The 121483-nt window shown below is 40.5% G+C and overlaps 2 protein-coding genes and 1 long non-coding RNA gene across 4 annotated transcripts; 1 reads left to right on the top strand and 2 right to left on the bottom strand.

Annotated features, from left to right (window-relative positions):
* Positions 1-2719: 2719 nt before the first annotated feature.
* On the bottom strand, positions 2720-47671 carry ATP2A2 (ATPase sarcoplasmic/endoplasmic reticulum Ca2+ transporting 2). Of its 2 annotated transcripts, none has more exons than XR_008973966.1 (21): positions 47365-47671; positions 46234-46251; positions 46061-46143; positions 39294-39398; positions 36664-36802; positions 25237-25317; positions 23354-23439; positions 21943-22407; positions 19217-19305; positions 16179-16281; positions 15499-15630; positions 15285-15407; positions 14896-15114; positions 13380-13715; positions 12909-13129; positions 11859-12061; positions 10983-11068; positions 10689-10822; positions 9515-9632; positions 7843-9395; positions 2720-3852 (listed from the first exon to the last, which is right to left on the bottom strand). XR_008973966.1 is itself a non-coding variant. In XM_057422659.1 (21 exons), exons 1-21 carry the CDS (start codon positions 47480-47482, stop codon positions 3839-3841), a joined length of 2994 nt encoding a protein of 997 aa, XP_057278642.1. In that variant the 5' UTR covers positions 47483-47671; the 3' UTR covers positions 2720-3838. The 2 variants fall into 2 exon arrangements, 1 of the variants encoding a protein (XP_057278642.1); XM_057422659.1 differs by having other exon boundaries at positions 9275-9395.
* Positions 47672-48450: 779 nt separating this feature from the next.
* Positions 48451-64328, top strand: LOC130606371 (uncharacterized). The gene is made up of 4 exons (XR_008973965.1): positions 48451-48795; positions 62149-62264; positions 63752-63803; positions 63957-64328. It is a non-coding gene; the product is annotated as an uncharacterized LOC130606371 (long non-coding RNA).
* A 17217-nt stretch (positions 64329-81545) lies between these two features.
* IFT81 (intraflagellar transport 81) lies at positions 81546-121225 on the bottom strand. The gene is made up of 18 exons (XM_057422606.1): positions 120980-121225; positions 120112-120215; positions 119319-119499; positions 116244-116333; positions 115125-115190; positions 114696-114806; positions 113396-113480; positions 105753-105916; positions 103010-103105; positions 100904-101050; positions 92586-92735; positions 90524-90652; positions 89675-89764; positions 88600-88686; positions 87214-87285; positions 87040-87129; positions 82955-82996; positions 81546-81792 (listed from the first exon to the last, which is right to left on the bottom strand). The coding sequence occupies exons 1-16, from the start codon at positions 121121-121123 to the stop codon at positions 87040-87042; spliced, it is 1806 nt and encodes a 601-aa protein (XP_057278589.1). The 5' UTR covers positions 121124-121225; the 3' UTR covers positions 81546-81792; positions 82955-82996.
* Positions 121226-121483: the final 258 nt, after the last annotated feature.

Raw genomic sequence — 121483 nt, forward strand, 5'->3', positions numbered from 1 at the left:
CTGGACCATGGCCGGTTCCATAAGGCTGGAGGTCAAGTGTTTGCTCCCCTCATGGGAATCTTGGCCTCTGAGACGTTTTAAGGACCTCCTGCCCAGTAACACTGGAAATACTTGAGTTTTTGCAAAAGGGATTTAACCCTTCCTGTGCTGTGCTTAGATTCCTGCTTTTGTTCCTGCTGCCTCTTGCCTGGAAAGGGCGATTAGGAAACAGATTTCATCTCCTTTCATGCTATGATTTATCATCTATGCTATGAATTCCAAGGCTTTACACAGTTGAAGGAAGCACATCCATCATCTGGCTGTAAATAGTGTAGAAACGTTTACAACTTGCTACAGGGATTCCTTGTGTAAGGGACCACGCTGCCGGGCGCGCAGCCATGGCACGCAGGGAGGTGCTGCCGGTTGCAAGCCGGACTTGGCCCCTTCCTAACCCCACTGAGGTTTGCCTTTGCACTGTTAGCAACAGGTAAAGGGAAACTGAGTAGCTTGGTGGGATGCTGCCAGCGGGGCTTTCACCGAGATGGAAGTGTCTTGGTGAAGACTTCAAAGCCTGTTGTGCAGCTGGTGAGGGGAGCTCTTAATCCCATTAGGATTTAAGATCAGAGCAGCAGCAGCTCTGTTTTGTGAAAGGCTGGATGCTGCTGGTCTTTCAATGTACATCTGCCTGATGAAAGCCCTTCTGAGTTAGGTAGAGACCTCCTCAAGGAGCATCTGGAACCCGGTTAGATGTAGGGAAGAGCTAAATGCTGAGCTGGTCTCACCAGGACAGCTCTGAGTTTCCCACCAGCCACTGGCAGCAGCAGTGGTTTAGGTCTCTGGTTTAATTGCATGTCCTGATGCAGATCTGATGCTGTGCAGTGCACACATTCATTCCTCAGGCCCGTTTTGGCACATCACATACAGCTTTTTGCTGTTTTATTGCAAAATCAGGTTGACACATTGCTGAGATGTGGGTAGAAACGTCACTGGGGCTGCTTGGGGAGGTTCTGGAGCTCTGGGAGGTGGAGGACCTGTTAAAGCAGGTTCTAGGTGCTTTGGAAACTTGGTTTCTGACAGGCCACGTGCAGCATGCCTTGTCTGAGATTGAATTGAGCGGAGATTGAATTGATGCTATAGCAGTTTCCTTCTGTTCTTGTTACCTTGATCTGTGGGAGGTCTGGATGCTGTGAATATGGGTAGTGGGGGGTTTGGGAAGCAGCCCATCGCGAGTCCATGCTCTTTGGTTGAGGCTGAAGTCTCCAGCACCTGATGGCAGGTTTGTGCCCATGGGTTGGTGCCTGTGCCTCGATTCTTGTGCCGTCAGTTCCCTGAAGGTATGAACCCTGCGGTGGGATGTCCCAAGAAGCTGGCAGTGCCCATAAACAAGAGGCTTAGAGTTTTATAAAGCTACAGGATTTGGTGCCCACATCTTAGAGGCAGAGGTGAACTGTGCCCACAGCAAAGCGGCCGCTGCAGAGAGGACTGGAACTGGTGTTAGCAGCGTGGTGAGATGACAGGCATTTGGCAGGAATCCCTGGAAAGCTGAATAGCTCCACCATGAATCGCTGTTGGCATCGCAGCCTCGAGTCAGCCGGCCTGCAGACAGCGAGGAAGGGAAAGGAAACACATTTGATGAGTTCAGGGGTGATGGGAGCCTGTTTGCCCACTGCAGGTCAGTCCCAAGTCATGTTTAAGTTTGTGCTTAAGTCATAGTGAAGGGCAGTGACAGGAGAAACCTCATTCCAAGTCATGACTTCTGCCAGGGGTGTCCGTGCAGGGCAGCAGCAAGCACAGGATCACAGATCTCCTTGTTTTGCAGTCACGGTACACTGGAGCTGCGTGACTTGGTTGGGAAGGTGCGAGCTGGCTGCAGCTTGATTGCTGGGAGCTGCTGATGGTATCTTTCCCCAGCAGTAAAGCAGTGTTCCTTGCCTGCTTCTGTAGGGAAAGTTGACTCCTCCACCTGCATACATAGCAGCCTTGGCTTTTCCTCTCTTGCTTCCTAATGAAAGCAAAGCTGGAGGTGACGAGGGTGATACCAGAGGAGTTCTTTAGTCATTGAGCTCAGGTGCCTGTGTAGTGTTAATGGGATGGTCCAGCCGTTGGGTGGCCCAGGGGGGGCCTTTTGCTGGTGCATGTTGGTGTGTGCTGATGACAGGCTATAAATACAACATCGGGAAGAGCTGCAGTTGTAGATAAGAGCTGAGTGCTGAACCCGGTTCTGACAGCCTCAGCCCAGAGGTGAGGAGCAGAGCTAGCACTACCATAGTAGGAAGTGGGCACAACCACTAATGCATCCTCCACCTTCCTTTAGGGCAGCTCAACAATGGAATTCAACCCTTGTATTTTTAAATGTCACACTGTTGTGCTTGAAGGGTCTCATACATGTCACCTCATTTAGATAACGCTGTTTGCTGCTGGTTAAGAGGCATTACTTTGACGTTAAAGCACATTACTGCAGTTGGCTGAAGCTGTGTGGGTAGAGAGGCTCCCTTGCCTCTTACTCCAAACTAAACTCAGCTTGGAAACTTACAGACTCCTGCCCTGTGAGTGGCTGGCAGAAGGGCCCGTGGTTTGGAAAGCAGCAGTGTAGAAGTACTCCGAGTAGGTTACTCATGATTTGCACTGCAGCAAACACATTTGGTTCATCTTCCTTTTGCCTACGGAAGGGGGAAGAGACTGAACAAGTGCTTCATGCTGGGGCAATTTAGAAGATAGAAAAGGACAAAAGAAGTGAAGATGGAGTTGGGAAAGAATCGTTTATTTTGAGTTTCTCAGAGGGATTTTACAAACAATGGAGCAGTTTAAAAAAATCGAGTGATCAAAGTACTTGACAGTGTCCCTTAAACACACACACAAGCCCCCGGACAGAGGAAATCACACCAGCGAGGAGGTCAATACTGCCGGAAGAGCAGCTGGCATCTGCATAGTTCTAGGAGGAAAGATTGCAATGTGTTGGTGCTATAGTGAGTGTCATCCTGGCCTTAATATAAGAGAGCGCTGAAGTATGAACAAATGTACCTGCAGAAAACAAAGTGCATAAAATAACACGCAAAGTACGGCTGGTCGAAGAGGTTTATTTACCTGATACAAATGAAACCGGGTGTGATGCTTCTTACTGTCAGCATGGAAAGAGACAACTGATCTTATTTACAGCTTCTAAAGGTCGCACATGCAGGTGTGGTCACTGGTTAAAGTCGGTTGTTGCCGTTTTAGATAGATGCATCACGACAGTTTGTATTGCACCAACATCTGTCTTACTGCCTTAGATTTAAATAAGTTACATTACAGTGCAAAAGAGGTCCATTTGCACACATGATAAAAAGAAAAAGCCAAAGTTCTGAACTGGAGGCTTATGGTTTAACATTCACCTGTAAGTTACTTCCCAATGGATTTTATAAATAGGATAGCATTGTACATAAGCTGTTCTAGAGTAGTACGGTTGGGATGATACAATACAGAGAAAGATTTGGCTACGATCGAAGGCATGCATTATTTTGATATTGTACATTGTATAAACTGACATTTTACATATAGAAATATGGGAAAATTGGCTGACAGCTCCACAATTCCTTGTTCAAGGATAACCCAACTCTTCTCCATGCAGCACAGAACCCAAACTCCTCTGGAGACAGAGTTTCCCATTCGGTTTGCTAGATATTGCACGGTTGTACATCTGTAATAATGAAGTCCTAATGGTACCACACATTTCTTCCACAGAGAAACACAATGAGTTTTGTTTTAGGGAAAGCAAAGAATCTTTACACAATACATGCAGAAGGTTTGGTAGATGTGTTGCTAAAAACACATGCACGCAACAAAACAACCTTACATTTCTGCAAAATTGTTTAGGAAGCGATTACTCCAGTATTGCTGAAAAGGAAAGAAAGAAAAGGCATCAGTTAATGAAAGGATGAATGCTCAGTATCATCATACAAGCAAGACTAAGATCAACAGTGACAGAAGAAAGAATGTTAAGTTTGATAACTGGCTGCCCTGGCATTGGAGGGACACTCTCAGGTTACTTTGTTCTTAAAGCCCAGGACTCTGGATTATGGCTCAGCAGCGCTGAGTGCAGCAGAGCTCCCTTTCGCATCAGCAAAGCCAGTGCTTCCTATGTAAGACCTCAGTGAAACAGAATTAAGACATGTTTAGACAGCTTTTGCCTTTCTCTGCCTGACCAATGGCAACACACAAGCCTCACTTGTTAAGTTTTATACTACAAGGTTTGAGCTCAAGTTCTTAAGAACTCGAAAGGGTGGTTTCTATTCAAGGCATTATATCCAAGCTTGGCCACAAAGTGACCTAACAATGTCCCTTTTCCAAGTAATGCAGCTTATTCTGGGAAGCAGTAGGAAAGCTTTGAAGAAGTCATTAAACTACACGGATTAATGTGTAGGCAAAGGGTAGAGTACAACGTAATAAAGCTACTACTGTACTTTACCCCCGAGTACAGCGCACGGTTAGCCTTGCGTCTTGGAGAGAAGAGTACTCAATTGCCTACAACTTGATGGTGGCTCTTCAAAACCCTGCTGCAACACTACGCAATTTAGGCTCTCCTGCTAAGATTTGGGAATGCATATTAATGTAATTAAGGATGTAATTAGCAGAGATTAGGGAAACAGTTAATGGTTAGAAGTGCAAAAAAAGTAAACAAGACAGGTGCAAGAGACAGACAGCTTTGGATCAGTTTTACCTCCCTTCATCTCAGCAAATTCAACCATCTTTAAGCTGTTTAGCGGGTATATCCTGTGCATCAGCTGTGTTCTTGGAACAGAGACAGAGGACTGCTGTACTGCATTCTATCATCCCATTAAAAACTCATTTTCTTTCCACTGCCCTTCCCTAAAATAGCCTCCCTACAAACATAAGCCTGGTAGCATTCTGACAAACTCATATATATTTTCCTGCAGCCTCTTTCATCCTTATTTATTTGTAATAATGCTTTAGGGAACTAAGTATGAACTATTTTTATTGCTTGGAAAGCAGCAAAAAGGAGCCGCTCGCTGCGTAGCTCACAAGCAGCACTTTGAATCACAGCTGAAAGCAGAGAGGGCCTGAGGCACTATAAAGATAAAACCCCCTGTCTAAAATTGCCTGCCTGCAGCTGCCTGACCCTTTTCTTTGCTCTGGACCAGGCTACAGAACACTGAGGTCAGGAGGAGCTGCTCTGGTACCAAACCCTGCTGGTTTCCCAGCATAAGCTGGTATCCTTCCTGGTGTTCTTGACATAAGGTAGCATTAATCCCATGATTGATGCTAGCCTTACACACCTCTCACACTAGAAAGTAAGTGGCGATACGTGAGGACACTAAGGAGTCCTGGAGACAGTGGAGATGGAGAAGCTGTGAGATGAGAGCAGAGGGAAACAAAGTATAAAGCTGCTTTCAAAAAGATGGGCCCAGAGATAAGGCCTGGGTAACTTTATAGTTATTTCTGCTTAAATAAGTGCTTCCATTGATACAGTCACAGGGTTAACATGTTCAGAAAGGAGTTGCCTATTTCCATCCCCAGATGACCCTAGTACAGTGAGGAGGTTGGAAAGGAGATGTGTAGGGAACAAGGAAACTGAGAGTTTCAACTCCAAGATGCTGGCAAGTCAGTTTGTCCTAAATGGACAAGAACTCCCTTCCTGGCTTCTCCAGATGAAAGGACTGACAGCTAAGGAATGATCTACAGGATCTACACCATTAAGAATCAGCATTTTAATGCACACATTTTCTTGCAGTGCATTAATAACCTTGCACTGGTTTTCTATAGTTTCTGTAACTGAGCAGCACTGCCTCATGCTATTCCCATGCCAGAAGCACACACAAGAACCTCCCTCAGCCTCCTCAGCTGAGAAGGGTTAAGACCAGACCCACAGCTCCAAGATGCCAGACAAGGAAGCTTCCAGCAGATGCTGATTTCACTGCCTTAAGAGGAAGCTCATGGTAGGTCTTAACATTTGGCCAGTCCAGCCCACACAAGGCTGTTACTTACTACGCAGTGGCAGCACTTGGAAAGCAGAAGCACTGAAAGCATAGCAACAGCTACCACTGAACCCAAGGTAAATAAGAGCTGATCTTAAGGAACCCTATTGCTCCATTTCTACAGGAACATTTGGACAGCAAGACTGGGAGAAATAAGAGACAAACAAGGTAGATGACAAGTGCTTGGGCTCTCAGGAGCCCCTTATAAAACCCAACTATTCTCATAACCTCAGGAGCCTGTAGGATGAATGCCACTCCATTCACCCAACCATCATCCAGCTTTCAAAGGCAAACTCCAAGGAACACAAGATCCTAATGGAAGCACTCCCAAGACAGGAGAAATGAGTGAGCTGTCAGATATCCACACGGAAATCCATGACACAAGCAGCAAGATTCATCTTCAACACAGACAGATCTCCAATAAAGAAGTTGAAGACTGAATTCTACCATCAACAGTCATTTTCCTCTTCAGCGTCTTAGAGACAGAGGAAAAGAGGGTGTAGAGCAGGATTATTCAGCATAATACACAGGGATAGGATCGTACAAGCAGAATCCTTCATGGTGACAGGAAGACAGATAACTTTAAAAAGCTCTGGAGGTTCACTCAGAACCAGTGTTCAAAGAGTCTGTGGCCTTCCTGCCCTGAAAAATGTTCATCAATAACATTGGGAGCACACAGAACTAACTTGCTAGTTCTTTGTTTCCAACAAATCACATACTTGTGATTTAGAATTCCTTGAGATCAAAATAGGTACATGACCTACTATTTTCTGTTGCAAGAAACAGGGACAAGTCTCATACTGCTCACTTATTATCAATACAGCCAATGGCTGGTGCTGGCCATTGGTTTTGTGGTATGCAAAACCTTAGCATGCCAAAAAGACATGTTCTTCCACGCTAAAGAGGGCCTTCAACAGGATTTAAATGCTTACAGTTTGGCAACACACCTACAACATCATCAGGTCCAGCTCCTCTGAGTCACTTCAGCATCAACTTCAACAAGTCAAAGTCTATAATATAAACAGTGAGTATTCACAATGCAGTGGGATTTCAGACAGGGCCTGTGTATCCTGAGGTTAGTATCTGTATTTGAAAGCCTGAAACCTAGAGAATTATCTGTGCTCACTGGATTCCAGCTGGCACAGATGGAACATAGCTTTTAACTATTGTTGTCCTCTGTGAGGAATCAGAAAGCTGTTTGAATGTGGTTATTCAGGCAGATGAGCCAGCACAAGATAACACAGCACCCGCTACTCTAACAAAGACATAATGACCCCAGTCTGATTCTCAAAGACTCTCCTGTTAAGCTGAGACTGTTCTTCTGTCTCTTCAGATGACCACTGTAAAAAGTGTTCCCACTCATGGGAAATAAGCTGGTTTTGCAAAGAGGAGTACCTGCACTTTGAGCACTGCAGACAGCAGAGAGTAAAGAAGGGTACAGTCAGCTCGGAGCAGCATCCCCTACTGCAGAGCAGGAAAAAGCTTTGGAGTAAACCAGCACCTGACCACAAGTACCAGAGTGTTTTGGACACTGAACATACACATTAACAGCTGTCAGTGTCTTAAGTTACAGATTTGTTCAGTATTATCTCAAACTTAAGACCAAAAGCTGTAAGATCTTGGGGCACTGAGGCTCCTGGGTGCTATAAAACAAGCCCCTAAAATGCACTAAACCCAAAAGCAAACGCTTTGCCTTTGGAATCAGTAATTTTTGAGCTTCAGAGCACAAAACAAGAGTCTGAAGTGGTGATAATAATGTAGCACAGCAGAGGTTGACAAAACACAGCATGGGAATGAAGGAAATTACTATTTATTCTTCAACACGTATACAGCATATGCTATTTTACAGCAAGTCACCACTGGCATGGTGAAATGGGAAAGAAATACTCACTTTAGTCGATGAAAGTTGGAAGGCATTGGAGAAAAACACCACAGTTAGGACTGTTAATGACTTACATGTTGCTGGTACAGGACTGAATTTGAGAACATGCTTTAACATTTACCGTCATAATGAAGGTGGTTAGTGCCACATTAAAATAAAAATAGTTCTATACAATATGTTCAATTTGGTCATGTGCTATTTACAGATTTTACAAAACACACACACGAGCTTCGTTACTTCAAGTCGGGCTAACAACAGGCCAGCAGAGTAACTCCATGTATACAGCTGATCATTAGTGCCCTAAAGTGTAGGAAAAGCCAATTTCTAGCTATGCAGTGCAAGTTATTTTTCCAGGTCTCATTAAAAGTTGTGATCTTAAAGGGGAGGGGGGAAACGAAGAAGAAAGGATCTGACACAGGTAAATAAAGTATTAAAACCCAACTTAACCCCTCTTTTGAATTAAAACAGATTGTGGTTGTTAAAAAGGCCTGGTTTAGATTTAGGTAAACAGAAGTAGCCCTCCCTATCCCTGCATAATGGGCAACGCTGGCAAAATAAGGTCCGTTACAATAAAATACAATAGACAAATAAATAACCTTAGAAAAAAAACAACCCTATGCGTGTGGAGAGGATGGAAGAACCCCGCAGGCTGCACCTGGAATGGTGTTTTCTGCACGAGCAAGGTTAGGCATACCTCATACAGAAAGTGGTGTAAACAAGGACAGTCAAGAACCAAGAGTGAGGGGGGGGTAACAGAGAAGAAATCCTGCCCGAGGTAGCAGCACTCTCTACCCAGTGCAGAAAGTTCTGCTTCGGAAGCAAACCTGACTTTATGACAACTTAAGTTTGGATGATCATGCAGAAGACAAACAGTTACATGCTTGTTTAGTTTTAAGACGACACACATTCATTCCCTAAAATCTGCTGCCAATTTAGTTTGATAGTGTCCGCTGGCTCAAACAACATCACCTCTTTTGTTTTTTGTACACAATGAATAGACTATTGAACAGAACACTGTACATGCTTTCATCTACAAAAAAATATTTGCATAAAATAGTGTTAGTTCTCTGTACATGTCAATGGACACTTGAACTGTGTATAAAAGAGGAATATATTGCCCCCACTGAAGTCAGAAAAAAAGCAAACAAACAAACAGAATCTAGATTATGAAACCTCCATCACCGGCAAATATGTTCATGTGAAAATTCAGCAGAAATAGACAGTTGCTCTAAACAATAAAAAAATTAAGTTAAACTTTTTCTCTTTGAATGTAAAACTTGTCATCGTGTCAGTCAAGACCAAAACATATCACTAAAGTTAGTGTCTGTGCTGTAAAGCCAGATAACCAAGGGCATAGTAATGAACACAAACGGCCAGGAAACTCCTTCGGTGCATGCTGACAAAGAACACTCTTTGGTGGCAGGCCGCACACTATCTTTACCAGGTTCCAGGTAGTTACGGGCCACATATTTAAGTGTTTCATCCAGCAGAATGACAGGTAGGGAGATTTTCAATACCATCAGCCATTGTGTCACGTTCAGAGGTGTGATCTGGAAGATAATCTGAAAGGAAAGCCAAGCATTACATCTGTTCTCCCTTCTCCATCCCTCGCCTTAAGCTGTAGACAAGTTCTTGCTCTGTCCCCAAGAATCAGGGATGGGTGTAAGACAAGTGCACTTACTGGAAGAGGTTCCACATAAAGGATAAGGAAGTGGAGTGACATGGACAAGCAAATGGCGCCCACCAGCCAGATGTTTTCCCATGGGGGCATCCGCATCAAGGACTGGTTTTCTGATAGACTGCAACAGAAACACGGTACAGACGTGTCCATAAGACACTAACAGGAAATGCAATACATCAGAAAACTAGCTGGAAGGAAAAGCAGCATGGCAAGTCACAGTTATCCCAGTCATGAAAGAAAGAAAGATACGGTTTATAGATATGTTGCAACTTTAAGCTCCCTTGGAAGGCTGCTCAGCAAAGCAGACCTAGTTCAGCCTCGCATTTGTTTCTTAAAGCTTTTATGTTCCCCTCATTCCTGATCTAGTCTGTGTTTTTCACTATGATGCTGACATCCTCTCCATGAGAGGGATAAGGGAAAGATGGGCACAGCAGCGCATGACAGAACTCTCCCCAGTTTACTGTACGCCTGGGGACCTACTGCACCCACTTCTGAAGTTCACTTCAAGACTGGCTATACAGAGAGACAAGGACTTGCATCCTCTTAATGCCTGTCCTTTCCTTCTGCTCTTCAGATTCCATTTGCATTTAGGCTACACTGTATTAAAGGCCGCGATCCAGAACATCAGATGTAGAGCAACATCCCATTATGTAGGGCTACCTCAGTAACTTTACAGTATTTAAAGTTTATTTGTTTTTAAATTAACTGACCTCTAAGCTATTTGAAGAAAAATACCCTTGACATTGTGCTATTAAGTGGTTTCCATTTATAATCTAATATTAATTGGCTAAACCCACACTCCCTTAGGGAAGGAAAAACTATTTTCCATATCTTCAGCATTCTTATTTTAGTTCTCCTTGATATCACTTTATACCAACATAGGAGGGATAATCTGATTGATTAAGCTTAGATTAGAAATAATGGAAAATATTTCAGTTGCTCATGCTTAGTGAAATACCAGAGTGAATTGGCAGACTTAAAAATATACCTTATGATAACAGATCTCAAGTGTTATCCCAGAGAGTCATTTTGTTTGCACTACAGGATTCAGAAAGGAAACGTGACTCATTCTTCATTAGCTGAGCTGTCCATAGGCTAGCAATCAAACTGCACAAAAAGCAGGGTTTTGGATAAGCTGTGCAGAAGCTTTGCTCTGCCACTTGGACATACAAACCTGTTGAGAGCATTGCACATCTCTATGGTGACAAGTACGGAAAGAGCCATTGTCATTGGATAGGGAGACTCAAAAACCACACAGTCGACACCAAAGAAGTCTGGATTGTCCTCTTTGCACTGCAGAAAATGGCTCTAGAACAGGAGAACAGGAAGTCACTTTCACATCTCACTGACTTGTCTCATGATATAAATTTCTGCAACCTATTGTTTTGCTACAGTCATTGCAATAACCAGTATGAAAACAAGCATGTACCTCCCCTCTCCCCCCAAAGATATTAAACTGAGCAAATACCAGCTGGTAGAAGGAAACTCTTGGACCACCATCAGCAGCAATAAACCACCAAGCAGCAGCACCCACTGTGGCAGCACCAACATAACCTTCAAGAAAGCAAAGTGCTGTTATCAGTATTGTGACCTGTGTGAGAGACAAGATCTCCTCTGCCACACTTGAACTGCTACCTCAAGACCTCCAGTACTGTAAAAGAAATAGACTGTAATTCATCTATTGTAACTCATCTATCTCCTGCGGAAGAAATCTGCTCCACCAGTTGTAAATTACATAACCATTAAATACTCTCCTAATATCTGTTTATGGAAGCTGACAGCTAGAACAGTTAAGGCAAACAAGAACAGCACTTGGGAGTAATCAACCTGCAATTTTTCTTCCTTCCTCTCAGAACTCAACATGTCTGTACTTACACTAACTAACACTAAGGTTTGCCTTAAGATCTATCAAGTCAGATAGGAAAATTAAGGTCATAACTTCTGGCATGAAGACAGGGTGCATTATCTATCCATATAGATACTTATTCTAGCTTTAAAGCACTACAGCTGTATTTAAGGTTTAAATCTACATCCACAAATTGATACTCCTTTATTTTCCCCCATTACAGCCAGCAAACCGGTTGTGTTCTACTCAAGCACAAAAATGACAGTTGTCATTTTCAGGTTTAGGAGTAGTTCTTCATAGGACCTCAACAGCTAATGCAGATACACATTCAGTAATGGCTAGTCTTGGTTCTTCGCTCCCAATCCCACAACATGCTTGTCTTCCTAAGGCTGATTTCAGCACACAAGGAGATCAGACAAACTGCTTTCAAGTGGATCTCAAAAAAACCCCCACAAAACCTGCCTAAATTTACTTAAGAAAAAGGCTATTACTACTTACATCCGATAGCTAGGTAACGGAAGAAGAGCCATCCACTGATCAGTGGCTCTTTAGGGTTGCGTGGTGGCTTATTCATGATATCAAGATCGGGAGGATTAAAGCCCAGAGCAGTAGCAGGGAGACCATCCGTCACAAGGTTTACCCATAACAGTTGGACAGGAATTAGAGCTTCAGGAAAGCCCAGGGCAGCAGTCAAGAAGATACTATAAAAAAACCCACCAGTTACAAGCTTATTCTTGTGCCACTAAAGAAGTGCTTTTAATTCTTAAGCCTAAGCCTGTAGCATCACTTCTCTCAAATCGAGTTATCCATTTAATACCACAAGCTGAATATTCACATTCAGAAAACTGGAAACTAAACAGCATTTTAGCTCAAGTGACTTAAGCTTCATATATCTAGATCACTGCCAGTCTCTGCAAACATTTAATCAGCATGTAACTTGCATGGCTTTGAGCCTGTGTGAATAAATAGAACAGAAACAGAGGCTGCAGCAAAAGCCATATGAAGGACAGCTTTGAAGTTTACAAGAAACAAGGCAAGACAATCGCAAGACATCTTCACTCTGGGATGTAAGAAAGTATGCTTTGATATAAACTGTTAGGAGATCAGTATTTACATTCTGTTCCCAGAAATGCATTCTGTGGCATTGGGTCATTACTCCTTCCAAAGACACAGAAAACATGTTCTTCTGTAACTTGAGGTTAAACAAGCATCTATGTTATATCTGCTCCTAAGTTAGCTGAAATACCAGATCTTTTCATTTTTAAGGTTATTATTTGCCTATTCTAGAGTATTACTCCAATCACAGAAATAATTCTGAAGCATTTGGTCACTAACTGAACTAGAGTATTATATGCAATGTCAATCTTTTGTGGTATGCCAAGTCTCCAGTCAAGACTAGTCTGAAGTACAGAGACTTCCACACAATCATAATGATCAATGACCTGGAGAACCTGTTTCTCTGGTTTTAGCGAGAAATACTGGAAGTGAGTAACTAACAAAGAGTCCATCATCACTACTGCAGGTCAAACAAAAACATTTCCAACCTACCAAACAACTTCTCCAACATTGGAGGAGATCAGGTAACGGATGAACTGCTTCATGTTGTTATAAATGGCACGTCCTTCTTCCACAGCAGCTACAATAGTTGAGAAATTGTCATCTGCTAAAACCATTTCAGAAGCAGTTTTAGCTACTGCAGTACCAGAGCCCATAGCAATTCCAATTTCTGCTTTCTTCAATGCGGGGGCATCATTGACACCATCACCAGTCTAGAACAAGAATTTAAAGTTGAAAGAAGAAATAAGGTGGGCACTTACATACAGGACCAGAAAGGAATTTTGCACTGGCTACGGTTCTGAACCTTTAAAAAAAAAATCACTTAAGGGCAGAACTATTCTGAGGCTTTGCGTTCAGGGAAACATAAAAAACAAGTGTTTTCCAAAGTAAGAAATTGGGTTGAAAAGGCATAATTTGGGTGTAAACAGCGTGTGCCTTACAAACAAGAGTTCAGTTACTTACCATAGCTGTAATCTCATCAAAAGACTGAAGAAACTCAACAATTTTGGATTTGTGGGAAGGCTCTACCCGAGCAAAGCAACGGGCATGGTGGCAAGCATCTCTCTGGGCAGCAAGTGAGAGCTCATCGAACTCACGACCAGTAAAGGCTTTTGTAGAAACATCTTCATCTTCCACAAAGATACCAATGCGACGGCAAATAGCCACTGCTGTGCCTTTGTTATCACCAGTAATCATGATAACTCGAATGCCAGCTTGTTTGCACAGCTTTATAGATGAAGCTACTTCAATTCTTGGGGGATCCAGCATACCCACGCAGCCAACAAAGGTCAAGTTGGTCTGAAACAGAAGAACACCAGGTTTTAGGAGACTTCTCATCTGACAGTAGTGAAACAATCATTCTGCTTGCTAAGTATCTCTCAGTGTAGTCGTTTGTTTCCATTCCTCATCCACAATATTCTGTGGTTCTACCTCAAGCAATTAAGACAGAGGTCTGTCGTGTTGCCATTTGGCCAAAACCAGTGTATTATGAATGATATTCCTGCTCTGGTGTCTTTCCTTCCTCCTGAAAGGGCTACTTCACAATGTTCCCTGTTTCACCATCCTGAGAGCACTTTGGCTCTGACACTGACATCAGACAGCTGGAGAAGAACTGAGAAATAACAGATCTATACACGCATTAAAAGGAGATAAATAAGAATTGAATGGTTTTGGAATCACAATGCTACACAATACCATCTGCCCGATGAGCATATGGGATAACACAGTTAATTCTCAGAGCACAGCCACAGCCTGAAGTGGGATCCTACCCTTACAAACATATCTTGCTTCAAACACACTTCTTGTGTTTTTGAAATGTGCTCTAGTTGTCAGGCCTGCAAACTCAACCTGCAAGCAGTCAAGACTCTCTTTTTTGTAATCAGTGCCAGGAGCACAGAACACAAGCCAAAAGCTCTCACGTAACTGTTGTCATTCCCCCCCCCCCCCCCCCCGCCTAAATCCTAGATACAGATTTCATTGGAAAATTACAGAACAGCTAAGATGATTATCATGGACCACGCTTTAGCAGCTGACAGTATGGAGGCAGGGAAGTGAGCTTAACCCTCAGAGCACAAAATGACAAGTATGTTTCATCACAAAATACCCAAAGAGGTCTTGCAGTTGAGCAACGTCAAACTGAAAACCAGTAAAGCTGACACCACAATGCAATTTGTGCAATATTTTCAGAGTTTAAGGTGTTCTGATCCCAAGGACCCTATGTATGCACATAAAATAATCCAATTTGCAGCTAGCTGTCTAACTGCATCAAGAACACAGTTTCTTCAAAGTCATGTCTAGTCTGTTATCAAACTGAGCAGTCCCTTGTCAAATATGGTTAACTATTGTGCCTGGTATCAAAAATACTCAAAGAGAAAACTCTCAGATGTAACTTCCTCAAGAAGTAATCAGATGTAAGGAGTCTCCAATTCTTCAGTTTGAAAGAAAGAGAATGACTAAAAGGATATTTTACTAAACTTACCTCATAGTTAATGAAATTTGAGGAGTCCTCAAGATTCATTTCCTCTTTTTTGGGTGGACTGTCATGAGTAGCCAGAGCCAAGCAACGCAATGTGTCTCTACCAGTTCCCCATTCTCTAATAACAGACATTATTTTCTGCTTAATTCCTGAGGTTAATGGTATTTTAGCATTTCCAACACGGACGTGCGTGCATCTGTCAATTACACCTTCAGGAGCACCCTGCAGAGGCAAAAAAAAGTCATTTAGCTTAATAAGTCCCTTTCTATTATAACATCTGCTCAAATTACAAAGTCCTTGCTTCACCTTCAAGCTGCAGTTGTGCCATAACTTAGTATTGTGCTACCTCTGCAGCCATTCCATAACTACACTTTCCTATGTGAGGAACTGACCTTAACAAACATCTTGCTCATGGATGTGCGGCTTGGTTTGTTCGGTGTGCAATAGACAGACATGGACTTTCTGTCTCTTGAGAATTCCAGAGTGAATTCTTTCTTCATGAGTTGTTTTATCACCTTATAAAGAAAACAGTGCATAAAAATGCAATTAGACAATACCACAACACTCACTCCCCAATGAATTCCAGATAAAAGGAAGAGTACTGACCGAGTTGCAAGCATTTGCACGTTCAATCCTAGAAAGCCCTTTCAAGTCTGTGTCAAACACGTTCATCTTTTCAACCAGACAGGTAAGCGCTGTTTCTGTGGCTTCACCAACTTTTTCATATACTCCCTTAGCCTTTAGTTAAGACAAAGCAAACAAAACCACACAAGTTTACTTTAAACCTCACCTGGAACCTACCAGAGACAAATGCTCAAGTTTCACAATGGAAAAAAAGGCTTAACAAGCCTTACAATGGCTTATGAAACAACCAAAAAATCCCCTAGTTTTAAAAAGCAGCTTTGATGAGCATGATTTGTATGAAGTTTCAAGCCTTCACTTGAGAGTGAAGGCTTCAAATGAGCAGAGAAAGTTGTCAGTACTTTATCATCAAGCATTTAAGTCATTATGAGATACAGCAACCTTAAGAAGACAAGGCAAAGCAAGAAAGCAGCAGTGCATTCTACACACCAGGAGACCTCTACATTTCAGATTACATGTGCTGCCTGGCTTTCATTTTCTCAGTGTTCAAACAAGTTGTTCCCAGAATTAACACTTAAGAGGTCCTAAATACTCTCCCTCTTGACTAGAGGGGGATTTACCACTGAAAGGTAATATGCAGTCAGATGAGAACAAACATTTATCCTTATTCTCACACTCTCCTCTGTTCTAGGATATGTACTTACTTCATTGTAATCCAAAGAGGAATCATTACAGAGCGCACAGATCGTTGCAAGTTCCACAAGGCCATCATACTGGCTACATTTAATAACTTTGTCATCTTTATGCCTTTCCAAAGGAAGAAAAGGGGGAGATTTAAGTTAGTTATTTAGTATTAGCATCTCACCTTTTCCTCCTCTTTAATCCCTTTACTGTATTCCCATTTAGTACAATGCTTATTAGTTATGGGCTTGGAACTACAGAACAAGAAAACTGTCGAGAAGAGCAGGTTTAATAAAAAGGTGAGTTCTGAAGTTCAGATCAAAGAGTCATGAACAGAATTACATGGTCATCAATGAAATCACTACCTGAATTACAAAACCTTATTTCCTCCAGTGATAGTCATACAGCAATGCAGAAGAGCTCAGGGAAGAGGCATATGAGAGCAGTATTAGAGTACGCACATGACTTGGCTGTTCCAAGCAGAAGAGGGATACTGTTGGGAGGGATATACTTAGGAGTTCAGCTTCCTTAACCTTACTGCATATTCTAAAGATTTACTGCCATGCATTAAATGCATCCTCTGGGCAGGCATAAAAGAGATTTGGCTTCTTATTTCTTAAAAATTACCCTGTGTTATATGTGACCCTCCTAAAGCAATGAAGAGCTAAGTAATTTCATAACACAAATGCCACTACAAAAGAAATGCTCTGTTCTAGTAGTCATGTATACCCAATGATGAACAGCTGAAATCTTTCCTGAAGTAATGCACCATTTAGACGTCACAAAGAAGCAGCAACTTCTCTGCTTTGACATCTGGAGATAGGTAGCAAATGAATTCATTTTCTGTAACATTAGCATACTTCTAGAGTAAGCATAAAAGACCCAAGACAGTGTTCAATACTGTTATTCCCCCCCACCAGAATTAGCAAGACATAACTCATATACGACATGTTTCATTAAAGCTCCCAGGGAGTGGAAAAAAGGTCTGGTGGTAGAAAGATGTGGATCACTACTCCAGAAGAATTCCTAACACAGACTACAATGTGTCCTATTATGTAAGCTTTTGTTCAGTCTCTTGCAGTACTGCAAACAAATTCCAGTGTTGTATAATGCAGCATGTGAACCAAATGCATCTTAGAAACACAAGTATGTTTTGCAAGTGCCATTTTGCACATAATACTATAGCTGTAAGCAGTGGCTTTAAAGTGTCAACTCTTTAAACTTCCCAGCAGCTCCCAGTTTGTCACACTGCCTATCACAGTTAATACTTCCTGGTTTCACCTGTTCTGAACTCAAAGAATTAAGCTGTTTGACAATCTCCTAACATCCCTGGGAAATCTGTCACTGTAACAACATTTTAGTTTTTCCAGTAAGAAATATTTGTAATTTTATATTCTGAACAACATCTTAGGGGAAGTAATGTATCAAATACTGTAAGAGTGATTGAAAAAAACTGATTTATTGCAAAAACACTTAATGGTTATGAAACAGAGTAGGCTGCCTGTACAGCTGTGGGGGACAACAGTATCTGAAGTTAAGTATAACAAGAACATCTGTCGGGAAGGTTCAGATCTAGGACAGGTCCTGCTCTGGGGCAGTGCAATGCACTAGGCTGCTTCCTAATTGTCCCCATAAACTTCTTTGTCAGTGACAGTTTGCAATTCAAAGTCAGTCACCTTAAAATCCTCACAAAGCCAAGGATTTCAAAAGCTTCCATAAATGCAGAAATAAATCAGCCCTAAAGGTTTCAGCATTTAGCTATTTGTTTCCCTGTGCTCCAGTAACAGCCTTTCCATGGCCATTTCCCTCTCACAGAATGTTCTTTACGTACGTGAATACGGCGCAATGAACATGTTTGTTCACATTTCCCTGGTTCCAGCAAGTAAAAATAGAACGTTAACATACATTGATGGCTGTCATCTTATACTCAACATCTGCCACCACACTATATTTTATTGTTTTGTTTATCCAGAGCTCTTGCAAGACCAGCTAAAGCGTAATAGCTGGATGCTTTGCAAGAGCTAGAATGTCACCTTGCCTAAGTAAATGCTGTACCCTGAACTGACAGCATAAGCTTTTGACAGCAATTAGCTCTGAAACAAAAGAGAATTGGGGAATTAAGATTTCCAGCTGCTGAGAACACTATGGTTTAACAGCTATGAAAATTAAACAGAGATAATCACTATTGAGATCAGTGAAGTCATGGAGTCAGAGGCATGCATGTGGAACTCTGTAAGGTTGAAATGTTTACAATAACTGACTCTTAAATTCTACTTCATACATAGTACTATTCTCTTTTGCAAGTAAAACTGAACTGGTGAGATTAAAAGCATATGGAAGACTGCAAAAGTAAAAGGAACTGCAGCAATCCAGTAAGAAAAAGCTCTCCTTCTAGAAGCAGAGCCCTAAAAATACCTAAAATTGTCAGGATGAATCACCTATCCCACTACTAGAGACTTGCAACTGATGAAGTAAACCAGACACATCATTCCTTTCCTAAGGGAGTGGGCTTAACACCAGCTCAAATACCAATGGCTGAGACAAACACACATCTATTCAAGTACAGATGCAGAGACCAATAAACTGCTGAAGGTAGGGGACAGGAAATTGCAGTAAGTTTAAGAATTAACTCTAACACATTCATAGGAAAAAAAGAATCTCCTACCTTCTCTGAGGAAGGGGAATAGAAACACTGAGTTCACAGATTAACAGAAGCTGTTCAGATTCATGCAGGGTTTTAAGCACTGGGATAGCTCATCTCAGTCCAGTAAGATTTCAGTAAAATAAATCCTCTCAACTTACCCCTAATTTACTTTTAGGTTATCAAAGAAACATTGGAATGCTGGAGTCTGTGTTCAGTTAGTTTCATGAAGGTTTAACTGAATAGAATTTAACTTCCTTTTCCTGTTAATTACTTTCCCCTCTAGCCCTTCAGTGTGCATTCTCACTGCTTAAGCTTTTGTTTATTAACTATCACTGCTGAATATTCCATGCATCACTTTTCAAGCCTAAAGTAACAGCGCATAAAGAGACAAATATTTAACTCCAACAGAACACTTACACTTCTCCCATGGGAGCGTATGTTGAACCAGTTACAGTAAATTCATTCAGAGAACAGGAATCTCCTTCTACTCTCTCCAGGATAAACATCTGAAATTAAGAGTTAGAAGCATTATTACTTTCGAACAATAATTAATGTAGAGATTTAAACACAGGTGTTAAGCAAGCAGGTACAAGAGGCAAGCTCAGGTTGAACACACAAACTAGACAAAGCCAGATATGACATTATGTACTTCAACCAAATATGTGTTTGCACAGCCCCTTATACTGAAGCACAAAGTGCAGAAAAGAGCATTTCTGCTTAATTGATCTCATCTGAGAACTGAATTGTGGCACAAGTACATCACATAATTGAAAGCCACATAATTACACACACTTAACTTCAGCTGTGAAAACTACTCACACATCCACTGGACAATCCTGAACATAGCCCAAAGCTCTTCCTAGGCTTCAGACGTGTAAATCAATTCTCCTGTGTGTATTTAAAACAGCAGCTCCAATAAAAGCAGCACAGGGCAGCTCGGAAACTGGAAGTTCTCGCCAAAGTAAAAATAAAAGCATCTACAAATACCAGAAGCTTCTAGATCTAAGAAGTGAGATTTTAGGCAAGAGCCAGACTATGGCCGGTTTCCCTTAATACCAGCCACTAAGTTTTTCCTTGCCCTGGTTTTGTAGTTTTAAGTCACCTTTTTTAAGCTATCAGTGCACTGGATGATACATTCAGACAGCTCAAGTGCCCTTCTAGCACAGGCTGAAGTGTTACTTTCAGCTAGAGACTCAGCTGCACCCCATGGCACCTGCATCTCAATCTTGCCTTTGTGTTTGTTTCCTTTCTAGGAGACCTATAGGCAAAACCACATCTGGGATTGATGGGAGATAAAAACCATAGTGCCTGAAGTTGTCATACTCATACCATGACTTGCTGGAGTGGCAGCAGAGAAGAAAATTTAATCACTAATTGATTCTATATCTTAATGGAACATCTTACCCATTGGTTAGCATAAGCCATTTTGCCAGTGTCTTTCCTTCCCTATATTGTGCTGCCTTATGTTTTAGGCAAACATCTTCACAACATACAGCCTAATAATTAGGTGTTCTGCAACTGATCTGCATCAATGCCCTATAATCTTCAAAGTGGTTTAAAGATCAAAAAGCTAGACAAGCCGATGAATCAGAAGTCCACAAAGAGAGTAAGAGCATTCTCAAAGGGAGATACAGCAGGAGGACCTTAAAACACATTCCCTCAAGTCTCCTCCTAAGGCAGTATCATTTCTGACTGAAACTTCTTTAGTACAGAGATCTTTTGGACACTCAGTCGTAACTCCTGACATAAAATCTAACTACAAGTAGCATTACTGTTGTAAACCAGTCTTCCTCAAAAGCCAAGCAAAAGTGAAACCAAGCAGCAGCGTAGAGTTCACAGATACTATGATTTTGCTACATTTTGCAAAATCTTGCAATGAAGGTTATTTTGTAGCTGTCAGAGGTTAACAAGGAACCAAGCGAGTTGCACTGGACAAAATCTGAAACATTTAGCCCTTTAAACGCAAGGACTAGAGCAGTTTGAGCTTTTAAATAACCACCACTTAAAGGATGAGTTAAGCAGGAAGCCTTCTGCTTTTGGCATCTGCATGATGAAAAAAAATCCCTGCAAAGACTAGGGCAGTTATGCAACTCTACTGCAAGTAACCTCCTCTAGAATACTGATGAGCAGCTGCTTTGTGTCTCTTAGGTATAAATACTACAATACTTAAGGAAGTAGAACAAGTCAACCACCAATTAGAAAGAAAAAGCCATCAATCACATGAGAATAAAGTGCTTAAGGCTTACAACCTTTCACCACTGGTGTGCAGCACTCAACATTTATACGTTTGGAATTCTAACCCGATGTAATGACTGAACATTTGATGTCCTAGGGTTGCTACACCACCACACATCTACAGTTACACAGAAGAACCTCATGTTTTCTCCATGAAATTACTATACCAAATATCAAGTATAGGAGAAAGAGCTGGCAACTGAACATGCGTCATGTTAAGCTATAAAAGCCCCAAATTCATCGACACTAGAACGAATACTGGGGGGAAGGGACAAGGGGTACTAACTTATGCTTACCTAAAGATATGCCACACGTTGAAGATGACCCTGGCAATGCTGGTGTCAGATTAGTCATACAATACTGCACACTGGGAACACCAGTGATCTCCATCAGACCAATAAGAGCTACTGAAGATAAAGTAGCCAAATAAAGGTGGAACCACTCAGTAGTGGTTATCCAAGTTACTGTAGTAATGGCTAAGTTTCCCTTTCACTGTCATCTTGCTAAGTAAAAGAAGCAAGTCTTTCTCATTTACACTGTAGAAGCAAGATGTGTGTAACTACCTTACCTTTCTGAAACGGGATTAAATCATACTACATAGTTACCAGTAGACTGAATGGTTTATAGACAAGTCAATGGAAAGCTGCTTGCAAACAACTTTGCCTTCCATCAAGTGAGGGTACAACTATTTTTGGCCATGACTAAATAAGGGAAGAGATAAAAGCCTTAAACACTACACTACACAGTGGAAAACTGAATTAAAAGTGGAAGCTTATCTTAGGAAAATAAAGCAAGATTTTTATGATATGAGAAACCCAAAGACTTGCAATCAAAAGAATTCAAGCAATGCTGACTATTCAGAGGGGCTGAGGAGAAAAAGCAAAATAGAAGCAGCTAGTTCAACATACCCTGCAGACTGACATCTGATTCGTGGTCAGAGTACCAGTCTTGTCAGAACAAATAACTGAGGTGCAGCCCAAGGTTTCCACAGAGGGAAGACTTCTAACAATGGCGTTCTTCTTGGCCATTCTCCGGGTTCCAAGAGCCAAGCAGGTGGTAATGACAGCAGGCAGACCCTCAGGAATAGCAGCGACAGCAAGAGCAACAGCAATTTTAAAGTAATAGATAGCACCTCGAATCCAGGAGCCACCGTGAACCGGATCATTGAAGTGACCAATGTTTATTATCCAAACAGCGATGCAGATAAGCGAGATGACTTTTGACAGCTGCTCTCCAAACTCATCCAGTTTCTGTTGCAGCGGGGTTCTCTCCTGCTCAGTAGCCACCATCTCATCACGGATTTTGCCAATTTCAGTGTTTACTCCTGTTGCAATAACCACTCCCATAGCTTTACCAGCAGCAATGTTAGTACCCTATGTAAAGAAAAGGGAAGAGGAAACTTATAGCCAAGCTATAAACAGGTTTGGGGGGGTGTGTGTGTGTCTGTCTGGTTTTGTTTTAATTTGATTTAAAAACCCCAAACCTACAAAACCACCTTAGGCAAGTCTAGACTGTGTTTCAGCTAGGATACACAAAGAGATGAGGAGAATGACATTACCCCAATATCTGTTAAGGGAATACTCCAATGTAGAATTTCTGCTTACAGAATGGGCCCCAACTGAAAAAGTACCGATCGACAATAAGCAACATAGTCAAACCCCGCTGCTGAATAAGCAGTATGTATTTCAAATGGAATTTTAAGCGGGTTTTTCTTTCCTTCCTTTTGTGAGGATTGTATTTTGCCATATTTAATGTTATTTACTATGAGTAATAGATGTGCTCTCTGGGGCTCCCTGTGAACAAACTCAACATGAGAAAGAACAGTTAGATTTTCTTCAAGGTGCCTGCCAACAATATGGGAAGTTATTTTGTTATCTGAAAGGCATTCAATGCTTCCTTTAAGGAAATTCACACAACCTACTTAATTTCTATTGATAACTAGCTTTCTAAGTTTCAGCCACCCAACCCCACAATTGGTGTGGGCTTTCTTACCAGTCTTAAGAATTATTACTTTAGAAAAGCAGCATAAAAGCACTTTGAAGGTGTGTGTTCTTCAGCTTTCAAGACTTTCTCGTGAAGGACAAAAATTAGTTTCCTCATATAAACTCGTTCCAAGCAACATCTTCACTCAGGACCTCTTTTATTAGAAATTATTTCTATTTTTTAATTCATTTAGTTCCATGTACATAGACACACACAGATAATACAGCAAAGAAGTCCTACAGCTTTTAGGTGAAGACCTGAATTCTGCATATTTTTGTTTATCAGCTTCAGTATTATTTTAGAGAAGTTTTAAACATCTAAACCCAAGTAACTTACAGAAAAAAGCATGTTCTTCTTGTCTTGGTTTACAGCACGAGGATCAGGCACAGGGTCAGTGTGCTTAATAACAGACACAGATTCACCTAAAATTAAGATAATAGTCTTAAGAAGAGATTATACATATAGCACCTGGAGTCCTATAGGGAATCAAAAAGTTATAATCCTCAGTCCTAAGATTTTGGAGGCTGTCAAACTTCTTTCCTCAAATGATTTTATTTAATTGCTTAAGTGAAACAGGAAATATTTCAGCTGACAAAAAAAATGAAGCCTGGCTTTTAAGGGAAATAGGAAAGTAAACATTTTATAGAGTTAGACTAAATGAAGCAACACCATCCATGTCTTTCAAGGAACAGGAAAAGTAAGCAGCTGATAATCCACCCCTTCTCTTAATGTAGGAAGATCTACTCCATGAACTATTGTGTGTGTTTTTCATGCAATAACAAGCATTTCTGTTCTTTATGCACTGCAAGAGGTATGTTCTCCTTTAAATAATTAGATGTTACCAGGTTACCAGTTATACATCTGTGATTGTACACATCATTGTTATACTGGCAGACCTGATTTAAGTGTCATGCACCCATCTGGTTGTTAACTCTTCAGACTTCAGAGATGTCTTCCATAAAGACCTTGAGTATCAATTTCTATAAGCATGTCACACAGGTATATAAAGGTTTCTTTTCTATAGAACAAGGATGTTAATTACCACATCAGAATTCATAAGATGCTGCCATCAGCTTCCATCACAGAGTTATGGTATTTTTTCTAAGCCAACAGAGCCAAAGCTTCCTACTTTTAAAAGCTTTAAAGTGGCATTGTAGTCTTCAGTTGTGCTTTATCAGTTAGGAGACTCAAGCACCAACTTAAAATAGGCTGAAAACAGAAAAGGCTTTCTTTAAAAAATGAATTCTGTTATTTAAACAAAAGTAAGGACTTATTCCCATTCTGGTTCTGGTGCATTTCTTCTTCTACTTATTTCAGTTCTGACAGCTTGACGAACATGGAGTGCCTACATTTTCTTATGCTAAACGTAAGTAAGCTCAATCAGTTCTAGGCTATTCAGCATCTGTACTGAGAAACTTTGGAGCCTGTTTCAACATAGATTTGAGGATCAAAAATAGTTTTCTTATGAATACTTTACTGTTTTAAAATTCAGAGCTAGTTAACATTAATTTATGCTACCAAAACAGGCAGACAGATCTTCATGTTCCAGCCAAGAGAATCCACGTTATAGCACGCCTGGTTGATTCCTAGCTTCTTTCCTATATTCAGAAGTACTGCTACTTTGTTTTGTTTTCAACAAATCTGAAAAGTGCTCTAAATATAGCTCCTGCATTGGAGAGCTGGTACCAGGAAACACATGAATGTTCATGCACAGAATTTCAGCAAATAAGGCTTTAGGACACTCAGTCTTTAGGAACAGTGGTTTAAAAGCTGCCTGAATTTCAAGTTATTCCTTCCTGTGAGATAAAAAGGGTAACGGTTACAAAAGACATTTAGTAAGTTTTCCATACTTTCATTTTTGAGCAGTGACAAGATGTTCAAACCTAGAAGACTACATAAATTAGAACAGAAATCCTTCATTTTGCAGTTTCCCACAAGTTACTGTGTGTCTTGGGAGGGATAGGGAGAAAGAAAGCCCAAAAAAAGCATTACACTTCTCAGTAAGAATGTTTATCCCACTAAAATCAACATGTAAAGCCAGTAATGAAGCAATACATTCAGCCACTCGAAGAGTTAAGTTACTAGATCAGAAATCTACTGCACTTTAATGCAACGGAGCACTTGAACAGCTACAGGCTTGTTTCTAATTGATTATTCTAAACAGTGAAAAGGCACTGGCAATTATGCACATAATTATCCAAAATTCACAGAAATTATACCTGTGAGAATTGACTGGTCTACCCTTAGAGTTGTAGATTTGATAGAAGTAATTCTTATATCAGCAGGAACCTTGTCTCCAACTACAAAGAAATGCACAAGACAAAGTTAGACTGTTGTTATCTGAGAGATTTCTAACCAAGCATACTATTATCTCCATCAGCCAGGAAAACCATTTTCCAGTAATGGTCCAAATGACTGAGATTACTAACAGTGTATTACTACTTTGTGGTTTGCAATACTCCAATTTTCTGAGTATCCAATATATTTCAGCAATTGAGATTTGCCCTCAAGATCTCTATCCCTACCTAACCCCAAAGGAAGAAGCTGTAAATCACTGGATTGTTTTTCTAATCACATGATTAGCACTTGAAAGCAAAGGGAAAACATTATCAGGGGAAAGATATCTATTTCAGAATATGTATTTATAAAAACCCAAACCCCAGAGCTAAAGTGCATCAAGTTTCCTTTTCAGGATGACTGGTCCTGGAAAGTCATCTGGTGGTTTTCCCTATGCCCAAAGCAAGTCCTCTGCTCTCCAAAGACCAGAATGTTATTCACATTTATGTAGAAGCTAAAAGAAGCTGTATTTCCTTTTCTTTGGCATCAATTATGAGAATAATGTGCTCCTGCAAATCTGCTCTTTTAATGTTATCCTTTAATACTGTCAGATGTTTCAGAGTTAGAAGTTAATTTCAGGTCATACACTAGCTTTATTTTTCAGTAATGCTTATTAAACATACCACAATCCATGTCCCAGTTAGAATTCTCTCAGCACTCTTCTGTTTATCTTGTCATATATACTTCTACTTTGCAGAAGAGAACACTGGAGGGAATAAAAACCCAAACCCTCCAACCCTGGTGTTTGAGATATCGAGGCAGCAGGAGATACAGGATGTTAACAGTATGCTCCTAAAGATGGTAGAGGGTAAAGAAGTCAGTTGCCAGAGCTGTGTGGCCAGTTCAGCTCCTGCATCTCTGTCATCCCAGAATTCTTCCACTGTCTTGCTTCCTCTTGTCTAACTTTTCCTCGTTTTTAAGAGCTAAAGCTCCACCATTTTGTGACTACTGTGAATAAATGGCTGCATGCAAATTAACTTGTGCTAAAGCATATTAATGAGAGTCATGTTTCTGACTCATATTGGGGGTTCTACATTCCGTATGTCAATATTGCTGATGAATGTGTATAATCAAACATTCCTAATGTAATTTAGCACTGCGTGTATTCAAGCCTCAACTTCCTTTTTATGATAAAATAAGGGAAGGAAACAGAGAAGGGAGAATAACTAGCTTATAAAAGCTGATCTTCTCAGTAGATGGAGCCTGTGTCTCTGCAGTAAAATTAAAACAAGCTGCAATTCCTGCAGGAACTGCTTATGCAACTAACAGCAATAATGCACATTAACAAATAACAACCATGAGAAACTCCACAGTGGTGGTGCAGCCATAGAACATACAACCACTCACACAAAAACTATGCAACAAAACGCTGAAGAGAATTAAGAGCTGTTTCAAATGCTAAGTAAACTTACATCATGTGACTTCTTCTAAGGTCTAAGAAATCCCAACCATTAAAATCAGCAAAAGATTACATAGTCTTGCTTGTAGACTTAGATACCTATTTTTGTAAGTAGGTATGTATATGAAGGGATCCAATAAATCACCACAAATCCCCTTTCTGTATCATTACAGTATATGAAAACTAATTCAGCCACAATGCCCTTGAGCAGCAAGAGAAACCAGCAGTAGACAAACGGTGACCTAGACCAAAAATGGCAAAACTATTCAATATGCTCTCTTGATGTCATGAGGAGGTTTAGATGCAGACATATAGTAGCAGCTGTTTTTTTAGCTATCACTGAACAACAGGCTAATACTTCAGCACAGTGTGGCGTAACCCCTGCCAATCTGCAGAAACATTCTCAAAGCACTTAAAGCAGCTGGAAAACTGCAGCCAACCCAGATACACTACCACGTTTGACAATACTGTTCAGTATTTATTCAACACTAGCACAAAAAAGCTGTTCAAAAATAATCTTAAAACATTCCAGTAACTGGACAGAACATATGGAAAAGTTTGCAAGTGCTTTTCCAACCTATTTCTTTTGAACAGCTCAGCCGTTCAAACTAGGAGAGACCCCTGCTTTAACAGACAACTAATACTCGAGCATCAGTATGTCCATGAAAACTACCACCATCATTATCAATTGTCTGAATCACCAGAAATGAAGCGTTAAATTTATTAGGATACTGCGGCTTTCTATGTTCCTCTCAACAATTTAAGATAGGACACATTATTCAATCACCATCTTTGCCTGAGAAGCCTGGAGTGAAATATTCGAGGCATTTCCAAGAGGCAGGAAAGCTGTACATCAGGGTCAGTTACAGAACTATTTTAAGCAGCTCTTTGCAAAATAACAGCTCTGACAACCAGTCATTTATAGACTTGACGATACTTTCATGAGCATAACTGAAACTGAATGTACATAGGAAATAATCCTATGGTAGATAGGAACCCACAGGAAATTTCAGTGAGCCGTCTAGTGCAGATCTCATCTCAAAGTAGAAGGCTTTCTTTCCATACACTTCAACGCAGGAAAGAAACTGGGGTGTGGTTTAAATACAATTACATTTCAATCCACACAACCAGTAGAAGTATGACCCAAGACTTGAAAGACAAGAAATTAGAAGGTGAATATGTATTAACATTGCTAAGTACAGAGCTGCTACAGCCTAAATGGATATAAATCCAGTTTTACATCTAAAATAGCAAGTCAGTTGCAGAAGTATTTTCGTTCATTACTTTAACCAAAGGGTTTTTAAATCCTAAATACTCACCCCATTTCTACACCTATTCTGAAGAAACCAAAGCAGCTGCTTTCAAAACTGCCCAGGTACATGTCCTTAAAGCACAGCACAGCCAAACGTGTAACTACTGATTAAAACAGCCCTTCTAACTATAAAAGTGACTGCTCCTTGAAAGAGCAGGAATAGTGGTTGGTTCAAATCATTACAGTTTTATTCATACAACCCTTTTATTCATGCACATGATACTCTTTGAGTTTTTATACTGAGATTCAGCACACAATAAAGGAATGTTTAAAACCAACCTGGTCCCTGTAAGGGGTAAAACAGAATAAACAGCAATTCTATTTAACTGCGCACGAGTCTGTACTGAAGCAGAATATTAAAGTTTCCACTCCTTGCTCAAAGCTGGAGTGGTATTTAGTTGCGATTTGAATTCTTAAAGTTTATGTCAATTATTTTAAAAGAGCCATACTCCCTCACTGAAAACACAGACAATTGAATGTCTGAAAATCCTGGATTCTTCAGCTACCAATCTTATTAGCAGTGTTATCTCGCCAAGATTCCTACTGATTACATTTAACACTGTAGCATTTCTTCTCAAGTTCAAAGCGCTCCACATCTTATCTTACTCCTCCCAGTGCTGTGGCAATGTTATAGGTCATTTTCCACTCTGTATGTACAGCAACTTACATGTATGTTTAATTTCAAGCACAGTACAACCCCACTTAGCAAAGCTCATCAAAGCAGGCGTGCACCTGCAGAAATGATTGCAGTTCCCCAAGAAGGGGTTTCCTCACAAACTAGTCTTTAAAGACAATCCAGCACACAAACTGCCCTGCTCACCTCGCAAAGCTGCCTGAAATGGAGGAGGATTCAAGTCTCCACATCAACTACAAATGTAGAATACATTAAGCAATGTTACTCCCTATTTAACGACAAGCAGTGACTAAAATGATCAACTCACCATGTAGGTATTTCATTTGAGCACTGATAATCCTTTTACTTTACCAGTTTCCAAGACAGCAATACTACTTAATATTTAATTTCAGAATTTGGTCAAAATATGGTTTGAGACATTCACTGGGAGGCCTCTACAGCCAAAATGCACTACTGGCATGTTGCAGGCTAGATCAGCTTGTGGTTTAAGCAACCAAGGAAGATGGGCAGAAGTGCTGAGGCACACTTCTACGAACAGTGAAGCTGGAGGCAAAATAAGCTTATTAAAGCTGTGTGGATTTCAGTCCCTGTTATATTTTTAGCTACATCTGGGTATCAACAAAGAACTTGAGACTACAACAAGACCATATTTATCTTTCAAGTTTCAAATGTTATTATAGGTCTTCTGACCAAAATTGTTGGTAACAGGAGATGCAGGAAGCAGTACTAACCCCCAATAAGCCACTATGATAGACAAGAGACCTCAAAATGAAACTGCTACTTTAAATATGTACTTTGAACACTGATATCAGCTCTGTTAACTGCCTCTGGTCCCTCCCACTTGCTAAGAGGAGGTTTGCAAACAGGTACATTATAAAAAGTGGGAAGTTTTGCTTCCTTTTTATGTTAACAGAAGCATTACAGGAACAATTTATCTTCTCAGCAAAGAAAGTTACATGTCTGCAAACAGCCCACCTACCAGATCACAATAAATCAAAGCACTTTTGCCTGCACAAGTCAGAATGGTTGTTCATATACAACATGCCCCTAAAGCTTTCTTATTTATGTTTATCATTAACTAAAGCTAGTGTCTACCTGTATCTGCTATCAGCAGATCAGGGCTGGAACTGGACTTTAGCAATAAAGATTATCAGTACAGTTCTAAACTATTCTGCCATTGCCATCCAATTTTGTAACTGTTTTAGGCAAGTTCTGAAGAACTAGGACACTTTCAACATGTGGTTGAAGAATGCAGGAACACAACAGTTCCCAAAAGCGAGTAAAAACATCCCCCAAAAAACTGCCATAAAACACCAAAGGGAGAAGACAGGAAAAAGTAAAAAATTGTGTCATTCCACCCCTCCCCTTTTAAGGGTCTTGATAGGCTAAGGTTTATTATTATATGTTCCAGGTCTTAAAAAGACACTAGGGTCTTTTTTCTGCTCCATTAGGATGCTCTAATTTCATACGGCTGTGGTAGAAATGCTATCAAATTCTGCAGATATAACCTACCACACTGCTATTAGAACATACCTGCTTCAAAATACACCATGCATGGGGTTTTAACATTAGAAGAGTCAGGAATGCATTAATAAAGATTTAATACAATTCTTTTGCCAAAAAAACATTAAGTGTTAGCAATTCTTGCCTTTGTTTCAACATTACAAATTACTAAGGGTACAGTTATTTAATGCACTTTTCCTAATGAGATCTTTAGCTTCTTGGAAGAGTTAGTCATTCCAAAGTCCCCTTTCTTGGCCCAAATTAAGTTTCCTATCCTCTAAATTAGAGGACACACCATTGTGTGAACACTTACTAATAAGCCGAGGCAACTGAAGCTTCCAACATTAAGTATGGACATCACCTTAAGGTTTAAGAATTGAGATGGGTAGACTTAAAATAACACATATGTGATGCTACATACTTTGATAAACCAGAAATGAGCATTGTTTCTGCTGGGGGACAGAAACAGTTACAGCTTACACCTGACCAGAACAACTACTTCTATTCAGAAGTACAGCTGTCACAGCACAACTGCTTTATATGTTAAATTTCCTTAACACAAGCTCAGTTTAGCCCCTCTTCCCCACTTGCATGCACACAATCTCATCTTCCTATTGTGTTTCATTTTGTTAGACTATCAGAAACCTCATTTTTCTTCTGTAGCAAGAGTTTTTAAGCATTTAACACTTCCTGAACAGGGTACAATAAAATGCTACCACAAATCAGCAGCTCTACAGAACAGGAAGATTGAGCCTATCTACACCTTCATACAAGGCCAAGAGTGTCAAATTGTCAAAATTAGAAGAGCGACTATGAAGCATATTTTAAGTCTGAATTTCCATTCCAAAGCAGTAAAATATAGCTTTTTCTGACAAGAAATCTAATACCACTGGGCCGTTCAGTTTTAACTGTACCACTACAACACCATTTGCTTTTACTGCTAGGACGACAGAACAGCACATTTGAATACATTCATTCTTTGCTTTTATGATGCACGTTACAGATTAGAAAATGTTCATGAGAAAAAATTATATACTGTACTAAGTAGTGCATAAGACTTGAATCATTCCTATTGTATTTCTTCTTGTTTTGTACAAACACATTTTTAAGTGTCACTCTCTCTGAAGAGGGCACCAGAACACTGAATAAAGTGTGCCAATGGACCCTGTCTGTAAGTCTGCACTTATTTCTAATCTGAATTTATCTACCTTTAGCTTTTAATTAGTGGTTCTATTTATATCATTGTTTTCTAGATTAAAAACTCTTGTGATCAGCCTATAAAAATAGCAGAAAGAACAAAGTGGCAAATTAAGTTTTAACTTTTGCCAGATCAAGTAGAGAACAAAGCCATCTTCACACCAAAGCTGAAGTCCTGTTTCCAAGGTAGGTTGCATTTGGGCAACACAGGGACAAGCAGGAAGAATCCTGGAAGGTGCATTATAACTCTGAGTGCAAGTTGTCTTCAGCCTTGCTTTGCCAGGGTGATATGGTATTAACAGAACATTATCTTCATGGTCAAGTATTTCGGTCAGTACTACCTGTGCTTCTAATAAAACCCAGCTGCAATATTGATTCTAATCGGAGTATAGAACATCAGACATGGTCTGAATTCAGACAATTAAACCACAGTTTCATTGTTTTTACCTAAGAGTTTGGCAACTCTGGAGGAAAATGCTACAGGAGCTGGGAAAAAAAACCAAACAGAAGTGCTTTGCAAGTTTTCAAATGTGTGTTCAAAGTGACACAAGTTTAGGCTGTGCCCTCAGTTGAACCTCACCAGACTTCAGTGGAGTGTGCAATGGAGTTTGGACAGCATCTGGTTATGTCACAACTGCCTCCGATACGTTCATGTTCGACAACCAAAATGCCTGCTGAAGCTCAGATTTATGCAGCACTCGTAGGTATGTTTATCAACCACTGATCTTACTTCTGTATTTTTCCTGGTTCAAAAGCAGTACTTTATGGAACAGGCAAAATAAGTGCAAACCCAACAATTTGCACTAAGAAAATCCAAGCAAACCAAAAACTAACTTGCAGTCAACTTCTTTGTGTCTCAAGTGACCCTCTCAGCAGTATGCTTTTGTAACAGCCTCCAGTAGGTCACTATTCTGGACTTAGGTCTTACTCCTTTTCATTGCTTTTTCATCTCAACAGTTAGAAAAAAAACCAAACCTACATCTCTAGTAGCGAGTCTGAAAAGTGATTCTAGTTATTCAAAAAGCAACACAGGCGCAAGGACCCAGACGTTTTAGAGTGAGATCCTCAATATCAATGTTAATTGCTTATACTATCAGGGAGAACCTGGAGCTCTTCATAACCACACTGGAATTTGAAGGAGTTCAGTTTAAGGATCTGTCTTCCCAAGCTTCTTCACCCCAAAATTTATCTTTCCTTAATTATAAGGTATCTATGCTTTAGGGAAAAGTCTTAAGGTACTCTGCAGTTAGAATTAAAGGCCTCAGAAAGCAGTTCTTGCATGCTTTATGCTAGGTATAATCTTAAAGTTAAATTTTCTGGAATACACACTAATTTAATAAGCAATAGTTTCTGGGAACTCTGTGTGCATTTTTAAGCATTGAGTACTTACAAATGTAAGAGCAGATGACAAGAACTATCATTCAAGACATCAGAGAAAAGGGGAACTACCATGGCTCCAGTTTGGTCACTTACAGATTGCAACTAATATACATTCATTTATTAAATTACAGAAAGTCAGATACACTGTATCTAAAATAAAACATTTTAGACCAGAAAATACAATGGAAGTTTCACGAGCTTCTGTTCCCAAATGTGCTTCTTTAAAACAAAATTATTTGCAATCAGCTTATCTTAACTTGTATACTGGACTTCATACACAACTTCTATGAACTAAAGCCATGCTGCTTTAAGTTTCTGTTTAAAAATGTTACTTCAACCAAGGCAAACAAAACCTCAGTTAAAACAAAGGACTTCTTTACTAAGATACCCACTAGTTACAAATTTAGAGTGCACCCCCCAATAAACTTAAGCTTTTATTAGCAGCAAGATAATCCATTTAAGACAGGCAAACTGAAAAGCCATTTAAGGACAGCATCTGGCCCTTTTTTCAGTTCATCAATTCTAAGAAACAAACAGTGTATCTTAGTAACCCTCACACATTACAGTTCTGAACTATGCCCACCAAAGGTCTGCAAGCAAATTTAAGGCATACAGCCCAAACCTGTAATCCCAATTTCATCCTGGAGAGTTCCCATTGATAGAACAGTATCTTTTCCAGCATCTCTGCTTAAGTGGACATGGAAGAAATTCTTACAAACACATACAGTTAAGAAATTCACACTCTCTGGGCAAACATGGACTACAGTGTCAGCTCATATACCTGCATTTTAGTGTAGGATTGCTGTTGAATTTGTTAACTACTGGGAAAAGGACCCAGTAATTGCTCATAGTGTTCTGCAGTATCTGTATGCACACTGATCCCCAAGAGACATGTAAGACATTAGGTTATCTACCACTTGAGGGATCATCTAATTCAGGTTATTCTATATTTACTGTAAGGTGACAATGCAGTCCTGCAGTTTCTCCCTATTACTTCTAGTCAAATAAACCAGCATCTGTTTCCTCTGTGAACTGATCACTTAAAGAAAACATCTTCCAGGAGCTTTATTTTAGAAGGCCATGGGGCAGACTGTAGTCTATATAATGAATGCAGTCAAATACCATGAACAGCATAAGGACCCAGAAGAAAAAGTAATAGCATAAACCATTATCGCACCGTCTTTGGCTTATGTTAAGCCAACCAGATTATCTTTAATGGGTTCAAAACTACTGAAAATACCAAATGATTTTGGAAATGGCTCAATGCTACTTATTCTCAGGAAAGTCTTGCAATATAAAGAGACAAATACATTCCCCCATTTTCAATCTACCAGTTCCTGCAACAAAGACATATTCCTGTGTCAAACCCACATACAGCTACTTCAAATTAACATAGATGTTATAATGTTAAATACAACTATGTTGTAATGGTAGATCTGTACAAAGTTGTTCAAAATTAGGTATCAGCATAGGGGAGAAACCTATCACCTGGTTATTTATGCCACTTGGTTGAAAGATATCTGCCTGGACACACAAATGTCATTGGCACTTTGCCTAGAATTTCATACCCAGATATGCATCCCAGTATGAAGTGCTCTGTCACTTCCCTACATGGTCATCTTTTTGCAAACACCATGTCAAAGGCCATCGCAGTACTCTTGCACTTGAGGCAGAGACATGCACACAGTCTCTCTCACCTCCAGGTCTTGACACTAACGCTGGTACATAGTGTCTTGCTCTTCTCTACTTGCTTGGTGGCTTTTCTGAGCTTGAGTACGATTCAAATATCATCATTGTCTAGCTACAAGTTAGAATTTATTGTTTCGGTGTCAGAGTTCATCTTATACTGAAGCACTTCTGTATCAAACATCAATGTGACTTATGCTTAAGGTACCTTCACTTAAAGCTGAAGTTGATCATATTTGTCAATGTAAGAAAAATATGCTGAGAGCTTAAGACAAACTGTTGCGTCATCAGCCCCAAGGCAGAATATTTTAACCAGCATGAGCTTCTACAGCCAATCCACAAGCTAGACCACCTACCATAAAGGACAGTCAGAAGCTGGGTAATTTGGTTCCCCTACATGAGCATACTATTTTTTCAGTTTGTCCTCCAACTCTTCCAAAATAGAAAGACTCAAGCAGAAAACTTTCTGCGCTCTAGACACCTGGCAGAGCAGCAAAATCCAGCATTTTTCCTTAGTGAGATACCCCAAACCAGCCCAAAATACATAGTCATCACTTTGCAATTTACCAATACTGCTTTAAAGTACCAAAAAACACAACCCCAGTGTATTCCCAGGATATAAACTGCTTCCAAAACTACCATTCTATTGCTGACATTTAAAAACAGGATGAAGACTTGGACTAGACATTTACTGCAGAATCTGTAATTTATACAGTTCTGTTTGCCTCAAAAAGGACACAAAAAACGTCAGCTGCTGAAATCAAATCTCACTGAACTCACAGCTTTGATTGTACAGTGTAGCAATAGGGAGTCAAAACAGCTGAGTAAGTGACAAGGTATCACAATTCACCCTTTTTTTTCAGCTATCAGCACTTTGTATTTGTACTTGTTCCTCATCAACAGATGTTAAGAGGAAACTAGCTTCAGCCTTCATGAGATTCACACTTTCAACTATCACAGCCAGGGCTGCTGTGGCTGAAATCATCCTATGCACAAAACTGAGGCTCCAAACAGGGCTCAGTGAATGTTAAAAGTTTCTCAAGAAATGAAAGCTGGGCAGAGAGCCAACACAAACTTCATTTTGAGTGCATACTCTCTCTGCTTGCTAATTAAAATAGGAGGATAGTCAAGTTTGAGGGTATATATTTATCTCCCCTTGAGACAGCTACCACCTCTAAAAACAAAGTGACACTAGCGCAAAGAAAGTTTGATGTACACCCTAAATTGTTCCCAAAGGAACAATCACTCACTTAACAGTTAATAATGACCTACAAAATATGAGTATGCCATCAGTCCTGACACTCTACAAGAATCACCTAGTTCTATCTGGGAAGGGATAGGAAACATTAAAGTCACTGACAGGTCTGGTTTAAGAGAAGTTATTGGTATAGCATTATCACCAAAATGAAGGGGGTTTAGCTGTCAGTATACAATACTTCTATTTTTGCACTTCTTCCAAACAAAGATATACCTCTTAGGGCAAATCCGAGTTATCAGAAAGCTGGATGCAATAGTCCAGTCTTTTAAGACTGGTACTTCAAATGCTTACACTGGAGAAACAGGAAGATCTACTTTGTATAGTTCTCTCTCTATTTGTGGTCTCCTACACAGCAACAGGCAAAAGAAGCAATAAAGAATTATGAAAGATGAGGAAACAATGATGCCACATGCTAGTCATACCCGCTGAGAGGGCTGAGGATAACGTCTGTAAGAGAGTTTGAAAGGCACTGCTACTACAAGTGTCAGAGTTGGAATAAACCTTATCTTTCCTTAGATAAAGAGCAGAGCGTGACTAAAAACAAAGTGTCTTTACATTCCAAATCCTAAGGAAACTAAACGTATTTAAAAGCAAGGAAAAAAAGAGCATTTTGTGATAGAAAACAGGCAAGTTAAGACACTCTGAAACCAGACTCTAGGAAATAGTCCTGACAAGTGTTAAACCTGTGCTCCAATTAAGATGCTTTGCTTTTAGACCTACCAATTAAACTAAGTGGCAATTTGAAAAACAATTGCCTCTGTGCAAATGCACATTTAAGGTAATTATGGATGAAGAGAGGCAAGACTGATCTGAATTGAAAGCACATACTTAGGTGTCTTTGAAAACTCCCCCCGGGGCCTCAAATCATTAAGATAAGGCCCCCACAACAGTTTTACACTACTATGCTAATACATGTATGCAGTACAGAAATGAGTCTTACCTGCCACTTCTACAATATCACCTGGGACAATGTCTCTTGCTTTAATCCTCTGTACACTTTTTCGGTCTTGTCGATACACTTTACCCATTTCTGGTTCGTATTCTTTAAGGGCTTCAATAGCATTTTCAGCATTTCTTTCCTAAAACATAACAAAAAAAAGTGCAATTTTAAAAGCCCTCAAGGAAAAATACATGTCAGATCTGGTTTTTCAAATGCATTTTTATATGGATACTGGTGATTCAGCTCAGTTACATTCATTAATACAGAAAATTATGTGACCTCTCTCCTTATAAGGCTGCTGAATGGAAATAATTACAACATAATTCAGATATTAGAGGGCATTTACAATCTAGAAGTTGTTTATTCAAACCCTGCAGCATTTCCCATCAATAATATCTGCTGTGTCTTGTTACTGGGAGGCCACACAAAGAGTTCTATGTAACATATGGATGCTTTTTGACATGAAAAAAAAAGCCCTAAGCAGAAATAAGGCTCATGGATATAGCCTTCTCTTAGGTGCATCTTACCAGCTGAAGCAGCTTAGATTCAGATTGGAGTGGACTAACACTACTGAATTTTACTTACTTACAGAAATCAAGGGCTGCACTAGCAAGGAGGTTGCAGCTAGGTGGGTGTTGGTCACTTATCCCAGGTAACAAGTCATAGCAGAAGAGGCAACAGCCTTAAAGTTGCACCAGGGCAAGTTTAGATTGGACATTAGGAAAACCTTCTTCACCAAAAGGATTGCCAAGCACTGGCACAGGCTGCCCAGGGAAGTAGCTGAGTTACCACATCCTTGGAGATGTTGAAAAGACGTGTAGATGTGGCACTTATGGACAGGGTCTAGCGGTGGACCTGCCAGCGCTGGGCTAGCGATTGGACTCGATGATCTTAGAGGTCTTTCCCAACCTGAACAATGCTATGATTCAGCTGGGACAGCCAGCTCAGTGTGTTAGACTATATCCCTTTGTTCAGCTTGTTGCTTGATGTTATGGTAGTTAAGACTATCTTGCTGATCACCAAAGTACTAACAGACGGCACTTTGGGAAAAGTGCATGTGAGAGAAAAGGTTGAGGAGGGCAGATCTAAGGCAATGACTCAGCTGCTCGCATCCAGTACCTGTAGAAACAGATACATTTATGGGTGGAGACTATGTACTGAGACTCATTTTCCATGCCCATTAAGACAAGGGAATGAGTCATTTAAGCTCTACAGCAATTGTTTCACAATTCCATTCACTGCATGTGTGTGTATATATATATGTATATATTTTCTTTGTACACTATCATGTCTGAAAAGAAAGACTGGTTATTTCCTACAACGAGGTATACAACTCCAAATGAAGATTCTCAAACTATACAGATAGCTTTACCTTACATTTCATATTTAAAGTTACTACATGCAGAATTGTAACTCAAAGTTTCAAGTTAAAGATTAATTCTTGCACAATTGCTTCATAAAGATTTGAAGAGAAAATGACACTTAAGGGGCAATGCTGTCATCTCCCAATTGACTGTATCTCTTCCCTCCATACCAGCTCTAGCAGTCGCACAGCAAGCTGCTAATAATGGAGTTTTTCCAGGGTTAGTCGTCTTGTGCACAAGTTAGGCAGCTTACTTGGCAGCTAGCACAGAGCAGAGCATACGAGTGTGCAGTAATGCCACTCACTGCCCTTTCTGGTGGCTTGCAGTGTGTAGGTTCCTCTCGAACATGTTTTAACCTGTTAATAGGGCTCCTCCTCTTAATTTTTTGGTTCTTTTTTTGACAGGTTCACATTTTAAGCATGAAACCTAATGTGCTAAGATAGCAAGTAACTATCACATTAACACCAGCCAACCAACCACCAAAACCAAACTTACAAAGAACCTGAATTACCCTAAAAATCCTAGAAAACCTTTTATCTGTAGAAAAACAATTCTAATAAAAACATACCCTGCCTGAAGCGATCAAAATAGTAACCTCAAGTTCTATGAACAATTTTGTTCTGGCATCTCAAGCAGTGTTAAAATGTGTTACTGGTATTACTGCCTGTATGATTTATAAAAAGCCATCTGATTGATATCACAGCTGATAATGAAGGAGAAATTCCATGGTATGTAGAAGAAGCTTCTGCCTTTTGACAGCCACGCAGCCTTTTGATGTACGTTTAGCAGGTACAATGGTAACTGAATAGGAAGAATTAACACTATTAATGTATTAATAAATGTACTAAAACACAGCACTTATCTCCAGAGGAAAGAGAAGAAACTAGATTACAAGTGTTCCATCCTTTGCTCCTTAGTTGGGACAAACTCCCTTTGTTGCAAGCTGATTCAATTGTTTGGCTTTGCAAGATTTAACTTATTTCCTTCATTCTGGACTACCCCGTCCATGTGCTCACCAGTGTGGGGCCAAACACACCGATGGGCACTTTGCCTCTTTGGCAATACTTCTGAAGCTTTCATTTTACTTTTAAGTCAACACTTTCTGTGCACAAGTTTTATGGTATGTTGACTCTCAGAAATCTAAAGTTAGTAACACAGATTACTTGCATTGTATGAGGCACCTGACACTACACTGTATAGTCCTTCCTCTTAAACCAAGAAAAACCTAAACATTTGAGATTTGACATTGTAAAAATAGCTGCATACCTGCCACACTCCCACGATCGCATTAGCTACTAAGATGAGTAAGATTACAAAAGGCTCTACAAATGCTGTGATTGTTTCTTCACCCTCTTCAAACCAGGCCAGGACCTGGAAGAGAAACACAATGACTTAAATTACTAAAGGATTTACACAGACACCTTGCAAACTTGAAACCCGGGAAGTTTCAGTTGAGTAATTCTGGAAACCCCTCAATCTTCCAAGTTGTAGCTCTGCAGTTCATGAATGAGCTGGCAATATGCAGGGAAAAAGGAGAAAGAGAATCTTTAGTAAAGTAGTACAGAGTTTAAAAGAAGAGCAGCCTTGGAAATAAAGGAGCAAGCTATTTATCTGGGTAATGTATTACTACTTTTGCTTCACAAATGAAAGCAGAAGTTGTGACAACAGCTACAGACAAATTAGTCTGACTACTCAGAATACTAAAACTTTGCAGAATTTGAATTTTTAACCAAGTTAATTGTTCTTTACTGATAACTCAGACACACAAATGGAAACAGCTTTAAGTGGAACAGATATGAAAAATAAGTATTTACTTATTTAAACATAAGCAGTGTCTTATTGAAGCACCTAAATGAATTATATAGTTACATCTGAAGTTGAATTCTGAGCGGAGTAGCTGGTAAAACCCAAAACTGGATTTTAAAGATTTAAAAAAAAGTAAATCAACTTGAAGACTTGCTTGAAAGGCTCCACATGTTTTATTTCAGTTCTTTTGCTTTAGAATGACACTCTAGTTTTAGCCTTCTGCCATTCACCTGATTTGAGTGGGGATGTGTCAGGGCTTATGCAGTGTTCTGTCACTACTGAAAGTCAAACTTATATGACCAGAGAGGAAGAGCTTTTTCATCAACATGTTGAGCAATAGGAAGCCTGGAAAGTGACAGTAAATAGGAACAACGTGTTGAGATAATTAGGGCTGGTAGTCAGGCAACAGCACTCTGAATCACTAGAAGACTGCAGTGAGCAAACCGTTACTAAAGCGAGCGCCATAATTCCACCAACATGCTGCTCAGAGCTATTGCTCAATTGTGAAACACTCCAGGATGTTAAAGGGAAGGAGAAGCAGCATGAAAGCCTCAAGCAGAAAACAGACTGTCAAGCAAATGCAACGCAACAACAGATTTTTATTACAAAAAGGATCAACTTATAAGATCCAGGTTATGATTAATAAGATTGAAACTTTCCAACTGGCAACAGAACATGTTAAGGGTCTGTGTAATCCCTCTGGAGAAGGGATTTAGTTAGGATCTCTTACACTCCCTACATCGCAGTATTTCTTCCCTCCTCCCACACCACTTATCTCCAATCCCCAGTAACACCTTTAGCCATTTGACCTGCTAGAGCAGTCGTACAGTCTATGCCACAGTCTTCACGCATTACCCTTTATTTCATGGACAGCTTTTACTCTGCACCAGCACTGCTGCCACCCGTGTAGCTACACAAAAGGCTAATGGTACATTTCCAGTTTCCTTAGCATATAACAAGGTCACACACTGCCATCAGGAAAGCTGCTTAGTATCTGTTTCTCCCCTCCCTTTCTTTATTGGAGCTCTGCAGAGTCTATTTTGCTTCCAACAAAGTAAGTAAATTTGATCATTGTGATGTTTGTAACAGAGCAGGCACCTACAAGGCACCTGCAATAAAACATCTGCTTTACACAACACTAAAACATAATCCTTTCTGACTGAAGACCACATGTCTTATAACACTGAGAAAGCCTGCAACTGTAAGAGGTAAGGAAAGTAGGTACAAGGACAGAAAGATCCAAGTATGTCAAGGAGAACCAAAATTAAGTTTTCAAGGGATCTTTTCTTTCAATAAGCCATTATTTCAGAAAGAACACATGAACTCAGCTTAGATATCCCGACAGTACAGATCTGATTGTTAAGATATTTGGGTTTTTTTGGCAAAATTATCAATCTATGACCAGATTAAAATGAAGTACCTAATTAATGCTGGAAGGCAGCAACACATTTCTCCCCTAAAAGGCTTCCATGCAATTACTAGTGGTGGAATGACCTAAACTCTAGTTCTAGAATGTTTTAGAAAATATAGTCATAGAAATAACAGAATACATTGCGAGTTCTTGGGTTTGTCATAGCAGATTACAGCTATTTTAACACTACATTTAGGATACTAGTGATATATAACATGCACTACTGTAACAGATGAGGTTTATTATTTTATAGCAGCCTGAAGTAAAAACAAAACCATAGTAAAACCAAAAGAAAATGCAGAAGGAGGAATAAAAGTATTTAACTAAGTGTTTCTAGTAACAACAGATCATATGCTGAAGCCTGGTAGAGACCAGACAACTCTTGTCAAAGGCACTGAGTCCTTGTCGAAGTTTCCACCAGTATACTTTTAAGACCCTGGAGAGGTTTACAGCAAGAGATCTTTTATTTGACTACTACTCAGAAGGGCCCCATCATATTTCTGCCCTTATCACTTTAAGACTCACATGCAGAACAGCTTCATTTCCAGGTCATTGATCTCCAATGTACTGTTCAGACAGTATGGTCAGTAAGTAAAGCTGGCATGCATTTAAGCTTAAAAGAGTGGCTTGGTGGGGAAAGAGTAAGAAAATTGCTCAAGAGAAATGCAAGTCTGAAAACATAAGGAGAAACTTCAGACACAGAAGTCCCATACAAACAGCCAATCTCAGCAGCAGCTTTCATTCAGCATATTTGCTTTAGGGTTGCTAGAGCTATGGCTTGCAGAAGTCTATTTTAATCAAAGCCTAATGCGGTTAACCTGCAAGATACTATACACAATGACAGGCAAATGGCACTTAAGTCTTCATGGTTATTGGTAAAAAGGGGGCAGAGGTACAATGCAGAAGGCAGCCAGCAATGAGATAGCTACTGATGCAAACAGCTAGAACAGCAGTGTCCCTGCAGCTTTCTGCATTTCTGCAAGGTAAATTATGTCTGTATTTTCAGGTAAGCTATGGAGGCAAGTTGCCTTAGATGACTACTTACCATTAAGGAACAAACAGAATTAAAGAATGGAAGTTTGAAGACAGAGCTGGGTTGCCCAGCAGGCTGTACCCGCTTACCACTAACAGAGGAAAAGCAAACAGTTTGTTGTCAGCAACGTAACAAGGGTATTTGTTTGGTTTTCCTTTTGACAATGGAAACTTAGAAGAAGGCTAGGCGCACAAGACCTCATCCTAACAGAAAGGAGCCCCGGACTAATTAAAACAGGTCATGTAAAACTATGGACTGCTTTTAAAAGCTTTCTTCTCACAGGATACTGTGAATTGAGACTTTTTGGACAGAGTAAAAACTACTACTCAGAAACCTCTCTTTCAGTGTTTTCTCTTTTGAATACATGTTAGCTTAAAATTAAGCACTTGCAAACTATTTCAGTAGTCCTAATACTTGTTCCATGACATTTATTCTGAACACCAGGAACTGCTACAGAAAAAGCTCTCAGTTTTAGGTCAATTTTCAGTAGAGATTTTTATCTGCTACCCAAGGAGAGGAGGAAAAAAGAGGAAACAATCAAAAAAAACAAGCCAAGAGAGTTTGACCACACATGTAAGTACAAGAATTTTACCAGGTTAGCAGGTTAATAGCACCCATCAGAGATATGCTACTCTGGATTTCTGAAAATAAACACGTTCCTGTGTTTAGTGTAACAATAAGGAAATGAAAAAGATACATAGCACCCACAGTCTGATTTTTACAAAGTAAAATGGAATCACAATCTCTTGTCACAGCTTTAATCACTCCTCACCCCATGAGCTAGTATCTCAGCTGCTATTAAGTAATCTGAGTTTAGCTGAAAGCATGTCAGTGTAATGTTCCACAGCAATCTTTAGGTTGCGCCACATACTCATTGCTACTGACCTTAACAGGTAGGTTTTGGGGTGATTTCAGGGCACAGCCTGCACATTTCTGCGGCACACCTTACTTCCTCTAAGAGTATCTTTGCTCACCTTTTGACATAGATTAGGTTATACTCCTGCTAATTTACAGTTTATAATCATCTCTGGACTAAATCACAATATATTGTTTTAATCTAAACATGGATGTCCACTGCCAAAAAACATTCCCAGAACAATCACAATGCTCTTAGGATGCTGTATTAATAATTCAGGTTTGAGTAAAGTTTGTAGTCTACGCTGCACCTTGTAGAAGAAAATTCATTCTATGTGAAGTCCAAAGATAAGACTGCACAGTTAAGCATACAATCACTCTTTAAAGCATATATACTTCACCAAAGAAAAACTGTACATCAGATGCACCATTAACATCTTGCAACTTGTCATTTACACAGCAAAGCAAGCTGTTCTTTTATGTAAATAGTGTAGATCTGAGTACATGCTACACAAGCAGCAAGAATTAAAAGCCATAGTTCATGGAAAATTAAACATCCTTTTACTTGCATGCAGAGTCAGGCTGTGAAGGCCCTTGAATCGCCGAGATACACCCTACAGGTTTACTTCTCTATAGGCTTCATAGAACACTGAGACAAAGTCCAAGCCTATACACAGATCTATTTACTCACCATAAGAAATTATTTATATTGTTTCTCTTCAAAAGCCATACTTAAGGCTTCTACTAACTAGACACATCTGTAACAGCAGTTCCAACTTGGAACACAGAACATAGTGTCTACAGCCAACAAACACGCAGCATATGACCCCTCCAATCAGCCAGGGTGACACAGATTCAGCTGTTAGTCTGATTTATTTTACTGACACATACCTGACAGGGGGTGTGGGAGTAGAGGACACAAAAGGCACTTTGAACAAAGAAATATATGTTGTATGTAAGAGGGGATGTTTCTGCACAAAAATCTAACGCAGACCTCTGTTAAAAATAGCTTTTTCTGTGCAGCTACTCACAATAGTAAAAAATCTAGCATCATTTATGATCACAACACAGTCACCAGAAAAGCTTCCACAGTGCAAAACAACGATGATCTATACACTTCAAGATGCTCTTTCTCATACAGACAATAAATGATCATCTTCTGAGCAAGGAAAAAGCCAGAAATAAAGTTTTTTAAAGTACAAAAATCGTATTTTTTATTAACATTTCATCAAAAGAAAATCTTTGCTACTAACATCAATTTATAGTGGGTATCTGTAGCTCTCAAATAGGAGACCAAAAAGGCAGAGCAGTAGCCCAAGGTCATATAGCATGCCACTTGCACAGAACCCAAATCTATCCCACACTCCATTAAAATACAGCCTCCTCTTAATTAGGTAGTAAAATTAAGCATCCTGAAAAAAGAAACTGAATCCAGATACTAATCAAGTTTTCAAAGAGGGCTTGGCAGTGCACGTTCTATGACCTCTGTCAGTCTGGTATTGCATTTACTCAGATTCAACAACAAAAGCTTAAAATTTGGTGAATTTGATTTTCCACTTATTTGGCTCCAAGAAAACCACATAATGTATTTTGGCATGAAAGCCTAACAACCTTCTGCACTGCCATTTATCTCATGAGATGAAAGTCACGCCTCTTCAGGTACAGAAATACATCCCCTTCTTACCCTCTGGGAGGGGAAAATGGGAAAGAAGAGGAAAAAAAAAAAATCTTTTGAATGACCTGTTCATTCAATTTTCTACAGCCAGCCTGATTTACTCCCCAGGAAACAGAAGAGTGAGTAAAGCACATCCGTCTCCATGCTCAAGACCAACGCTCAACTGGTGATGGTACATGCATACCAAAACCCAAAGCGCTTTGAGAAGTGTCAGTGTGGGGATAGCTGAAGCCTCTCTTGGTGGAGGAAGAGCAATACAGCATGTGCTGCAGCAGCCACAACAGAGCAACCCTCCCCCATCAAACATTCTCCTCTGACCATCCTAATTAGTTTGCCCTTAGCTAAAGGGTCACCACAATTTCCACTCCCCCCAAGAGCTGCAGCATTTATTTTTTCTTAAGTAGTTAATTACAACTCCAGGGCAAAGTCTACTATAAACTTTTACTCCTACCTAAACAATTTAATGCCCTGCACACTTCTATTTCTGTTGTCCAGCTCCCCAGGACATACAGCCTTCAACTTCCTTCTGCATGTAGCCTTTATCTTCCTTTTCAGTTTTTCAGCAAACACATACCCTTTACCCATTAGGTAAAAAGATTGCATAAAAATGCTTTTAAAATTAAAAAAGCCAAAATTGTTCTTATTCTTTTAATCCTGTATGTAAAGCAAGATGTCCATTTAAATGACTAGACTATTCAAAGGTCAGTTACCAAATTTGGTCAACAATGGTGCCATCACAGCCGTCATCATTCTTGTCACTGTCAAAAGCAACAACTGTCACCTTGCTATTATCAGGAAGGGAAGGCAACTGGAATATTCGCCATGTAAATTCTATTTACAGTCTGCACTGCATCCAAAAATGTCTTCCAATGATTATACATTGAGCTTGATAACGATTAACCCAAAGGCAAGAAGAATGTCCAGTTAAACACTCACTCAAGGTTAGTTTTCAAAGCCAACAAGAGCATTGGGAAATCCCACCTCAAATAAGCAAACCGGGTTGAATGAGAAGCACTTTTAAAAATACCTGTCAAGTGTGGTTACGTACTCATGACTCATGCAATGAGATCCCATGAAATTTTGGTTTCTAGCATATGGAAACCTCTGCACAAAGCAACTGATTTAAATGATCACGATTTACTTTGTATCGTATACTTCTACCTTTTGAGAAAGAGTAACTCGAGTACATACAGCTCCTACACATTGTCATTCTGCAATACAGAAGCCTATGAAATGAAAAAAATCATACTTACAAAAGATATGCAAGCTGCCAGCAACAGAATTCTAACTAGTAAGTCTTCAAACTGTTCAATCACAAGCTCGAGTAAGGTTTTTCCTGCAATATGTAACAAAGCCATTTAGTTGTGTACATTTAAAAAAGGATGAATTATCAACAAGAATTAGCAGATTTCATGAACACACTTACCCTCCTCTGCTGGTAACTCTGTCAGTGGAAGATTTTTCCAGGAAGCATGTCAAAGAAAAGAGATCGTTGGAGAAACACATTAGAGAGCATTGCAAGGCATCCACTAGGTATCATTCCTGGTTTGCACACTCAACTGGGTTGGATTTGACGGACATACTGAAAGCCTCGTTAAGGTGCCTCTTTTCATTAAAGCATCTGAATAGGCCTGATGGGTTTGCGTTTTAACACACTTAGAGGTTAGCCGGAATGTGCCAAGGGTTACAATTCAGCCAAGTCATCACTCCAGCCAGCTGTGGGACTAGTGCTGTTGCTGCACACAAAGGGTCAAAGGCTCAAAACGCTTTTCTAACGCTTTCTGACAAAGGTTTTCTTCCACATTCACTTAAAAAAAAAAAACAAAACCAAACAACAAACTTGGCTAAAGATATTTCAGATTCTTTCCTCCATTTTAAGGGCATTTTCTTATTTCTGCTCTCCCTTCCATTTCCTTACAACTAGATTTAGTAATTCCAAGAGGCAAAAAAAAGCAGTGTTAAAGCTAAAAAATGCCCACCCTATAATTTTCTCATAGCTTTCCAGTTTGGTACAACAGTATTGGAGTTCAAAACGGACTGGGAAGGCCAAGCAGTAAGGATTACGGGAAAAAAAAAAGAAACATCGGCCGAATTCTGTGCCCCGCCGACTCGAGAGAAGAATGTAAAATAAGGGACGGAAAGGCACTGAAAAGGAGGGGAAAATGAAGGTCAAGACGGACGAAACCCACATTAAAATCATAAATAAACAACCCACAGGGCTTCATTTCAGACTGGAAGAAGATTTCCCAGCGTTAAGGTGAAAGGAAACGGAGGTGACATCCTCCTTCCCAAAGAAGCCCTGTGAGCTCGGGGTATGAAAGAAACCCACGAGGTGGAGTTCAAGTCAGCCATCTTCTCTCCCTCGCTCCTATTCCGGGTCCTGTAAGAGATGCCGGCTTCGCAAATACACACACGTTTAGGCCTCCAAAGAGGGCCCCGGAAAGGATGAGCTTAAAAGAGAAAAGGGATGGAGGAGAAGAGAGGGGGAAGACGACGAGTGCCAGCGACAGCATCCCCGCGGCGGGAGGGAGGCGGCGGCGCGGGCCGGTTCACCTACCATTGGAGCCCCATTTCTCCTTCAGCTTCTTGACTTGCTCCAGGCTGAGCCCAGTGCTTTCGTTGACGCCGAAATAAGCCAAAACTTCCTCCACAGTCTTTGTGTGCGCGTTCTCCATGGCTGGGGCAGGGAGCAGCAAATGGTGCCTCGCCTCTTCCTCCTCAGCGGGCGCGGCGGCGAGCCCCCTCCTCAGCCCCTCGCTCTCTGCCCCACCACCCCCGTGCTATCAGCATAGACCCCCTCCCGCGACTGAGAGGAGCACCCGAGCCCACCTCAGCGCTTCCTGAGGGAGGTCGAGGGGGGAGGGGGAGAAAAATATACTTAAAAGATTAAAAAAAAAGGAGAAAAAGGAAAAAAATAAAAAAAGGGGGGAAGGAGCCGGGAAAAAAAAGCCCTCGCCCCCCTCCCACCCCACACACCCTCCGAGGGAGCCGAGCGGCCTCTCCGGTGGGGATGAGCGGGGCTTCAGGCACCCCCCAGCTCCGGGCGGGCAGCTGAGGAGAGCTCGGGCCTCCGGAGCCGCTGTCGCCTCAGGGGCGCGGGCGTGCGGCGGGTGCCTGCGCGGGGATGGGCCGCGTCCAGGTGACCGAGCGGCCTCTCCGTTCGCCTCCCCGGGCTCCGAGCCGCCCCCGCGGAGGACGATAACGGCACGGCACGGCACGCCTCACCGCGCCCGGCTCCAGAGGCGGGGTGGGTAGAAAAAGGCGTAGGTGCCCCTCTGCCCGCCTCCACCGGGAAGGGTCGGAATCGCCCCCTCCCCTCAAGCAGCCCGATCCTCCCCCTCAGCCAGCCCTAGGCCGCTGTCTCCGTCGCGGCTCGGGCTATGCTCGCCCCCCCTTGCTCCGGACCCGCCGCTCGCTCCCGTCGCGCACCGGCGGCGGCTGCTCTAATGTATTTCAGGGGAGCTGGGCCGCCCGGGCCCCTCTCGCCGGCGCGGCATGTGGACGCCGCTCATTGGCGGGGCTCGCGGCGCGGGGCGGGGCGAAGGAGCGGCTCCGCCCCGCAGCGCTGAGGCGGTGGCAGCGGCGCCTGGCGCGGCCCTGCGCAGCGAGGCCGCCCGCCCGCCCTCGGCTCGGAGGAGGCGGAGGCGGGTGATGCAGACCTCATGCGGCGGCAGCGGAAGCGCTTTCGCTCCGCAGTGGGAGAGGCCCGCAGGTGGGGTGGCCCCTATCCCGCCCCTCTGCCCCGGCGTGAACCGCCGTGGCCGCCCTCTGTCCCGGCCTCAACCCCCGCCGGGGGAGCTGAGGGGGCGCGCGCCTGCTGAGGGGAGCTGCCCGCCTTCCGCCGCCCGCGGTGCGAGCTGTCGCGATAGGTGAACCGGCGCAGGGGTTTGGCACGGAGCTGCCCCGCGCGTGTCGTGACAGGAGCGTCAGCCTTACTGTGGGGACTGCCCTCATTTCTGTCGTGACGGGAGCCTCATCCAGCCGAAGGGTGAGTGTGGGGCTGCCCCCACCTCTCTCGTGAAAGGAGCCTCATCCCAGCCAAAGGGTGAGCGTGGGGCTGTCCCCGCCTCTGTCGTGACAGGAACCTCATCCAGCTAAAGGGTGAGTGTGGGGCTGTCCTCGCCTTTGTCGTGACAGGAACCTCGTCCAGCTAAAGGGTGAGTGTGGGGCTGTCCCCGCCTCTGTCGTGACAGGAACCTCATCCAGCTAAAGGGTGAGTGTGGGGCTGTCCCTACCCCTGTCGTGACAGGAGCCTCATCCAGCCATGAGTGTGCCTGAGGTGAAGGAGGGAAGTGAGGGCTTCGTGCCTTCACGCTAGGACAGAGGGGTTCGCTCCGCAGAGGTCCTGCCCCTGCTCTGACGAGGCCTGTGCTGGTGCTGAGCAGTGCCCTGTGCACAACTTCCCCTGTTCCCATCACACGCTGCCCCGCCAGCATAACAGTGACACGCACACTCAGCCCCGGCTTGCACAGCGATAACAGAAGGAGGTATAAACTGCACGGTGTGATTTCAGCAGCGGGTGTGGTGTGAGATACCAGCTTGCCTCAGCGCAGTATCTCGATAACTGACACAGACCCACAAACCAATATAGAACACAGAAACCTGACTTGATTTAGCCACCCCACCACATAATTCACAGGAACTTCAGTGAACACAATACAAACTGAGGGAGGTCAGCACCAATGGACGGTAACGACACCTGCAATAGGTGCACAACACATAGCAAGCTGTTCAGTACACAGTGTAAACGCCTTCCCTTAAAAACCTCTCGGTGCCAAGTGATGTTCTTGTATATGCGTGTGCAAATAAAAAAGCTGGTCTCTACATGCGTGCTGGCTTACATAAATGCAGATCCTACATACAATCTGCATATCCATCGCTGTTACGAACCACCCACAGTACCATGCTATAAGAAACTGAATGTCTGATCTGGAAGAAAAATATCTTAGTCTTACCTCTGTATTAGCAAAAGGAGTAAGGAGATGGGACAGTCAATATAAAATCCCAATTTTCTAGGGTATGCGTGGCACCTATATACTTTCTATTAAAAGTACAAGTGCCCTAAAAGAGACTTCTCTGTACTTAGCCATTGTTCAGATAAGGATAACTTCACAGCATGCCTACACTTCACAGGGCCATTCTGAATGAAAATCCATTGAATTAGGTCTGATGATCTAGTAACAGGAATGGGAATTACTTATTCCATGCATTTCCCATATTAATTTTCTTGGCATATCAGCAGGATTAATTAGTGTGGCCTCATGTGGCTTGAATGCAGTTACGTTGCTTCTCCAACCACTACCTCACACTGCACATAGACATACCCTAACTGTTACAGAGATCAACATGACAGTTGCATATAGTTTACTGAATGTTTCTTAACCAGTTTTAACACTTTTCTTGATATTCTATGAGCACATCATCCTATCATCCCCAAAACAGAACTGAAGTCACAAGGTGCACAGGCATCTGAAATTAATACTCTCACAAAACAATGTCTTTGAAAATACGCACTTTATGCCAAGAAAACTGCTGATTGATGCCTGTTGCTATGTGGGCCCACATAACCCACACCTACCTTCAGTGTCCTCTAGCACACAAATATGTACATGTACACCTCTGTCTCCAGACACCTCTGTGTGATAGACTCGGTGCCAGTCCCCATATTATGTGTATATGCAACATTTAAAAAATACATCATTTCCACAGTCATTATATACAGAATAATGCCAGCTAGTTGAATTAACATATTTCATTGACAGCACAGTATGTCTGTATGAGTAGTTCCTTCTCCTCCACCACATTAACAGAGCCTGCAATATATGTAAGCTTTTTTTGTCAAAATACATTTACCGCAGCAATGTTTTTACACAGAAGCATATTTTAGTAGCCTTCATATACAAGAGCACCTGTAAAGGACTTGAGAATCCTGCCTTTCATTTTCTTTCTATTTTAAAGTATTACTTTTAATCGTTATAAAAGAGCAGTACAATTAAGCATCAGTAGCAATTTTCAAAACAAACTCATATTGGAAAGAAACCTGGGTTATGTTTCATATTCTTTCTCCCTCTGATATACTTTGTATGTCATTCTCAGTTTCCTTATTGTGCCTGTTTCCAAAAAGGCTTATGGAAAATTATTTTAAGCATACCAGAACCACGGCATGTGCAATTAGAGCTTGGCAGAGTGTGTAATAAAGGAGATATGGTGTCCTTTCAGTCTAACTTGTTAACAGGTGGAAATGCTGCTGGGAAAGTGAATAGAGTTTGCATTCTAGTGAATCCTGGGGAACTGGTGGCATTCTCTGGGATTCACTAGTTCACCTACAGCTTGACAACTTCACTTCCACTGTTTGCTTTCTTGTGCATTAAGAATAGAAGACTTGGGTTTTCCCCTTTTTTCCCATCTTTTGAACATAGTGCTCTGCCTTTGTTTATTTCTGTCCTGTGTTCTGTTATGGCTCAGTGAATTTTGAGAGAAGAATGGCTGAATTAAGGACTATTCTACAGGTCTTTCCAGAGCAGAATAAACTGTATTTCCTTCACAATAGCTTCCCTGTCTTTCCACCTATGTGGAAGCTGACCAGTGTGAGGATTTCTTTGCAGGTGATACCCTCCAAATGATTAAAGATCTGACAGATTCATGTTTGAGTGACGTTTGCAGATAGGATGCTTGGTCTGGACAGTGTAGTGCAGACTGAACAAACAGCCATGTACATACCGCAGCAGAAGCAGTACCTGCTAATTTTGGCATCACTTGATATCACACAGAATTAGAATTGTCTTATCTCTTGAAGAAGGTGGGAAAGTATTCCCAAATCAGAATGGTGGCACCTCAGCTCTGCCTTAGGCAACACAAGACCATGAAAGCTTCCAGGAGACTAATGCCTCCAGCAGGTATGGGTAGTTTTACATTCTCCATCTTTAAGGAAGAAGGAAACCAATTTATTTTGCTGTGAAGTTGCAGTTTGTTTTCAGAGTGGATCCCCTTAGAGCGGTACCTTGGAAAGAAACATGACACAGTGGGCCAGCTTTGGCCTTGAGAAAATTCCATTCACATAATGGAAGTACACCATTCATACATTTGGCCTATTATCTTTTTTTCACTGTAATATATTAGAAAAAGCAGCCAACACATCAGGCAGAAGCCTTAAAACAGTTCCTGTAATGCTTACTAATTGAAGTAAATGGGAATTTGGCCTGAGAGATGACTGCAGGATGCTTTCCTTCAAAGTGCAATAACATTAAGTCATCCCTGTTGCTGCAAAGCAGATTCACAGTAGAGTTACTGGTTGTAATACAAATTGTCTCTTGCTGTACACAAAAACATACTGTTTGTAGCTTAATCTGCAGACAAGAGTAATAGTTTTTACTGGAGCTAAATGTAGCACCAAAGGGCAGTACACAAAATGCCAGTTTGTGGAGCCAATACACCTGAACCTCCAATAACCTTCCTATTTCAGGCCTGCATCTCTTTCAGTGCACATAGAGAGTTACACTATTCTGCTTCATTGTGCCAAATTATGTCATGATTTTTACAGACTGGCTAATTGCCTAATGGGGCTTAGGTTGAGCCCACCAAACTCACCGCTCTTACTACCCCAGCTGCTATCAAATCCAAGTTTTCATGAGTGACAAATAGGGGAATTGTTTCTTCCTCCTACAGTACTATTTTATTCCTCTTAAATTACGGTTATTAAAATGTTTCAGCCACTTGAAATCTACTAAGACATGTTGAAATACTGCAAGTGTGCTGTATCAAAGTGGAAAGGTTTTAAAACTGCTATTCTGTCATAGGATAATGCAGTTTAAATATAGTAACTGTTTTTTCCAGTCAGCTTGCTCTTTGATTTCATGGTATTATGTCAAGAGGGTTTTTTCCCCCCTCTATCCCTGTAAGAAGCTTATAGCTTAAACAGCAAAATGCAAAAAATACTGAGTTGAAAAAATTACACAAAGCCTGTAGAAAAATCAGTGATAAAATATTAGTTTGAATTTTGATAATTAAGATAATCTGATCTTATTCTGAATAATTTTTATTCCAAGGCAGTGTGTGTTACCATATGAGCAGCAGGTAGAATTTGACTTCGATTGAGACCAGGAGACTGTGAATACAAAGGGTAAGTGTTGTTGCTGGGAGATTTCTAGAATTGGATCACTGTTCCTGCACACAGCAGCTGCTTGCTGCCTTGGGAGTGTAAAAGAGACAGTGAGACAGATTCTCATCTCAGTGACAGTGACTATAACAGATCACAGTTTGGATTGGTAGATTTCTTCCTTTGTTTCTCCATCCTATAGATAGTCACTTGGTTTGTTACCAAAGAGTCCAGTAGAGTATTTGCCACAATAATCTGCATTTCCCTGTTTGGAAAAATCTTTCTGTCTATCCCATGCTGACGTCAATAGGAGATCTAGAAGTATGGGATAGAGCAACATTCTATCAGAACCAAGATCCATCATGCATATCTGAAAAACAATTTATCCTTATTTGATGGCCCAGTCATTTCTCTTAAAGGGAAATCAGCTTGACTGCTATCTTAAAAATGCACAACCAACTTTAGAAATAAAACACTGGTCGGTGCCCATGAGATTTGAATTCTTATCTCATCCTGACCTGAATTTTCCATCTAATTAAGGTCTAATTCTGATTAATTTGGCAGCTAGCTGCCATTTTTCTTGTGTAAATATCCCTTGTGTGTTTCTGATTCTCAAATTTGCTCTGTGTGGAACGGGCTGGGGATGCTACCAAGTTTGCCAGGGGCTGTGTGGTCCACAATATTTATAAAATGGCAATATGTGCTTTGTAAGGTGTTATAAAATTGCCCTACATTTTACATCTGTAACAAGTTGACGGCTAATTGGGATGTTATAGATGTGATCATACTGTATAGTACTTAGCAGTAGAGCTTAATAGTGCAGTGAAAGTTGAATTACTTTGCTCTAGGATATGGGCCACCACTTCCTGAGCAAAGAAGTTGTTTCAGTTTTGAAGCTATCAGGCAGGAGAACAGTACCAGTTTGGACACATAAACGCACAGCACAGCCTCATTTCTTACAGTGTTAAAAGTTGAGTTGACAGTTTCTTTCTGTGATTCTTGAGTATGTTAGAAACAGAAATGCAAACATGGCATTTAGAGTTTACCTTGACTTACTCTCTTCAACATATTGTGTATTAGTCAGGTCGAGGTGAGCTAGCCTGGTACTTAGCAGGCTAATGACAAGTCCTAGAAACTACCAGGTACAAGGTAGGGCAATAATTATTGTAGATTAATAGTACCATTGTATCCCTCTCTAGGGGCACTGTAAATTCAAATTCCTTTCCTGCCTCATGGATATTTATGGAGATGTAATCAAAGTCTTGTACACTAAAAGCAAAACAGTGGCTTGTACTTATCCACAGTGCCTTGCGTGATCCTGGCTGTGATAGGATGGATGAAGGAAAAGATGTCCAAGAAAAGCACACAAACAGCTACGCTTGTCAGATGTTTGCTTTAGTCTGTAGGTATTGATATTTGTATTTGTCTGACAGCAGCAAGGACAATCAGAAGGTAGCTCAGTAAAGTCAGTTTCTTATCTTTTCACCTATTTACTCAGGCTTTGTAATAAGACTCTGGTTAAAGTGAACCATCTGAATTACTTGTTTTAAATGTATTTTGTTTCCTTTTTTCCATCTCTTGACTCTATCAGAGGCTGTAACCAAGATGGTATAAACAATAGATAGGTAGCATAAGCAGCTCCACCATGCAACGGTTGTCTGTCATTCCATATATTTACTAAACCACACTGGGAAAGTCATACTCTGATTTCTCAAGATTGAAAGGAAGACATCCAGATGCACTCCATGTAGGAGACTAGCAATAATGTAAGACTGAAAAGCTTTTCTTAGTCATGGAGATTACTTCATTTTCTGCCATTGTTTGGGACTAATGGCACATGACTACTACTTTTATAAGCCTTGTGACATTCTGTGATACGATATCAGCTGAAGTTACTTTCTGTGCTTTTTGTGGAGGATTTCCTCCAAACTCAAAGGCAGATGTTAGTAACAGTGAAGTAACACACTTCAGTTTTCAGGTATTCATAAAATAACTATATACCATCGAACAAGCTCTTCTATTGGTTATGTGGTCCTTTTATGTTGATTTTTTTTCCTCTCTCATGCAATAAGACAAAATGAAGGATTGAAACCAAATGCTCTGTTTAGTTTACACCCACAGTCCCATGGGTTTTGTTCTTTAAAGGGCAGTATTTCTGCGGTAAGATTAATGGGTACGATTACACTGTGTCTGTCACCTTCCCCTACCTTTCTTAAGGTCTTTACACCTGCTTTCTAACATGGGCTGCTCAGGAGGAAAAGAGAAACTGCTGGACTGCCTCCATTCCTAATTAATGTGATTTGAACCAAACCTGAACACATTTTCTTTACTGGAATAAATGTTATATTCATTTTCCACATTTCTGCTTCCTCACCACGTTTCTACAATTCGATACAATCTATACAGGTATTTCACACAAATTACTTTTTTGATGGGGTTTTAACCTCCCAGATTACTCAGGGTAGTGTTGGGTCACGCATAGAACAGAATTCTTACAATTAATCGGTCAGAGCTCAAGGCTTCCAATAGAAGAGATCTGTTTTTCTCTGTGCATATGTTTCTTATATGTCAGTGGTGTTGCACGTGAACTCAAATTATCCTGACCTACAATACTTGTTCTATTTCAAGGCTCTGGCTTTCTAAAAGATGAAATCCTGGGTGGTCTGGTTTTATTATTCCTTCCCCCCAGTTCTGTCAGAAAAAGAAAACCTCTCCTGAGTCTTATCTTAAAAATACTGTTAAGCTCTGAAAGCTGCTTCTGCTTCTATGGCACAAAGCATTATTGAAAAGATATTAATTTTTACCACCTACAATTGCTCAGATGGAGAACTTAAAGAATTCTTTTCCACTCCCATGTTGAAATAATGCTGGCAGCATTCTTGTTCCTTGAAGTGAGCTATAGTGGTCTTCCTGCTATGTGCAGGTTGGGCTTTTTATAACAATGCTGTTGAGCTTCTAATATGATATTAAGAATATTAACAAACATCGGTAATAACAATTACAACAATAATAATAATGCTGATGCTGTGATTACTGTTACTTGATTATTAATTTGCATTTGCAACTTCTTCCAATCAAGGATCTCAAGTATTTCATAACCCTTAATGAAAATGCTATGATACAATATCCCTGACAGAACAGTAAGAATTATCATCCCCCTTCACAAAAATGGGAGCTGAGGTTCAAAGTCATAGTCACACAGTCTATGGTAGAACTAGAAATAGAAATAGTCTCCTGGCTCCCAGTCCTCTTTCTTCTCCAGTCACCCTAAATAGTTTCTAGTGTAGTTTTGTAAGACATTTATCACATGGTTTTCTAAAATCTTGTCCTCTTTGTTAAAAAGAATTATAAGTGATAAGGAGAGTACCTGATTTTTGAATGAGGTTGCTGAAATGATTCTAGCTGTTTCATGGGCAATGCAAGAAAAGTTTCATGAGTTAATCCTGACCCTAAGCACACCTAAAATAGATACCTTTGCCTCCAGCTGATCAACAGGCTTACTAAGATTGCCTAAATAATTTATGTATAACCAACTAGTGAAAACTAGATCTTCTGTGATTTCCCTAGATACACATTCTGCATGTATCATGTATATACTTGTCTATTTCTGATATTCATTTGAAATTCAGTTGGGACTTTTCAGAACACTTTTGTACTCCAGCTGTATAGCTCTAAGAAAAAGCCATCTGGAGACATAATACATTGAACTGGGCAAAATAATGTCTTAAATCCAAGTGCATAGTAGATGAAGATTCTGAATTTTCTGTTATTGAACAGTGGATTAGAATTAAAAACCCCACAGTTCTGTCTCTGTCCCTGGCCTGTATGACAGTGGATAAGCATTTTGTCTCTCTTTGCCCTATATATACGATAAAAATAATGGCATTTAGCAACAACATTCAAAGACAATGTAGTGATATGCAGTCGAGAGAAATCTGAGGCCTGAGAGGATGATTAAATAAAGTGGAAAATTAAATAATCTCATTTTCTTGTTTACAGCACAGAAAATGTGAAAAACATACTGTCCCAAATTGTGCTTTTTGGACACATTTGCGTAATGCTGCCTTCAGTAGAGTAGTGAAATGAAGCTTGGGTTAAAACTTGCTCCATTGTGGAGCAAACATTTTCTTTTCCAGGGTCTGCAAACAGAAAGCAAAAGCATTAGCAGACATTGTCCTACATTGTTCTCACTGCAGATTCAGGAATCTGTTTCTCATCTGTAGCTGAAATGGAAGGTACAGTACAAACTGTCTATCTGGAGTTCATAACTTTTAATCCAGAATTCATAACTGGAAAACATACTTTGTCTCTTTTGGATAGCAATTGTTAAAGGCCAGTTCTTGCTCATGGCTGCTCTGCTGTGCCAGGAATGCTTTGGACTGTTTACTGGACTTGTTGAGACTGCCTGCAAAATTAGGGTCAGGTTGTAGCTTCCATCACCCCTGCAGGAGGTGGAGGAGGAGCACCAGGTACTTCAGGAATAATTTAGGTGTGGCAGCCAGAAGTTTTGCAGCAGTCACTGAAAGAATCCAGTCAACATTGTTGTTGCCCCACATTGGCTCAGCTGTACTGGTTGGTGCTGCCTTCATCTGGGGAGTTTATGGCAGCACTGAACTAGAACGATGCTTGTATAGCTCTTTACACAGCTCTTTATGAGCGTGAAGCACTATTGTTCCAAATCATATCATTTTACAGGCACCTCTACCTCTCCATGCTATTTTTATCAATCCAGTAATACCCATCTATGCTCACAGTTAGCAATGTCGCTGTGTTCCTCGTATTTCTGTCTTCACATATTCCATCTCTGCACAGTTGAAATTCCTTCAGGCCTGAGCCTCGGGGCAGTATGTTGTGTTCATGTACCATTCCCAAATGTGAACTTGATTACCCTGCACAGACAAGAGTTTTCACATTTCAAATGTCACAGAAAAGACCAAGAAGAAAGACAAATGAAAATCTCATTGAGAATGTAAAGACATGAATAGTTTCTGACCTGTATTCATTTAGCACCTGTTTATGACAACTGTAGGAAGGGATAAGTGCATTTGCGAATTCATATTTGCTGTGCAGAATTCCATGCTGCTCTGCAAGGCTGGAAGATCTCCACTGCTTAGGCTGACCTTTAAAGGCAAGTACCACTTTTTTCACAACGTTCACACTCACTGAGCCCTGGTAATCTGGCAGGTATTCTGTCAAAGCCTGTGGGTGCTCATCATCCGTAAGAAAACTTGGAGCATTCAATATCCTTGTATGCTGAGACAAGTTTAGGTGTGACATCTGTTAAGGCCTCAGAATACTGAAATTGGGAATTTTCTAGCCATTTTGTGTTAAATATGGTGTGCTCGAGCCATCATCAGCTTCTATTGCTTCTATGTTTCTTCTTTCTGTACAGACATCTTGGCTGATGGGAGAGATAAAGTCCTACCCTGTGGCTAGGCTTGTATGAAACTCATCTCAACTGTTACCAAATGCTGTGTCCAGCTTTTTGATTAAATCCCTTATCACCTATACTTTTACATGTTTTGCTTAAAAAGCTGTGGTCATCACCTGAAACTATGATTTTCCAGTTAATCCTTTTGTTTATTCTGGCTGACATTTCTCAATTGTTGTTTGTTGCTCTTTCTTTATGTTTTAATTCCTTCTGAATCACCCAAAAAAGAGGCCTGGAGGCCATGGTAAACTGAAGCAGTACCAGTAGTTTCCTTTTTTGCTGTTTTGGCTCAAAGAAGAATCAATTCAATTACTCTGATTAGGAAAGAGGCTCAGTTACATTCGTTCTCACTTCAGTGTGGTGAGAGGACATTCTTCCTTTCCTGAGTATGATGAAATAAAAAGCAGACATTGAAGGGTGGGATTTTTTTTTTTAAGAAGGGAATATAAAAATCTCAGGCTATAAATTCTCCGTGACAGTAAAAATGTGTATCAGACTTTTTGATGAGTTGGCTTTGTGCCATTCAGCAGTCTTTACGCTAGATCATATGTTGTCTGGGTGAACCTTTTTTACTTTATGCTGCTATAATCTTTATGTGTCTGCCCTCTCACAGCCAGAATAAATGTCATACAGGACATTCTGTCCCATTTGTCACAAGTGCTATTGTGTGTCTACCCTGGATCCATATTGGATTAGTATTGATGAGAGATCCTAAGCACTTTACATGGAGAGATTATCAAGGAGGGTGCATAGAAATGCAGATACAAAACCGAAGCTCAAGTGCTCACTTTTGGAAGTAGCTGCATTAAAGCAGTCTGCTGAAACATATTTTGGAAGGTCACTCTCTCATTTCAGAGATGTCTGGGAGAGGTTTGACATTTTTATTAATAATTGTTTATTCTTTGAGCTTTCCTTTGACTGTGTAAGTATCTGAGAGAAAACCTGTAATATCCTTTCAGAAAATTCTAGCAAAAGCTGTGCTATACATAGAAATGCCACAATCTCAGAACCTCCCAGACCGAAAAGTAAATGATACTTAACTGGTGAGATAGGGATCTCCCTTTTCTGAAGGCATAAAGTTTCCAATTTTAGCTGTGGGGTTTCATGGCCTTCCACCTGCCACTGGGCCAGAAGGATGACCATTTGTTGTCTTGCAGGGCAGTGTCAATCCAGAAGGACATTCCACTTGCGATGGAGAAAGTGGACATTTTGGGGAGGTATATATTCAGTTACTTACATGACAGCTGTTTGGAGAAAGGAGCCAAGCACTTACAAGAATGATTTTCAATAGGCAGAAATTCCCAGCAAACCATTCAGCTTTCTCTTAACTGGATTCATACAGAAATAGCAAATAATTAATTGAGGCCAAACTATGTCATCCTGAGTTTGCATTAGCTGGAAGGTTTAGAAATAATTAAGAGCAAAACTGTTAGTTCTCCATTTAAATAGCTGCTGCTTATCTGGCCAGTATGAAAGCCCAATCTGTTGTATTCAATCAGCTTTCAGCTGCTACTTGCCACCCGCCTAATTCCCCAGTCCTGTCTCTGTGCTGTGCTTGTGCATTCCACTACCTGCTAAGTTAAACCCTGCTGTCCTGGTTCTGCATGGAGATTTCTCGTGCTATTCAAACTATCCACCCTGGTTCAGAATACAGCCCCCAAACCTGTAGGCTGTGTTCCGTATCCATACAAACATGGTTTCAGTGGAGCACCACATGGGTGAGAAGGGGAGTCAGCAGCTGTGTAGTTTAGCGCACAGGATTAGGATTGTGTGCATTCATACCATTCTCTGTGCATTTATGCAGTTTTGATAAGCTGTTGAGCTGCAATATCTCCACCTTAGGTTCTCCTTTTTAAAGTGATGTGCCTGGCAATGCCAAGTTGCTCATCCAAACTGCTCTCAACCATGGTCACACTTCAGATGATGGCATATCTCAATTTTCCTAAATCTCTTTGTGTTTCAGCTTCCATAATCATTTCTATTGCAAGAGGATTAAAAGAAAAATTGATAATTTAACTCCTCGTGTGCTCAGCTTGTGCTAGCTTCTGTGCAACTTGTGAATGAATGCCACAGGGAAGTCTCTGACAGTTCTAAAACTGTATGGGCAGTGTTAGAAATACACTGAGATGAAAGCGGTTTTTAGGTTGAGAGGCATTCTAAGCCTCAAACCCGCACCACCAGTTCTTTGCTATATTAAAAATGACAAAGTTCATTGCACAGGCATTTGGCAGGAACTAAAGAGTAACTCATTGACCTTTGCAGATTAAGTAATCCATATTGTTATAAGGAAGTGATATTTGAGTTACCAACAGCAAATGTACACAATTATCTTCCATTAGCCTCTCAATGGAAGCAATCAGGATTTCCTGATCCTAACATGTTTAGTGTTCTTGGCATCTTCAATATCTGTTTGCTGTGCTCTGTGGACACATTAGTTCTCTAAGCATATCAGAGGATGCTTAGTGAACTGCCTGCTTTTTTAGTCTGCTGGAAGTGCACATATGGAGGACAGAAGGGAGAAGGCTGAGGCTTGGGTGTGCAGATGGGAGACTGAAGGCTCCGTGCTCTGCTCTCAGATTTATCAGAGACCTCAATGCCTGTCTCTGTGTGCCTCAGTTTTCACTGAATGAAATGGACTGAAGTGTTTGCACAATACAGAGAAACTCACTTTCCCTTAGAGGGCTTTGAGATAACAAACAGCAACAGAGCAACAAGGAGCAGTTTTGCTGTTTCTGCAGAACGTTTCTGTTACAGAAAGAAGACATGACTGAAAATGAACCATGTGTATAATTCAAAATTTGAATGCAATAAAAGTTAAATGTGTTCCTTTTCCTTTTGTAATTTATTAACTCAAACATTTTTTCAAAAATTGATGGGGAAACAATTTATAAGAAACTTCTTTTTTGCTTTCATCTGGAGAATGAAATGATCTTGTTCAAGTGCAAATGAATATGTCACATTCGTACATGATTTGCAAGAAGATGAATGAGTGGGTCTCCTTCTCCAGTCTGTCTTCCATTTCTAATTCTACATGAAGATTACTTTCAGATTCACTGTGTGGGTCTTTATGTGGCTTGTTGCACACTGAAATAGATGGGCCACGCTCTTGCTAAAGCAGTGTTTTTAAAGTTACTTTTTTATTTAGAGCTTGTTGTGCAGCATTGCATTGTTCATCAGCCTGAATGCCTGAGCTCAGAATTGTGTGGCAGATGAAGGAAAGAAACCCTAGCAATCCAGAGCCCCTGGACAAGAGAATCACTTCACCTCAGGACATTGAGATACTTTATCTGGGTGGCTTAGGAAAAATGCTAGATAAGACTGAAATTTAGAGAGGCTGAGCACGGCCAGGCTCAGCCCTTGGATTATCAAGAAGAGAATAAATCCAGCAACTGGCATCTGAATATGTTAGTGCTGTAGATTCTAGCATGGAAACAGCAAACTATTTATGAGGCAAAAATATATCAGAGATTAATTCAGTTCTATATATAATGCATACATTTTACATATACAAAATCCTTGCCAAAATATGAATAATTTGCAAGTACACTGAAGTTAGAAAATGCCAGAATAAAGGTTGCCTTTCCATGTATATGCCCTAATCTTTAATTACATGATTCCTGTCTTCTTTTTCTAACTCTGAAAGTTTCTAATTTCAGTGCGTGCTTGGTTTTGCAGTGCTAATACTTTATCTTCTAAACAAAGACTTTAAGGATGTATTTCCCTGGGTTTTCAAAAAAGCATTTGAAAACTATGATGTTCCATCCTGACACCCAGATGGGTCCTTATCCAATTTTAACCTTTATCTGTCACCCTAGGAGGCTCCAGAGCAGCTAAAACTGATGCTGGTGTGATCCTGAAGTCAGAGCAGAGATGCTGTGTGTCTTCTGTCATGTGACAGAAAGCTATAGGTGTCAGATGAGAAGGCTGTAAGGTAAGGGAGCACCTGAACAGAGTTTTAAATAAGTTACTTATTATTACTCTCTCTCATCCTTTTCTATTCATGAATGCTCCATCCTGTACAACCATTAACAACCTTCCTTAGACAGCAGTCACGTAAACTTCATCGACCTCATTCTGTACGGCCTTGTACCATATGCACGGTCATTTCTACTCATGCAAAATGAATGTAAAATGTTGATTTCTGATTTGCTAACATTTTGAAACTCCTTGGCATTAGTTCATGCAGCTGTGAATGGTAGCACGTAGTGCTGCAGCATGCAAATCCAGGACCCATATGCTGAGGAGGGTTACACTTTAAGCTGATTTTTTCACCATGGTTGTAAGGCAGAGCAGTCACACTGACAGCACGAATGCAGTGTGCTAAATCATTATTCTTTGTCTATCATGGATTGAAGAGTTTTGATCGATAGTGGCAGCCTGCAAAGCCTCATAAAAATTGTTCATTTCCTAAAATCTATTTCCATGCTTAGGCATTTAGTCTTTTGTATTGATGACTGAGAGGGTAATATTTCAAGTCTCTCTCTGGGCACAACAGAAATGCTCCAGAGCATTTGAGCATGTTGACCTCTGCTGCATTGAAAAAGCAAGTTCTAAATTGTCACAGAAGAGGAGCTTCCAGGACACAGGAAACTAATGAGAAAGCCTGGAGGTAGAAAAATATCCTAGATCTGTGAAGATTCAAACAGGGGCTTAGAGGGTGAAGTACTTGCTATGTTACTTTCTTTTTGAGTCATTTAAGCCAGGACTATGCACCTGGTACTGGAGCTGAAAACTGAAAGTTCTCCGTAGGAGCTGGAAACAGTGACAGGCTGGCTTCCATAAATAATACTGGAAATTAAACAGTGATTTCACAAGATCCAGGACATAATATAAATAAGAAAGCAGAAAAATCCAGGAAATCCTTACTTAACAAATGTTTTCTTTTAAACATTATATGCTTTTCTTGATCTCTGAGTTGTCTTCACATTAGACACTAAACTGTGGGAACTAAAAAGAATTGGTTTTCTCTGATTTGACCTACTGAAAGCATAGTATGTTCTCAAGCTTTTCAGTTAATCCAAAATCTCACAGGCCTGGCCAAAGGTAAGAAGCCAGTGAAATACTATGTTAACAAGAGACAAGCTTGTGTCAAACCTCCTAAAATGCTGCATGCTGACACCAAACATTACAGCATTTGGCAACTGCAGGAGATTGGATTAGTGCCGTAATTTGAATTGAACAATCCCAAAGGACGTTCTAGGCATCCAAATCCAGCCAGGAGGTAACTGGACCAATTTTACTGGATTTATACCCATAGGAATTTGGTCCTTTTTGTTGTGGCCAAAATGCAATGCTCAGGTTACAAATGCTGTGACTTCTTTTTTAAAGAATTGATTTGAAAAGTCATCCAGTTATTTCAGGTAAGCACAGGTATTAATTCAGATAACTGATCCTGCTGGTTTCGTCTTTGGCTTCTAGAGCAAACTGGGTTGCTGAGAAGTGCAAAGGGAAGAAATGGGAGCAATTTTGAGTAAGTTTTTCCGCTAATGGTGTACACTGCTCTCTGCTGTTTCTATGCCCTGAGTATCCTCAGTCCACCCCATTCTAGATTCAGGACCTGTTTAGGTCACAAGGGTTCCTGTTCTGTCTAAAGCATCATCGCTGTCTGCTATTTATTACATAGTCCAGTGGACTGAACGACCTGTGAATGGGCCAAGCGCCAGAGGAAAACATGCACAGGCTTGGGGCAGCCAGAAAACTACTAGACAGTCACTGAGAAGCTAAGAGGGGTTTTGTCCTGTTTTGCTTTGTTTATGTTTTCTCGTATCTATGTGGTTCTGAAAACCACAATCTCCAGTCTGGAAAATACATATTTTGGCTTTGTATGGGTTTCTATATTCTGTTCATCCCACTCAGTAGTGTATTAACTTTTGTCATATGATTTGTTTTTTCTCTTACTGTCTCCATGGGAAAAAAGTGTTGGAACTGTAGTCCTTATGTAGTGCTTAGGTTTATTATTTCTATGTTTGCATTACATGCAGATGAGGACCTGCATCTTGCTTAGGAGGGAATGGTAGCCTGAGCATGTTCAGGAAACCTGGTGCTTCTATGGAGCCGATGTCAAGTGTGACGGTGGGTAGCCATTCTGTATCAAAGGAAAGGATTTTCCTTATCCTGTGTCTGAGCAGCAGGGAGGCATTTCAGCAGCCATTACAGTAATTTCTGTATCTCGGGAGGCTCAGAGTTGCTGTAGCAACCTTTTGCTAGATAGGAATTTGGCTGGTGAAGCCCCACAGGAATCTGCTCCCACTCTCAACTAACCTCTCACATCACCGAGCTCAGCTGCCAGGGAGAAACCCCAGCTGTGAGTCAGGTGGGGTGAGGGACCTCTTTCCACAGGTTCCTCACAGAACTTTCCCCTAATTACCAGGATCAGATGCTTTCTGGCAGTTTTCCATGGGGCCGGAGATTTGCTGTGTGTACGGAGTTCTGCAATTGTAAAAATGGTCATAGTAAATTTGGAGCATACAAACAAGCCCTTATTCATGCACTCACAGATACAGAAGCTGAACATGCAAAAGCAGGGAGTGCAGTTTTAGAGACCAGTGTGGGAAGTTTGACTGGGAGGCAGTGGTAGTTCTGGTGACACAAAAGAAGTATTATAAAGTCACCGAGGGGATCAGGCAGATGGGAACAGACTTGAGTAGGAAGGAATACAGACAAGGTCCCCAAAGCCTGTTACTTTGATTTGGATAAAAAATGAAGTGTGAAGTTGGTCAGAGCATGAGGGGATGCATCACTGCTAAACCAGTTCCTTCCAAAGTGTGAAATAGTTTCTAGAGTAATGAAAGACAGTTTTTTGGCCTTCCAAGCTGCTGTTGGTGGAGAATAATATTTAGAAGACTTTATTTATAGACAATATTGTCCAATGATTAGAGACAGTTATTGTGGACTCTAGGCTTTTGTTTCTAATTCTACAGGTGACTGCCATCGTCAAACCACAGCACCCTGTATCTAAAGACTAGAAAACAATCAATTGAATTAAAACAAGACTTTGACATAATACAACTTAAGCTGGCCCAAATCTGGTACTTCTGACAAAGAATGAAGTCGTGCTGCCACCTTACATCTTGATGCTGGTTTCTATCCCTGTATCCTCCCTCACTGTATAGGTACAGGCACTGGGAAGTTATCCATGACACAGCTGCATCAGGAGCAAGGAACCAACTGCAGGCCTTAAACCCAGACTGAGATGTCAGCTATAGTCTTCATCACTGAAGGGTTCAGTTAAGCAAGCATGCTCGGAGCTTATCTGACAGCTCTCAGGTAAGCTGGCCTTTCCTAGGACTGTGTACTGCCTTCTCTTTTTACTCTGTTGGAGGAAGAGGAATTGGCATAACTACTGTTTTCCTTTTATACATTGCTTAGTGATTATTGCTTTGGAATCAAGACATGTAGGGCCAGTTCCTTCCCTGGTTTCTAGTTCCTGCTCCCAGGTCTGCTTCTGTAACTCATTAATAGTCTGTTTAGACTAAAATATCAAACAACGATGGAGCAGGTACCAAAATCAGTGGTGATTTGAATTAATATGCCAGGCTGGAGAACTAGATGGGTGAGGAGCCAGCCCACACTCATTTTTGCCAGCAGTGTTGCAGGACAGCTACTTCTGACAGCTAGGTGGTTGGAGAACTGAAATTTAGCATTGTCCAAGGAGCACCAAAGCAGCCTTGAGGTGCTCAGAGGCTCATTCTGTACTAGAGATGTATCAGCTTTATAGAATGGATCGTGAGTCTATGAGGTTAAACCAGTTTGAATCCTTAGTGCTAATGCAAGCTTTAACTCTTGCAGACATCATTTGAAGTTCTACAGACAGGTCACTAAATACAACAAACTGTGAAAAAAACAGTTAAAGTTTGATTTTTAAACCAGGGTCAATTCCAGAAAAGACAATCTATTTTTTTTTGTTTGGTGTATCTTTTTTGGTTGTTCTTTCAACCAAATCCCCCAGAGTCTGAAGCACTTCTTGATTATGCAAAGAAGGAAATCTATCCTGACAGTTTTCTTAGGCTACAGAGAGATGTTAGGCCTCAGACAGAAAGTGGGCCCATGTATGGGTATAGTCAGCTAAATGTGTCACTAAGTGGCAGGAAGGAAGGCGAGTGGGCTTTGGGAAGCTGACTGATCTCTGTGCACTAGCAAAGCAATCAGGACTGAATATGGACTGTGTCCTAGTTACACTTCTGACTATTCGGGGAGGGTGGTGTGTGTATGGGTTTTACTGTATACTTTTAAATACAGCACCCAGTTCTGAGGAATCTATTCCCAGCTAAAGCACACAAGCTTTGGAAAGGTCAGGGAGAGGCATCTCTAGCTTTGGTAAATAAACACATCTCTTCTCTGTGGCTGGGATGTTGTATTAATAGCAATAGATTTGGTTTCGCATTGTGGAGCTCCTCCTGTTTCATTGCTATTGAAGATAAGAGAACACAAAATGCCCTGTCGCCGTCCCTATGAGAAAACAAGCCAACAGGCAGATACTATTATGTTTAAAGATATTACTGAGGCAAAGACTTGGGGAATGTTAACATTCAGGTTTATATTCAGTAACTACTGGATACCATGGCTGGCACACCAGTAACTCAACATCATTTAATGTCTTACATGAAAGAGTTTACAAGACAAAATCACTGCAGCAGAAAGAACCTAAATGAAAGGGTTGAGCCTTATGCAGATGGAAGTTGATTTCTCCCTTTTGCATTTTTCGTAGTGATTCAGTTGCGGCAAAAAGTAACGTCTTTTCTGCTTCTTAACCCATTTTGCTGTAATCTGTTTTACTTCAGTTTGCAACCTGGAGGTTCTCAGACCTTCATTACAGGATACTGGGACTGGAAAAGTTTCTCCAAAGAGTTCTGAAAGGAAAAGATTTCTGGTGAAATTGTAAAGCCCTCTACCTTGGCAGTAAGCATGTGTAAAATGCATTTAGAGATCTGTACCCTAGAGCTTCTCTCCACAAGTTAATTGGGAATCATTAATTCTAAAATTCCACATATGGAATATCTTACTTTGGAATATGTGCTCCTGAGAGGAAGGCAGATTTAGCCTATGGTAGCTGGTGAATAAGAAGTGTGATGGGAAGAAATGAAGAATTTATCTGTAATTAGTTAGCATATATGACACATACTGTTTCTTTTCAAACACTAGATAGACACTTACTACATTAGATAATACATGCTCAAGAAATACCTCTTGTCCTTAGTGACACCTTTCCTTCAGATCGGGCATCAGTCCAAGGAGGAGACAGTCTTCTCTTCTGCAAATAAGCGTCTTCTGTTGGAGAGCAGATTGCTAGATATAAGTAAAAATAAACACGAACCAAATCAGATAATTCTCCTCCGAACAGTTGTGTCCTTGCCCTTGAAATGTCACCAGCTCCAGATTTATTTCTTTCCCTCATGCACAGGTAGAGAATCTGTTCAAAGGGGAGTTCTTCCTGCATGCAGAAGCGTTCTGTAAAACTACACCTTTACGTAGGACACATAAACAAACCAAATGACTCAACAGGAAAAAAAGTTACATACAGGGAGATCTTTTCCTCCAGGGATATTTTTACTGTAAGAAAATTAAACTATTGGCAGAAGACAAAGACACTGAAGTCACCGGCATTGTTCTTTCTCCAGTCCAAGTCTGACCAGTCTGGAACTTCATTTTTGGATGTGGTGCCTGATTTGGCCCTAAGGTAGCACTGCAGCTTTCTATCTGTCCTGGGAAAAAAGAGTCTCAGCTGAGGTTAGGATGCTGCTTACATGTATTTGTAAGTGAATGTCACTTCCCACCTGCTATACTCATTGCATTCTACAAGAAAGGATTGATTATTTCTTCTAGATCAGTACAGATGCAAATCCCTCTAAAAAAACAGTAAGAAATTCTGGGCAGACACAATGGACTTACTGAACAATTACTGATGACTCCTCAAGCTGATGATAAATGTTCAAAGTAGCAGTCTTTGTAGTTAGGTGATTGTTCCATATTGCAGCTTCCTTACCATTTGAGAACAACCCCACATTTAATTCTGCCATTGCAGGAATTTTGGCTGAGTTAAATGTGAGAAAAGATTTCGATTTTGAGCATGAAATTTCTTTTAACTGTGATTTCTGATACAACATATGCCATAGAAATGAGGAAAAAAAACCCTGCAGTTAGTATGAGGGCCTCCTGATCTCCCTGAAGGATTCTACGTGCTTCAGTATGTTAGTGCTTGAAAGGATTTAATATAGATGGGTTTGGAACAGAATGAGTTGTATTTATACTTGATCCAGTAAGGTTTTCTTTTTCAAACAGATCTAATAGTCATCAGAGCTGGGCTCTGAATCAGATATTCTAAAGAAAATGTAAATAAAATTTTAAATTTTGCCCATTATGTTTTTAATTTAATTACATCATAGGCTGCTGAAATTTAAAATACTTATTTTTACTCCAAGAGATACCATTATGAAATTGCAAAGCCATATGTAACCCACTGCATTTATATACAGGCTACTGGAAAAGCAGCTTTGGAAACAGAGTGTACCAGTCTGAATTACTGCAAGAATATCATGTTCTTAAAAGGCAACAGACATTAAATACCCAATACATGAGAATAATATGGAAAATCATCCAATTAGAACTTCAGGATTGATCCAGTTTTTTGGCTTTCGAAAACCAGATTTGTGTAGAGGATGGCTTTGCAGCTGAACTTTTGTGTGGTGACTTTGGCAGATGGAACCTGATACTAAGAACTTAAATCTATTTGAACAACACCTGCATTTTCCAGCCAGGTATAATAAAAGGCAACAAGTAGACCCCTGATGATCTAAGCAACAACCTAATTGCTGTTCTGCTTGACAAGGTCATAATCTGATTTCTGGGTATATATTAATCAACGACAAATTAAGCTACTTCCAAGAAGATGGATGTCCAACATCATTATTGCACGTGTCTTTGAATAACTCCTCTTTTCTTTCAAGAATGAAGTCTGTTCTCTGAGTTGCAGCTGGAGCATGAGGGCAGCTCAGGCCACCCCAGATCTCAGGAGATCAATAGTGTGAGCAGCTGATGATCTAATTATGGACTATTTGGGTCGGACTCTTTTCTCCTGGCTAGGTGGGAGCTGATTGACTCAAAAGAGGTTAGTTCATTCAGTTCATGGGGGTTACAGCATGCGTGCATCATTCCCCTAATAACTGCCATCCTATTAATCAGAAGGAGAGTCAAACATTTCCTATAAGCAGTCATTTTGATCATAGGTAACATTTTAATGCATATCTTAATGATACCACACAAATTGCTGGCAGTTGGGTATGTTATTATTACATTCCTATTAGTTATGTATATTTTTATTAAAGCTCATGGTGAAAGCATTTACTCATAAAAATACTGTTTGTGACCATTTCCTTTGCAACATTTAACTCTTCATTTTGCAAAGGCAAAAAAACAGGCTGTTACAGTGCATAATCACTCACGCACTCATACTTTAAGCTGCTCATAAACAAGACACATGATGATGTAGGGCTTATTACATATTTTGAATGTTCATTGATTAAGAGATTGAAAAATATCATGTCCTTGAATTACATAATAACCCAGAATGGATTCCAGTATCTTTGAGTTTTCCACGTTTGCTTGAATGAGCAGTTTTACAATCTCCCTCTTGTCGTATTTTACCTCATATGAACCATCAGCCTGGGTATTAATGTAGCACTCCATAAAAGCCATGAAGTCCTACCATACAATGAGCAAGGCAATGGAAATGATGGGATACAGTAATCAAGGCAGTCTACTTTCTCCTTCCAAAATCCTGTTCAGGAAATCGGAAGGGCCCTGTCCAAGACATTACATCAGGAAAGTGACTTAGGCTGATTTATACCATCGTGTAGGCAGACACCTCCAGAACTTTATGTTCTAGTTTAACACATGCGTACATTCTGTGAAGAGAGGACAGGGAGCTGATGGAGGGAAAAGCATCCCCTGGAAATTCAAAAGCCCAGGTGATCATTCTGCATCTTTGTGTTTCATTTCTTGAGGCGCACATAAAGGAAAGGAGCAAGACACCTCTGCCAGAGCTCAGCACAAGTTGCAAGGATTAATTTCCTGCCTTCCCATGCTGATCACTTGGTGAGTATTCCTTAGAAGATAAAACGTGCTTCTGTCTTGTTTTGTGTTACTTAACTCTGTGATCACTCACCATCCCATCAGGGGGGAGGGTTTTGATGAAGGGGTGATTTTGCCTTTGCTTATAAGATTTTTAATAAAGCAGTTGTAACTTTTCTGCTGTGTTCAGATGTCTTGAGCCAATCACTGAAGCACATCAGGGACAGCGGGAACTGCAGACATAGGTGCGGGGCTGCAAAACGTTCTCCTTGGCAGGGAGGGCAGTGTAGGAAGTTCCTGCCCCTTGTTCTCTGTGTCCCTTGCTCCTTGCCTGCTGCTCTCTACCCCTTTGGTTGTGCTTTTACAATCGTATGTGGCTATAAACTGAGTAACTGAGTTAATAATCATCTTTCACCAAGTGACTGTGGGAAGCCTGAACATGCAGCCCCACAGAGAGTTGTGCCAGCACAACTGAAAACACCATTTTCACAATCACTGTAATCTGTTTTAGACTGTGGTACCACAGGAACAGGACAGTCCCACTTCTCTCAGGCTACAAACTGGTTTTCCCCAACTATTTAATAACGTGTATTGCTGCGTGCTGATGTAATCCATCAATGAATACACTAGCAGAGAATTTTATAAGTCATCTGGGATAGGATTCTTCTGGAGGCAAAGCTGCTGTCTTCCATAGCTTTTCTCCCCAGCAGCCTGGGTTTTCTTTATGGCTGGGTTGCCCCACAGGCACTATAAGTGGGAGTGTGTTCTGATCGTGACCTAGTTTCCTTCCTGTACTTTAACCGGCCCACTCATCTTAGTGCAGACCCTTCTAGCTTGTTGACAGCACTTACAGTAATAATTTATGTCTAAAAAATGAGCCTGCAGACAGCCTCTCACAGATACTGCACTGGTGGACTTGTGTGGCCCCAGTGTGTGGCTGCAAACAAGCCTGGAGAAGGGGTTTCAGATGGGTTAGTCCTCCAAACCCCATAACCCGCAGTCAGTCATACAAGCAGTTTGCTGACGAAAGTGGTTACAACTGGAGGAACCTCGCTGTGGGGACTGACTTTTAGTTACCATTAGTGCAGTAATGGCTGTGAAGCAGCATTCCTATGGGAAAAGAAAATCCTTTCTGTAGGTGTTTTGTGATGGCTCTTCTTTGGGCAGACTGGCTGGGATTGCTGCTGGCTCTGCTCTAGTGGCGGGAGGTGTGAGTGTGGAATGCATCTATGTGCAGTTTGTGTTTAAAGCAGCCTTTTGAGAATGTTGGTTTACTGTCTATGCCTTTAAAGATGAATTGTGCAGAGTGGGTTAGCATATACCAAGTAATGCTTTCGGTTAAATCGGAGTTCTCACTACAATTTTACTGGAGGGATTTTGGTTTTGGAGAAGCTTTGGCTTCTGTAAAACTCCATAGAGTTCAGCACACTCTGTGCAGCACCCTGCAATTTAAGCTTCATCCAAATGGGGTTTTTTTAGCTTTCTTTTAGATTCCAGGTACCACTTACTGCTGGATTTAATCTCCTGGAAACCTACATCCTCATTGTATTCAGGGAGCAACCACAGCAAGTGCAGTAAGAGGGCAGGCTTAATCCATTCTTACTTACTATGTGCTTTATCTCTGGCCAGTAATCACCCCCAAGTTAATTAGCTAATGTTGTGTTGAGGTATTCAATATGTGTGCATCAGGGAAGCAGTAACGCTGCAAACCACTCTATTTGTTGAATGCCCTTTTTTAAAAACTGGATGTACTCATATGGATTGTTTCAAACAAAGATAAATCACAGCAGGACCGTTTCCTGCAGGTAAGAGTGGCTCTGATGCAGCTGCTGTAGCAAAGAAAAATTCCCTTATTATGAACCTCCAGTGTCCATGCCTTTCCATGGAGAATATCATATTGTAGTGTTGCTGAGCCTGCTAGAGTTTATTGGCTCCTTATGGAACTATGTAGTAACAGCCTGAATGTCTTCTTAGTAAGGAGAACATTTCCATCAAAACTCTTTGAGTTGGGTTTTTTTTTTGCATTAATTAAAGAACCTTTTTGGGGGGGGGTGTGGTTTTTTTTCCCCAAAAGTAGAAGTTTTCTTTTGAAAATTTTAACTTTGCATTAAAAGTTGTGGGGTTTTTTAAACAGGTTTTTTCATTTTTTTCCAAGAAGCATTATGAACATTTCATTTTAACTCCCCTGTGGTACATGTTTGTATCAACAGTCAGGGTTTTTTTAAGGCCAAATTTATCCATCTAAACAGGAGCTATCACCATTGACTGGTTATTCATTAACTGAGGTTAGCCTGGATTTGTTCTCATATATAAAAGGAAAATTGAATGCTCCAGTGACAAATCTGCTGCCTTCCTTTTTGAGGTCTAATTCCAACCAGTTCCATGCCAGCACACTGAGGTGTACACCAGCCAAGCAGAAGCAGCATCTTTGGCCAGGGCTGCCTGGGGTAATAAACCAGAAGCACAAACTCCCTTGTCCCTTACCATGCTCTAAGCCAGCCACTTTTTCTCTTGTAGTGCTTTCATATTCATGCCTCTTCTCTGTTTGAAGACAACATTGACTTATATTCACAATCTCTTCATTTCCTCTAGATGTTTAAGAAAAGACAGAATTTCCTCTTATTTTTGTGCTAGCTCAGATGGTGAATGCGCTTCAGCTATAGCACAGAGTAGACACTTGTAGAAGACTGACAATGTACACAGAATGGGCACAGAAGTAGAACGTTGCCCCAGAGTGCTGTATGCTGGTGTAGAACAGAGAGCTAATCTTTGTTTGCATGCGTGCATGCACAAGCACACACACAGGGGTTCTATTTAGGGCTGCTTCTCTTGATATTTATCTCTCTGGGATTATAAAAAGATCTCAAGATAAGAGAAAACCTCACATTTAGTTTCGCTGACTCCATTAGCTCAGTGGAGGTACCTGTGCTGCTTTATATGGTTGAAAGTCCTTGTTATGATTTAATGAAAAGCCCCTTCAGGAAATGCCTTTAGGTTTCTCTGTATCACATTTATCTGTATCTGTTATGACTTTTCTATTACACCTTCCAGTGAATTATCACATTGCAAATGTATAGGCATTTTACTGCTGAATTACCCTTAGGGAGTGTCAGGGGTCAGATGAGGATACTCAGAGCAAGGACACTGACTGCTGCACTGGGAAATTCCGTCACATTTGCTGTATCACTCCTCTGTGTTCAAATAAACCAAACCTCGGGCAGGACAAGGCTTTGGGGGTCTGAACTTGTGCTCAGGACAAGACTCAGGTGGTTTTCAGGGAGATCAGGTTGGGAACCCTGGGCATGCCCAGGGACAAGGATTAGATCCTTAGTTTTGCTTCTGTTTCGTTCCATACTATGGTTTGTTCATCTAGAAACGACTATAAATAGCAGCCACTTGTTTTTGTGGCTGTACAGTCAAGAGGCTTTACTAAGAGTTGTTTGTAAATTAGTTTGAGGTTCTGTGATGAATGGTGCTATACCAAATAGTTTATTTTAACCTGCTTAATGCGTATGCTGATATAGCCATGCTCACGTACATAGGGGTTCACAGGATCAGCTTCTCTTAAGCTGTCCGCAAATGCTTTACATGACAATGTCATAAAATCAGGGAACTGGATATTCTAGAGTTAGAGCTTGATTCATCAATCATAGTAAGTGTATAAGAGAGCTACGAAAATACACATGGACACTAAGTGTGATCAAATAAAATAAACAATATACATTTACAGCTACATTTGCCTATACCACTTATGTCAAATAGATTCCACTGGCATTTCTAGGTTTAGAAATATATATATACACACACACACTTTGATTATTAGGTAACACTGGACAACATTATCATTGAAGAAAGTAAATATTGTGCAGGAGAGATGATGAGAATACTGTACTTTGACAATTCTCTTGATTCACAGCAGTGAAACTGCATTATTGCAAGAGACTAATTCCATTTCCTTATGGAGCGCAGTATGCCTATAACAGAATGAATTAAAAGATATTGATTATGTAGAAAATTAAGTGCAGACTACTTAAAAAAACATCTTAAGTGATTGGATGTAATAAAATGTTACAGATAAAATGGCACAGCTGGCAAAGCAAGTGAGAAGAAAACAGTCAACCCCACTGTAGATGTCCACAGAACCTGGCTCCTCACCTTGGCTTTTAAGCTTGAAGCTTGACAAACACTGTTTCTGCTGGGATCTGGACAGGTGGCAGTCCCATCACAGTGCAGGCACCAGCATTACCACTGTCCTCATTTAGACTTTACATCAAGTCTGTGTGAGCTCTGGCTTGAAATCAGATTCGTTGTGTCTATAGGCAAAGGCTAACTCTTATTTATGAACGCTAGTTCTATAGAAGCAAAGGTATTACATAAAGGACCACTGCTGGTTTAGATTACACAATATATTTAAGGGGCATGTGATATATCAGAGGACTATTTATATGTACATTTGAAAGGAACTCTTGATTACCTAAAATAATTCTTCTCAACAATCTAAACAGCTCAACACTGCTAAGAAGGTACAGAAAACAGTTCGGCAATGGCATAAACTAAAGCTGTCTTGTTTGCAGGCACACAAAAGGATTAAAGAGTATAATTTTACTCTCTTAGACCAAATGAAGTCCTAAATTGGAAAAGCAGCTCCATCCAAGGTCGCCTCTGTTGTTTCCAAAAATATCTTGAAACAAACGTAAGAGGGGCACTTTGTTGGGTGTTATCTGGACATATATAGTTTCAATCAAATTCTTCAAGAAGTGTCAGAATAAAAGTCGAACCTTTGTTTGACACTGCCAGGTCACTGCAAGTGAATCCCTTCAGAGCTTGGAAATAACTTTGATAACAGAATTAAGGACTAAGGGATGTTTTCTTTGCACTTAAAGAAAAAGCCACGTTAATTTGGGACGGAATTGGAATCACTTCTTAGCCATTTCATACAAGGGCTCTATAATTCTTTCCGCCACATGGGGTGAAGTGTTACAGGTTGTGTTAATGATCCCAGGGAAATATTTATAGTGCTTTTTCCAGTACAGGAGTTCTGCCTTTTCCTCCCGTTGTATTTTACGATCAGCCTTCACTTTGTTCAATTAAACCAAGCAGAAAAGAACCCTCAGTGTATATAGATTTTAAAGTGATGCATTTCACATACGAATGGTTGTAGTAAATAAAACCACAAAAGGAATAGGAAGCACAATGGTAAGAACCCACTATAAAGTACGCCACGCTCCACCTCTTTGTTAGAAGAATTCAGATTGCTTTCTAGTTATTAGCTGTGGGAGATATGTTCCTAAGGAGGCTTCATTTGGAGGGGATGCTGTCATTGCCCAGGAAATAATAAATGCCCAGTTCTCATTACTGTCTGCTGTACATTAACTTCATCTCTCACTGTTTCCTGGCTCACTTGTGCAGACCTGAGCAGCCCATGGAAAATGAAAATGAAGTAGAGAAATCCTTTAGGACAGAAAGATGCAACATGAACGCAGAATATTAGTGGAACAGGTTGTCTGTGGGTGACTTTCTCATACAGTTCTATTTTCTTTTTAATATGCTACAAAAACACAGCAAGCTTTAAAGTAGGGAATAAGGGAGATGGGTACAATGGTTTATAAATACTTTAAAACCCTCAAAGTCTTGGAATACTGCAGTCCGCAGCCTGCTGGTTTGGAGCACTGCATCCTTCACGTAGCAGTCGATAAGCAAAAGGCATAGTTTTCATGTGATTTTTAAAGCCTCAATTTTTAGGCTCCCAAATTAATCAGCGCTTCTTGCTTTGGGGAATTCTTCACTAATGGCTCTACAATTTCTGTCTGATAACTGCCAGGAAATGCCTAAACACAGGTTTACTCACCAGAAAATGCTGCAATAGTGTAAACCAATTAAACTGCTGAATTATTCATATTGTATAACCTGAGAGTTACAACTGCTATTTCCAATAAACAGGAATCCAGTGATAAAAAGGCACTGAACCCCCACAAATTTTAATTGCAGAAAATACTGAGATTTTGGGGCTTTTATTTGTTTTCAGTATGAACCAGTTGTAAAATGTATATGAAAATATATAGGATTCATTCCTTCCTTATTTCCCTATGTGGTTATTATTTGCGTGTGATGTATGCCTTTCTGGTTTTGTTCTTGTTGCTCCCTAAGGGGCAAGCATGTTTGCTATTCCATTCCAGAGAAAAGAAGTAGGGAGAGAGAAAGGATTTTATCTTTGAAAACTAAGATCCCATTTTCCATACTCCTCATCAACAGCATTTTTTCTGGTATTAACAAAATGTGCAGGATTTGCTTTATCCTATTTCAAGAACAGACCTAATGAAGTGCTTATTGTATAAATGAGCGGTTTGAAAACCTGAGCAGTCACAATGAAATGTAGAAGCTTGACCATGACACGTTATTCTGCAATGACAGACTGAAGCAGTGTAATAGACACTGGCCTGAGTAGCTCCATTTGCAGGAAAAGAACTCCAGTTCCTGGCATTCAGCAAATGCTGGTTCTGTGTCTCCTAATTTGCCAAAACATACTTTTTTTCAAAACTATGAGGAATAAAAATGCAGAAAAAAGGGTAAAAAAATACATATTTTTTAATACAAGACATGTTAGCAATGCCTTTAAACACAAGGTAATGCATAAAGTTGTATTTCAGTGCTAAACAGTATAAATACATCAGTGCAAGACAGCCTCTCATAGATGCCTAATAAAAATCAAACCATATTGCTAACTTGAGTGCTTGGATTGTTTGTGCTGGGAAAAACTTCCAGAACCATCTGATTTTTTGTTATAAGTTAGAATGTGTCTAATGAAACATTGATTTGTGTTGGAGGAAAGTCATTCTTTTGGGTAACTACAGTTCTTTTTTCATCCTCTGTGTCTGATAAATCTGATGCTGGCCCTTTAATTCCTGCTTGTTCTGTCAGGAGGAAGAATACAGAGCTAAATCCAGCAGACCTTATTTTGGCAAAACTCCCACTGAAGTCAGCGAGGGTTTTGTGACAGTAAGGACATGATTTGTCTCACAGTTCCTGCTGGTTATTTGGGATATGTCTGCTCCCCCCTCAACCACCAGAGCCTGACATCACCACGGCGCAGTGGCTCACAGTGGTTTTATGTCTCTACACTGGAATCATGGAAATCAGTGTAACGCAGCTGTGACCAAATACCCTTTTCTACCCAATGACTTTGGAAGAAAAGACCTTGCCTTGGGAGCTTGGAAGCTGATGCCACAGAACTAAATGCTACAGAAACAGAGACACTGAGAATTTGGAGAACTTTTTAAACAAGCTGGAAATAGGTCAAAATCTGATTGTTAAGAAACAACTACCCAGATGGGTGTTGCCCAGGCAAGTGGTACCTTGTGATAAAATGTTATGATTTGTGTAGTACTTCCTCCCTGGAACACTGGTATGTCCATGAAAACGTCAATCCTGTTTCCATTCTGAACTGCAATAGAGAAAGCAGCTGGAGAGTTTGCAGCGTTCCTTCAGCCCAAAACCTGCTGCTGGAGATGATAACACAGACAGGGCACACGTTCAGATTCCTTAGGGTTTTTCACTTGAGTCTGAGCAAATACAGAGCCAACAGGAGAAACCAGATCTGCAGCCAGACAAGACACTGGGAGAACAGCTTCCCACACTCGCTGTGTCAATGTGTCATGACCTTGCTCCCAAGGGGACACCTTTCAGGTGACAGCACTTCAGCCTCCCTGGCCTGTCAGTCATACATCTATCTGCCTTCACTTGGAAGCTGGCTCCAGACTCACCAAACACTGCCAGAGTGGTGATTTAGGAATTGGACTGATACTGCCAAGTGGCTCTGCATGGATCACCTGCTGAGGACAGCCACCAGAACATTAGCAGTGATTGTTCAGTCGCTGTTCATCTGGGCCAGACACAAAGCACTGATCTAAGGAGAAGCAGCAAGTCGCTTGCAGAATACATTTCATGTTGCTTACAGGGTACTACACTATCCGTGCTTAGTAATCTAAACATCCTCATGGCAAAGACATCCTCTAGGCACTCAACTGCGGCTGAATACTTCTGCTGTGCTGTGGTTTACAACAGCGAGCAGCATCACGCTGCAGGAAAGTTATTAAGCAAGCTTGGAAATCAGTATGTTTAGACACAAATACAATAGAGCAGGGCTTAACTGTTATGATTGTGGGCAACTCTGTGCAGAAGACTTTATTAGTAGTAATATCCATGTGAGTAAAGATATACAAATAAGCAATGCCACATCTGGGTAAGTTAATACCTATTTTATTTATTATCATTCAAGTGGAAGTAAAATGGTATCACTCATCTAAACACAATAATCTGATCTCCAGATGGTAAAATGGCTGGTCATGCACCACAGAGATGTACTGTTTTCTCATGCCTGTTTCTGATGGCTCTAACTATTTAATCTCTCAGGTCCATGCGGAACGTGCCTGTAGTGCTCAAGACAGCTGAAGCCGCCGTGACTAAATAACCCAAAGCTGCAGAATACTGTTGTAGTTTTAGAGCTGGGATACTTCTCATCCAGGTCTGGGTGAAGACAAGGAGAAGCCTTTTGAAACAAAGCTGCTCATGAGGGACTGCATGGATCAGTGTTCCAACAGGAAGACATTTAGTAAGTGCTGGAGCCCTGAATTTAGCCATGCACATTTCTGACTTACTTGGATCTGCACAAGGAAAAGGCTGGTATTTTCCCATATAGTGCATTTAATCTTATTAGTTAACCAGTTAGGTTATTAATAACGACAAAGTAAAAAGAAAAACTAGAAGTAAGCTTTTAGTTGCGAGTTAGTAAAGATAAAACTGTGATTTTTGAACTCTCCCCTCAAGTCATGAGCTAGGCTGAAAAGCCAGTGAACAGAATCCATTAAAGTTACATTTATTAAATGCCCACTTGTATAAAAAGCTAAAAATAGCATTTGAGTTTTTCCAATTTTCTTTTCATAACAGTTATTATGGTTTTCTGCTTCATCTCAGAAAGTCATTTTGCTGCTGCTGCCGTAGTGTATAATCTGTGTGCCCTTTCTTGCCGCAGTACAAATGACAGAACCTTAATCAGATCAGAACAACAATCACGTCATCTTTGAGTAACCAGCAATAAACTGTTTTTACAAGGAAGAAAGATGAACTATTTTTAGGGGAACTCTGAACAGAAAACCAGAAAATGATTGTACTCAATCTTACTCCACATCATTGCTATGAACGTCAAAACCATTGCTTCCTCCTGGGCAGCAGGCTCATCCATGTAATACATCTTTGCATTAATGGCTTAGTCAGATAGGGTTTGTAGGGTTTTGTTTTAAACTTTTGACTTGGAGTATACAAAATTCCCCTTTCTCCCTGCCCTGTCCAGTGACTCTGAACCAGAGGCTAATTCCTGAGTAACCTGACTGCCTGTTTTTGGTGATTATCCCATGTTTTCAGCATGTCTTATCTCTATTTGTCTGTTATTTTGCTATTGCTGCCAAGCATTCAGCACAACCCTCACCCTGGCCAACTTCACCTGTACCCGTGTCCTACACAACAGCCTTCCTTCCACGCTCACTGAAAGTGTGCCTAGGGGAAAGCTGCAGCTTCTCCTTGTCCTGGGAAAGCTCAGTGCAGCTGTTGAGAAAGACTATCTTCAGCTATTTGGCAGTGTGGGAGGGCTTACATGAGGATGTCCTGGAAATCTGTAGATCTGAGACCCATTCCTTACACATACCCTGCGGTTCTGAACCCTTTGGTGGCAGCCAGATTAAGTGTCATTAAATGACCCATTCAAACCTTTTTCCTGCGGCCCTGCAAGGCTCTTGTCACTGACAATTTACCTTCTTTCACCTAGGAAATGTGGAAAAAAAGAATACCATGCAGTCAAAATATAGTCATCAGGTTTTATTTTAGTTCTGTTAACAAATACATTGAATGCAAAGCCAAACCAGGACCTGTATAACCACCATCCTCTCTTCTTGATACAGAAAACAGCAGATCTCATAGTTGGGTACCAAAGAAAGCAGAATTACTTTTTAGGTCCTGAAAAGACATTCTGCTTCAGGCAGGAAAAACTAAGAACAACCCCAACCACCAAACAAACCAAACCCAAACCTATCAGGAAATTCAATAAGCCAAGAGGCTAAGGAAGAACAGCCGCAGTTCTGGGCCTGCAGACTTATCTCTCTGCTTCCGATCTCTGGTTGTGGCTGAGAGGCTCTCATCTGAAATGCTGAAGCGTGAGGGACAGTTTCAAGCCTCACCCACATTCCTCTTACCCTGGGTCAGCTCTGGGTCTCATGAGGCAATACGAAGGGCAGTGACAGTTGCCTGTGGCTCACAGGTGAAAGCCAAGGGGGACGCAACCCTGCCTCGGTACCTGCTCTGCACACCCTGACACACACAGGAACCTGTGTGCTGAATTGACAGCCACCAATAACCCTCCTTGGGTGGTGTAATCACTTTGGAACCACCCTGCCCTGACAAAACAGCTCAAAATGTCCTCAGTGGAGCAAGCGTTTAGTCAACCACCGTTCACATTTTCACAAGGGCAACTCAGAAAAAGCAGAAGGTGAACGTGCAAAAGAAATACATTTGTCAAAAACAACCACCAAAGATAATGGAAAAAAGCTCAGACTCCAAGTAATTGCTCTCAGAGCCTGCTCCTGACGCTGTAGCAATGATCTGTCTCCTGGAAGCACAATCACTTGAACTCAGCCATGCAAGGAAAGTATGAGGAGGAGTGTGCCGGCGAGGTCTGGGCAGCTCAGAGCCAACGAGGCTCCATTCTCACCAGTCACACTAGGTGAATAAAGACAATAGGGAAGGAGAAGGCTAAGCCAGGAGGTCCACAGTTACACAATATCAAGTCCCAGGCCTTGCAAAAATGTAACCTTAGTGATACAGAGTAAGGAGCAGAGCAATTAGGGAAGTTTTCTGTGACCCTGGAGAAGGATTTCTTTTCCTTTGATCTCTCTGCAGATGCATGCCATTCCCAGCCTTGTAAACCAAAGATTTACGATGAGGTTCACCCCGGAGCAGCTCTCACAGCAGATCTTCCTAACCACATTATGTTCTCTCTCAAACAGTGGAGGAAAAGCTTCCTCGAGTGCTGAGCTGCTCTAGTTGTTTATCCACCAAAACCAAACAACACACAGCGAATTGTAGAAAGGATGAAAGCATTTAGTGAGGGTTTACCTTTAAGAAGCCAATGCAACATCCTCCCACTTTACATTGGTATCAGGAGTTCATAATACAAGCCTGTCTTTACCTCCTTCCTGGATGACTTGACCAATGGCTGTTTGGTTTTGTTGTTTCAGAAAACATTCCCTCTTACATTGCATTAACTGCTCAAAATCTTGCCACATCTTCATTTGCTTCATATTTGGACCATGATTTTCCCGGACAACTTTCTGCTTCTCTCGTAATTTCTGTTAAAGATACAAAACTATCAGTTTCTGGGCTGGTTTCGTGCCACAGGAACTGCTCACAAAGGCACCTTGGAGTGACAAAACATTTCTATATGCTACTGAAATACCATTTTGTTTGCATTGCTGACACTCTCTGCAAGTGATAAATGCATCAACACCTGGGACTTGGATCTCTGTGCGCACTGACAAGTATTTCAGTGGTTTTCAACTAAATAACTGTCTTCTCTATCTGAGAAGTTATGCTAAAATCTGAGCCCATTGCCATACAGAGCTCTTGCGCTATCCAGCTGCAGCCTGCAATGGATTCGTATCATAAAATGATGGAATGGTTTGTGTTGGAAGGGACCTTAAAGCTCATCCAGTTCCAACCCCTGCCACAGGCAGGGACACCTTCCACTAGAGCAGCTTGCTCCAACCTGCCCCTGAACACTGCCAGGGATGGGGCAGCCACAGCTTCTCTGGGCACCCTGTGCCAGCACCTCAGCACCCTCACAGGGAAGAGCTTCTGCCTAATGTCTCCTGAACCTTCTCTTCTCCAGCATCATGACATTATACAAACAAAATCAGTGCTTTACAATTAAACCCACTATTGATTATTAACAGCGACAGCCCAAACCTGTACAAATTGCTCACAGACTGACTCAGAAAAAGGAAACTAATAAAAGAAAGCTGTCTGGTGTGAGCTGGAAAGCCTAACCTCATCCGTGCTCATCCGAGCTTCACGCAGGATTAAAAAGGGACAACTGCTTTTGTTTAACGCTGCTGCGTTGATGATCCCTTGGCCTTTAACAATAGTGATCAGGCTGACAGGCTTGAAATTTATTGTCTTCAACAGGTTGCTTTATATACAACATAAAATCTGAGCTGGCACAGTTCTTTATACCCATGTTTCAGTTTCTTATCCAAATGGTTTTCAGGGAATGTACTGTCACATTAAGCTGTTTGACTATCTTTTGCAAGTGGCTCATGCTACGCTCTGCAGGAAATCAAGCCCTGAGCATGATCTCTTTTCAGGGTATTAGTTACCAATGCCAGCAGTAATGGAATTTCTTTGTAGGCTGCAACATGCTTTTTATAAAAGACTGACCACAGCCTTTGGGAATAAGCCCCACAAAAATATGCACCGCACAATGTTGTTACAAGGTAAAAACCTCATTCTTACCTTCCCAAGGTTTTCTTGTTCCAGGATCATTCGTGTATACTGCTCCCTAAAGGAAAGATAAGATAATTTGATTATGATTTTCTTTGGTTCTGTGTAATAGGACAGAATAATGATGCAGGTGTGGAAAATGATAAAAGTATTGGGAGGTCCCTAAATGAGAGAGGAGGCATGAAGAAACGTTTTTGTCTTTGGACAACATATCAATCCCCTGGCATCAGGATCAGATCTCTGATTCTCCCACCTGTGCATTTGGGGTAAGTGATACTGGAGAAGAACTCTTACACTTTTGAAGCAGGGATGGTCTGGGGAGACCTTATAGCAGGTCCAAACCATCCTATGATTCTACAATTGCTGATATATGAGATTTGGTATATAATTTTATCCTTCCAGCTTGAAGACAACAGCAAGATCATTCAGATAAGATGTACTTGATCCCTTTCTGATAGCACATTTATCCCGGTGATATTCGGAGGTCAGCCAGTGGCCTCACTTGTACATGTGAGCCTTTAATTGCTGTGAATGTAGCGTTGGAATGAGTGGGAAAATACAGGAATGAAGGGGAATAGCATTTCACCCCAGGTGTAGGGTGCGATGGATCCGCTGCACATTCCTTGCTTTCAGAGAGCAGCCATCACATTTAGGTGCCTAAATATAGGCTTAGAAACATAACTGTTGACATTCATTATTACATATCTTGGCTGAACACCTTTGTCTGTAACAAGTGGCTGGATCACTTTGACACAGGCAAACTTGATACATGAAACCTGACAACATATTATGTAAACCAGCAGCAGGATTCAGATACATTGCTACACACTTATTTTAAAATGTGACAATAAAATCCACTGATTCACCTGAAAAAAAGAAAGATCAGGTGTTATATTTGGCGGGTAACAGGTACACTGCGTGGCTGAGAGCTTGCTAGCAGAATTAAAACTAACCCAGCTCATCTGAAGAGCTTTCCACATTGCTCAGGGAAGAAGACCTTTGCCTAATCCTAATTTCCAGAAAGCAAGCTCAGTCTTCGTGATACCAGAGCAGGAAGATTGCTAGAGCGTGGTGAGCAGCCAAGCAGAACCAAGGCATTGTGTTTCTTCTGTTCCTTCCATTCTATTCGGTACTCCAGGTTCCTGACTGGAGCCCCTGGCCTTGCCTGCCATGCTTCCTGCAGAATGGACGTGCAAGGAATGAAGCTGGATCACTTTATGATCTCTGCCTCTCAGACAGCTCTGACCAGGACAAATCAGTGTCCTGAGGCTGCTCAGCTGATCCCTTCCAGCCCTCACCAAAGCAGAGATGGAAAGCCACACTGCACCTTAATTCCACTGGCACACAGCAGATGTTCACATGCATTTGGCTTCAAGAACACAGTTGTTATGTTTTTTTTAATCAGAGTTTTCAAAGTTATCATCAGAAGATTGGATGTCTTTCCTACTAAGTTTTTCTTTACTATTTATAATGATGACTGGAAAGAACGCAACTTAATAACTTCATCAACAAAGCCACAACTTTCTATTTTTAGAGAGGAAAATTAACTTCCCACATTCCTAAGAAGTGACTCCCCAAGACAGAGAGTTTATATTCAATAAAGGGGGTCTGAATTAAGACTTTTTTTTGTTCAATACATTGTTAGGAAAGTGCTGTTCTATTTCTGGTTCATTTTTACTCCGTTTACATTCCAGTCTCTGCTGAAAATACACTCATATCCTAAAAGGATGTCTAGAAAAAAGATCTAATTGTCTCATTTGAGATGTTGCAATTTGCTGCATTGAATTTCATTTTGAGTTGTTTAAATGCGACAGGTCTGTGACCTCTTACAGAAGGTCAGAAATGTGCGTAGTCACTGTGTGAGGATGATTTCCCCAGTGAGACAGGGACAGTGGTAATGCTCCACTCGCATTCTCCTCGCCATACCTGGAATGACAGAGCTGGACTCACGCTCAGTTCCAGCATTTGGCTTCCATGGGTTTTCTGGGTGAGAGCTCACACTGGGGATGGTCACTCCAGAAGCACCAGAGTCAGAGCACTTCTTACTTGGTGTCTGTGCACACGTGCAGACCCTCCCTTTACCCACAAGGCCATAAAAGGCTGGACCCGCATTTCCTCTCAGCCGTTTGGCTGAGCTGGGCTCCTTTTCATCCTGATGGATATTCACATCATCACTAAGATTTTTCTCACAATCACTTCTCTTTTCACACTTCTGGTTATTTTTGCTGTTTCATCGTCTGTCATGAGATAAATCTTTATTTCCTACAGCCTTCCATTACTTTGTGAGATGGAAGAAGAGGCTTCTTAGCCTCCATTCACATTCTATCTCCTCCCACCCTAACATCAGTAGTTCTGATTCTTTTCTTATTCTTATTTTTCCTGCATTGTTTACTGTCATATTTCAACATTTTCACACCTCGGATCCTTGTGGAAGGTCTCTGTGATGGATATTAAACTAATCCTTTACTTCCTTGAGGTCTCTGCCTCATGTTCTAGAGCAGCAGGAGATTGTGGCTGCCCCATCCCTGGCAGTGTTCAAGGCCAGGTTGGACACAGGGGCTTGGAGCAAGCTGCTCTAGTGGAAGGTGTCCTTGCCTATGGCAGGGGGTTGGAACTGGATGAGCTTTAAGTACCCTTCCAACCCAAACCAGTCTGGGATTCTGTGATGAGATACAGCTCCACTGGAGCCAGTGCAAGGTGCACAAGGACAACTTAGAGTTAATGAAGGATCTGATGCAGGAAGGCCTCATGTCGTCCTGAGGGGATCCCTGGAATTCCTCATTCAGTTCAACACACTAATTTATTCTTCCATCTCTTTTGAGAAGTGACAGACAACTGCTGGTTCTCTCTTCCTGTTGTGATGTCAGCACGCTGGCAAGGCTGAAGCTTTCCAGTGCAATGCAGAATCACTCTCAACTACCTAATGGAGCAGTTCTCTCTTTGCTTTGCACCCAGTCATGTTTTTATCTTGTTTTGTGAATGGGACAATTTTGTGCAGCATTTTGGCACACTGTACAGAAGACTGTGCAGGAGCCACAGCCATGACAGATGACACAGATCCCAAGCAACAATCTGTCCCATCACTGAAATACATATGCAGAAATCTAAGAAGAGGCCTTCACCAAGGAATTATATTGCTGTGGCTGTTTCAAGCCTAAATGATAAAGCAAACTGTAGGAACACTGGTTGATGCACAGAGTGAGATGGAGGGGTACGAGGCAGAGCTGATGTCCCCTCTGCACTGAACAAACATATTTAGCATTCAGTATAGAGTAAAAAACCATCTATATGACATGGTAACATTTAGACTTCTTAGCACAGATAATCAAACCAGAAACATTTCAATCTTTGGCAGGACTGCATCATTTAAAATAGAAAATGACATGGAAAAAAAAAATAAGCTATTCAGTTCATAACCTTTTGTGCTTCTCTCCCTACCAGGCAAAGAAAAGGGGTCCTGAAAAGGCTCACAGGATGAAGCAAGTGTCTTCAATGGAGTGAATTAAATTGAATGCAAAGATGAAGGTGAGTGTGACAATGCAGAACAGTATTCATTCTACTTCCAGTCAGAACTACAAACAGGAGCAAACCAAAATCCATTTATGATGTATATACACAGTCCTTCACTCCTGTACCAGTGCTGGTGACAGCTCTTATACCGGAAAGACAAGGAGAAGATTTGCAAGTAATGGCCAGAACCTGAGGGGAGCATATGGTGGCTCTCCAAGAGGTGGTAGACCTACTCCTGCATGCTGGACTCTTGGGGGGGGAAACTTGGCAGAGGCATTATGTGTGGTAGAGCCATGCTTCCTGCAGGGTTTCTCTGAGCTTGTGCCAACAGAGGCTGCAAGTTAAAACCACTATCTAGGGCCTATAATCTCCAGCAGGAAGGGAAAATCTTTTGGTATGTCTGGGAGAACTCTTAGCTTTACAGCAGTATATACTGGAATTCAAGATGCTTATTTTTAGATTATTATAGTGTTTCTAAATTTATCAGGTGAACTCCTCCAGTTCAAATGCCAGTGAGAAAATTCCAAACTTCAACCTTAGTTTATGAATATCCTTCACATTAACACAAAGGAAGGGCATTAATGCACTTACCGAATGGCCTTTCGCCTCTCCTGTGGGTCTGAGGAGACATATGCCTTCATTTCTTCTTTAGCACGCTGCAGCTGTATTTCTAGATTCTAGAAAGAGGTAATTAAATATATATATTATATAATTGTTATTTCATTTTACAATGAACAGTTTGGACCCTCTTGTAATCTTACCCTTTTCATGCAGTTAATGTAATGGTAGTTGCTTTCTTCCTGAACACACTCCTCAAGAAGCCCTTTCACTTCCTGTGGTACAAGAATAAGATTTCAAAGCACATCAAAACTGAAGTCCACAGGAGATGCCCTGTGTTGCTCTATAAACTATAAGAGACTGGACCAGAAACAGGCATAATACTGAATAAATTCTCAGATGCTTATATAATTCCAGCTTTCCAAAAGTCCCTTTTAAAGTGAAAGACAATAGATTTGCAGTTTTGGTCACAGTTAGAGATGCTAAATGACTGCTAATGGCTGTTTATTAATATGACTGACTTCCAACAGACACCTCAAGTGCTGCCAAGACTCTTGTTCCTATAAGCACATAAGTGCTAAATACAGTTGTGAATAAGCATTTCCTGGTACTCATCTGCAAAATGTATGTTAGAAGCTACAGATATGTTAATAGTATGCTAATTAACAATCAATAATTACACTGAGGAGTATGTTGACAGTGGGTTAGTCCTATCTCTAAACGGTCTGTACAAAACCACCCCGATAATCCAAAGGGAATTCATGTACCCCAGGTCACACACTTATCAACTCCAAAGCTGACTTTCAGACCATGAGCTGGAAAATGGGATTCTGCTGTTCAGCTGCAAGAATTTGCTGACACTACTCATGTCCAGCTTAATCAGGGGATGTTATTGTCATCATGTGTTAGAAAATGACTAAGATTTGTCTGCCAAGAAAAAGAAGCCTTGATTGATACTGTAAAATGGTTCTTACGGAAGGTCTGCTTCACAGCAGGTTCATCTGTGGATTCTCTTATTTTGTTGGATTAAGCCATACAAACGTACTTCAGTGCACGAAAAGAATTACCTAGATGTCTACCCACACTTTCAATGTATGCCTTTTGTATTATGACACCTATTCTGTATGTGGGCAAGGTCTTCAAAAATCAAGTCCAGGCTCAATTCACAGGAGGTGATCTAGTGAGGTAAAATAGATTCATATGAACATATGAACACTGTCCCCACATTAAAGGACTTCACTGGTTTAAGTGCCTCCCTTCCTTAAAGTGCTATAGCACACGTATTTTATGGTGAAATTCTTTCCCAACAGATCGTATTTAGGCCAGCAGGATTTCTGGGAGATGCACCTTGCTAATCAAAGCTGGACATTGCCGGATGGACTTAGGTACCACCAGGTTCATTGGTTGCTGGAGATATACGAGACTGTAGCCAGTCCGCAGCATCTTCAGGCATGATTTGTGTAGCTTTGGATCACCACTGATGGATTTGTGCTTCCCATGTCCAGAGGGAAGCAGGGAAAATACCGTACCACAGAAAATAACGGGTTGCACAGTGTTTATGAACATGCATCAGCGAGCCACCACCTTACCTGTTCCAGCGCAGAGCGATTGCTCTCTAACCCTGCTGCACAACTGTTGTATTGCATTTTCTTCTCATCACATTCTTGAGTTAATTCCTTATGTAAAAAGGGCAAAAGGAGACATAAAAGAACTCTTCGAGTGACTGACATGTGACATTCAGGCAGACGATGCTGCTTTCAGTCTCACACATCACCCTCAGCTGCTGGCACACTGGCAGACACTTACATAAACCCAGCAGGCACATGGGTGTTATTCCACAGGGGGAAGCCACAAGGCTCTACATGCATACTGGAAGCTCAGCTGAACACACCACAACAGGGCACATCTCTTCACAGTCATAGCTTTGATGTGCTAGGTTAGTAAGCAGTGTTTGCAAGAAGAAATGAAAAATAATCATAAAAATAGAGATTAAGAAAGGATTAGTATATTTGCTACCTATGAAAAGCCAGCTTTCTAGTTGTACACAACAATCCTGCAGTGGATTTCGTTTGTTGACACTTTTAATAGAACCATTAAAAGGAATTCTTCTGGAAATTCAGTTGACAGAACTGGATTGCTCTATTTACTTCTACAGCAAGGAGCCAACTTAGAGCAGCTGCGGACCTGAATGACTTCTAATTTTTCAGCTCTCTAAAACTTTGAAAACAAATGGATAAATCTGTTGCTCCCACAGACTAATATAGGACTTAGATCAATGAATTCAACTCTTTGGATAAGAGATTTGCATCCGTTTCAAAAGGGGAGCGTTAGTTGAAATCATTAGCTCAGAGATGCAGAAAAAGCTTTGAAACCAATTGAAAAACTCACTTTGCTATAGTTTTGAACCACAATTTTTAAATGTTCTCCTGGTGCAATGTTTTGAGTTGCTCTAAGGGACAAAATCTTCAGCCTGATTTTGTGTCTGCACTGTCAGCTTTTATGAATCCCACTCTTTAGCATGTTGAAAATCGTGGCTGACCCATTCTGCTCTTCCCAGCTTGTCTTTGGATTATGTTCTTGTACAGCAGTACAGACATCCAGAAATGAGACTTATTTGGGATTCTGATTTGATTTACATAGCGTGAGAGAAGTGCTTCTACTAACCTGGCATTTTTGACGCAACTGCCTCAGTTCTCTGATGACAGGAGCTAGGCTTGCCTTCTTCTCTGACACCATGCTATTCAGTTTTTTAACCTGAGAGTGACAATAATACACAATAACTCTATGATACTAATAGTTCATTTATATAATAAGGAATGGGAAAAGAAAGAGAAGTAACCCAAAATATATAGAGAAAAATGTGTGATGAAGCCAGAATTATATAGAAGTTCAAGCCTAATTAACAAAGGGAAAGAGCTCATCTTGCAGCAGGGTCATTACCACAGACAAGGAATTCTGCTCCCATTGTTTCAAGTGAGAACATCATAGAGAAGCCATCACATAGGAGACACCCTATGTGCCAGACACCTGGAGACCTTAAAGAGCAGAGGAAAATGAAGACATTGCATAGAGGTGGATCAAGAGAAAGGAAAAATTCCTTAAGAAAACAAACAAAAAAACCTCTGCATAGGTTAAACAAAGTTTGAAAATGCTAAACCAGAGTCACTTTAAATGATTTATACTGAAGATTCAAATTTGATCCAGCTTTCTATTTGAGAATCGTTCTGTTTTAATTACACCACTTCATTTTAAAAGCACCCTAATGATTTCAAAGAATGTCGTTCTGCTTTTTGCTCTTTTGCTATATTTTCACATTAGAAATTCCCGTTTTGTCTTGCTTCTATGGCTATGTGGGAAGTTAAATTAAAACATGACAGAACTAAGGGCAATTGGAAATTGGGCTACAGAATAAAACCCAACAGATTTAGCTCTTAAACCTGGGTTTATATGTTTATATGTCGAGGAACCAGACACCCACATTGAGGAAATACAATAGTTTAAGTCAAAACTCACCGTTTCAGACATGTTATCTAGTGTCCGGCCTTTCATTTCATCCATTTCACTTTTTACTGCAGATACTCTTTCCAGCTCCTCCTGCTTGTAACTATATCCAGAAATGCCTTTCTTGTCTTCAATAGCTTGCTGCAGACACAAAAAGTAAACACAGAATGTGAGTCCATCAAGTAACATGGCAGGGGGGTTGGAACGAGATGATCTTAAGGTCCTTTCCAATCCTAACTATTCTATGATTCTACGAAATTCCTTCAGAAAGCCAAAATACTGTAAGAAATGGGAAAAGGGAAGTACTGTAATCAGTTTAAAAGTGACGAATAATCTAACTGCCAGGAAAACCTCACTCTATCTATTGCCTGTACAGTAGCATAGTAACAACTATCCTCACACTATTTGGTCATCCAATGCCCAGTGAAATGAACAGAAAGTTTCCACGAGGTCAAGTGGGCTTTAGGTCAGGCTCTGAAGCTCAGTGTGTAAAATGCAGCTGTTTAATCTGAAGATGTAGCTAACTGTTTTTTAAACAACTGTCAAGCAAAACTAATTACGGGAGTCATTACAGTAACACTAATACCATCTTACTAGCAAAGTCTAGCACTACATCACCCAAGCTTTACATTTAATTATATGTTGATGTAATGCTCTTTAGCGACGCTTGCTCATTATTTTCTGCAATCTGAAAGCAAAGTGTTGATTTATGCATCCACAATTTGTTAAAAAGCAAAACATGCCTTCTAAAAAGTGCCGTATCTCTCTGAACTCCAAGTCCATTATCCTCAAAAACCTTTTACAACCATCTGTTTAAGAAAAGATTTGTCTCTTTTCAGACTTTAATAGCAGTGTGTAATTTGACAAGGTGTTATGCCCAGGGCTAGAAGAAGATTTGATTCTATGGGGAAAGAGTGCACGCTAGTCATCTGGTGGGAAGATCTTTATGGAGTCAAGGCTCTGTAGTTTTCCTAACAGGTAGTTTAGGAAAGGTCAGACCTGAATGAGAATATACTGGTGACCATGTGCAGCCACTTCAGAGAAAGGCTTTGCCTCTGCTGTGATTTCCCTGTGAGATAACCCTTGTGCACTAGTGATCCTGCTGCTAACAAATACTTCATCACTGCTTATTCCCCTTTCTTCTAGTGAGCAGCAATCATGAGAACAAGCTCTGGTCCTACAGCAGTGGGGGCTTCTTTCTACCCAGGTAGCAGTTCTGGTCTTAGTTTTAACCAAACAATGAAAGCTACTGAAATAGTGCGACATCATCCACTGCATCTCTGCAAGTATCTCTCCAGAGCCTAACCCATGTATTTTCACACTTTCCATTTTCTTTTAATAAGGCAAATACTTTTATGCTTCAACATGCAAAATACGTACAGATAACAAGCAGGACAGAAGATAAATAAACCCAAAGTGCTGGATAATAAGAATACTGGTATTGGAAGAAAACACTACAGCAGTGGCATTGCATTTGGGATGCATGTTTATTCCCTGAATGCTTCCAGCTGTGCATAGCAGAAATCCTTCTCCTGCTGTTCTGGCTAAAACAGCCCTCATCCAGTTTTACATTTTTCACTGACTGTGAAATGCATTTTCTTCTAAATATTCTGGGGTTAGAATGTTTCCTTCCTGCTGGCTCTGTTTTTAAATACTATTCCGATATATTCTGCAGCAGTAACTTGAATCCTATTTGCTGTTGGTAATTTTCAAAGCCCTTACTATGTATGTGGATTCCAGAAACTAATTTAAGCATCCAGCCTTGCTCTAACTGGCGTTAGTGAAGATCTACCATTGACTTTAAAAAGCAGGGTCAAGCCCCTCAGTCTAAAAGAACCTGCAGGACAGTCATGACTGCCTGTAAGAAACAGTTGCTGAACATAAAGTACAGCAGCTTCGCATAGTCAACAGACAGAAATAAACTTTATACCCCAATGACTCTTTTACTAATGCCAGCAGGAGACCTGAGGACTGTATGCATTAGAATCTAACAAAACAACATCCATGTTATTAGAGAGCTGTTCTCAGGGAAGGAAGGGTGATGGACTGTGGGAGCAGTAAATGCCTGTATTACCAACTGCTGCTGAATAGCCTCGTGGTGCTGTTTGAGAAGTTCTTCTGTCCTCTGGAGGATACCATACTCAGCTGTAATTTCTGCTACTTCCAGTCGCTTCTTCTTATAAAATGTGCTCTTGCTCCGGAGCTTATTAACATAGTGTTTCAACTGGGAAGAGAGAGAGAGACAGAAATCTCATTTAACTTAAAGCAAAACAGAGCCTTATCACAGGCTGTTGCTATCTAAAATAGAATTATCCTATCTGGACTGCATATTGAAGATGTTTAGAACAGAGACTGGAATTCAGGATTCCCAGGGTCCATTTATTTTCAGCTCTGCATTTGTTCACTGAGGGAGATGAATAAAACCAGCTCTATTGCTTTCTGTGTCCCAGCTCACCCATTTGCAGTAGTGAGAGCCCTCCGTTCTGCTCATCACCGTTTGACAGTTGGGAAAGTAATTACTCTTTGCAGAATGTTGTGAGAATCACAGATAATAAAGAAGTTAATGTAATAGTAGTTTGCACTGGTACCAGAGCACCAGATCAGCAGTGCACAGCCCCAAAATGCTCTGCAGACCAAGAAACATGATAAGAAAGTGCAGAAAAATTGGAAGAGGGCCTGGGAAAGGACAACCTTTAAGTGGCAGTTCTCCATAGTCAGAATTTGTTGTTCTCTTTCCTTGACTCTTGCAGACCTAAATGATATGATTGGCTGAGTTTTTCAAAACAGGAAAAGAAGAGCAGAGTCCTTGCACAGAAGCAGTGAAATGCACTATCCATGTCACTCAAAAATGATGGAGAATTTAGATTTTTATTAAAGACTAAGTAAAATAGCCTTACAGTTCAACACCTTAGCTAATTTACACCTGAATCCATGTTTGCTCCAGTTCTAACACCTATGAAATATCAGGTGTTGAAACAAACATGCAGTATTTTTCTTTGCCTTAATGTTTTCCATCTGTCAAACAGGCTTAGCTCTTCTATTTTATGTGAGAGCTACGAGACAAATGATAGTCACAACTAAAAATTGCAGTCAGATCCAGAGATGGAAAGTAAATCAATTGATTAAAGTAAATGATGTAAGCAAAGGCTTCAGAATGTTCCTCGATGAGGAGAGGTTCCATGTGTGCAATGTGAGCACAGAACAGGCAGCCCCGCAGAGAGAACAGGACTCCCGCTACCACTGGTATAAGTTTAAAACCCAGCCACAAAGGAACTTGGGGGTTTGAAATTTACATTAATTTTTCTTGGTGCAAAATTATGCGTCTCCTTTCCAAAGACTAAATCCAACAAACCGGTGTGACCACAGCCCAAGAACCCCCAGAGTAACTGTATGTTCTATAAAAAGTGTCCTGGGCACAATGCCCAAAATGAAATCAACCCTGTTCATCTGCCATCCTGTGCGATATCTAGGCCAAAGCTGCTTCTCTCTTGCTATGCTCCAGAACTATTTTTAAAGCCAAAAGCTATAAACGTTTTTGGTGAAAGAACAAACCCACAAATTACTCAATGTGCTCTATGCAGATTGGACTATGCATGGCTTTGGAACACCGGTTTACATTGTGTGTACAACCTAGGACAAGGGTAGACAAGGTCACCTAAGCCACAGCACTGCACAGCGGAGGCAGCCCTGTTACTGTCAGCCTGGCTCTGTTAGATTATTGGCACCCTGAATAGAGTATTACCAGAATTAAGTCTTTTTCATAGCAATTCTGTTTCATAGTCTCTTAGTTAACACAAAAGACATTTCTTTTTTAATTGCTTAGACAATACCAAGGTTTCTGTGATTTTCAAGAGAGTACAAAAGTATAACGTCCCCAACTAACTGAGGAAAACCCAAGTGAAGCACAGTCTTGATCAAGTAGTTCCTGAGATACTTCATTTGACCAGTGGAATATAGTAAAGAATGATGTAAAAGATTAAACTTACTTAAGACGTGACCACATTCAGCTATCAAATCTCAATGGTTTTCTGTCAGTTTAGCCCAGGATAAAAAGCCAACTATTATTCTCTTCACTTCTATAGCTTCTTTTAAGGTCTTGAAAATAGCTCGAGTGGGAGGTTGAGTATTTGCATATTCAATATTCAAAGCATAATGTATTTTACAATGGAAGTCAAAGGATCTTGTTGATTAAAGAGCTAGTTCTACCAATGTTCTATTATTAGTTGATTAAGTTAGGACTATATCATTAAAATTTCATCCAAAATGAACTACAAGTTGCTCACATTGACAAGCAAAACCTATTCATTTAGAGGATGCTGTCTATCTTTCAGCACAATCTCTGGCTTTCTAAAAGCAACCTCAACCTCTCACACAGCTTTTATTGCAGCAAACGAGACAAAACAAGGTATAAACAACGATAATATCTGTAGCCTCCACCTCCTCCAAAGGTTCAGCCCCTCAAAATCCTGCTAACTGAAGGCTTTATATCAAAGGCCAAAATCAGAGGTGGAGTTATTAGATTGGGATCCATTTAAGTCAGCGGCTTGTAGGGATCTTATGGCAAAATTGGGTTTCTTCAGCCTAAAAGCTGAGTATCATTCTGTAGGTTTCCAAACAATAAATATAAGCTGCTTCTAAAATACCAGTGCTTTCATCTGCATAAGCATTACTTTGGAAGCTTTGCACATTTCCTGCTTCCATCTATATGTAAATGAAAAGCCAAGCCCCTAAAGTGCTATAAAACATTGTACTTTGCTGTGGTAAAAGGTCTGTTAAATAATTTGCACAGTTCACAGCAGAATAACACTGCTCAGCCGGATCACTTTACAGTTCACCCAAAGGAATCTGTTTTCCAGCAGCAGTGGCATTTTCCCATAGACCAGGTCAACTTCTTCCTGCGTAGATACTCAGCAGGCTCAACCTACAGAATTCCCAGGGATCGGCCAGTGCCCGCAGTGAGGCACCACTCAAGGCCATGCCATAGAAAGCTTTTCTTTCTCAAGCAACTTAACGCAAATAGTTATTTAAGCTTCAAAGATTACATGACTGGACAAGAACCAAATGCTGGCACTGAGTTAGCAGTTAGAGTAAACAAGGCTGAAGCCCCATGTTTGCTAGGCAGGTCAGAGCCCCTGCGATAGGAAAACTATCCAAATGAAAGCAAGGAAGGATTATGCTTTTTCACTTGGCTATTTTTATGGATGACTGGAACATAACAAGTGTGGAATCTAGATTATGAAACAGAGTGAATGAAAACAGGGCTTTGGTCTCTTTTACAATGCCCTGCAGTATGCAGGTATCTAGCATCCCTGTATTATGTTCTGTTATTAATCTAAAGGATCTAGCAGCATTTGTGCTTCACCACTTATTACAACCTGAAAGAGATTGCTGTCACCAGATGAAGTCTTATCACATTGTTGTGAAGTCATTAAGTTTTATGACAATTCTAAACACAACAAGATGGAACCACAGCTATTGAAATGGCTTCTCCAGGACCATAGAGCAGGGAACCCCACAGGAACAAACATAAGCATGTTGACCACATGCATCACTGTGTTGCTGAGCTGGGATCAAAACCCAGCTTCTCTAATGCCTCGTTTTATGCCTTCACTATAAGCCCATCATTTTGTCACCTTAAAACTAACATTTGCCCCATGTTTTCACATGATTCTTATTCCAAGATTATGATTAAAGGAGAAAATGGATAAGCTTATTTTCAGGAAAGAACAAATCCCAGATTAATCCCTTACTTGCGAGTCACATCTTTAAAACCAGTATTTTCTGGATCACTGTATCAATTTGATGGTGTTATAGTAATCAAAATATTCTTCATACAAAAGTACTTCAGGAAGTAAAGTATTAATAAAAAAAAACCAATCTGTCTGAAATACATAATCTAAACAAGGTTCCAAATAAAGTTTTCTTAATAAAATTACTTGCACAAGCCCAGTAACTGCAGAAAAACTCTATTTCTATTAAGACTTGAGGAACAGATGCTTTAATTTTCTAACTAGACCAATTAAGGGGTAAAAACTGTCCAAAGTGTTCAAATTCAGGCAGGAAAAGTTCCTGATCATAACACATTTTCAGCATTTTTTCCTAAGAGGTTCTAAATTTAAGCAACTGTTGGCTAATAACTCCTACAGAGGAGGACAAACTTCTAGAATATAAAGATAGGAGCAGTATTACCTCAATCCATTAAAATGAAAGTATCCCACAGCCTGCTTATTGGCCAGCTCAATCAGGAAAATTCTTCACTAGCATTAAGTAGGGTATCTCTCCTAGGAGAGCTTGCTTCTAGTCAGGAAGGAGATATTAAAGTTGCCATCACTAATAATTTGGATCAATCAGAATCTTTGTAATGAAAACCCATTCTTGGTTATCACTGAAAATGCACAGCTCAATAAGATGGATGATTTATTCATACCAGTGGGTGCTGAACGAGCATTCAGTTCAGTACAGATTCGTCTGAATCACTGCATACATTTGGCTTAAATGATGGTTAACTTCTCACAGCAAAAAGCCTCTGGCTTCTGTAAGAGCCCTACAGTTTTGCCACCGTTGTTCTCACACCCTGATTACCAGCTACTCTCCTATTTGTGTTCGGAAGGAGCCTTTGATAGACAGAATATAACTGGACCTAGAACCATAGTGAAAAGTTAAGAGAAAGATAGCAAATGGATAAGATAACATCCCCTGGGTCCTGGCTTAAACTATTTAACATTCAAGTTGTGAGCTCCTTTACAGCTACTTTCTTAAAATCCCACCCACCTAATTTGGAGCCTGGTAACTCGTTTGGATGGATTCAGACAGACCTGACAGTTTGAGAGGAAAAGTGGCAAGATCTATGGTCCAAAACTGCTTCCTCTGTTTGCAAAGTGAAACCCTTTTTAGATTGTTTTACCAGGAGGCAGGTAGGCATGGATGAGAAAATTAAACTCCTTATGTAAATGAATGTGCAAACCTCACGTATCTTAACAACCTGATAGGATTTTCCATGCTGCACTCTCAAAAGCACGTTCATTTCAACTGCTGTAGCGAAGCACCGCGATGGCACTGCTGTTCTGATGCCTTGGGAAAGTCTAGGTCCTTGGGGCCCTATGCTGAGCTCTGAAAAGCACAATGCATTGTGTAAAGAGCTAAAAATACCCCAGCTTTACCTAGGATCACTTGTAATTGAACCATCTAGCCTTCTAAGTGTCAACATTTGATTCCCTAATTTTCAGGATCTGACAGCTGCAGCGAGGAACCTGCCAACTCTACCCCATGCTCATTTTGCTTTGTTTGAAGTACTTGAAAAGATTCTGTTCTCCCTGAAACAGACTATTTATTCCTGCTTTTTTTTTGTGTTTGATGTAAATGAGTTGGTCATTCCCTGCTGTTTCCTCTAAGGTCTATCTAGGTGTACAGCTCCCCAAATGCTGTAACATTCCTTTTTACAATTACAGAATAAAGGAGAACACCAGCACCTGAAAACATGAGCCAGGATTGACCTTTTGAGGTCTTCTTAGCACTTCATTCACCAAGTGGAGATCCAAATACTAGGATCCAAATACCAGCACAAGATGGGAAGGCACCATTTCTTTGATTGCCAAGTCTTGTGAGTGCCGTGATGTAAGAGGGAGAATGGGAGAAAAATAGTTCTTTGATTAAACTGTAGCATTCAGATAGGGAAAACATGGCAGGATTAAAAGCCCATTTTAAACTTAAGACAGCAAAGCTATTTGTTACAACCCCTGCTTTCTTCGTTTTTTTAAACTGGAGGAACTAAATGTAAAATGTGTGTGATTGCAACGAGAAAGCATAAGGAAGCTTTTGGCTGTCTGAGAGGGCAAAGCGAAGGTTGAATGTACAACCCCTTTGTGTCCCCATCAAACACGTGTATTGCAGCAGTGACTCACCACTACATTAATCAAGATTTCCTTCAGCATTGGCTCAAAGCTGGAGTAACAAAGCACTGAACCAGAAAACACAAATCTAAAGGCATAACATACCAGAAATGAACCTATAGCAAAAGATTGTCTGGTGAACTGATGAGAGAGAACCTGTTCACTTCACTGTTGCTTCCGTGCCAACTTATTTGTCTCATTTATCAGTGTTGTCTTCTCAAAACCTAGGCTGAAGCAGTACTGTATCTGTAAGATGCATTTGCAATGTAATTAATGTACTTTAAGGAGATACAGAAAGTACAGTACCAAGGTCCTTCACAGCATTTTTGGCAGCAGACACTTATGAAATAATTAAATACCACTATCTCCATTTTCCAGATGAGGAAACTGTGACCTTTGCAAAAGAGGTGATCAAAATAATCAAGAATTCAAATCCTTCCCTGGTTTTTAGCCATAGGAAACACTTTTTAATGCTCTACACTACTGCTTGTGAGTACCACTGCAGTTTACCTAATGAAGTCATGATCAAGACATGGATTGTACAGTACTGCCTTCCTTGGGCCAATGTGCAGAAAGGATATGACAAACCAGGAAATGCTTCTTATGAAAAGACAAGCACTTCTTATTTAAAGCTGATGGTTTTGCCCAAAGTGCTGTCATTTGTTTCTCATTTCTCAAAAATGAAGACTTGAAAGATTTAAGAAGTCAAAAGCAGAACACATTTGAACAAAAGGAAGGCAAGTTATGTTCAAACAGGTCTTTTTTCTGTCTTGAGCCTCATGTCAGACACTTAAATTTTTCATTATTAAGCCTCTCATGAGGTTCCTCCTCACAAGGTTTCCCTCCTGCCCTGTTCTCCTTGAATTTCTATGGATCACAGTATATTATCCTCCTCAAGAACAGGCACAACACTAATTATTTTTGCACATGCATTATCTGTGCATGTGCAGATAATGTAAAACATATGCTGCTGTCTTGGTAATGCATTCTTGTTGATCTATTAAACACTTCTTTCCCATCACGTCATGAAACACAGGCTGTCTGCTTTCTAGCTTTAGTTTTCACTTAAAAAGTTGTCCAGGACCCTAGCAACATCGCCCCTGGGACTCAAAACCTTGTAGTGGAGAGAAATCTAATGCAGTGGTTGTTTTATTATTGCTTGGAACACCCTTGGAATGTGTATAGCGTGTCAGGGTAAGAGAAATCGACATCTCAGTTGTTCAGTGTCTGTGCCATTAACTTCCACCTGTAGTTTTCATCTTGATGTACAGAAGAGGAGAAAGACAGGAGGCACGAGTGAAACATGCATGGGCTCCATATCACACAGGAAGCTTGGTGTATGGGTGTACACATACACATTTCCACAGTCTCTTTAAGACTCCTTTAAAAGAAAGGATGTTTGTGGAGTGGGCATGTCCTATGGGATTAGGAAGGGAGTTCCTGCTACAAAAGGTGTTCCCTGGTTTGAGTAGTATGTTAAAAAAGCACAGAAACAGGCAAAGAGAAAGAAAGCAGAGTGTTACTCTTGATAAATGGCAGTGCTAATGAAGGCAATACAGGAGGGCATGAGAAGATAGATTAAATCAAAGAATGATGCAGCTAAAATAGTCCTTGCTTTAGTGAGTCTTCCTGGAAGTACACTTAACAGGCTTTATCCAAACAGAGAAAAATTACTGTCGTCAGGAAAGTCAATTCATTTTCCTGACAAACCAGTACCCAGCTGCAGCAGCCAGATTCCTTGCAAACATCTGAAGAAGAAAAGGCTGCTTCATTAAGTACAGCTTCAGATATGACTTGCCTGAGCTACAGTGACTGTGCTTGTCAGAGGATGTACTGCAGCTGAGCTTCAGGAGGGTCTGGGGAAATTTCAGTCAAAACTACAACAGGATTAACTGCACTTCTGATATTACTGGTGTTGTGCTTTATGATCAGATATCATATAGGGAATGGACAGTAATGCAGATTTTTATTACACACCAAATAATAAAATTAATCAATGTTACTCCTCACTTGAGCTCCTAATCAATGAATCCTTAACTTCTGTAGTTAGTTATTTGCCATCATACCCTTGTGATGTTGATGTTATTCTGATCCAAAGTCTGGAATATCAAGACAGCCAACATTAAATCCTCATATACCTTGCAATGTATTAGGTACAATGTGAGGAATTTAAATTAGAATTTGAAAATAGCTACAACCCAAGCACTGTTGCAGTATAAATAGTGGGAGGCATTTAAAAGCACTGGACAGCACCTGTATTAGCTGTACTTCAAAAAAACAAGTCTTCAAATATGATCATTTTGGATTTTGAGCATTAGAAAACCCAGAGGCCAATGTGTTGCAATGCTGAGGCCATGTATTTTGACAGGATACTATAAAGGTGGATAGGATACTGTAGGAGCAGTCATTGCAACGTAAAGTTAAAAGAAAATTGTGAGTTAACAAAAACTGATCCATCTCTCAAAGATTTCCTCTCCCTTATATCCTCTGTTACAGTGCATACCTCATCCCCCTTCAGAACTTCAGAGCCTTCCAACTCATGGGCCTGGCTGGTCTTCTGCTGCATCTGCTTTTCAACATTGGACAGCTCTTCCTTAGCAGCCTGGAGTTGCTCAGCCTTGGCTTCTTTCTTCCGGGACATTATAGATGCCTGCGTGATCATTAAAAATGCATATGGACAAGTAAAGTAAAAACTGCCTTCCTTCAGCATTAGTAAAATGTAATCCATTAAATTTCAGGCACTGCACCACTGAAACCACATTTTAACTGTCAGAAACTGTTTTTCATTAAGCAATGTGAGCATGTCTCACTGCAGAGAAAAAAGCATTGATTATTCATTAGATACAGTGGGTTAAACCACAACTCCTCTAAAGTTGATTGCAGGCTCCCAACTTCCTTCAGTATGGCTGAGATCCCAAACACGCCCTTTTTCACACATTCGTGTCGACAGATTTTACATTTTAGATTTCCATTTCTTCACCTCATTTTTTCCATTTTCATTGAAGAAAAGGTAGGCATTTGAGCTGCTTCATTTCTTCTACTTAGTCCCTTTCTGTGCATATGTAAAATGCACCAACATGGCTTAAGTGGAAAGTTATCCAAGATTTCACAAATGTCATAATACAGATTTTTATAACTCCAACCTACTCCAACCTACAGAAATATGTTATCCTAACAGCAGATCTGAGCCACTAAATCTTGGCAAATAGCTGGAAGACAATGAATAAAGCAATACCGTACAGAAATAGTGTCGATTACAGATTATTCCTCTGTTTGAGTCTAGAAGATAGAGCATTTAAAAACCAGTATTTTATATAAGACAATATTTCATAGTACCCAAGATTTGACCAGAAGCTGATGGATTTTAGAACATAAGTGTACTTTTGTTCAGTAAAACAAAAAGGCATCTTTATTGACACAACAGATTAATTTTGATGCAGGTGCAGGAATTTGGAGGTATGGCTGGTTTCTTCATACAAAAGGGAAAACTTACAAAGAAATGAAGCAAAATACAGAGCAGCTTTCTCCCACTAGGTAAAAAGAACCAGCTTTATGTCTAAAAATATACCTATCAGAGTTCTGCTGGGGTAGGATCTCGGCTCTTTGCTTCATGAGATATCTGCAGCGACAAACTGTGGAACAATATATACGATCATTGTGTGGAAAAGAAGCCGGTCCCTCGCGGAACAAAGCAAAGACCACTGCATGCTTTCAACTCACAGCAGCAACCTGAACTCCTGCAGTGGTTCCTCCACTGAACACAATTATATCCCGAGCCTGCTGGTCCTGCTACCAGCATATTATGTGGCAGCTTTTCTTTCGGGAAGAAGAGCATCTCTTACGGAACAAAACGGTGCATTTCCTGTTGCATATGTGACTGAACTGCAGGATGCATTTTATCACTATTTTTTGCCTCCCACTGATCCATTTTACTTCAGCCTTTTTATTTTTTGAACCATCACCATAAGCATCATCATGAAAATCTTCATTAAAATTAGCAGTGGTACAGGCTGCCTGGAAAAGAAACCACATTTCTGTGTAAGCTCTGAAAATCTCAGAGTTCGTAAATCCTTTTTAGAACTTGTGAATTTACTCAGACTACACCAGACAGCCTATTTTATAGAAAGACTATTTTATAGCCTCAGGATGAAAAAAAGAAATCAAAGAATACCTTCTTAATAGATGCAACAGGAAAAATAGCATGTGGTAAAACACAAGCAAGGGGTACAACTGAAAGCAAGCCTTGCCTCCAGGGCTGGCTGCAGCCATCAGCCCACATGCTGCCTCTTAAGAATCTGTCCACAGCTGGAGCTTTACCAAAATAGCTCCTCCAAAATGATTCTTCCACAATTGCTGGGATGCAGCTGAAGTCAACACCTAACAGCAGAAGGACAGCAGTCGATACGAACTCACTAACGTGCCTGAAAGCAAGTGTCTGACTCAGCCCTAAACATACATATGTTCAACAGCTTTTTATTTGCTTTTTGTCCTCCCTTATTATGCATTTCACTGATTTATGCTAAATAAAGACAAAAATCAGGACACAAACCAATCAGGGACTGAAACTGCTGCACTGCTTCTGCTTAACAAACGCTTTGTTCCTCCTTACCTGTTGGCGGTACATGGAAAATTTGCTATCAGCTGGCTCATACTTCATCATTCTTTTCTCAATAAGCTGGTTCATTTGTGCATTTACTTCATTTATCTGCAAGACAGAGCAGAAAACTAAGGAAATGGAGCTTTATTTCTTTGTCTTCTCCCAAGAATTAAATGCTTTGCAAACCAGATTTTCAATCCAGCTAGTTCCATTTTTAAAACAGAGAAACAAACCCAAAAACCTCAGTGAGTCATTAAGCACTGGCCAGGAAGAGGCTAAGGTTTTGCACTTCCAGTTCTGTGCCTTTATGATAAGGCAGAAGCATGATGTTGGCCCTGAAAATGAAATAAACTGGTGTACAGGGAGAGCAAATGCAAGGGACTCGGTAGAGATGGAAAAAAGACTCATATTGTGACATACTGTATGAAAACTGTCATTTTATCAATATTAACTAACATTCCTTTTCACTCAACCATTTATCACAAGTTTAAAGGGGAGCAAGCAAAGACTAAGTGATACCAAATTCATCAATACTTAAAAGAGTTGCAGACCATCATATTCCAGCTCTATTGTACTTTCTTTCTACTGCTCCAGAACGCAGTTTCTCCACAGTCTCTTTGCTGGTCCACAGTCTCAAACTGTTGATGTTCATTCTAGCTGAAGCTTTAGAGCCCACTGCACCTGGAAATCACAGCTACACCAGTGTACTGATTCCAGCTTTTCCAGTCCTGACTTAATGCTACCCCGGGACTCTCATCAGCCATGGAAACCGCAGCCCTAGCAACCTTCCTTTAATTCTCTGCTAACTAGATGAGTGCTGATAAGCAGTGTAAATATGTGCTGAAATCCAATAATGTCAAATCGTACCGCAGGTAGCACTGGGCATTCCCCAGACATTTCCATGAGCAATATCCGTGCACTTTCAAACCTAAGTATTTCAAATAAAGTGTTCCACAGGACTAAAAATACTCCACCACCTGCGAATTCTATTCCTTTACAAAAGCTATTAGTGGTAGAACAGGCCTGAATTTGAAGATGGCATAAGAATTCCCTTGTGTGAATAAATTCCTGGTTTATATGTTAGAAAATGCAGGACTGTGGCATTCTCAGTGCAATCCAGTTCCTTTTTAAGGCACTGAGAAAACAGAAGGTTGACTTTTAAAAAAAGAAATGCTGTCTAAGGCCATGCTGTGATAACAGCCAAGTAGATGACATTATCTATTTTGGGTTTATTATCTATTAAGAAGAGCATACTTCCAAAATATAACAAATTAAAAGGTGACCTCATGGAGAAAGAGGGGAAAAAAAACAAAACAACTTCGAATCTTTTTACAATATTGCCCAAAATATTGTAAGAACCCCAACAATAGTCTTGGAAAGGAAAGCACAAACCCAGGCTTCAAGTGTGGCTGAAAGAAATAACTGCAACCACAAACACTGTTGTGATTAGAAAACATGCCTGAGGAAAGCGGAGGCTGAACCACAGAGCTGGTTTATTATTTCAGACCTCATCTACCATTTAATAATGCCGCATCCTTAAAAGTCGAATGATCGGGATCCAAAATAGCATTAGGCTGTCACTGACTTTACTTTTGTTAAAAGTAGTCTTAACCTTAAAATAGAATGTATTCCTGATGACACTTGACTGCTGATTCTCCTCTGATCCAAGAAACCCGTGGGCATTTCTTTCTTGCATTACTTTGGCATGCTCTGTGTGTGAATGCACAGGCTACTGTGAAGTTGATCACTTGCTTCAAGACACAAGAAGGATGGTGAATGGCAGCCCACACCCATGGGTAAATCATTCTCTGATCCATTACAAATACTCTGTTTCCTCGTTATCTACATTTCACAGCAGAGCCTGAGTTGGAGATCCCAGGGTTAGTAAAAACCAGCTGGTAAAAGAAGCTGACATTGAGACTGAACAGTCTCGTAGCTAGTACTATGTAGGACTAGTCTTCCAACCCTAGCTAACATTGTAAATCTTCAGCATGAGTAGAAATACGAATAATTAACATTCATATAAATTCTTCTAGAATATAATGTTACTTATTTAATCTTCCATTTAGGATCATGCAGATATGAAAACTTCATTGAATTAAATAAATGGACTTCTGTGGCAACAAATACCTCTGCACATATTGGATATATACTACAAATAAGGACTTTTGCTCATTCTAACACCATTTGTTTTTAACATCTGAAAAAATCTGGAAAGGTAAAGTAAGTACTTGATTCTCAGATTTCCTTTGGGCTTCCCAACTAAACCAGACTTATTCCAAACACTAAGGAGTTCTGAGCCATTGCACATTAAAACACAATATTGTGTAGATGTATCACCCTGAGAACATTTGTTCACCACTCCATAAGCGCTCTCTATATGCTGCTGTAAACTCCCTTGATAACCAGTGAGAGTTTAAACCAAGTGAAATCTGAAGAGAATTAAAATCAAATCTTTAGTGCTAATTTAACACCTCTGCTCATACCACAGGAAATTGCTAACACGATTTTCTAAATAGCATTTAAGGACACGGTTGGTTTGGGTTTGGTTTGGGGCTTGTTTTCTTGTTTGCTTGGTGGGTATTTTTAGGAACTTGTCTGGGAGTTTGCATTTAGTAATTAACACATCTTCTGCTTTACAACTGAAGGGACGTTCCTTTGGGAATTAGACATTTTCTCAAGGATATAAAGTAGTGTACAAGAACCTGAGACTATGCTATGGAATACAAATTAAGCGTGGCCTTGGTTAGCTTACCTTGCTTTCAAGTACATTGAGATCAGATTGGCTCATAGCTGGTTCTGCAGCCACCTTTTGTAAGATGTATGTTGAATTCTTCTTGCTTTCCAGCTCTCTAGGTAATTTTTCAGTAACCAGGTATGTATTGAAATTTATCTCCTCTTCCAGTTTCTTCATTAAACCTTAAAAGCAAATTAAATCAGTGTGTCTATAAAAGTAACATAGCAGATAATTAAGTCTGATTTCACCAATACATTAAGTATCTAGTAGCAGATTATGATAACAACAGCATAACACTTGAGTATTCTTTTCAGAGCTCAAAGAAACAGGTAGTTACTTGATTTAGATTTTTAATCTGGATGTTAAATAATATAAGTATTATTATCCGTCTGTATCTCCAGCATATACCTATTAACTCCTTGACAGAATCTTTTCATCTGCAAACAAGGAAATCCCTTCTTACATGAAATTCCAGCTGAATCAGATGCAAAATTCAACACGCAGCACTGACACAGAAAGCCATTAACCTGATGTGTACCTTCCACACATCAACACACTGGATTCTGTGTTACTTGTGTTGTGAATTACATTCTTCTGAAACCTTAAAAGTGAAGAGCTAGACTGTGGCTGCTTACGCAGATGCTGATGAGGGGCAGCAAAGCATATCACAGCTATGCCGTACCCCTTAGAACTTCCCTGGCTGGACCAGGGGAGTGTGCATCCTGAAGCTGGTGCTACTCAAGGATTACAGAGTTCATTGTTTCATGTGAATTACTTCATCTATAGACAGAAATCATCTCAGGGTGAATCCTTTATCTGTACAAAGATCTTAATTTGGCCTAGCTCATGTATAGATTTAGTATATCCTTGGAAAGTCTCCCTGAAAATAAAACTTGATTCCAATCTGGCATCTAAAAAGCCCTTAAAATGAGCAGAATTTAATGTATGCCTACTTTAAGGGTCTTTTGCATTGCTGGAACACTTATAAATTGCCTTCCTGTAAATAGCACACTATTTTTTTCTTGTAAGAACAAGCATTCACTCTCAGGACAGGATATAGACTACGAATGCTGAAAATAACAATAAAATAGAAAAACCAAGAAGGAATGCCTGAGTAGTGATAGAAAAAAATCTGTTGAGCAAAGCAACTCCATTTGTAAGTCATGCTCTACGCAAGCCCGGTGCACACTGCATGTTACCATGCTTAGGATGACTTGGCTCTTACCAGGTAATTTAGCCTTCATAGCAGATAAATACAGGGACCTACAGGTAAGAACAATACACAGCTAAAAAAAAGTGCAACAGAGATGGAAAAGGAGGTAGGTGAAAGCAGAAATTGTGGTTCTCAGGCTGAAGAGCCTGCTGACCACATCCCTGACTGACAAAAGGAGGAGGTTAGAGCAAAGTGAAATAGAAGCCTAGGAAAATGTGCCCCCAGGGCTTCTAGATCCTCCTCACCCTCTGCTCCCAGCTCAGACTGAAAGGACAGCTACTGGGTTTAGCTGCCAGAGGGGAAATAAGCCATTAGCTCTTGAGAAAGCCTCAAGAACTAGAAGAAAACAGACCCTAGGGAAAGTAGGGTTGCTAACAAAGTCAAGTCAACATAAACTAAACAGGAGTGGGAATTCCTCTTTTCCAGCAGTTTAGTTGGTTGATTTCTGTGTTTATGAAAAGCAACACTGCCACAGGATCTTTTCCCCTTTGTGGAAAAGTCATTTATCTTGTGCAAAACAAACAGCATTGATACTGGTTTCAGAATGGGTTAACAGAATGGGTATGCAAAAGCCATTATGTACATGGCACTACAGCTATACCCTGACAAACACACCTGGACTCACTGAGATTTCCCACTTCTTTCTTCCAGAAGAACTTGATTCCAGTCTTCCTCAGCCCACAACAGAGCTGGGCATAAGGGACCACATTTTAATGTCTCACTAGAGATCTACCCCCTCTGCAAATGCAGCAAAGCTTCCCATGTATGCTGTGAGCAGAATTACCACCCCAGAACTGACAAGAAACACAGTTTGATATTTAAAACCAAGACCTTTGGTGTTGAAACCAAAGTGATATCAATTTAATTATGCTGATATTAAATATTAATATTTTAATCAAACTGATTTCTTCCTTTCCTCTTAGTAGCAAAAGAAATCTGCATCTACAGCATATACTTTATTTCTTCCACCTCTCCAGTTTCCTTATAAAACTGTACATGCTTCTATTTGTTGTAGATATGACACTCAGGAAACAACCACGCCTGAACAACTCCACATGAGAGTGCAGACATATGCCTCCACAGGCTATAGCCTTGATCACTATCTAGATCCATTTCTCAGGTACCTCTGAGCTACTACCAACTCCTTTTACACACTGGCTGGTTCTGCATCACGCTTACTCTTGACGGCTCAGCAAGCAATGAAGCAAGTTAAGACTTGACATCTTTATGGGGAAAGACATGATGATGTCAACATCCCTCATGACTAATGTAGTTTCTTTCCTAACTACTCCAGATATATTTTCCCTCCTATACAATTCAACATCACACAGGGAGAAGTAACTACCTGAGAGCTACGTTTGCTGCCTAACAGAACCTTAAAAAAACAAAACGTAGGGCAGGTTTTGGTTTAATCTTTTTCTCATTGAAAAACATTCTTGTTTCAAATTCCCAGGGTGGAGGAAAGAAAAGCAAGCATGCTTTAAACCTTTCCATTACACATATAAATTCTGTTTTTAATGTTTCAGCGTTGACTTACGGTTACAAAATCCACATACGTAAGCTGCACAGAAAGCCTGGCTCTGTGCCCTAAGGTTATTTTAGCAAGGTTCTGCCAACCAAGTATTTACATGTGGAGAGATACTAAGAGCAACTCATGTTTTCCATTCAGATTTTTTTGTTATTATTATTACAAAGAGAGGGATGGGAGAGGAGTTTCTTCGTGCTTGCTCAGTCACGTAGAAAAGAGGCAATTTTCTATGCATAATTCTGCTAATAGATCTAAAACCATTCTATGAAAACTTGATTCACTTCTTTTCCCTCTTCAGGCTACCAATTGTGTGCATCCTGTATCAAAACTATTTGCAGCAATAACTAATTTTAAACCAAGAAAAAAAGGGGACAGTGCAAGAAGAGCACTCATTTCATAGACTACCTGCCAACACTTTAAGACACATAGGAAGGCACATCTAGAACAAACTTCCACATGCCATTCACTTCCATCAAAGCCTTCCCTTCCCTTTCTGCAACCACCCTCACTAAGAGAGTATGTAAATTATTCCCTCCACAGCTTCCAGTATTTAGCAGAAGGAAACTGGAAGTGATATCAGAGGCCTAGCACATGCAAACACTGACAGGTTATGATCAAAATCTCCTTGAAGATATCTCCTTGAAGAACTAAAAAGCTTCCAGAATTTGCCTTTGTAAGTTATTCTTCCCATGCTTATCATTATTGATGGTCTTCAAAAATCTCTCTGACCTTTCAACATTCTTCCTGAACTCTGTTCAATGGACAGTGTTGCAGTGATGAATATTTCAGAGCTAAGAAGAGGTAACATAACTCTCCCACTGCATTTTCTTCCAGAAATAAATATATGGATAGCACCACATCTTTCAGACTGTTCTCCCATTTTATACTATGGCCCACAAGTCCTTTTCAGAGTCACTTCTTAGGAAAATGTCCCACATGCTATAATGACATCCTAGAGGAATACTCTGGCATTCTGCTATTCCTTAAAATACATACTGTTGGCACCGACTTGGCTTCCTAAGTGATTAAGGTCACTTCGAATCAACCGTCTCCTCATTATTCAGTCATTGCCCCTATTTTTAGTTCTCCTGGCTATCTCACCAGACCTCATCTGCTGTTTTCTTTCAGGTGCCCAGTGTAAATACTAAACAAAAAAGAGCCCCACACTGATTTCTGCATGTCCCAAGTAGAAACGCATCCACTCGGTGATGATTCCCTGAGCAATTCTCTTTCTAAAACCTTCAACAAACTCCTTTTAATCCTCTTAACAGAGCCCATGTTGAATTATGCTGCCTTGTTTGTTCTTCAAAATAGGGTGCCAGTTAAGAGTCAATGGTCTTAAAGAAGTCAGCCACAGCAATACTATGACTCTGACCAACCAGGCTTGAATTCTCATCAGAGACATCAGGTTAGTGTAAAAGTGCTTTAACCCCTGAGCTTGTATCCGTTGACAGTGACTTTATAATAAAGAAATCATTTCAAGATGGAAATAGCGTTCCACCTAAGCCATTCTCCTTTACCAAACACATCTATAATATACCACGACAATGGTATCTTTGAGGTTCTCAGTGCTCTAGATCTATTACTACATATTAACTTAATGAAGTATAGAAATTACACATTTCACTGTTTATCAATAACCACCTTAATACATTATTTTAATCAATATTTTCCAGTCATCCACTTCTTCATATTTCTGCCAATAAAGTGAACAATCATGTCCTATAAAATGACCAAAGATCAAGAATTTCAGTAATTCTGATCAATTCTTGGCATTAAACATTTCTGTTTGTGCCAGCAGAGATATTCAAAGCAAAAAGAAGGGAATCTTGCTGAGGAAGCACAAGCTAGGTTATGCAGACAAGTGGTCAGTGCTAATAAAAGTGCTATTCATATCTGGAATAACAAGACTACCAAAAAAAATTCCCAGAAACTCTAAATTCATGTTACTGCTATCAACAGCAACTGCCTCTCTGTAGTTAAATATACTGAGTAGTACTGAAAAACCACCAAGGAGTCTGCTGTAGAAACCAGTATGATCAACCTTAGTCCAAAAAGCATTTCAAAACAATCACCTGGTTTTCATGATACAATACAAAGTCTTCTAAATATTCTATTTCCAAGAGTTACAAACCTACTAACCATAAGCTGTACTTTCCTGGCTTAGCTAAAGCAGACTGATGCTAATTACATACAAATGATACTCATCAATATGTGCTACTTGCATTCCTTTTCATTTCTTTAAAGTACTTCATCCTAACTTAATTATAGGATGAAGTGATCAAAGCAGCATCTGTAAGCCACAAAAAAGCTTTTATTCATTATCAACAACTTCTATCATTGTGTCTTGCTTTAGAAGTAAAACCACCTGAAGTATTATAAAATCATTTTAAAGGAAAGTCTAAATTCCAGTGAAAATCCACACCTACCATCTCCTGACCTGTCAGCACACAACTTATACTGACCTGAGCAGGCAGCTGAGGGACTAAACTACAGCCAGAGGGAGTTTTTAAAGGAAAATAAATTGTGTTAACTGTAGCCCAACAAAGCTTTTAAAATAAATGGGATCCTGTTCAGTGCACTGCGGTCACCTCATTTCAATTATTTCAAACACACAGTTGGCATTCTGCAATTGCTACTACAGGCTTTGTCTTTGTAACTACTACAGAGAAAAGCAGTTGCAGAGCAACTTTGTTTGGGCAACATTTCAACACAAGTTTTCTTGAGTAATGACTCTGAATTTTTCTTCAGAACATCCAAACACTTTTTCCCCTGCAAGCAGGACTCAAGATAAGGAAATTAAATATGTTAACTTTATCTTTATTTTCATCTCAACGATTAAATGACATATTTACTGCCTTTTATTATGTTACCTTTGCTTCTGTGAACTGAACCCATCAAGTTTCCATTGGCCTTAAAAAGAAAACCCAGGAACTGAAATAGAACTGTTGACACAGCTTTGCTGAATAAACTCTCTGATACCTACTGCAAAAATGGAACAGTTATAAAATCCACTGCAGGTCCCTTGGAGTAGAGAAGATAGTTCAGATACTCTTAGTTCAATCTGTGCTTCAGCAGCTGATGAGCATCATAAAAGAAAGTAAAATCACAAAGTAACAGCAATGCAACGTGGTGGTGATGGAAAAATCTCTCTAACTCAAAGCGGCTGCCAAAGCAGTTATGTGATGCAATGGGAATATTAACTACACCTGAAAGAGGAGGACAATGACTTACTTTGTGCAGTTTAAATTTATAGACAGATTCTATAATTTTGGATGTAATTTATATGTATAATAAAAATCATTCTATGGCTTTTTTTTTACCACAGCAACTTCGAATGCAACTGGAAAAGCCCTGAGAAAGTATCATTCTGAGTCTTACACCTCCATGCTACTTTACATGCAGTAAAGTATTTGCCTATAAATCAACCCTAATCTCTGTATGAACAGCACATAAAACATCTATTGATCCTGTGATGTGTTATTAGTGACTAAGTGCAAGAGACAGACTGAAGGGGGGTAAGTGATTTGCCAAAGATCACATACATCTGAAGCACTGAACCCTAACCTGACTCCCAGTTTTGCTGTCAAACTGCCAGGCTAATCCTTCTTATATTTCCCTCAAAGTGATTAAACCAGCAGAAACCTAGATATTGTCAAATCTTAGCCCTTGGAGACAGTTAGTTATGCATTTATCTAGTAACTGCAACTCCTTCCCACCTGCTATTTTGATAAACAATCCTATAGTACTAACTTTCTCTACAATTAATATAATTTATTTGCAGAGGTGATTTGCAAACTGAGGTATCACTGAAAATGAGGAGAAAAAATCTTGCTGTTTTACAAGTGCCTGTAGTGATAGGACAGGAGGTGATGGCTTTAAACTGAGAGGGAAGATTGAGATGAGTTCTTAGCTCATCTCAGCAGAAGTTCTTCCCTGTGAGGGTGGTGAGGGTGGCCAGAGAAGCTGTGGCTGCCCAATCTCTAGCAGTGTTCAAGGCCAGGTTGGACAGGGCTTGGAGCAACCTGCTCTAGTGGAAGGTGTCCCTGCCTGTGGCAGGGGGTGTGCTGAAGGTCCCTTCCAACCCAAATCAGTCTGTGATTCTGTGATTAATGTAATACAGCAACAGACAATCAGCTACAATAGTGTAATGAGAACAAAGTATTATCATATGTAAACAAATATATTTATATCTAAATATACAGGCTTCAATAGATAGATATATCTAGTAAAATATTTATAAACATAATCATAAGTGAGTGTATGTATATATATAAAAACCATGATCTATAAAACTGCCTAATTAGAAAGTAGTTTTATTTTTAGTACCATGCAAACCTACAACACAAAATTGCACTACAATGAGAAAGAGGCCTTAAAGCTTTCCAAACTTTCAAAGTATTTATAGGAGGTAACTAGAAGAAACAAACCTACACTGAATAAACCAAAGTATTTTCATGTATCTGTATATTCATTGAGGAAAAAATATTCAGAAGCAGCATTTCACCAACACCCAATTACAAATATAAAAGGCATAAAACCTTTGGGAAGACAAGCTCCTGATTTAGTAAGTGGTTTCTGATTTTTCCAACCCCTTGTATTTCCAACTGTGGGTTTTTTTGCAAAGTATTATAGTCAGTATTCAGTATTTAACTGGTTTAAAGCTTTTTTAAGAAGTGGACCTCAAAAGTATAATTGATATCATCTTCCCCTGTGATTGTTTCCTTGGCTTTTTGTAGCAAGGCATATTCAGCCTTAGTATCTCCAGCATGTGACTTTAGAACATGAGCTGTTTCTTTCCTTAGATCCTCTTAAGTTCTGTACACTTTCTGGCATTACCATATTACTGACAGCAGCCAATTTTGATTTCATTTCTAACAGAGAAGTGTAAACCCCCAGCCTTTATAGATTACTACTTACCTTCAGGTTTTGAATCCCCTGCTGCATGAAGCATTTCTTTCAGCTGGAGCTGTGCTCTTTGCAATCTCTGCTCTGCACGGAACAACTTTGGAGAGAGAATGGGACACAGATAAGCTCATTCCTTTGAAATGCATATTCAAACACCTAAAAAAAAAAAAGTACAAAAAAAAATCCCAAATATAAAAAATGATAGCTATGAACATCTGCTGATTGTTTCCCAAGGGAACGTGCCAAAACAAATTCTCAGCAATTGGCCTGGCTTTACTCGATATTCTGTAGTGTTCATGGAGGATTCTTGTTCTCCCAAGTGGTTTCTTCTCTATGGCAGAAATTAATTGCTTAATTTTCAACCAAAAATACAAGTAGCTTCAACATCAGAACAACAACAAAAAGACAGCAAGACTCAGGATTGCAGCAGCTAACTATCCTTGTACTGCAGTTCTTGCAATGCAGCTGAGTTGTCACAGAGATCCACTGTCCAACCTGAGAGCACACTGGGAAGCTTGATGCCAGGTAACACCCAGCTGATGATCGTTTTTGTGATTCAGATGACACGCATCAAGAACTGGAATCAGCTGGACATCACATTCATTTACTTGTGATCTCACCCAGGTTCAAGCAAAGACTCAGCAGCTTGACAACCAACTGATTCACATGGATTCCACATCCAGATATAGAATGCAATACTATGTGGGGATTTCCCCTTTTAATACAGTGTTGAAGTTAATGCTACAGAATTTGGGAAGATGATATGTCAATATTGCACTGGATTTATAAAAGAATCTTGTTTTGACAACATAGCTGGGGAATTTGGATGTTAACTGCTTCCAGTGTTTCCTAGGACAATCTTTTTGTCAAACTCAGGGACCAAAATCCCAAGGTTGCTCCTGCATCAATATTCCCACCCAGTGAAAAGCTGAGGTACTTGCTGTGTTCCTCAGCCCTTGAAATCTTGGTACAGATGCAGAGATACAAATCTAAGGAAACATTTGCTCACTCCCATAAATATAAAGAATTCTCTTTGGGTGCTACAACAGTAAGTCATGGAACATATCCTGGGACTGCTACATGATGATATCAGTGGCAGCTGAAGCAGCCAAGTTCTTTGAATGAGGTCTGTGGATCTTGCAGGGTCAAGCCTCTTCCCTTAAAATGTACATAGATATTTTAAATGGGATTTAATTTTCTGGTGCTGGGAGAAACACTGGATTGTTGTTCCTGATGTACTTTTTTAAATGCATTACTCCCAAACACATGTCAACCACTATTTATTTTAACAGGTATGCTTTTATGGCAGTACCTGATTTTTTTGTTCCTGCTTCTGTTGAGCCAAAGATTCTTCTCTCTCTTTTTCTACACGAAGCTGTCTTGCTATTTCAAGAATTCGTGGATGATTTTGTACTGTCTCCACCTACAGCAAGTGGATAAATAGTGCATGTTACTGTCAGATAGTTGAGAAATACATTAAAGAGATCATGTGTTTCACAGGCTCACTGAGCACTTCCTTTCCATACATGTTACTACTCAGAAATGACAGCAAAGTTCTGGACCCAAGATTCTTAAGAGCTCTGGACTAACGCCTAGGGAGATTCTCTGTGGGTCAATTAGTTACTTGATTCCTTCCTAGACATAGAGTATGTTTATCTTAATCCTTGTTTGCATTCCAAAATCAGAGTTGCAAGCCAAGGACTATGACACTGAAACGTAATAGTGTCACTTCTCTTACTACCCTCTTCTTAAGACGTTCCACTCTTTTGACAAGTTGATCTTTCTCCTCTTCCATTGCATCAATGTCCTAAAAAGCAGAAAAAAAATAGATAAAGAAATGTTAATTTATTTACAGTATCATACGGATTGGACTAAATTCTGTTCAAATTAATATGAAAATCAGAATTCTTCTCTGAATACACTGAAGTGGTTATAATTTTATTGATCTATGATCACAACATGCAGGATCCCAATCTCTCTTCTCTCTTCCCCCACAGTTCCCACTCTGTTTCTGCTGACATTGCTTCATCTGCACTTTCCATTATTAATGTGAACATTTAAAATAAAAGCAGGTGGATTTCTCCAAACTAAAACCAAACAAACAGAAACCACCTTGCAAAAATCAGTATCAATTCAATACCTCATGCAGTCTAACGTATGGTTCTTAATGTTAACTGGCACACGATTTTGCACAAAGTTGCAGATGAGTGATGTTTGCTGACACTTTGTAATAATGTTGTGTTAGAAGAAATACTTTATAGTGCTAAAACATGTATTTAATTATTATTCTCCTATTTTACAGCAGCAGGGCTCCACAAACTGATAGTTATAAGAGAAAAGGAAATAAATTCTCCAAATTTAGACCTCATCTCAACATTTGCTTAACTTCTCTGTATGTCTTATTGAAGAGTGTGTAAAGCTTTTCAGTATTTTGCTGAAACAGGGCAAATCTCGTTGCTTAACACCTGGGCCACACAGGATCATCATTTTTATTGACTTAAGCTCTTAATTCATTCAGCTCCCTCTGAAATTATTACCCTGCATCAGTAAAGCAAACAGCTTTGTAGCAGTTTGCATTCAGAGGAAAGGGAGTTCTAATATTTGAAAATCCTGCTGAACAGAATCTTGGCAGCCTTGGTTCCCAATCTGCTTCAGAAAGCTCAGCTCTAAGCACAAGTGAGGATTTGCTAAGCTGTTTGCCAACAGAGAACAGTTTCAAAAGGCAGCTGCAGTGCCCACCCGCTCTGACCTCTACAACTTGCACTGCAGTGAGTCCATAAACCCAACAAAAATAGAACTACTGACATTCAAAGAAAACCCAACAAAAAAAAAGTTGTGTGATTTTGTCAGATTTTTTTACCCTTCTTATTTCTGCAGTAGATAAACCAGATGTTTTGAGCTGCTCACACTCCTTATGTAGGTTTTTAAATGCTTCCATCAGTTCTTCATACTATAAAATGAAATAAAAACCATGCAGAATGAGCTCTCTTAAGGATTTTCAGATCAACATGTTGCTTTACTACTAAGACAGTAAATATTTAAAAAGAAGTATGATGAGTACAAGAATTAAAGGTATTTTTTCCATCACAAAAGCTTGTCAACTTATAAAGCAAACCTAAAAAAAAAATAGCGAATTATCTTCTACTCGAAGGTACACTCAGAAGTTTCACAATTTCTTTGGTATTTTCACCTTATAATATGCAGTGTATTTTCAAAACAGGAAGATAAGATGTTATCTGAAAGGGATGATGCTATATTAACAAATTATTCTCTCTTACTGTGTGTATATCACATACATAAATTTATCAGCCCAAAAAGGAAGAGTTTGATCCCACAATATACTTGATCAAAGCAACGGGGCTTGAATTTAGAGAGCACTGAGCTTCAATCCATCAAAGCAGTCCAAGAGCACACCCGACTTAACACGTGAGAAACAGTTTTGACACATTGCATAATCATGCCCTCAGTATATTACAGAGATTTATATATGCAGTTCAGTGGTTAGAAAGAAGTAGACAGTGTGCTACTTCCACACCAGTACAGTGCCCACCAGTAATCTTAAACTGAGAGGCAGTGTGAAAGTCTGTGTGGGTAGAGAAATAACAGGGGACAGAAAGAGTTTAGAAATATGGATAGGAAATAAATTTAGATTTAACTTGGGAGAAATGCAAGCTGAGACACAAGGAAAGATAATCTCCACAGAAACAGCCATTCAGTGAGATGGAAAAATCTAAAAAGAGAAGATCAAGTCATTGCTTACTTCCTGGAAAGAGCAATTGATATGAATGTTGAAAATAAAATGGCAATGGCCAGTTCAAACAAAGACATCCCAGCTATGTGTGATGAAGCAGCAATTCTATTCTATAAAACCCTAGGGAACCAGCATCTAGAATGCTCTGCTCATTTCTGGTTGTTTTAATATCAACACACTGATAAGCTGGAATGAATGAATGAATGAAAAAACCCCAACAATAAAATGGCTCCTGAGAAGAAGATAAAATAATTGATTAATTGGCAAATAAAGGTATGATAAGGTATGGACACACTGGACAATGAAGAACAAGTTACAGAAAAGTAAGAGTAAAAATTCAACTGGCCTGCATGGTATCACTTGGGTGTTACAGAAATACTTTAACAAATAATGAATAGCAGGTAGTCTGAGCAACTCTATTCCTGACTGCTGATGTCCAGCAGCTTCCCTTTGCATGGATTCTCTACCTCGTGCAAAAGGGGATTTTAGTGAGCCTTTTCCTTACTCATAGAATCATAGAATAGTTAGGGTTGGAAAGGACCTTAAGATCATCTAGTTCCAACCCCCTGTCATGGGTCCCATTATTGGGACACAAAATTTCAAGCCCAATGGCAAGAGTCAAACCAGGGCAGAGCACATTTTGCCAGAGCATAATGAAGGGCAGGTTTCTCACCTTCACCAAATAAAAGCTGCAGCTACCCCATGTGCACCCAAAGGGCACGACACCATCAAATGACCAAAGAACACCCAAGTTCCTATAGTGGAAAGAAAGATACCTGGCACCTGGGGGCAGCTCACTGAAGACTAGATTTATGCCTGAAGTTGCCTACTTTTAAATTAAGTACTGCAGCCAATCCAATGTTTAAATCACAAAACAAATGCGAAGGTGGCCAGTATCCCAAGTATCTTGTTTAAATGATCTACAAAAGGATCATCTGTAAGGTTCCTTCCAACTCCAACCATTGTATGATTCTATACACCCATAAAACTTGACCATGTTCTAAGATTTCCAAGCTCTTATATTTGAAATGTTTCTCTTAAAAGACACTATGGGAAGCCTATATCTAAATTATTTAGGCTAAATTCTTTTACTCAATTGTATCTAAATATTTGCATTGTGATTTTAACTTATATCAAGGCACTATATTATCCAGCTTCTGTTTTGAATTAATCAGCAGGGCATTAGTTAATAACATGGTTATATTACTCTAATCCCAAAAAGGAACACATCTTAGGTAATGGAAATAATGGAGTTAGATATTTATACATACTAAGACTATGACATACTGAAAAAGACCCCCATACAATCTGCATTCTTTTCTCTCTTTGCTACTTCTGCTTAGTTACTTCAAATTATACATCCAGTATTGTTAGTGGCAACAAAAAAAAATAAAGGACTTAGTCAAGCTTCAGTTAAACTACACAGCTTTGCTTTAAAATAAATCAAGTTACCTGCTACAAACATTCAAAACCGTTGTGATTTTGCACTATACGTAGCAAAAGGCGGAGAAAACTGGATAAAAATTAAGTTAATATGTACCTCAGATAATACAGATCTAAACCCATAACTTTGGTTCACTTTTAAGCTTTACATTTCAAACCCACCCAGTCTGACTATCTAAAATCAACATTTAATGCTCACAAAAGAAGTGGGAACATAATGAGCTGAAATGTCAAGCCAGGAAGAAGCAATAATTTTACTTATTCACAAAAAAAATAAGGTTGAAGCAGAAGTGGGATAAGGCTAATACAAATATTAAGGTCTAAAGAAAATTGACTATTAGGAGACACTGGCTTTTGGTCCTGACATTTTCTGCACTAGTTTAAAGTGGTAATTTATGAAGGTAAAACCATTCATTTCGTAGTCTGGGGGGGGTGGGGGGGGGGAAGTGTTTAAAAATTAAGAAATAATAATCTACCTTGGCCAGCATGGCTGTGAACATTATTTAGCACCAAGTACTTAATGGGCTTAAAACTTTTCAATTTGATGCTACCTATTAATATGCAATTTCAGGGTTATTGGAAGAAAGATGGTCAAGACATATACTTCTCATCACAAATCTCTGCTCATCCTTGATTCCAACATGCTTTTACTATACCTCACTTGAACACGGATCTCAGCAGTAACTCTTCCTGTTGGCACTTGAATTAACACAAGATGTTGGCATTCATGAAAAAGGGTACCTGTTTGTTGATGTCAGCCACAGTATCATCATGCAGAAACTCCGCTGGCACTTCCAGTTTTACCAAGAAACGTGCCAGGTAAGCTCTCTTCTTGAGTTCATTGGTCCTCTGAAGAAGCCAGTGTAGGAGAGGATGAATTACAGGTTTGCTTCCAGTCACTAACCCTTGGCGAAATGCACTCCTATAGGAAAACAACAAAAAGAAAATACCTCAAAGTAAAGAGCAATGGCTTGGAACAAACAATTTGCAGTATTTTGATGTTCCTCCTCCACTTGCCTAATGATTTCTTAATGCTGTTAAAAAACAAAACCTTCATGATGCCAATTTGCTATTTATGATCTCAATTCTGCTACCCTGAGATAGATAAAACCCCCATAACACATCAGAAGGTTAAAGCCGGCCACCATGACTCTTCCTTTTCTGCTATATTCTTCAGGAATAAAGGGGAAGAGTGTGGGTTTTCTGGGTTACAGCCAAGCACAGGAGGGTGCAATCCAGCCTCGGGCGGCTGGTCCGAAGGGGATGGATGGGGAAGGGAGTGCCCCTGCCAGTCATGGGGCACCCTCTCCTGGCTTGCTCCGCAATAGCAGCCGCTGCAGCATGGCCCGAGGGGCAGTCTTGGCTGGCAACCCCTATAGCTCACCCTATAGGGAAAACGGACAGGCTGTCCTCAAGGCATTACATGTACCCACCCGGGCAGTCGAGATCAAAAATACACCCAACTATTGAATTCAAGGTCCGTATAAACTGTGAAAGATGTTTTACTGTGGTTTGTAGGCGAATAGATACTTACAAGTCCGATACACTTCCTGGAGGTTTGTATTTAAGGATACCAAGAAGATTCAACATCCTTTTAGCCGTTTGTTCAGGCAGCTCCTCTCTAATATCAACAGCATGCTGGATGGTTTAAAAAGAAAATTAATTACCCACCATTTGTCCAAGTCATGTTAATTAAGTAGCAACACTAAAAGAATTTATCCATTCATCATATGTCAATGAAGTGAGATACTCCATTACAGAACATCATTTTTAGCACTGAACTTCAGTTCTCTTCTAACGGATTTAATTCAGGTGAATTTACTCTAGGAATACATTCTGCCTGCTCATGGGACCTCGTCTATGCAGACAAAACAATCACTGCCACCAAAGAAGCCAGATATCCAAGCACACCAAGGCACATGTATCTGCACTCCAGATGTATGAACGATCCCTTCTATCTTACATGGTTTTGGTAACCTCAGAGGAGAGGGATTCAATATCTACTGCAACAGCTAATTGATGGTTCAGTTCTTGGCCAGTTGTGCAAGACACAGCCTGACATCTGACTTAAGAACACAGCGGTTGGCAGTATGAACGCAGTTAAGAGCTGTAGCCTGATTCCCAAGGAAAAATACACAGTCATCACTCTCCAGAGGACAGGCATCCAATATCCCTGGCCCAGGAAATACTGCTGGTTTGCCAAAACACTTAGATGTATAGACAGGAAGGATTCTTGCCAGGCACATTTATTTCCAGGAAGCTCCATACAAGCTATATTGGTAAATCAAACATGCCACAAGATTATGCAGAGCCAGACCTAAATAAAAGCAGATTTCTGTGTCAACCCCATTTGAGATGTCCACAACTATGCAGGCCTGAGCACCTCTGATTGCCTTCCTTACCTTTGGGTCAATCTCTCCCAGAACATCAGTGAGCAGCTGCAACAGCTGCGTTGACCCTAAGGAGTCAAACGTGATTAAATTGTAGTTCTTCCTGAAGGGCTCCTGATTGAGCTTCTCAACAATGAACTGGATTTGGTCACTCATTATCGTGTCCTGGAACAAAAACCTCTGCAGAAGAGCTCTGAGGAGGCCTCAGCAAGGTGCTGCCGGGAGGTTGAAGGCACCACCTCAGCGAGGCCCGCAGGTGGTGAGCTGGCACCAGGCTCGGCGGGGCACGACCCGGCCGCTCCCTCACTGCCCCTACAGCCTTCGAGGGACGGTCCGGGCCCCTCACACAGACTGTGGGGGGTCAGCGGGGCCCAGGTCCGGCGGCAGGGCCCTGAGGCACCGGGGCGGCCGCGGCCTCGTCCTCCGGTTACCTTGGTAACGGTTGCCAGGGCGGTGGCGTCACTTCCGGCGTGCCTCTATCGGAGCGGCGGGAAAATGGAAGGCGGGGGAAGAGTG

This window comes from Pezoporus wallicus, unplaced genomic scaffold (genome assembly GCF_028554395.1).
Source record: "Pezoporus wallicus isolate ANWC-B61680 ecotype Strahan unplaced genomic scaffold, APGP_CSIRO_Pwel_v1 contig_9942, whole genome shotgun sequence".
NCBI lineage: Eukaryota > Metazoa > Chordata > Aves > Psittaciformes > Psittacidae > Pezoporus > Pezoporus wallicus.

What these genes read in the sequence shown, in the direction of transcription:
- IFT81 (XM_057422606.1), bottom strand. Translation starts at nt 121,123, where the DNA reads ATGAGTGACCAAATCCAGTTCATTGTTGAGAAGCTCAATCAGGAGCCC. An exon ending in TGGGAGAGATTGACCCAAAG is followed by an intron (nt 120,216 to 120,979) that starts GTAAGGAAGGCA and finishes TAAACCATCCAG; the next exon opens with CATGCTGTTGATATTAGAGA. An exon ending in AGCAGGAACAAAAAAATCAG is followed by an intron (nt 113,481 to 114,695) that starts GTACTGCCATAA and finishes CTCTCTCCAAAG; the next exon opens with TTGTTCCGTGCAGAGCAGAG.
- ATP2A2 (XM_057422659.1), bottom strand. Translation starts at nt 47,482, where the DNA reads ATGGAGAACGCGCACACAAAGACTGTGGAGGAAGTTTTGGCTTATTTC. An exon ending in CCTCTTTGGATTACAATGAA is followed by an intron (nt 15,631 to 16,178) that starts GTAAGTACATAT and finishes TCTTAACTAAAG; the next exon opens with GCTAAGGGAGTATATGAAAA. An exon ending in CCGTTACCTAGCTATCGGAT is followed by an intron (nt 11,069 to 11,858) that starts GTAAGTAGTAAT and finishes GCTTTCTTGAAG; the next exon opens with GTTATGTTGGTGCTGCCACA.